Raw genomic sequence first — 144,179 nt, 5'->3', positions numbered from 1 at the left:
CTCTCTAGCTGCCAGGAGCACTTTTTACTATGCGCGCACAACCAGAGCGACGGGAGGAGCACATTTCAGAAAACGTGCTCAGCTCTACGAGAAAATGCGATTTAAGCAATAAAATTAAAAATGTACCTAAAACCTAAACCAAACGTTGCAGGTGCTTATTTCTTCATGCGCAGTGGTCAACGCGGCACTCTCTAGCTGCCAAGAGCACTTTTTACTGTGCGCACCCAACCAGAGTGACGTGAGGAGCACATTTCAGAAAACGTGCTCAGCTCGTCGAGAAAATGCGATTTAAGCAATAAGATAAAAAATGCACCTAAAACCTAAACCAAACGTTGCAGGTGCTTATTTCTTCATGCGCAGTGGTCAACGCGGCACTCTCTAGCTGCCAGGAGCACTTTTTACTACGCGCACCCAACCAGAGCGACGGGAGGAGCACATTTCAGAAAACGTGCTCAGCTCGTCGAGAGAATGCGATTTAAGCAATAAAATAAAAAATGCACCTAAAACCTAAACCAAACGTTGCAGGTGCTTATTTCTTCATCGCAGTGGTCAACGCGGCACTCCCTAGCTGCCAGGAGCACTTTTTACTGTGCGCACCCAACCAGAGTGACGGGAGGAGCACATTTCAGAAAACGTGCTCAGCTCGTCGAGAAAATGCGATTTAAGCAATAAAATTAAAAATGCACCTAAAACCTAAACCAAACGTTGCAGGTGCTTATTTCTTCATGCGCAGTGGTCAACGCGGCACTCTCTAGCTGCCAGGAGCACTTTTTACTATGCGCGCCCAACCAGAGCGACGGGAGGAGCACATTTCAGAAAACGTGCTCAGCTCGTCGAGAAAATGCGATTTAAGCAATAAAATTAAAAATGCACCTAAAACCTAAACCAAACGTTGCAGGTGCTTATTTCTTCATGCGCAGTGGTCAACGCGGCACTCCCGAGCTGCCAAGAGCACTTTTTACTGTGCGCACCCAACCAGAGCGACGGGAGGAGCACATTTCAGAAAACGTGCTCAGCTCGTCGAGAGAATGCGATTTAAGCAATAAAATTAAAAATGCACCTAAAACCTAAACCAAACGTTGCAGGTGCTTATTTCTTCGTGCGCAGTGGTCAACGCGGAACTCCCTAGCTGCCAGGAGCTCTTTTTACTGTGCGCACCCAACCAGAGCGACGGGAGGAGCACATTTCAGAAAACGTGCTCAGCTCGTCGAGAAAATGCGATTTAAGCAATAAAATTAAAAATGCAGCTAAAACCTAAACCAAACGTTGCAGGTGCTTATTTCTTCGTGCGTAGTGCTCAACGCGGCACTCCCTAGCTGCCAGGAGCACTTTTTACTGTGCGCACCCAACCAGAGCGACCGGAGGAGCACATTTCAGAAAACGTGCTCAGCTCGTCGAGAAAATGCGATTTAAGCAATAAAATTAAAAATGCACCTAAAACCTAAACCAAACGTTGCAGGTGCTTATTTCTCCATGTGCAGTGGTCAACGCGGCACTCTCTAGCTGCCAGGAGCACTTTTTACTATGCGCGCACAACCAGAGCGACGGGAGGAGCACATTCCAGAAAACGTGCTCAGCTCGTCGAGAAAATGCGATTTAAGCAATAAAATTAAAAATGCACCTAAAACCTAAACCAAACGTTGCAGGTGCTTATTTCTTCATGCGCAGTGGTCAACGCGGCACTCTCTAGCTGCCAGAAGCACTTTTTACTACGCGCACCCAACCAGAGCGACGGGAGGAGCACATTTCAGAAAACGTGCTCAGCTCGTCGAGAGAATGCGATTTAAGCAATAAAATAAAAAATGCACCTAAAACCTAAACCAAACGTTGCAGGTGCTTATTTCTTCGTGCGCAGTGGTCAACGCGGCACTCCCTAGCTGCCAGGAGCTCTTTTTACTGTGTGCACCCAACCAGAGCGACGGGAGGAGCACATTTCAGAAAACGTGCTCAGCTCGTCGAGAGAATGCGATTTAAGCAATAAAATAAAAAATGCACCTAAAACCTAAACCAAACGTTGCAGGTGCTTATTTCTTCGTGCGCAGTGGTCAACGCGGAACTCCCTAGCTGCCAGGAGCTCTTTTTACTGTGCGCACCATACCAGAGCGACGGGAGGAGCCCATTTCAGAAAACGTGCTCAGCTCGTCGAGAAAATGCGATTTAAGCAATAAAATTAAAAATGCACCTAAAACCTAAACCAAACGTTGCAGGTGCTTATTTCTTCATGCGCAGTGGTCAACGCGGCACTCCCTAGCTGCCAGGAGCACTTTTTACTGTGCGCACCCAACCAGAGCGACGGGAGGAGCACATTTCAGAAAACGTGCTCAGCTCGTCGAGAAAATGCGATTTAAGCAATAAAATTAAAAATGCACCTAAAACCTAAACCAAACGTTGCAGGTGCTTATTTCTTCATGTGCAGTGGTCAACGCGGCACTCTCTAGCTGCCAGGAGCACTTTTTACTATGCGCGCACAACCAGAGCGACGGGAGGAGCACATTTCAGAAAACGTGCTCAGCTCGTCGAGAAAATGCGATTTAAGCAATAAAATTAAAAATGCACCTAAAACCTAAACCAAACGTTGCAGGTGCTTATTTCTTCATGCGCAGTGGTCAACGCGGCACTCTCTAGCTGCCAGAAGCACTTTTTACTACGCGCACCCAACCAGAGCGACGGGAGGAGCACATTTCAGAAAACGTGCTCAGCTCGTCGAGAAAATGCGATTTAAGCAATAAAATTAAAAATGCACCTAAAACCTAAACCAAACGTTGCAGGTGCTTATTTCTTCATGCGCAGTGGTCAACGCGGCACTCTCTAGCTGCCAGAAGCACTTTTTACTACGCGCACCCAACCAGAGCGACGGGAGGAGCACATTTCAGAAAACGTGCTCAGCTCGTCGAGAGAAATCGATTTAAGCAATAAAATAAAAAATGCACCTAAAACCTAAACCGAACGTTGCAGGTGCTTATTTCTTCGTGCGCAGTGGTCAACGCGGCACTCCCTAGCTGCCAGGAGCTCTTTTTACTGTGCGCACCCAACCAGAGCGACGGGAGGAACACATTTCAGAAAACGTGCTCAGCTCGTCGAGAAAATGCGATTTAAGCAATAAAATTAAAAATGCACCTAAAACCTAAACCAAACCTTGCAGGTGCTTATTTCTTCATGCGCAGTTGTCAACGCGGCACTCTCTAGCTGCCAGGAACACTTTTTACTACGCGCACCATGGGAAGGGGGACCCACGTTTCCATTTCGGGCTATGCCCGGCCGGGCCCCATGGGCGAAGACCCGGCCACCAGACGCTCGCCTTCGAGCCCCGCCTCCAGGCCTGGCTCCAGAGGGGGGCCCCGGTGACCCGCGTCCGGGCGAGGGAAAACAAAGTCCATTTATGGTTTTCATCATAAGGGGCTTGGGTGAGCCGTGCTTTGTCTGACCCCTCACCTAGGACCCGTTTGCCATGGGTGACCCTACCAGGGGCATGAAGCCCCCGACAACATGGCTCCTAGGATCATAGGGGCACGCAAACCCCTCCACCACGATAAGGTGACGACTCGCGGAGGGGTACATTTCAGAAAACGTGCTCAGCTCGTCGAGAGAATGCGATTTAAGCAATAAAATAAAAAATGCACCTAAAACCTAAACCAAACGTTGCAGGTGCTTATTTCTTCCTGCGCAGTGGTCAACGCGTCACTCCCTAGCTGCCAGGAGCTCTTTTTACTGTGCGCACCCAACCAGAGCGACGGGAGGAGCACATTTCAGAAAACGTGCTCAGCTCGTCGAGAAAATGCGATTTAAGCAATAAAATTAAAAATGCACCTAAAACCTAAACCAAACGTTGCAGGTGCTTATTTCTTCATGCGCAGTGGTCAACGCGGCACTCTCTAGCTGCCAGGACCACTTTTTACTACACGCACCCAACCAGAGCGACGGGAGGAGCACATTTCAGAAAACGTGCTCAGCTCGTCGAGAGAATGCGATTTGAGCAATAAAATAAAAAATGCACCTAAAACCTAAACCAAACGTTGCAGGTGCTTATTTCTTCGTGCGCAGTGGTCAACGCGGCACTCCCTAGCTGCCAGGAGCTCTTTTTACTGTGTGCACCCAACCAGAGCGACGGGAGGAGCACATTTCAGAAAACGTGCTCAGCTCGTCGAGAGAATGCGATTTAAGCAATAAAATAAAAAATGCACCTAAAACCTAAACCAAACGTTGCAGGTGCTTATTTCTTCGTGCGCAGTGGTCAACGCGGAACTCCCTAGCTGCCAGGAGCTCTTTTTACTGTGCGCACCCAACCAGAGCGACGGGAGGAGCACATTTCAGCAAACGTGCTCAGCTCGTCGAGAAAATTCGATATAAGCAATAAAATTAAAAATGCACCTAAAACCTAAACCAAACGTTGCAGGTGCTTATTCCTTCGTGCGCAGTGCTCAACGCGGCACTCCCTAGCTGCCAGGAGCTCTTTTTATTACGCGCACCCAACCAGAGCGACGGGAGGAGCACATTTCAGAAAACGTGCTCAGCTCGTCGAGAGAATGCGATTTAAGCAATAAAATTAAAAATGCACCTAAAACCTAAACCAAACGTTGCAGGTGCTTATTTCTTCGTGCGCAGTGGTCAACGCGGCACTCCCTAGCTGCCAGGAGCTCTTTTTACTGTGCGCACCCAACCAGAGCGACGGGAGGAGCACATTTCAGAAAACGTGCTCAGCTTGTCGAGAAAATGCGATTTAAGCAATAAAATTAAAAATGCACCTAAAACCTAAAGCAAACGTTGCAGGTTCTTTATTCTTCTTGCGCAGTGGTCAACGCGGCACTCTCTAGCTGCCAGGAGCACTTTTTACTATGCGCGCCCAACCAGAGCGACGGGAGGAGCACATTTCAGAAAACGTGCTCAGCTCGTCGAGAAAATGCGATTTAAGCAATAAAATTAAAAATTCACCTAAAACCTAAACCAAACGTTGCAGGTGCTTATTTCTTCATGCGCGGTGGTCAACGCGGCACTCCCGAGCTGCCAAGAGCACTTTTTACTGTGCGCACCCAACCAGAGCGACGGGAGGAGCACATTTCAGAAAACGTGCTCAGCTCGTCGAGAGAATGCGATTTAAGCAATAAAATTAAAAATGCACCTAAAACCTAAGCCAAACGTTGCAGGTGCTTATTTCTTCGTGCGCAGTGGTCAACGCGGAACTCCCTAGCTGCCAGGAGCTCTTTTTACTGTGCGCACCCAACCAGAGCGACGGGAGGAGCACATTTCAGAAAACGTGCTCAGCTCGTCGAGAGAATGCAATTTAAGCAATAAAATAAAAAATGCACCTAAAACCTAAACCAAACGTTGCAGGTGCTTATTTCTTCGTGCGCAGTGGTCAACGCGGAACTCCCTAGCTGCCAGGAGCTCTTTTTACTGTGCGCACCCAACCAGAGCGACGGGAGGAGCACATTTCAGAAAACGTGCTCAGCTCGTCGAGAAAATTCGATTTAAGCAATAAAATTAAAAATGCACCTAAAACCTAAACCAAACGTTGCAGGTGCTTATTTCTTCGTGCGCAGTGCTCAACGCGGCACTCCCTAGCTGCCAGGAGCTCTTTTTACTGTGCGCACCCAACCAGAGCGACGGGAGGAGCACATTTCAGAAAACGTGCTCAGCTAGCTCGTCGAGAAAATGCGATTTAAACAAGAAAATTAAAAATGCACCTAAAACATAAACCAAACGTTGCAGGTGCTTATTTCTTCGTGCGCAGTGGTCAACGCGGCACTCTCTAGCTGCCAGGAGCACTTTTTACTACGCGCACCCAACCAGAGCGACGGGAGGAGCACATTTCAGAAAACGTGCTCAGCTCGTCGAGAGAATGCAATTTAAGCAATAATATAAAAAATGTACCTAAAACCTAAACAAAACGTTGCAGGTGCTTATTTCTTTGTGCGCAGTGGTCAACGCGGCACTCTCTAGCTGCCAAGAGCACTTTTTACTATGCGCACCCAACCAGAGTGACGGGATGAGCACATTTCAGAAAACGTGCTCAGCTCGTCGAGAAAATGCGATTTAAGCAATAAAATTAAAAATGCACCTAAAACCTAAACCAAACGTTGCAGGTGCTTATTTCTTCGTGCGCAGTGGTCAACGCGGCACTCCCTAGCTGCCAGGAGCACTTTTTACTGTGCGCACCCAACCAGAGTGACGGAAGGAGCACATTTCAGAAAACGTACTCAGCTCGTCGAGAAAATGCGATTAAAGCAATAAAATTAAAAATGCACCTAAAACCTAAACCAAACGTTGCAGGTGCTTATTTCTTCATGTGCAGTGGTCAACGCGGCACTCCCTAGCTGCCAGGAGCACTTTTTACTGTGCGCACCCAACCAGAGTGACGGGAGGAGCACATTTCAGAAAACGTGCTCAGCTCGTCGAGAGAATGCGATTTAAGCAATAAAATAAAAAATGCACCTAAAACCTAAACCAAACGTTGCAGGTGCTTATTTCTTCGTGCGCAGTGGTCAACGCGGCACTCCCTAGCTGCCAGGAGCTCTTTTCACTGTGCGCACCCAACCAGAGCGACGGGAGGAGCACATTTCAGAAAACGTGCTCAGCTCGTCGAGAAAATGCGATTTAAGCAATAAACTTAAAAATGCACCTAAAACCTAAACCAAACGTTGCAGGTGCTTATTTCTTCATGCGCAGTGGTCAACGCGGCACTCTCTAGCTGCCAGGAGCACTTTTTACTACGCGCACCCAACCAGAGCGACGGGAGGAGCACATTTCAGAAAACGTGCTCAGCTCGTCGAGAGAATGCGATTTAAGCAATAAAATAAAAAATGCACCTAAAACCTAAACCAAACGTTGCAGGTGCTTATTTCTTCGTGCGCAGTGGTCAACGCGGCACTCCCTAGCTGCCAGGAGCTTTTTTTACTGTGCGCACCCAACCAGAGCGACGGGAGGAGCACATTTCAGAAAACGTGCTCAGCTTGTCGAGAAAATGCGATTTAAGCAATAAAATTAAAAATGCACCTAAAACCTAAACCAAACGTTGCAGGTGCTTATTTCTTCGTGCGCAGTGCTCAACGCGGCACTCCCTAGCTGCCAGGAGCACTTTTTACTATGCGCGCCCAACCAGAGCGACGGGAGGAGCACATTTCAGAAAACAAGCTCAGCTCGTCGAGAAAATGCGATTTAAGCAATAAAATTAAAAATGCACCTAAAACCTAAACCAAACGTTGCAGGTGCTTATTTCTTCATGCGCAGTGGTCAACGCGGCACTCCCGAGCTGCCAAGAGCACTTTTTACTGTGCGCACCCAACCAGAGTGACGGGAGGAGCACATTTCAGAAAACGTGCTCAGCTCGTCGAGAAAATGCGATTTAAGCAATAAGATTAAAAATGCACCTAAAACCTAAACCAAATGTTGCAGGTGCTTATTTCTTCATGCGCAGTGGTCAACGCGGCACTCTCTAGCTGCCAGGAGCACTTTTTACTACGCGCACCCAACCAGAGCGACGGGAGGAGCACATTTCAGAAAACGTGCTCAGCTCGTCGAGAGAATGCGATTTAAGCAATAAAATAAAAAATGCACCTAAAACCTAAACCATGTAGGTGCTTATTTCTTCGTGCGCAGTGGTCAACGCGGCACTCCCTAGCTGCCAGGAGCTCTTTTTACTGTGCGCACCCAACCAGAGCGACGGGAGGAGCACATTTCAGAAAACGTGCTCAGCTCGTCGAGAAAATGCGATTTAAGCAATAAAATTAAAAATGCACCTAAAACCTAAACCAAACGTTGCAGGTGCTTATTTCTTCATGCGCAGTGGTCAACGCGGCACTCTCTAGCTGCCAAGAGCACTTTTTACTGTGCGCACCCAACCAGAGTGACGGGAGGAGCACATTTCAGAAAACGTGCTCAGCTCGTCGAGAAAATGCGATTTAAGCAATAAGATTAAAAATGCACCTACAACCTAAACCAAACGTTGCAGGTGCTTATTTCTTCATGCGCAGTGGTCAACGCGGCACTCTCTAGCTGCCAGGAGCACTTTTTACTATGTGCGCCCAACCAGAGCGACGGGAGGAGCACATTTCAGAAAACGTGCTCAGCTCGTCGAGAAAATGCGATTTAAGCAATAAAATTAAAAATGCACCTAAAACCTAAACCAAACGTTGCAGGTGCTTATTTCATCATGCGCAGTGGTCAACGCGGCACTCCCGAGCTGCCAAGAGCACTTTTTACTGTGCGCACCCAACCAGAGCGACGGGAGGAGCACATTTCAGAAAATGTGCTCAGCTCGTCGAGAAAATGCGATTTAAGCAATAAAATTAAAAATGCACCTAAAACCTAAACCAAACGTTGCAGGTGCTTATTTCTTCGTGCGCAGTGGTCAACGCGGAACTCCCTAGCTGCCAGGAGCTCTTTTTACTGTGCGCACCCAACCAGAGCGACGGGAGGAGCACATTTCAGAAAACGTGCTCAGCTCGTCGAGAAAATGCGATTTAAGCAATAAAATTAAAAATGCAGCTAAAACCTAAACAAAACGTTGCAGGTGCTTATTTGTTCGTGCGTAGTGCTCAACGCGGCACTCTCTAGCTGCCAAGAGCACTTTTTACTATCCGGACCCAACCAGAGTGACGGGATGAGCACATTTCAGAAAACACGCTCAGCTCGTCGAGAAAATGCGATTTAAGCAATAAAATCAAAAATGCACCTAAAACCTAAACCAAACGTTGCAGGTGCTTATTTCTTCGTGCGCAGTGGTCAACGCGGCACTCCCTAGCTGCCAGGAGCACTTTTTACTGTGCGCACCCAACCAGAGTGACGGAAGGAGCACATTTCAGAAAACGTACTCAGCTCGTCGAGAAAATGCGATTTAAGCAATAAAATTAAAAAATGCACCTAAAACCTAAACCAAACGTTGCAGGTGCCTATTTCTTCATGTGCAGTGGTCAACGTGGCACTCTCTAGCTGCCAGGAGCACTTTTTACTATGCGCGCACAACCAGAGCGACGGGAGGAGCACATTTCAGAAAACGTGCTCAGCTCGTCGAGAAAATGCGATTTAAGCAATAAAATTTAAAATGCACCTAAAACCTAAACCAAACGTTGCAGGTGCTTATTTCTTTGTGCGCAGTGGTCAACGCGGCACTCTTTAGCTGCCAAGAGCACTTTTTACTATGCGCACCCAACCAGAGTGACGGGAGGAGCACATTTCAGAAAACGTGCTCAGCTCGTCGAGAAAATGCGATTTAAGCAATAAAATTAAAAATGCACCTAAAACCTAAACCAAACGTTGCAGGTGGTTATTTCTTCATGCGCAGTGGTCAACGCGGCACTCTCTAGCTGCCAAGAGCACTTTTTACTGTGCGCACCCAACCAGAGTGACGGGAGGAGCACATTTCAGAAAACGTGCTCAGCTCGTCGAGAAAATGCGATTTAAGCAATAAAATTAAAAATGCACCTAAAACCTAAACCAAACGTTGCAGGTGCTTATTTCTTCGTGCGCAGTGGTCAACGCGGCACTCCCTAGCTGCCAGGAGCTCTTTTTACTGTGCGCACCCAACCAGAGCGACGGGAGGAGCACATTTCAGAAAACGTGCTCAGCTCGTCGAGAAAATGCGATTTAAACAATAAAATTAAAAATGCACCTAAAACCTAAACCAAACGTTGCAGGTGGTTATTTCTTCATGCGCAGTGGTCAACGCGGCACTCTCTAGCTGCCAAGAGCACTTTTTACTACGCGCACCCAACCAGAGCGACGGGAGGAGCATATTTCAGAAAACGTGCTCAGCTCGTCGAGAGGATGCGATTTAAGCAATAAAATAAAAAATGCACCTAAAACCTAAACCAAACGTTGCAGGTGCTTATTTCTTCGTGCGCAGTGGTCAACGCGGAACTCCCTAGCTGCCAGGAGCTCTTTTTACTGTGCGCACCCAACCAGAGCGACGGGAGGAGCCCATTTCAGAAAACGTGCTCAGCTCGTCGAGAAAATGCGATTTAAGCAATAAAATAAAAAATGCACCTAAAACCTAAACCAAACGTTGCAGGTGCTTATTTCTTCGTGCGCAGTGGTCAACGCGGCACTCCCTAGCTGCCAGGAGCTCTTTTTACTGTGTGCACCCAACCAGAGCGACGGGAGGAGCACATTTCAGAAAACGTGCTCAGCTCGTCGAGAGAATGCGATTTAAGCAATAAAATAAAAAATGCACCTAAAACCTAAACCAAACGTTGCAGGTGCTTATTTCTTCGTGCGCAGTGGTCAACGCGGCACTCCCTAGCTGCGAGGAGCTCTTTTTACTGTGCGCACCAAACCAGAGCGACGGGAGGAGCACATTTCAGAAAACGTGCTCAGCTCGTCGAGAGAATGCGATTTAAGCAATAAAATAAAAAATGCACCTAAAACCTAAACCAAACGTTGCAGGTGCTTATTTCTTCGTGCGCAGTGGTCAACGCGGCACTCCCTAGCTGCCAGGAGCTCTTTTTACTGTGTGCACCCAACCAGAGCGACGGGAGGACCACATTTCAGAAAACGTGCTCAGCTCGTCGAGAGAATGCGATTCAAGCAATAAAATAAAAAATGCACCTAAAACCTAAACCAAACGTTGCAGGTGCTTATTTCTTCGTGCGCAGTGGTCAACGCGGCACTCCCTAGCTGCCAGGAGCACTTTTTACTGTGCGCACCCAACCAGAGTTACGGAAGGAGCACATTTCAGAAAACGTACTCAGCTCGTCGAGAAAATGCGATTTAAGTAATAAAATTAAAAATGCACCTAAACCCTAAACCAAACGTTGCAGGTGGTTATTTCTTCATGCGCAGTGGTCAACGCGGCACTCTCTAGCTGCCAAGAGCACTTTTTACTGTGCGCACCCAACCAGAGTGACGGGAGGAGCACATTTCAGAAAACGTGCTCAGCTCGTCGAGAAAATGCGATTTAAGCAATAAAATTAAAAATGCACCTAAAACCTAAACCAAACGTTGCAGGTGCTTATTTCTTCATGCGCAGTGGTCAACGCGGCACTCTCTAGCTGCCAAGAGCACTTATTACTGTGCGCACCCAACCAGAGTGACGGGAGGAGCACATTTCAGAAAACGTGCTCAGCTCGTCGAGAAAATGCGATTTAAGCAATAAGATTAAAAATGCACCTAAAACCTAAATCAAACGTTGCAGGTGCTTATTTCTTCATGCGCAGTGGTCAACGCGGCACTCTCTAGCTGCCAGGAGCACTTTTTACTGTGCGCACCCAACCAGAGTGACGGGAGGAGCACATTTCAGAAAACGTGCTCAGCTCGTCGAGAAAATGCGATTTAAGCAATAAAATTAAAAATGCACCTAAAACCTAAACCAAACGTTGCAGGTGCTTATTTCTTCATGCGCAGTGGTCAACGCGGCACTCTCTAGCTGCCAAGAGCACTTTTTACTGTGCGCACCCAACCAGAGTGACGGGAGGAGCACATTTCAGAAAACGTGCTCAGCTCGTCGAGAAAATGCGATTTAAGCAATAAGATTAAAAATGCACCTAAAACCTAAACCAAACGTTGCAGGTGCTTATTTCTTCATGCGCAGTGGTCAACGCGGCACTCTCTAGCTGCCAGGAGCACTTTTTACTACGCACACCCAACCAGAGCGACGGGAGGAGCACATTTCAGAAAACGTGCTCAGCTCGTCGAGAAAATGCGATTTAAGCAATACAATTAAAAATGCACCTAAAACCTAAACCAAACGTTGCAGGTGCTTATTTCTTCGTGCGCAGTGCTCAACGCGGCATTCCCTAGCTGCCAGGAGCACTTTTTACTATGCGCGCACAACCAGAGCGACGGGAGGATCACATTTCAGAAAACGTGCTCAGCTCGTCGAGAAAATGCGATTAAAGCAATAAAATTAAAAATGCACCTAAAACCTAAACCAAACGTTGCAGGTGCTTATTTCTTTGTGCGCAGTGGTCAACGCCGCACTCTTCAGCTGCCAAGAGCACTTTTTACTAAGTGCACCCAACCAGAGTGACGGGAGGAGCACATTTCAGAAAACGTGCTCAGCTCGTCGAGAAAATGCGATTTAAGCAATAAAATTAAAAATGCACCTAAAACCTAAACCAAACGTTGCAGGTGGTTATTTCGTCATGGCAGTGGTCAACGCGGCACTCCCGAGCTGCCAAGAGCACTTTTTACTGTGCGCAACCAACCAGAGCGACGGGAGGAGCACATTTCAGAAAACGTGCTCAGCTCGTCGAGAGAATGCGATTTAAGCAATAAAATTAAAAATGCACCTAAAACCTAAACCAAACGTTGCAGGTGCTTATTTCTTCGTGCGCAGTGGTGAACGCGGAACTCCCTAGCTGCCAGGAGCTCTTTTGACTGTGCGCACCAAACCAGAGCGACGGGAGGAGCACATTTCAGAAAACGTGCTCAGCTCGTCGAGAAAATGCGATTTAAGCAATAAAATTAAAAAAGCACCTAAAACCTAAACCAAACGTTGCAGGTGCATATTTTTTCGTGCACAGTGCTCAACGCGGCACTCCCTAGCTGCCAGGAGCTCTTTTTACTGTGCGCACCCAACCAGAGCGACGGGAGGAGCACATTTCAGAAAACGTGCTCAGCTTGTCGAGAAAATGCGATTAAAGCAATAAAATTAAAAATGCACCTAAAACCTAAACCAAACGTTGCAGGTGCTTCTTTCTTCGTGCGCAGTGGTTAACGCGGCACTCTCTAGCTGCCAGGAGCACCTTTTACTATGCGCGCCCAACCAGAGCGACGGGAGGAGCACATTTCAGAAAACGTGCTCAGCTCGTCGAGAAAATGCGATTTAAGCAATAAAATTAAAAATGCAACTAAAACCTAAACCAAACGTTGCAGGTGCTTATTTCTTCATGCGCAGTGGTCAACGCGGCACTCCCGAGCTGCCAAGAGCACTTTTTACTGTGCGCACCCAACCAGAGCGACGGGAGGAGCACATTTCAGAAAACGTGCTCAGCTCTTCGAGAGAATGCGATTTAAGCAATAAAATTAAAAATGCACCTAAAACCTAAACCAAACGTTGCAGGTGCTTATTTCTTCATGCGCAGTGGTCAACGCGGCACTCTCTAGCTGCCAAGAGCACTTTTTACTGTGCGCACCCAACCAGAGTGACGGGAGGAGCACATTTCAGAAAACGTGCTCAGCTCGTCGAGAAAATGCGATTTAAGCAATAAAATTACAAATGCACCTAAAACCTAAACCAAACGTTGCAGGTGCTTATTTCTTCGTGCGCAGTACTCAACGCGGCACTCCCTAGCTGCCAGGAGCACTTTTTACTGTGCGCACCCAACCAGAGCGACGGGAGGAGCACATTTCAGAAAACGTGCTCAGCTCGTCGAGAAAATGCGATTTAAGCAATAAAATTAAAAATGCACCTAAAACCTAAACCAAACGTTGCAGGTGCTTATTTCTTCGTGCGCAGTGCTCAACGCGGCACTCCCTAGCTGCCAGGAGCACTTTTTACTATGCGCGCACAACCAGAGCGACGGGAGGAGCACATTTCAGAAAACGTGCTCAGCTCGTCGAGAAAATGCGATTTAAGCAATAAAACTTAAAATGCACCTAAAACCTAAACCAAACGTTGCAGGGGCTTATTTCTTTGTGCGCAGTGGTCAACGCGGCACTCTTTAGCTGCCAAGAGCACTTTTTTACTATGCGCACCCAACCAGAGTGACGGGAGGAGCACATTTCAGAAAACGTGCTCAGCTCGTCGAGAAAATGCGATTTAAGAAATAAAATTAAAAATGCACCTAAAACCTAAACCAAACGTTGCAGGTGGTTATTTCTTCATGCGCAGTGGTCAACGCGGCACTCCCGAGCTGCCAAGAGCACTTTTTACTGTGCGCAACCAACCAGAGCGACGGGAGGAGCACATTTCAGAAAACGTGCTCAGCTCGTCGAGAGAATGCGATTTAAGCAATAAAATTAAAAATGCACCTAAAACCTAAACCAAACGTTGCAGGTGCTTATTTCTTCGTGCGCAGTGGTCAACGCGGAACTCCCTAGCTGCCAGGAGCTCTTTTTACTGTGCGCACCCAACCAGAGCGACGGGAGGAGCACATTTCAGAAAACGTGCTCAGCTCGTCGAGAAAATGCGATTTAAGCAATAAAATAAAAAATGCAGCTAAAACCTAAACCAAACGTTGCAGGTGCTTATTTGTTCGTGCGTAGTGCTCAACGCGGCACTCCCTAGCTGCCAGGAGCACTTTTTACTGTGCACACCCAACCAGAGTGACGGGAGGAGCACATTTCAGAAAACGTGCTCAGCTCGTCGAGAAAATGCGATTTAAGCAATAAAATTAAAAATGCACCTAAAACCTAAACCAAACGTTGCAGGTGCTTATTTCTTCGTGCGCAGTGGTCATCGCGGAACTCCCTAGCTGCCAGGAGCTATTTTTACTGTGCGCACCCAACCAGAGCGACGGGAGGCGCACATTTCAGAAAACGTGCTCAGCTCGTCGAGAAAATGCGATTTAAGCAATAAAATTAAAAATGCACCTAAAACATAAACCAAACGTTGCAGGTGCTTATTTCTTCGTGCGCAGTGGTCAACGCGGCACTCCCTAGCTGCCAGGAGCTGTTTTTACTGTGTGCACCCAACAAGAGCGACGGGAGGAGCACATTTCAGAAAACGTGCTCAGCTCGTCGAGAGAATGCGATTTAAGCAATAAAATAAAAAATGCACCTAAAACCTAAACCAAACGTTGCAGGTGCTTATTTCTTCGTGCGCAGTGGTCAACGCGGCACTCCCTAGCTGCCAGGAGCTCTTTTTACTGTGCGCACCCAACCAGAGCGACGGGAGGAGCACATTTCAGAAAACGTGCTCAGCTCGTCGAGAAAATGCGATTTAAACAATAAAATCAAAAATGCACCTAAAACCTAAACCAAACGTTGCAGGTGCTTATTTCTTCGTGCGCAGTGGTCAACGCGGCACTCTCTAGCTGCCAGGAGCACTTTTTACTGTGCGCACCCAACCAGAGTGACGGGAGGAGCACATTTCAGAAAACGTGCTCAGCTCGTCGAGAAAATGCGATTTAAGCAATAAGATTAAAAATGCACCTAAAACCTAAACCAAACGTTGCAGGTGCTTATTTCTTCATGCGCAGTGGTCAACGCGGCACTCTCTAGCTGCCAGGAGCACTTTTTACTACGCACACCCAACCAGAGCGACGGGAGGAGCACATTTCAGAAAACGTGCTCAGCTCGTCGAGAAAATGCGATTTAAGCAATACAATTAAAAATGCACCTAAAACCTAAACCAAACGTTGCAGGTGCTTATTTCTTCGTGCGCAGTGCTCAACGCGGCATTCCCTAGCTGCCAGGAGCACTTTTTACTATGCGCGCACAACCAGAGCGACGGGAGGATCACATTTCAGAAAACGTGCTCAGCTCGTCGAGAAAATGCGATTAAAGCAATAAAATTAAAAATGCACCTAAAACCTAAACCAAACGTTGCAGGTGCTTATTTCTTTGTGCGCAGTGGTCAACTCCGCACTCTTCAGCTGCCAAGAGCACTTTTTACTAAGTGCACCCAACCAGAGTGACGGGAGGAGCACATTTCAGAAAACGTGCTCAGCTCGTCGAGAAAATGCGATTTAAGCAATAAAATTAAAAATGCACCTAAAACCTAAACCAAACGTTGCAGGTGGTTATTTCGTCATGGCAGTGGTCAACGCGGCACTCCCGAGCTGCCAAGAGCACTTTTTACTGTGCGCAACCAACCAGAGCGACGGGAGGAGCACATTTCAGAAAACGTGCTCAGCTCGTCGAGAGAATGCGATTTAAGCAATAAAATTAAAAATGCACCTAAAACCTAAACCAAACGTTGCAGGTGCTTATTTCTTCGTGCGCAGTGGTGAACGCGGAACTCCCTAGCTGCCAGGAGCTCTTTTTACTGTGCGCACCAAACCAGAGCGACGGGAGGAGCACATTTCAGAAAACGTGCTCAGCTCGTCGAGAAAATGCGATTTAAGCAATAAAATTAAAAAAGCACCTAAAACCTAAACCAAACGTTGCAGGTGCATATTTTTTCGTGCGCAGTGCTCAACGCGGCACTCCCTAGCTGCCAGGAGCTCTTTTTACTGTGCGCACCCAACCAGAGCGACGGGAGGAGCACATTTCAGAAAACGTGCTCAGCTTGTCGAGAAAATGCGATTAAAGCAATAAAATTAAAAATGCACCTAAAACCTAAACCAAACGTTGCAGGTGCTTCTTTCTTCGTGCGCAGTGGTTAACGCGGCACTCTCTAGCTGCCAGGAGCACCTTTTACTATGCGCGCCCAACCAGAGCGACGGGAGGAGCACATTTCAGAAAACGTGCTCAGCTCGTCGAGAAAATGCGATTTAAGCAATAAAATTATAAATGCAACTAAAACCTAAACCAAACGTTGCAGGTGCTTATTTCTTCATGCGCAGTGGTCAACGCGGCACTCCCGAGCTGCCAAGAGCACTTTTTACTGTGCGCACCCAACCAGAGCGACGGGAGGAGCACATTTCAGAAAACGTGCTCAGCTCTTCGAGAGAATGCGATTTAAGCAATAAAATTAAAAATGCACCTAAAACCTAAACCAAACGTTGCAGGTGCTTATTTCTTCATGCGCAGTGGTCAACGCGGCACTCTCTAGCTGCCAAGAGCACTTTTTACTGTGCGCACCCAACCAGAGTGACGGGAGGAGCACATTTCAGAAAACGTGCTCAGCTCGTCGAGAAAATGCGATTTAAGCAATAAAATTACAAATGCACCTAAAACCTAAACCAAACGTTGCAGGTGCTTATTTCTTCGTGCGCAGTACTCAACGCGGCACTCCCTAGCTGCCAGGAGCACTTTTTACTGTGCGCACCCAACCAGAGCGACGGGAGGAGCACATTTCAGAAAACGTGCTCAGCTCGTCGAGAAAATGCGATTTAAGCAATAAAATTAAAAATGCACCTAAAACCTAAACCAAACGTTGCAGGTGCTTATTTCTTCGTGCGCAGTGCTCAACGCGGCACTCCCTAGCTGCCAGGAGCACTTTTTACTATGCGCGCACAACCAGAGCGACGGGAGGAGCACATTTCAGAAAACGTGCTCAGCTCGTCGAGAAAATGCGATTTAAGCAATAAAACTTAAAATGCACCTAAAACCTAAACCAAACGTTGCAGGGGCTTATTTCTTTGTGCGCAGTGGTCAACGCGGCACTCTTTAGCTGCCAAGAGCACTTTTTTACTATGCGCACCCAACCAGAGTGACGGGAGGAGCACATTTCAGAAAACGTGCTCAGCTCGTCGAGAAAATGCGATTTAAGAAATAAAATTAAAAATGCACCTAAAACCTAAACCAAACGTTGCAGGTGGTTATTTCTTCATGCGCAGTGGTCAACGCGGCACTCCCGAGCTGCCAAGAGCACTTTTTACTGTGCGCAACCAACCAGAGCGACGGGAGGAGCACATTTCAGAAAACGTGCTCAGCTCGTCGAGAGAATGCGATTTAAGCAATAAAATTAAAAATGCACCTAAAACCTAAACCAAACGTTGCAGGTGCTTATTTCTTCGTGCGCAGTGGTCAACGCGGAACTCCCTAGCTGCCAGGAGCTCTTTTTACTGTGCGCACCCAACCAGAGCGACGGGAGGAGCACATTTCAGAAAACGTGCTCAGCTCGTCGAGAAAATGCGATTTAAGCAATAAAATAAAAAATGCAGCTAAAACCTAAACCAAACGTTGCAGGTGCTTATTTGTTCGTGCGTAGTGCTCAACGCGGCACTCCCTAGCTGCCAGGAGCACTTTTTACTGTGCACACCCAACCAGAGTGACGGGAGGAGCACATTTCAGAAAACGTGCTCAGCTCGTCGAGAAAATGCGATTTAAGCAATAAAATTAAAAATGCACCTAAAACCTAAACTAAACGTTGCAGGTGCTTATTTCTTCGTGCGCAGTGGTCATCGCGGAACTCCCTAGCTGCCAGGAGCTATTTTTACTGTGCGCACCCAACCAGAGCGACGGGAGGCGCACATTTCAGAAAACGTGCTCAGCTCGTCGAGAAAATGCGATTTAAGCAATAAAATTAAAAATGCACCTAAAACATAAACCAAACGTTGCAGGTGCTTATTTCTTCGTGCGCAGTGGTCAACGCGGCACTCCCTAGCTGCCAGGAGCTGTTTTTACTGTGTGCACCCAACAAGAGCGACGGGAGGAGCACATTTCAGAAAACGTGCTCAGCTCGTCGAGAGAATGCGATTTAAGCAATAAAATAAAAAATGCACCTAAAACCTAAACCAAACGTTGCAGGTGCTTATTTCTTCGTGCGCAGTGGTCAACGCGGCACTCCCTAGCTGCCAGGAACTCTTTTTACTGTGCGCACCCAACCAGAGCGACGGGAGGAGCACATTTCAGAAAACGTGCTCAGCTCGTCGAGAAAATGCGATTTAAACAATAAAATCAAAAATGCACCTAAAACCTAAACCAAACGTTGCAGGTGCTTATTTCTTCGTGCGCAGTGGTCAACGCGGCACTCTCTAGCTGCCAGGAGCACTTTTTACTACGCGCACCAAACCAGAGCGACGGGAGGAGCACATTTCAGAAAACGTGCTCAGCTCGTCGAGAAAATGCGATTTAAGCAATACAATTAAAAATGCACCTAAAACCTAAACCAAACGTTGCAGGTGCTTATTTCTTCGTGCGCAGTGCTCAACGCGGCATTCCCTAGCTGCCAGGAGCACTTTTTACTATGCGCGCACAACCAGAGCGACGGGAGGAGCACATTTCAGAAAACGTGCTCAGCTCGTCGAGAAAATGCGATTAAAGCAATAAAATTAAAAATGCACCTAAAACCTAAACCAAACGTTGCAGGTGCTTATTTCTTCATGCGCAGTGGTCAACGCGGCACTCTGTAGCTGCCAAGAGCACTTTTTACTATGTGCACCCAACCAGAGTGACGGGAGGAGCACATTTCAGAAAACGTGCTCAGCTCGTCGAGAAAATGCGATTTAAGCAATAAAATTAAAAATGCACCTAAAACCTAAACCAAACGTTGCAGGTGGTTATTTCGTCATGGTAGTGGTCAACGCGGCACTCTCTAGCTGCCAGGAGCACTTTTTACTGTGCGCAACCAACCAGAGTGACGGGAGGAGCACATTTCAGAAAACGTGCTCAGCTCGTCGAGAAAATGCGATTTAAGCAATAAAATTAAAAATGCACCTAAAACCTAAACCAAACGTTGCAGGTGCTTATTTCTTCATGCGCAGTGGTCAACGCGGCACTCTCTAGCTGCCAAGAGCTCTTTTTACTGTGCGCACCCAACCAGAGTGACGGGAGGAGCACATTTCAGAAAACGTGCTCAGCTCGTCGAGAAAATGCGATTTAAGCAATAAGATTAAAAATGCACCTAAAACCTAAACCAAACGTTGCAGGTGCTTATTTCTTCATGCGCAGTGGTCAACGCGGCACTCTCTAGCTGCCAGGAGCACTTTTTACTACGCGCACCCAACCAGAGCGACGGGAGGAGCACATTTCAGAAAACGTGCTCAGCTCGTCGAGAAAATGCGATTTAAGCAATACAATTAAAAATGCACCTAAAACCTAAACCAAACGTTGCAGGTGCTTATTTCTTCGTGCGCAGTGGTCAACGCGGCACTCCCTAGCTGCCAGGAGCTCTTTTTACTGTGCGCACCCAACCAGAGCGACGGGAGGAGCACATTTCAGAAAACGTGCTCAGCTCTTCGAGAGAATGCGATTTAAGCAATAAAATTAAAAATGCACCTAAAACCTAAACCAAACGTTGCAGGTGCTTATTTCTTCGTGCGCAGTGGTCAACGCGGAACTCCCTAGGTGCCAGGAGCTCTTTTTACTGTGCGCACCCAACCAGAGCGACGGGAGGAGCACATTTCAGAAAACGTGCTCAGCTCGTCGAGACAATGCGATTTAAGCAATAAAATTAAAAATGCACCTAAAATCTAAACCAAACGTTGCAGGTGCTTATTTCTTCGTGCGCAGTGCTCAACGCGGCACTCCTTAGCTGCCAGGAGCACTTTTTACTGTGCGCACCCAACCAGAGTGACGGGAGGAGCACATTTCAGAAAACGTGCTCAGCTCGTCGAGAAAATGCGATTTAAGCAATAAAATTAAAAATGCACCTAAAACCTAAACCAAACGTTGCAGGTGCTTATTTCTTCATGCGCAGTGGTCAACGCGGCACTCTCTAGCTGCCAAGAGCACTTTTTACTGTGCGCACCCAACCAGAGTGACGGGAGGAGCAAATTTCAGAAAACGTGCTCAGCTCGTCGAGAAAATGCGATTTAAGCAATAAGATTAAAAATGAACCTAAAACCTAAACCAAACGTTGCAGGTGCTTATTTCTTCATGCGCAGTGGTCAACGCGGCTATCTCTAGCTGCCAGGAGCACTTTTTACTACGCGCACCCAACCAGAGCGACGGGAGGAGCACATTTCAGAAAATGTGCTCAGCTCGTCGAGAGAATGCGATTTAAGCAATAAAATAAAAAATGCACCTAAAACCTAAACCAAACGTTGCAGGTGCTTATTTCTTCGTGCGCAGTGGTCAACGCGGCACTCCCTAGCTGCCAGGAGCTCTTTTTACTGTGCACACCCAACCAGAGCGACGGGAGGAGCACATTTAAGAAAACGTGCTCAGCTCGTCGAGAAAATGCGATTTAAGCAATAAAATTAAAAATGCACCTAAAACCTAAACCAAACGTTGCAGGGGCTTATTTCTTTGTGCGCAGTGGTCAACGCGGCACTCTTTAGCTGCCAAGAGCACTTTTTACTATGCGCACCCAACCAGAGTGACGGGAGGAGCACATTTCAGAAAACGTGCTCAGCTCGTCGAGAAAATGCGATTTAAGCAATAAAATTAAAAATGCACCTAACCCCTAAACCAAACGTTGCAGGTGGTTATTTCTTCATGCGCAGTGGTCAACGCGGCACTCTCTAGCTGCCAAGAGCACTTTTTACTGTGCGCACCCAACCAGAGTGACGGGAGGAGCACATTTCAGAAAACGTGCTCAGCTCGTCGAGAAAATGCGATTTAAGCAATAAAATTACAAATGCACCTAAAACCTAAACCAAACGTTGCAGGTGCTTATTTCTTCGTGCGCAGTACTCAACGCGGCACTCCCTAGCTGCCAGGAGCACTTTTTACTGTGCGCACCCAACCAGAGCGACGGGAGGAGCACATTTCAGAAAACGTGCTCAGCTCGTCGAGAAAATGCGATTTAAGCAATAAAATTAAAAATGCACCTAAAACCTAAACCAAACGTTGCAGGTGCTTATTTCTTCGTGCGCAGTGCTCAACGCGGCACTCCCTAGCTGCCAGGAGCACTTTTTACTATGCGCGCACAACCAGAGCGACGGGAGGAGCACATTTCAGAAAACGTGCTCAGCTCGTCGAGAAAATGCGATTTAAGCAATAAAATTTAAAATGCACCTAAAACCTAAACCAAACGTTGCAGGGGCTTATTTCTTTGTGCGCAGTGGTCAACGCGGCACTCTTTAGCTGCCAAGAGCACTTTTTACTATGCGCACCCAACCAGAGTGACGGGAGGAGCACATTTCAGAAAACGTGCTCAGCTCGTCGAGAAAATGCGATTTAAGAAATAAAATTAAAAATGCACCTAAAACCTAAACCAAACGTTGCAGGTGGTTATTTCTTCATGCGCAGTGGTCAACGCGGCACTCCCGAGCTGCCAAGAGCACTTTTTACTGTGCGCAACCAACCAGAGCGACGGGAGGAGCACATTTCAGAAAACGTGCTCAGCTCGTCGAGAGAATGCGATTTAAGCAATAAAATTAAAAATGCACCTAAAACCTAAACCAAACGTTGCAGGTGCTTATTTCTTCGTGCGCAGTGGTCAACGCGGAACTCCCTAGCTGCCAGGAGCTCTTTTTACTGTGCGCACCCAACCAGAGCGACGGGAGGAGCACATTTCAGAAAACGTGCTCAGCTCGTCGAGAAAATGCGATTTAAGCAATAAAATTAAAAATGCACCTAAAACCTAAACCAAACGTTGCAGGTGCTTATTTCTTCGTGCGCAGTGGTCAACGCGGCACTCTTTAGCTGCCAAGAGCACTTTTTACTATGCGCACCCAACCAGAGTGACGGGAGGAGCACATTTCAGAAAACGTGCTCAGCTCGTCGAGAAAATGCGATTTAAGCAATAAAATTAAAAATGCACCTAAAACCTAAACCAAACGTTGCAGGTGCTTATTTCTTTGTGCGCAGTGGTCAACGCGGCACTCTTTAGCTGCCAAGAGCACTTTTTACTATGCGCACCCAACCAGAGTGACGGGAGGAGCACATTTCAGAAAACGTGCTCAGCTCGTCGAGAAAATGCGACTTAACCAATAAAATTAAAAATGCACCTAAAACCTAAACCAAACGTTGCAGGTGGTTATTTCTTCATGCGCAGTGGTCAACGCGGCACTCCCGAGCTGCCAAGAGCACTTTTTACTGTGCGCAACCAACCAGAGCGACGGGAGGAGCACATTTCAGAAAACGTGCTCAGCTCGTCAAGAGAATGCGATTAAAGCAATAAAATTAAAAATGCACCTAAAACCTAAACCAAACGTTGCAGGTGCTTATTTCTTCGTGCGCAGTGGTCAACGCGGCGCTCTCTAGCTGCCAGGAGCACTTTTTACTACGCGCACCCAACCAGAGCGACGGGAGGAGCACATTTCAGAAAACGTGCTCAGCTCGTCGAGAAAATGCGATTTAAGCAATACAATTAAAAATGCACCTAAAACCTAAACCAAACGTTGCAGGTGCTTATTTCTTCGTGCGCAGTGCTCAACGCGGCATTCCCTAGCTGCCAGGAGCACTTTTTACTATGCGCGCACAACCAGAGCGACGGGAGGAGCACATTTCAGAAAACGTGCTCAGCTCGTCGAGAAAATGCGATTCAAGCAATAAAATTAAAAATGCACCTAAAACCTAAACCAAACGTTGCAGGTGCTTATTTCTTCATGCGCAGTGGTCAACGCGGCACTCTCTAGCTGCCCGGAGCACTTTTTACTACGCGCACCCAACCAGAACGACGGGAGGAGCACATTTCAGAAAACGTGCTCAGCTCGTCGAGAGAATGCGATTCAAGCAATAAAATAAAAAATGCACCTAAAACCTAAACCAAACGTTGCAGGTGCTTATTTCTTCTTGCGCAGTGGTCAACGCGGCACTCTCTAGCTGCCAGGAGCACTTTTTACTATGCGCGCCCAACCAGAGCGACGGGAGGAGCACATTTCAGAAAACGTGCTCAGCTCGTCGAGAGAATGCGATTTAAGCAATAAAATAAAAAATGCACCTAAAACCTAAACCAAACGTTGCAGGTGCTTATTTCTTCGTGCGCAGTGGTCGATGCGGAACTCCCTAGCTGCCAGGAGCTCTTTTTACTGTGCGCACCCAACCAGAGCGACGGGAGGAGCCCATTTCAGAAAACGTGCTCAGCTCGTCGAGAAAATGCGATTTAAGCAATAAAATTAAAAATGCACCTAAAACCTAAACCAAACGTTGCAGGTGCTTATTTCTTCGTGCGCAATGCTCAACGCGGCACTCCCTAGCTGCCAGGAGCACTTTTTACTGTGCGCACCCAACCAGAGTGACGGGAGGAGCACATTTCAGAAAACGTGCTCAGCTCGTCGAGAAAATGCGATTTAAGCAATAAAATTAAAAATGCACCTAAAACCTAAACCAAACGTTGCAGGTGCTTATTTCTTCATGCGCAGTGGTCAACGCGGCACTCTCTAGCTGCCAAGAGCAGTTTTTACTGTGCGCACCCAACCAGAGTGACGGGAGGAGCACATTTCAGAAAACGTGCTCAGCTCGTCGAGAAAATGCGATTTAAGCAATAAAATTAAAAATGCACCTAAAACCTAAACCAAACGTTGCAGGTGCTTATTTCTTCGTGCGCAGTGCTCAACGCGGCACTCCCTAGCTGCCAGGAGCACTTTTTACTGTGCGCACCCAACCAGAGTGACGGGAGGAGCACATTTCAGAAAACGTGCTCAGCTCGTCGAGAAAATGCGATTTAAGCAATAAAATTAAAAATGCACCTAAAACCTAAACCAAACGTTGCAGGTGCTTATTTCTTCATGTGCAGTGGTCAACGCGGCACTCCCTAGCTGCCAAGAGCACTTTTTACTATGCGCACCCAACCAGAGTGACGGGAGGAGCACATTTCAGAAAACGTGCTCAGCTCGTCGAGAAAATGCGATTTAAGCAATAAAATTAAAAATGCACCCAAAACCTAAACCAAACGTTGCAGGTGGTTATTTCTTCAAGCGCAGTGGTCAACGCGGCATTCTCTAGCTGCCAAGAGCACTTTTTCCTATGCGCACCCAACCAGAGCGACGGGAGGAGCACATTTCAGAAAACGTGCTCAGCTTGTCGAGAAAATGCGATTTAAGCAATAAAATTTAAAATGCACCTAAAACCTAAACCAAACGTTGCAGGTGCTTATTTCTTAATGCGCAGTGGTCAACGCGGCACTCTCTAGCTGCCAGGAGCACTTTTTACTATGCGCGCCCAACCAGAGCGACGGGAGGAGCACATTTCAGAAAACGTGCTCAGCTCGTCGAGAGAATGCGATTTAAGCAATAAAATTAAAAATGCACCTAAAACCTAAACCAAACGTTGAAGGTGCTTATTTCTTCGTGCGCAGTGGTCAACGCGGCACTCCCTAGCTGCCAGGAGCTCTTTTTACTGTGCGCACCCAACCAGAGCGACGGGAGGAGCACATTTCAGAAAACGTGCTCAGCTCGTCGAGAAAATGCGATTTAAGCAATAAAATTAAAAATGCACCTAAAACCTAAACCAAACGCTGCAGGTGCTTATTTCTTCATGTGCAGTGGTCAACGCGGCACTCCCGAGCTGCCAAGAGCACTTTTTACTGTGCGCACCCAAATAGAGCGACGGGAGGAGCACATTTCAGAAAACGTGCTCAGCTCGTCGAGAGAATGCGATTTAAGCAATAAAATTAAAAATGCACCTAAAACCTAAACCAAACGTTGCAGGTGCTTATTTCTTCGTGCGCAGTGGTCAACGCGGAACTCCCTAGCTGCCAGGAGCTCTTTTTACTGTGCGCACCCAACCAGAGCGACGGGAGGAGCACATAAATCGTGCTCAGCTCGTCGAGAAAATGCGATTTAAGCAATAAAATTAAAAATGCAGCTAAAACCTAAACCAAACGTTGCAGGTGCTTATTTCTTCGTGCGCAGTGCTCAACGCGGCACTCCCTAGCTGCCAGGAGCTCTTTTTACTGTGCGCACCCAACCAGAGCGACGGGAGGAGCACATTTCAGAAAACTTGCTCAGCTCGTCGAGAAAATGCGATTTAAGCAATAAAATTAAAAATGCAGCTAAAACCTAAACCAAACGTTGCAGGTGCTTATTTCTTCGTGCGTAGTGCTCAACGCGGCACTCCCTAGCTGCCAGGAGCACTTTTTACTGTGCGCACCCAACCAGAGTGACGGGAGGAGCACATTTCAGAAAACGTGCTCAGCTCGTCGAGAGAATGCGATTTAAGCAATAAAATTAAAAATGCACCTAAAACCTAAACCAAACGTTGCAGGTGCTTATTTCTCCATGTGCAGTGGTCAACGCGGCACTCTCTAGCTGCCAGGAGCACTTTTTACTATGCGCGCACAACCAGAGCGACGGGAGGAGCACATTTCAGAAAACGTGCTCAGCTCGTCGAGAAAATGCGATTTAAGCAATAAAATTAAAAATGCACCTAAAACCTAAACCAAACGTTGCAGGTGCTTATTTCTCCATGTGCAGTGGTCAACGCGGCACTCTCTAGCTGCCAGGAGCACTTTTTACTATGCGCGCACAACCAGAGCGACGGGAGGAGCACATTTCAGAAAACGTGCTCAGCTCGTCGAGAAAATGCGATTTAAGCAATAAAATTAAAAATGCACCTAAAACCTAAACCAAACGTTGCAGGTGCTTATTTCTTCATGCGCAGTGGTCAACGCGGCACTCTCTAGCTGCCAAGAGCACTTTTTACTGTGCGCACCCAACCAGAGTGACGGGAGGAGCACATTTCAGACAACGTGCTCAGCTCGTCGAGAAAATGCGATTTAAGCAATAAGATTAAAAATGCACCTAAAACCTAAACCAAACGTTGCAGGTGCTTATTTCTTCTTGCGCAGTGGTCAACGCGGCACTCTCTAGCTGCCAGGAGCACTTTTTACTGTGCGCACCCAACCAGAGCGACGGGAGGAGCACATTTCAGAAAACGTGCTCAGCTCGTCGAGAAAATGCGATTTAAGCAATAAAATTAAAAATGCACCTAAAACCAAAACCAAACGTTGCAGGTGCTTATTTCTTCATGCGCAGTGGTCAACGCGGCACTCCCGAGCTGCCAAGAGCACTTTTTACTGTGCGCACCCAACCAGAGCGACGGGAGGAGCACATTTCAGAAAACGTGCTCAGCTCGTCGAGAGAATGCGATTTAAGCAATAAAATTAAAAATGCACCTAAAACCTAAACCAAACGTTGCAGGTGCTTATTTCTTCGTGCGCAGTGGTCAACGCGGAACTCCCTAGCTGCCAGGAGCTCTTTTTACTGTGCGCACCCAACCAGAGCGACGGGAGGAGCACATTTCAGAAAACGTGCTCAGCTCGTCGAGAAAATGCGATTTAAGCAATAAAATTAAAAATGCAGCTAAAACCTAAACCAAACGTTGCAGGTGCTTATTTCTTCGTGCGTAGTGCTCAACGCGGCACTCCCTAGCTGCCAGGAGCACTTTTTACTACGCGCACCCAACCAGAGCGACGGGAGGAGCACATTTCAGAAAACGTGCTCAGCTCGTCGAGAGAATGCGATTTAAGCAATAAAATAAAAAATGCACCTAAAACCTAAACCAAACGTTGCAGGTGCTTATTTCTTCGTGCGCAGTGGTCAACGCGGCACTCCCTAGCTGCCAGGAGCTCTTTTTACTGTGTGCACCCAACCAGAGCGACGGGAGGAGCACATTTCAGAAAACGTGCTCAGCTCGTCGAGAAAATGCGATTTAAGCAATAAAATTAAAAATGCACCTAAAACCTAAACCAAACGTTGCAGGTGCGTATTTCTTCATGTGCAGTGGTCAACGCGGCACTCTCTAGCTGCCAAGAGCACTTTTTACTGTGCGCACCCAACCAGAGCGACGGGAGGAGCACATTTCAGAAAACGTGCTCAGCTCGTCGAGAAAATGCGATTTAAGCAATAAAATTAAAAATGCACCTAAAACCTAAACCAAACGTTGCAGGTGCTTATTTCTTCATGTTCAGTGGTCAACGCGGCACTCTCTAGCTGCCAGGAGCACTTTTTACTATGCGCGCACAACCAGAGCGACGGGAGGAGCACATTTCAGAAAACGTGCTCAGCTCGTCGAGGAAATGCGATTTAAGCAATAAAATTTAAAATGCACCTAAAACCTAAACCAAACGTTGCAGGTGCTTATTTCTTCGTGCGTAGTGCTCAACGCGGCACTCCCTAGCTGCCAGGAGCACTTTTTACTATGCGCGCACAACCAGAGCGACGGGAGGAGCACATTTCAGAAAACGTGCTCAGCTCGTCGAGAAAATGCGATTTAAGCAATAAAATTAAAAATGCACCTAAAACCTAAACCAAACGTTGCAGGTGCTTATTTCTTTGTGCGCAGTGGTCAACGCGGCACTCTTTAGCTGCCAAAAGCACATTTTACTATGCGCACCCAACCAGAGTGACGGGAGGAGCACATTTCAGAAAACGTGCTCAGCTCGTCGAGAAAATGCGATTTAAGCAATAAAATTAAAAATGCACCTAAAACCTAAACCAAACGTTGCAGGTGCTTATTTCTTCGTGCGCAGTGGTCAACGCGGAACTCCCTAGCTGCCAGAAGCTCTTTTTACTGTGCGCACCCAACCAGAGCGACGGGAGGAGCACATTTCAGAAAACGTGCTCAGCTCGTCGAGAAAATGCGATTTAAGCAATAAAATTAAAAATGCACCTAAAACCTAAACCAAACGTTGCAGGTGCTTATTTCTTCGTGCGCAGTGGTCAACGCGGCACTCTTTAGCTGCCAAGAGCACTTTTTACTATGCGCACCCAACCAGAGTGACGGGAGGAGCACATTTCAGAAAACGTGCTCAGCTCGTCGAGAAAATGCGATTTAAGCAATAAAATTAAAAATGCACCTAAAACCTAAACCAAACGTTGCAGGTGGTTATTTCTTCATGCGCAGTGGTCAACGCGGCACTCTCTAGCTGCCAAGAGCACTTTTTACTGTGCGCACCAAACCAGAGTGACGGGAGGAGCACATTTCAGAAAACGTGCTCAGCTCGTCGAGAAAATGCGATTTAAGCAATAAGATTAAAAATGCACCTAAAACCTAAACCAAACGTTGCAGGTGCTTATTTCTTCATGCGCAGTGGTCAACGCGGCATTCTCTAGCTGCCAGGAGCACTTTTTACTGTGTACACCCAACCAGAGTGACGGGAGGAGCACATTTCAGAAAACGTGCTCAGCTCGTCGAGAAAATGCGATTTAAGCAATAAAATTAAAAATGCACCTAAAACCTAAACCAAACGTTGCAGGTGCTTATTTCTTCATGCGCAGTGGTCAACGCGGCACTCTCTAGCTGCCAAGAGCACTTTTTACTGTGCGCACCCAACCAGAGTGACGGGAGGAGCACATTTCAGAAAACGTGCTCAGCTCGTCGAGAAAATGCGATTTAAGCAATAAGATTAAAAATGCACCTAAAACCTAAACCAAACGTTGCAGGTGCTTATTTCTTCATGCGCAGTGGTCAACGCGGCACTCTCTAGCTGCCAGGAGCACTTTTTACTACGCGCACCCAACCAGAGCGACGGGAGGAGCACATTTCAGAAAACGTGCTCAGCTCGTCGAGAGAATGCGATTTAAGCAATAAAATAAAAAATGCACCTAAAACCTAAACCAACCGTTGCAGGTGCTTATTTCTTCGTGCGCAGTGGTCAACGCGGCACTCCCTAGCTGCCAGGAGCTCTTTTTACTGTGCGCACCCAACCAGAGCGACGGGAGGGGCACATTTCAGAAAACGTGCTCAGCTCGTCGAGAAAATGCGATTTAAGCAATAAAATTAAAAATGCACCTAAAACCTAAACCAAACGTTGCAGGTGCTTATTTCTTTGTGCGCAGTGCTCAACGCGACACTCCCTAGCTGCCAGGAGCACTTTTTACTATGCGCGCATAACCAGAGCGACGGGAGGAGCACATTTCAGAAATCGTGCTCAGTTCGTCGAGAAAATGCGATTTAAGCAATAAAATTTAAAATGCACCTAAAACCTAAACCAAACGTTGCAGGTGCTTATTTCTTCGTGCGCAGTGGGCAACGCGGCACTCCCTAGCTGCCAGGAGCTCTTTTTACTGTGTGCACACAACCAGAGCGACGGGAGGAGCACATTTCAGAAAACGTGCTCAGCTCGTCGAGAGAATGCGATTTAAGCAATAAAATAAAAAATGCACCTAAAACCTAAACCAAACGTTGCAGGTGCTTATTTCTTCGTGCGCAGTGGTCGACGCGGAACTCCCTAGCTGCCAGGAGCTCTTTTTACTGCGCGCACCCAACCAGAGCGACGGGAGGAGCCCATTTCAGAAAACGTGCTCAGCTCGTCGAGAAAATGCGATTTAAGCAATAAAATTAAAAATGCACCTAAAACCTAAACCAAACGTTGCAGGTGCTTATTTCTTCGTGCGCAGTGCTCAACGCGGCACTCCCTAGCTGCCAGGAGTACTTTTTACTGTGCGCACCCAACCAGAGTGACGGGAGGAGCACATTTCAGAAAACGTGCTCAGCTCGTCGAGAAAATGCGATTTAAGCAATAAAATTAAAAATGCACCTAAAACCTAAACCAAACGTTGCAGGTGCTTATTTCTTCATGCGCAGTGGTCAACGCGGCACTCTCTAGCTGCCAAGAGCACTTTTTACTGTGCGCACCCAACCAGAGTGACGGGAGGAGCACATTTCAGAAAACGTGCTCAGCTCGTCGAGAAAATGCGATTTAAGCAATAAAATTAAAAATGCACCTAAAACCTAAACCAAACGTTGCAGGTGCTTATTTCTTCGTGCGCAGTACTCAACGCGGCACTCCCTAGCTGCCAGGAGCACTTTTTACTGTGCGCACCCAACCAGAGTGACGGGAGGAGCACATTTCAGAAAATGTGCTCAGCTCGTCGAGAAAATGCGATTTAAGCAATAAAATTAAAAATGCACCTAAAACCTAAACCAAACGTTGCAGGTGCTTATTTCTTCGTGCGCAGTGGTCAACGCGGCACTCTTTAGCTGCCAAGAGCACTTTGTACTATGCGCACCCAACCAGAATGACGGAAGGAGCACATTTCAGAAAACGTGCTCAGCTCGTCGAGAAAATGCGATATAAGCAATAAAATTAAAAATGCACCTAAAACCTAAACCAAACGTTGCAGGTGCTTATTTCTTCATGCGCAGTGGTCAACGCGGCACTCCCTAGCTGCCAGGAGCTCTTTTTACTGTGTGCACCCAACCAGAGCGACGGGAGGAGCACATTTCAGAAAACGTGCTCAGCTCGTCGAGAGAATGCGATTTAAGCAATAAAATAAAAAATGCACCTAAAACCTAAACCAAACGTTGCAGGTGCTTATTTCTTCGTGCGCAGTGGTCAACGCGGAACTCCCTAGCTGCCAGGAGCTCTTTTTACTGTGCGCACCCAACCAGAGCGACGGGAGGAGCCCATTTCAGAAAACGTGCTCAGCTCGTCGAGAAAATGCAATTTAAGCAATAAAATTAAAAATGCACCTAAAACCTAAACCAAACGTTGCAGGTGCTTATTTCTTCGTGCGCAGTGCTCAACGCGGCACTCCCTAGCTGCCAGGAGCACTTTTTACTGTGCGCACCCAACCAGAGTGACGGGAGGAGCACATTTCAGAAAACGTGCTCAGCTCGTCGACAAAATGCGATTTAAGCAATAAAATTAAAAATGCACCTAAAACCTAAACCAAACGTTGCAGGTGCTTATTTCTTCGTGCGCAGTGCTCAACGCGGCACTCCCTAGCTGCCAGGAGCACTTTTTACTGTGCGCACCCAACCAGAGTGACGGGAGGAGCACATTTCAGAAAACGTGCTCAGCTCGTCGAGAAAATGCGATTTAAGCAATAAAATTAAAAATGCACCTAAAACCTAAACCAAACGTTGCAGGTGCTTATTTCTTTGTGCGCAACACTCAACGCGGCACTCCCTAGCTGCCAGGAGCACTTTTTACTGTGCGCACCCAACCAGAGTGACGGGAGGAGCACATTTCAGAAAACGTGCTCAGCTCGTCGAGAAAATGCGATTTAAGCAGTAAAATTAAAAATGCACCTAAAACCTAAACCAAACGTTGCAGGTGCTTATTTCTTTGTGCGCAGTGCTCAACGCGACACTCCCTAGCTGCCAGGAGCACTTTTTACTATGCGCGCACAACCAGAGCGACGGGAGGAGCACATTTCAGAAAACGTGCTCAGCTCGTCGAGAAAATGCGATTTAAGCAATAAAATTTAAAATGCACCTAAAACCTAAACCAAACGTTGCAGGTGCTTATTTCTTTGTGCGCAGTGGTCAACGCGGCACTCTTTAGCTGCCAAGAGCACTTTTTACTATGCGCCCCCAACCAGAGTGACGGGAGGAGCACATTTCAGAAAACGTGCTCAGCTCGTCGAGAAAATGCGATTTAAGCAATAAAATTAAAAATGCACCTAAAACCTAAACCAAACGTTGCAGGTGGTTATTTCTTCATGCGCAGTGGTCAACGCGGCACTCCCGAGCTGCCAAGAGCACTTTTTACTGTGCGCAACCAACCAGAGCGACGGGAGGAGCAAATTTCAGAAAACGTGCTCAGCTCGTCGAGAGAATGCGATTTAAGCAATAAAATTAAAAATGCACCTAAAACCTAAACCAAACGTTGCAGGTGCTTATTTCTTCGTGCGCAGTGCTCAACGCGGCACTCCCTAGCTGCCAGGAGCACTTTTTACTGTGCGCACCCAACCAGAGTGACGGGAGGAGCACATTTCAGAAAACGTGCTCAGCTCGTCGAGAAAATGCGATTTAAGCAATAAAATTAAAAATGCACCTAAAACCTAAACCAAACGTTGCAGGTGCTTATTTCTTCATGCGCAGTGGTCAACGCGGCACTCTCTAGCTGCCAAGAGCACTTTTTACTGTGCGCACCCAACCAGAGTGACGGGAGGAGCACATTTCAGAAAACGTGCTCAGCTCGTCGAGAAAATGCGATTTAAGCAATAAAATTAAAAATGCACCTAAAACCTAAACCAAGCGTTGCAGGTGCTTATTTCTTCATGCGCAGTGGTCAACGCGGCACTCTCTAGCTGCCAAGAGCACTTTTTACTGTGCGCACCCAACCAGAGCGACGGGAGGAGCACATTTCAGAAAACGTGCTCAGCTCGTCGAGAAAATGCGATTTAAGCAATAAAATTAAAAATGCACCTAAAACCTAAACCAAACGTTGCAGGTGCGTATTTCTTCATGTGCAGTGGTCAACGCGGCACTCTCTAGCTGCCAAGAGCACTTTTTACTGTGCGCACCCAACCAGAGCGACGGGAGGAGCACATTTCAGAAAACGTGCTCAGCTCGTCGAGAAAATGCGATTTAAGCAATAAAATTAAAAATGCACCTAAAACCTAAACCAAACGTTGCAGGTGCTTATTTCTTCATGTGCAGTGGTCAACGCGGCACTCTCTAGCTGCCAGGAGCACTTTTTACTATGCGCGCACAACCAGAGCGACGGGAGGAGCACATTTCAGAAAACGTGCTCAGCTCGTCGAGGAAATGCGATTTAAGCAATAAAATTTAAAATGCACCTAAAACCTAAACCAAACGTTGCAGGTGCTTATTTCTTCGTGCGTAGTGCTCAACGCGGCACTCCCTAGCTGCCAGGAGCACTTTTTACTATGCGCGCACAACCAGAGCGACGGGAGGAGCACATTTCAGAAAACGTGCTCAGCTCGTCGAGAAAATGCGATTTAAGCAATAAAATTAAAAATGCACCTAAAACCTAAACCAAACGTTGCAGGTGCTTATTTCTTTGTGCGCAGTGGTCAACGCGGCACTCTTTAGCTGCCAAAAGCACATTTTACTATGCGCACCCAACCAGAGTGACGGGAGGAGCACATTTCAGAAAACGTGCTCAGCTCGTCGAGAAAATGCGATTTAAGCAATAAAATTAAAAATGCACCTAAAACCTAAACCAAACGTTGCAGGTGCTTATTTCTTCGTGCGCAGTGGTCAACGCGGAACTCCCTAGCTGCCAGAAGCTCTTTTTACTGTGCGCACCCAACCAGAGCGACGGGAGGAGCACATTTCAGAAAACGTGCTCAGCTCGTCGAGAAAATGCGATTTAAGCAATAAAATTAAAAATGCACCTAAAACCTAAACCAAACGTTGCAGGTGCTTATTTCTTCGTGCGCAGTGGTCAACGCGGCACTCTTTAGCTGCCAAGAGCACTTTTTACTATGCGCACCCAACCAGAGTGACGGGAGGAGCACATTTCAGAAAACGTGCTCAGCTCGTCGAGAAAATGCGATTTAAGCAATAAAATTAAAAATGCACCTAAAACCTAAACCAAACGTTGCAGGTGGTTATTTCTTCATGCGCAGTGGTCAACGCGGCACTCTCTAGCTGCCAAGAGCACTTTTTACTGTGCGCACCAAACCAGAGTGACGGGAGGAGCACATTTCAGAAAACGTGCTCAGCTCGTCGAGAAAATGCGATTTAAGCAATAAGATTAAAAATGCACCTAAAACCTAAACCAAACGTTGCAGGTGCTTATTTCTTCATGCGCAGTGGTCAACGCGGCATTCTCTAGCTGCCAGGAGCACTTTTTACTGTGTACACCCAACCAGAGTGACGGGAGGAGCACATTTCAGAAAACGTGCTCAGCTCGTCGAGAAAATGCGATTTAAGCAATAAAATTAAAAATGCACCTAAAACCTAAACCAAACGTTGCAGGTGCTTATTTCTTCATGCGCAGTGGTCAACGCGGCACTCTCTAGCTGCCAAGAGCACTTTTTACTGTGCGCACCCAACCAGAGTGACGGGAGGAGCACATTTCAGAAAACGTGCTCAGCTCGTCGAGAAAATGCGATTTAAGCAATAAGATTAAAAATGCACCTAAAACCTAAACCAAACGTTGCAGGTGCTTATTTCTTCATGCGCAGTGGTCAACGCGGCACTCTCTAGCTGCCAGGAGCACTTTTTACTACGCGCACCCAACCAGAGCGACGGGAGGAGCACATTTCAGAAAACGTGCTCAGCTCGTCGAGAGAATGCGATTTAAGCAATAAAATAAAAAATGCACCTAAAACCTAAACCAACCGTTGCAGGTGCTTATTTCTTCGTGCGCAGTGGTCAACGCGGCACTCCCTAGCTGCCAGGAGCTCTTTTTACTGTGCGCACCCAACCAGAGCGACGGGAGGGGCACATTTCAGAAAACGTGCTCAGCTCGTCGAGAAAATGCGATTTAAGCAATAAAATTAAAAATGCACCTAAAACCTAAACCAAACGTTGCAGGTGCTTATTTCTTTGTGCGCAGTGCTCAACGCGACACTCCCTAGCTGCCAGGAGCACTTTTTACTATGCGCGCATAACCAGAGCGACGGGAGGAGCACATTTCAGAAATCGTGCTCAGTTCGTCGAGAAAATGCGATTTAAGCAATAAAATTTAAAATGCACCTAAAACCTAAACCAAACGTTGCAGGTGCTTATTTCTTCGTGCGCAGTGGGCAACGCGGCACTCCCTAGCTGCCAGGAGCTCTTTTTACTGTGTGCACACAACCAGAGCGACGGGAGGAGCACATTTCAGAAAACGTGCTCAGCTCGTCGAGAGAATGCGATTTAAGCAATAAAATAAAAAATGCACCTAAAACCTAAACCAAACGTTGCAGGTGCTTATTTCTTCGTGCGCAGTGGTCGACGCGGAACTCCCTAGCTGCCAGGAGCTCTTTTTACTGCGCGCACCCAACCAGAGCGACGGGAGGAGCCCATTTCAGAAAACGTGCTCAGCTCGTCGAGAAAATGCGATTTAAGCAATAAAATTAAAAATGCACCTAAAACCTAAACCAAACGTTGCAGGTGCTTATTTCTTCGTGCGCAGTGCTCAACGCGGCACTCCCTAGCTGCCAGGAGTACTTTTTACTGTGCGCACCCAACCAGAGTGACGGGAGGAGCACATTTCAGAAAACGTGCTCAGCTCGTCGAGAAAATGCGATTTAAGCAATAAAATTAAAAATGCACCTAAAACCTAAACCAAACGTTGCAGGTGCTTATTTCTTCATGCGCAGTGGTCAACGCGGCACTCTCTAGCTGCCAAGAGCACTTTTTACTGTGCGCACCCAACCAGAGTGACGGGAGGAGCACATTTCAGAAAACGTGCTCAGCTCGTCGAGAAAATGCGATTTAAGCAATAAAATTAAAAATGCACCTAAAACCTAAACCAAACGTTGCAGGTGCTTATTTCTTCGTGCGCAGTACTCAACGCGGCACTCCCTAGCTGCCAGGAGCACTTTTTACTGTGCGCACCCAACCAGAGTGACGGGAGGAGCACATTTCAGAAAATGTGCTCAGCTCGTCGAGAAAATGCGATTTAAGCAATAAAATTAAAAATGCACCTAAAACCTAAACCAAACGTTGCAGGTGCTTATTTCTTCGTGCGCAGTGGTCAACGCGGCACTCTTTAGCTGCCAAGAGCACTTTGTACTATGCGCACCCAACCAGAATGACGGAAGGAGCACATTTCAGAAAACGTGCTCAGCTCGTCGAGAAAATGCGATATAAGCAATAAAATTAAAAATGCACCTAAAACCTAAACCAAACGTTGCAGGTGCTTATTTCTTCATGCGCAGTGGTCAACGCGGCACTCCCTAGCTGCCAGGAGCTCTTTTTACTGTGTGCACCCAACCAGAGCGACGGGAGGAGCACATTTCAGAAAACGTGCTCAGCTCGTCGAGAGAATGCGATTTAAGCAATAAAATAAAAAATGCACCTAAAACCTAAACCAAACGTTGCAGGTGCTTATTTCTTCGTGCGCAGTGGTCAACGCGGAACTCCCTAGCTGCCAGGAGCTCTTTTTACTGTGCGCACCCAACCAGAGCGACGGGAGGAGCCCATTTCAGAAAACGTGCTCAGCTCGTCGAGAAAATGCAATTTAAGCAATAAAATTAAAAATGCACCTAAAACCTAAACCAAACGTTGCAGGTGCTTATTTCTTCGTGCGCAGTGCTCAACGCGGCACTCCCTAGCTGCCAGGAGCACTTTTTACTGTGCGCACCCAACCAGAGTGACGGGAGGAGCACATTTCAGAAAACGTGCTCAGCTCGTCGACAAAATGCGATTTAAGCAATAAAATTAAAAATGCACCTAAAACCTAAACCAAACGTTGCAGGTGCTTATTTCTTCGTGCGCAGTGCTCAACGCGGCACTCCCTAGCTGCCAGGAGCACTTTTTACTGTGCGCACCCAACCAGAGTGACGGGAGGAGCACATTTCAGAAAACGTGCTCAGCTCGTCGAGAAAATGCGATTTAAGCAATAAAATTAAAAATGCACCTAAAACCTAAACCAAACGTTGCAGGTGCTTATTTCTTCGTGCGCAACACTCAACGCGGCACTCCCTAGCTGCCAGGAGCACTTTTTACTGTGCGCACCCAACCAGAGTGACGGGAGGAGCACATTTCAGAAAACGTGCTCAGCTCGTCGAGAAAATGCGATTTAAGCAGTAAAATTAAAAATGCACCTAAAACCTAAACCAAACGTTGCAGGTGCTTATTTCTTTGTGCGCAGTGCTCAACGCGACACTCCCTAGCTGCCAGGAGCACTTTTTACTATGCGCGCACAACCAGAGCGACGGGAGGAGCACATTTCAGAAAACGTGCTCAGCTCGTCGAGAAAATGCGATTTAAGCAATAAAATTTAAAATGCACCTAAAACCTAAACCAAACGTTGCAGGTGCTTATTTCTTTGTGCGCAGTGGTCAACGCGGCACTCTTTAGCTGCCAAGAGCACTTTTTACTATGCGCCCCCAACCAGAGTGACGGGAGGAGCACATTTCAGAAAACGTGCTCAGCTCGTCGAGAAAATGCGATTTAAGCAATAAAATTAAAAATGCACCTAAAACCTAAACCAAACGTTGCAGGTGGTTATTTCTTCATGCGCAGTGGTCAACGCGGCACTCCCGAGCTGCCAAGAGCACTTTTTACTGTGCGCAACCAACCAGAGCGACGGGAGGAGCAAATTTCAGAAAACGTGCTCAGCTCGTCGAGAGAATGCGATTTAAGCAATAAAATTAAAAATGCACCTAAAACCTAAACCAAACGTTGCAGGTGCTTATTTCTTCGTGCGCAGTGCTCAACGCGGCACTCCCTAGCTGCCAGGAGCACTTTTTACTGTGCGCACCCAACCAGAGTGACGGGAGGAGCACATTTCAGAAAACGTGCTCAGCTCGTCGAGAAAATGCGATTTAAGCAATAAAATTAAAAATGCACCTAAAACCTAAACCAAACGTTGCAGGTGCTTATTTCTTCATGCGCAGTGGTCAACGCGGCACTCTCTAGCTGCCAAGAGCACTTTTTACTGTGCGCACCCAACCAGAGTGACGGGAGGAGCACATTTCAGAAAACGTGCTCAGCTCGTCGAGAAAATGCGATTTAAGCAATAAAATTAAAAATGCACCTAAAACCTAAACCAAGCGTTGCAGGTGCTTATTTCTTCATGCGCAGTGGTCAACGCGGCACTCTCTAGCTGCCAAGAGCACTTTTTACTGTGCGCACCCAACCAGAGTGACGGGAGGAGCACATTTCAGAAAACGTGCTCAGCTCGTCGAGAAAATGCGATTTAAGCAATAAGATTAAAAATGCACCTAAAACCTAAACCAAACGTTGCAGGTGCTTATTTCTTCATGCGCAGTGGTCAACGCGGCACTCTCTAGCTGCCAAGAGCACTTTTTACTGTGCGCACCCAACCAGAGTGACGGGAGGAGCACATTTCAGAAAACGTGCTCAGCTCGTCGAGAAAATGCGATTTAAGCAATAAAATAAAAAATGCACCTCAAACCTAAACCAAACGTTGCAGGTGCTTATTTCTTCGTGCGCAGTGGTCAACGCGGCACTCTATAGCTGCCAGGAGCCTTTTTCACTACGCGCACCCAACCAGAGCGACGGGAGGAGCACATTTCAGAAAACGTGCTCAGCTCGTCGAGAGAATGCGATTTAAGCAATAAAATAAAAAATGCACCTAAAACCTAAACCAAACGTTGCAGGTGCTTATTTCTTCGTGCGCAGTGGTCAACGCGGCACTCCCTAGCTACCAGGAGCTCTTTTTACTGTGCGCACCCAACCAGAGCGACGGGAGGAGCACATTTCAGAAAACGTGCTCAGCTCGTCGAGAAAATGCGATTTAAGCAATAAAATTAAAAATGCACCTAAAACCTAAACCAAACGTTGCAGGTGGTTATTTCTTTGTGCGCAGTGGTCAACGCGGCACTCTTTAGCTGCCAAGAGCACTTTTTACTATGCGCACCCAACCAGAGTGACGGGAGGAGCACATTTCAGAAAACGTGCTCAGCTCGTCGAGAAAATGCGATTTAAGCAATAAAATTAAAAATGCACCTAAAACCTAAACCAAACGTTGCAGGTGGTTATTTCTTCATGCGCAGTGGTCAACGCGGCACTCCCGAGCTGCCAAGAGCACTTTTTACTGTGCGCAACCAACCAGAGCGACGGGAGGAGCACATTTCAGAAAACGTGCTCAGCTCGTCGAGAGAATGCGATTTAAGCAATAAAATTAAAAATGCACCTAAAACCTAAACCAAACGTTGCAGGTGCTTTTTTCTTCGTGCGCAGTGGTCAACGCGGAACTCCCTAGCTGCCAGGAGCTCTTTTTACTGTGCGCACCCAACCAGAGCGACGGGAGGAGCACATTTCAGAAAACGTGCTCAGCTCGTCGAGAAAATGCGATTTAAGCAATAAAATTAAAAATGCACCTAAAACCTAAACCAAACGTTGCAGGTGCTTATTTCTTCGTGCGCAGTGCTCAACGCGGCACTCCCTAGATGCCAGGAGCACTTTTTACTGTGCGCACCCAACCAGAGTGACGGGAGGAGCACATTTCAGAAAACGTGCTCAGCTCGTCGAGAAAATGCGATTTAAGCAATAAAATTAAAAATGCACCTAAAACCTAAACCAAACGTTGCAGGTGCTTATTTCTTCATGCGCAGTGGTCAACGCGGCACTCTCTAGCTGCCAAGAGCACTTTTTACTGTGCGCACCCAACCAGAGTGACGGGAGGAGCACATTTCAGAAAACGTGCTCAGCTCGTCGAGAAAATGCGATTTAAGCAATTAGTTTAAAAATGCACCTAAAACCTAAATCAAACGTTGCAGGTGCTTATTTCTTCATGCGCAGTGGTCAACACGGCACTCTCTAGCTGCCAAGAGCACTTTTTACTGTGCGCACCCAACCAGAGCGACGGGAGGAGCACATTTCAGAAAACGTGCTCAGCTCGTCGAGAGAATGCGATTTAAGCAATAAAATTAAAAATGCACCTAAAACCTAAACCAAATGTTGCAGGTGCTTATTTCTTCGTGCGCAGTGGTCAACGCGGCACTCCCTAGCTGCCAGTAGCTCTTTTTACTGTGTGCACCCAACCAGAGTGACGGGAGGAGCACATTTCAGAAAACGTGCTCAGCTCGTCGAGAAAATGCGATTTAAGCAATAAAATTAAAAATGCACCTAAAACCTAAACCAAACGTTGCAGGTGCTTATTTCTTCGTGCGCAGTGCTCAACGCGGCACTCCCTAGCTGCCAGGACCACTTTTTACTATGCGCGCACAACCAGAGCGACGGGAGGAGCACATTTCAGAAAACGTGCTCAGCTCGTCGAGAAAATGCGATTTAAGCAATAAAATTTAAAATGCACCTAAAACCTAAACCAAACGTTGCAGGTGCTTATTTCTTTGTGCGCAGTGGTCAACGCGGCACTCTTTAGCTGCCAAGAGCACTTTTTACTATGCGCACCCAACCAGAGTGACGGGAGGAGCACATTTCAGAAAACGTGCTCAGCTCGTCGAGAAAATGCGATTTAAGCAATAAAATTAAATATGCACCTAAAACCTAAACCAAACGTTGCAGGTGGTTATTTCTTCATGCGCAGTGGTCAACGCGGCACTCCCGAGCTGCCAAGAGCACTTTTTACTGTGCGCAACCAACCAGAGCGACGGGAGGAGCACATTTCAGAAAACGTGCTCAGCTCGTCGAGAGAATGCGATTTAAGCAATAAAATTAAAAATGCACCTAAAACCTAAACCAAACGTTGCAGGTGCTTTTTTCTTCGTGCGCAGTGGTCAACGCGGAACTCCCTAGCTGCCAGGAGCTCTTTTTACTGTGCGCACCCAACCAGAGCGACGGGAGGAGCACATTTCAGAAAACGTGCTCAGCTCGTCGAGAAAATGCGATTTAAGCAATAAAATTAAAAATGCACCTAAAACCTAAACCAAACGTTGCAGGTGCTTATTTCTTCGTGCGCAGTGCTCAACGCGGCACTCCCTAGCTGCCAAGAGCACTTTTTACTGTGCGCACCCAACCAGAGTGACGGGAGGAGCACATTTCAGGAAACGTGCTCAGCTCGTCGAGAAAATGCGATTTAAGCAATTAGTTTAAAAATGCACCTAAAACCTAAATCAAACGTTGCAGGTGCTTATTTCTTCATGCGCAGTGGTCAACACGGCACTCTCTAGCTGCCAAGAGCACTTTTTACTGTGCGCACCCAACCAGAGCGACGGGAGGAGCACATTTCAGAAAACGTGCTCAGCTCGTCGAGAGAATGCGATTTAAGCAATAAAATAAAAAATGCACCTAAAACCTAAACCAAACGTTGCAGGTGCTTATTTCTTCGTGCGCAGTGGTCAACGCGGCACTCCCTAGCTGCCAGTAGCTCTTTTTACTGTGCGCACCCAACCAGAGCGACGGGAGGAGCACATTTCAGAAAACGTGCTCAGCTCGTCGAGAAAATGCGATTTAAGCAATAAATTAAAAATGCAGCTAAAACCTAAACCAAACGTTGCAGGTGCTTATTTCTTCATGCGCAGTGGTCAACGCGGCACTCTCTAGCTGCCAGGAGCACTTTTTACTACGCGCACCAAACCAGAGCGACGGGAGGAGCACATTTCAGAAAACGTGCCCAGCTCGTCGAGAGAATGCGATTTAAGCAATAAAATAAAAAATGCACCTAAAACCTAAACCAAACGTTGCAGGTGCTTATTTCTTCGTGCGCAGTGGTCAACGCGGCACTCCCTAGCTGCCAGGAGCTCTTTTTACTGTGTGCACCCAACCAGAGCGACGGGAGGAGCACATTTCAGAAAACGTGCTCAGCTCGTCGAGAGAATGCGATTTAAGCAATAAAATAAAAAATGCACCTAAAACCTAAACCAAACGTTGCAGGTGCTTATTTCTTCGTGCGCAGTGGTCAACGCGGAACTCCCTAGCTGCCAGGAGCTCTTTTTACTGTGTGCACCCAACCAGAGCGACGGGAGGAGCCCATTTCAGAAAACGTGCTCAGCTCGTCGAGAAAATGCGATTTAAGCAATAAAATTAAAAATGCACCTAAAACCTAAACCAAACGTTGCAGGTGCTTATTTCTTCGTGCGCAGTGCTCAACGCGGCACTCCCTAGCTGCCAGGAGCACTTTTTACTGTGCGCACCCAACCAGAGTGACGGGAGGAGCACATTTCAGAAAACGTGCTCAGCTCGTCGAGAAAATGCGATTTAAGCAATAAAATTAAAAATGCACCTAAAACCTAAACCAAACGTTGCAGGTGCTTATTTCTTCGTGCGCAGTACTCAACGCGGCACTCCCTAGGTGCCAGGAGCACTTTTTACTGTGCGCACCCAACCAGAGTGACGGGAGGAGCACATTTCAGAAAACGTGCTCAGCTCGTCGAGAGAATGCGATTTAAGCAATAAAATTAAAAATGCACCTAAAACCTAAACCAAACGTTGCAGGTGCTTATTTCTTCGTGCGCAGTGGTCAGCGCGGCACTCCCTAGCTGCCAGGAGCTCTTTTTACTGTGCACACCCAACCAGAGCGACGGGAGGAGCACATTTCAGAAAACGTGCTCAGCTTGTCGAGAAAATGCGATTTAAGCAATAAAATTAAAAATGCACCTAAAACCTAAACCAAACGTTGCAGGTGCTTATTTCTTCTTGCGCAGTGGTCAACGCGGCACTCTCTAGCTGCCAGGAGCACTTTTTACTATGCGCGCCCAACCAGAGCGACGGGAGGAGCACATTTCAGAAAACGTGCTCAGCTCGTCGAGAAAATGCGATTTAAGCAATAAAATTAAAAATGCACCTAAAACCTAAACCAAACGTTGCAGGTGCTTATTTCTTCATGCGCAGTGGTCAACGCGGCACTCCCGAGCTGCCAAGAGCACTTTTTACTGTGCGCACCCAACCAGAGCGACGGGAGGAGCACATTTCAGAAAACGTGCTTAGCTCGTCGAGAGAATGCGATTTAAGCAATAAAATTAAAAATGCACCTAAAACCTAAACCAAACGTTGCAGGTGCTTATTTCTTCGTGCGCAGTGGTCAACGCGGAACTCCCTAGCTGCCAGGAGCTCTTTTTACTGTGCGCACCCAACCAGAGCGACGGGAGGAGCACATTTCAGAAAACGTGCTCAGCTCGTCGAGAAAATGCGATTTAAGCAATAAAATTAAAAATGCAGCTAAAACCTAAACCAAACGTTGCAGGTGCTTATTTCTTCGTGCGTAGTGCTCAACGCGGCACTCCCTAGCTGCCAGGAGCACTTTTTACTGTGCGCACCCAACCAGAGTGACGGGAGGAGCACATTTCAGAAAACGTGCTCAGCTCGTCGAGAAAATGCGATTTAAGCAATAAAATTACAAATGCACCTAAAACCTAAACCAAGCGTTGCAGGTGCTTATTTCTTCATGCGCAGTGGTCAACGCGGCACTCTCTAGCTGCCAAGAGCACTTTTTACTGTGCGCACCCAACCAGAGTGACGGGAGGAGCACATTTCAGAAAACGTGCTCAGCTCGTCGAGAAAATGCGATTTAAGCAATAAGATTAAAAATGCACCTAAAACCTAAACCAAACGTTGCAGGTGCTTATTTCTTCATGCGCAGTGGTCAACGCGGCACTCTCTAGCTGCCAAGAGCACTTTTTACTGTGCGCACCCAACCAGAGTGACGGGAGGAGCACATTTCAGAAAACGTGCTCAGCTCGTCGAGAAAATGCGATTTAAGCAATAAAATAAAAAATGCACCTCAAACCTAAACCAAACGTTGCAGGTGCTTATTTCTTCGTGCGCAGTGGTCAACGCGGCACTCCCTAGCTGCCAGGAGCACTTTTTACTATGCGCGCACAACCAGAGCGACGGGAGGAGCACATTTCAGAAAACGTGCTCAGCTCGTCGAGAGAATGCGATTTAAGCAATAAAATTAAAAATGCACCTAAAACCTAAACCAAACGTTGCAGGTGCTTATTTCTTCGTGCGCAGTGGTCAACGCGGAACTCCCTAGCTGCCAGGAGCTCTTTTTACTGTGCGCACCCAACCAGAGCGACGGGAGGAGCACATTTCAGAAAACGTGCTCAGCTCGTCGAGAGAATGCGATTTAAGCAATAAAATTAAAAATGCACCTAAAACCTAAACCAAACGTTGCAGGTGCTTATTTCTTCGTGCGCAGTGGTCAACGCGGAACTCCCTAGCTGCCAGGAGCTCTTTTTACTGTGCGCACCCAACCAGAGCGACGGGAGGAGCACATTTCAGAAAACGTGCTCAGCTCGTCGAGAAAATGCGATTTAAGCAATAAAATTAAAAATGCACCTAAAACCTAAACCAAACGTTGCAGGTGCTTATTTCTTCGTGCGCAGTGCTCAACGCGGCACTCCCTAGCTGCCAGGAGCATTTTTTACTGTGCGCACCCAACCAGAGTGACGGGAGGAGCACATTTCAGAAAACGTGCTCAGCTCGTCGAGAAAATGCGATTTAAGCAATAAAATTAAAAATGCACCTAAAACCTAAACCAAACGTTGCAGGTGCTTATTTCTTCATGCGCAGTGGTCAACGCGGCACTCTCTAGCTGCCAAGAGCACTTTTTACTGTGCGCACCCAACCAGAGTGACGGGAGGAGCACATTTCAGAAAACGTGCTCAGCTCGTCGAGAAAATGCGATTTAAGCAATAAAATTAAAAATGCACCTAAAACCTAAACCAAGCGTTGCAGGTGCTTATTTCTTCATGCGCAGTGGTCAACGCGGCACTCTCTAGCTGCCAAGACCACTTTTTACTGTGCGCACCCAACCAGAGTGACGGGAGGAGCACATTTCAGAAAACGTGCTCAGCTCGTCGAGAAAATGCGATTTAAGCAATAAGATTAAAAATGCACCTAAAACCTAAACCAAACGTTGCAGGTGCTTATTTCTTCATGCGCAGTGGTCAACGCGGCACTCTCTAGCTGCCAAGAGCACTTTTTACTGTGCGCACCCAACCAGAGTGACGGGAGGAGCACATTTCAGAAAACGTGCTCAGCTCGTCGAGAAAATGCGATTTAAGCAATAAAATAAAAAATGCACCTCAAACCTAAACCAAACGTTGCAGGTGCTTATTTCTTCGTGCGCAGTGGTCAACGCGGCACTCCCTAGCTGCCAGTAGCTCTTTTTACTGTGCGCACCCAACCAGAGTGACGGGAGGCGCACATTTCAGAAAACGTGCTCAGCTCGTCGAGAAAATGCGATTTAAGCAATAAGATTAAAAATCCACCTAAAACCTAAACCAAACGTTGCAGGTGCTTATTTCTTCATGCGCAGTGGTCAACGCGGCACTCTCTAGCTGCCAGGAGCCTTTTTTACTACGCGCACCCAACCAGAGCGACGGGAGGAGCACATTTCAGAAAACGTGCTCAGCTCGTCGAGAGAATGCGATTTAAGCAATAAAATAAAAAATGCACCTAAAACCTAAACCAAACGTTGCAGGTGCTTATTTCTTCGTGCGCAGTGGTCAACGCGGCACTCCCTAGCTACCAGTAGCTCTTTTTACTGTGCGCACCCAACCAGAGCGACGGGAGGAGCACATTTCAGAAAACGTGCTCAGCTCGTCGAGAAAATGCGATTTAAGCAATAAAATTAAAAATGCACCTAAAACCTAAACCAAACGTTGCAGGTGCTTATTTCTTCATGCGCAGTGGTCAACGCGGCACTCTCTAGCTGCCAGGACCACTTTTTACTACGCGCACCCAACCAGAGCGACGGGAGGAGCGCATTTCAGAAAACGTGCTCAGCTCGTCGAGGAAATGCGATTTAAGCAATAAAATTTAAAATGCACCTAAAACCTAAACCAAACGTTGCAGGTGCTTATTTCTTCGTGCGTAGTGCTCAACGCGGCACTCCCTAGCTGCCAGGAGCACTTTTTACTGTGCGCACCCAACCAGAGTGACGGGAGGAGCACATTTCAGAAAACGTGCTCAGCTCGTCGAGAGAATGCGATTTAAGCAATAAAATTAAAAATGCACCTAAAACCTAAACCAAACGTTGCAGGTGCTTATTTCTTCGTGCGCAGTGGTCAACGCGGCACTCCCTAGCTGCCAGGAGCTCTTTTTACTGTGCACACCCAACCAGAGCGACGGGAGGACCACATTTCAGAAAACGTGCTCAGCTTGTCGAGAAAATGCGATTTAAGCAATAAAATTAAAAATGCACCTAAAACCTAAACCAAACGTTGCAGGTGCTTATTTCTTCTTGCGCAGTGGTCAACGCGGCACTCTCTAGCTGCCAGGAGCACTTTTTACTACGCGCGCCCAACCAGAGCGACGGGAGGAGCACATTTCAGAAAACGTGCTCAGCTCGTCGAGAGAATGCGATTTAAGCAATAAAATAAAAAATGCACCTAAAACCTAAACCAAACGTTGCAGGTGCTTATTTCTTCGTGCGCAGTGGTCAACGCGGCACTCCCTAGCTGCCAGGAGCTCTTTTTACTGTGTGCACCCAACCAGAGCGACGGGAGGAGCACATTTCAGAAAACGTGCTCAGCTCGTCGAGAGAATGCGATTTAAGCAATAAAATGAAAAATGCACCTAAAACCTAAACCAAACGTTGCAGGTGCTTATTTCTTCGTGCGCAGTGCTCAACGCGGCACTCCCTAGCTGCCAGGAGCACTTTTTACTGTGCGCACCCAACCAGAGTGACGGGAGGAGCACATTTCAGAAAACGTGCTCAGCTCGTCGAGAGAATGCGATTTAAGCAATAAAATTAAAAATGCACCTAAAACCTAAACCAAACGTTGCAGGTGCTTATTTCTTCGTGCGCAACACTCAACGCGGCACTCCCTAGCTGCCAGGAGCACTTTTTACTGTGCGCACCCAACCAGAGTGACGGGAGGAGCACATTTCAGAAAACGTGCTCAGCTCGTCGAGAAAATGCGATTTAAGCAATAAAATTAGAAATGCACCTAAAACCTAAACCAAACGTTGCAGGTGCTTATTTCTTTGTGCGCAGTGCTCAACGCGACACTCCCAAGCTGCCAGGAGCACTTTTTACTATGCGCGCACAACCAGAGCGACGGGAGGAGCACATTTCAGAAAACGTGCTCAGCTCGTCAAGAAAATGCGATTTAAGCAATAAAATTTAAAATGCACCTAAAACCTAAACCAAACGTTGCAGGTGCTTATTTCTTTGTGCGCAGTGGTCAACGCGGCACTCTTTAGCTGCCAAGAGCACTTTTTACTATGCGCACCCAACCAGAGTGACGGGAGGAGCACATTTCAGAAAACGTGCTCAGCTCGTCGAGAAAATGCGATTTAAGCAATAAAATTAAAAATGCACCTAAAACCTAAACCAAACGTTGCAGGTGGTTATTTCTTCATGCGCAGTGGTCAACGCGGCACTCCCGAGCTGCCAAGAGCACTTTTTACTGTGCGCAACCAACCAGAGCGACGGGAGGAGCACATTTCAGAAAACGTGCTCAGCTCGTCGAGAGAATTCGATTTAAGCAATAAAATTAAAAATGCACCTAAAACCTAAACCAAACGTTGCAGGTGCTTATTTCTTCGTGCGCAGTGGTCAACGCGGAACTCCCTAGCTGCCAGGAGCTCTTTTTACTGTGCGCACCCAACCAGAGCGACGGGAGGAGCACATTTCAGAAAACGTGCTCAGCTCGTCGAGAGAATGCGATTTAAGCAATAAAATTAAAAATGCACCTAAAACCTAAACCAAACGTTGCAGGTGCTTATTTCTTCGTGCGCAGTGGTCAATGCGGAACTCCCTAGCTGCCAGGAGCTCTTTTTACTGTGTGCACCCAACCAGAGCGACGGGAGGAGCACATTTCAGAAAACGTGCTCAGCTCGTCGAGAGAATGCAATTTAAGCAATAAAATAAAAAATGCACCTAAAACCTAAACCAAACGTTGCAGGTGCTTATTTCTTCGTGCGCAGTGCTCAACGCGGCACTCCCTAGCTGCCAGGAGCACTTTTTACTGTGCGCACCCAACCAGAGTGACGGGAGGAGCACATTTCAGAAAACGTGCTCAGCTCGTCGAGAAAATGCGATTTAAGCAATAAAATTAAAAATGCACCTAAAACCTAAACCAAACGTTGCAGGTGCTTATTTCTTCGTGTGCAACACTCAACGCGGCACTCCCTAGCTGCCAGGAGCACTTTTTACTGTGCGCACCCAACCAGAGTGACGGGAGGAGCACATTTCAGAAAACGTGCTCAGCTCGTCGAGAAAATGCGATTTAAGCAGTAAAATTAAAAATGCACCTAAAACCTAAACCAAACGTTGCAGGTGCTTATTTCTTTGTGCGCAGTGCTCAACGCGACACTCCCTAGCTGCCAGGAGCACTTTTTACTATGCGCGCACAACCAGAGCGACGGGAGGAGCACATTTCAGAAAACGTGCTCAGCTCGTCAAGAAAATGCGATTTAAGCAATAAAATTTAAAATGCACCTAAAACCTAAACCAAACGTTGCAGGTGCTTATTTCTTTGTGCGCAGTGGTCAACACGGCACTCTTTAGCTGCCAAGAGCACTTTTTACTATGCGCACCCAACCAGAGTGACGGGAGGAGCACATTTCAGAAAACGTGCTCAGCTCGTCGAGAAAATGCGATTTAAGCAATAAAATTAAAAATGCACCTAAACCCTAAACCAAACGTTGCAGGTGGTTATTTCTTCATGCGCAGTGGTCAACGCGGCACTCCCGAGCTGCCAAGAGCACTTTTTACTGTGCGCAACCAACCAGACCGACGGGAGGAGCACATTTCAGAAAACGTGCTCAGCTCGTCGAGAGAATGCGATTTAAGCAATAAAATTAAAAATGCACCTAAAACCTAAACCAAACGTTGCAGGTGCTTATTTCTTCGTGCGCAGTGGTCAACGCGGAACTCCCTAGCTGCCAGGAACTCTTTTTACTGTGCGCACCCAACCAGAGCGACGGGAGGAGCACATTTCAGAAAACGTGCTCAGCTCGTCGAGAGAATGCGATTTAAGCAATAAAATTAAAAATGCACCTAAAACCTAAACCAAGCGTTGCAGGTGCTTATTTCTTCATGCGCAGTGGTCAACGCGGCACTCTCTAGCTGCCAAGAGCACTTTTTACTGTGCGCACCCAACCAGAGTGACGGGAGGAGCACATTTCAGAAAACGTGCTCAGCTCGTCGAGAAAATGCGATTTAAGCAATAAGATTAAAAATGCACCTAAAACCTAAACCAAACGTTGCAGGTGCTTATTTCTTCATGCGCAGTGGTCAACGCGGCACTCTCTAGCTGCCAAGAGCACTTTTTACTGTGTGCACCCAACCAGAGCGACGGGAGGAGCCCATTTCAGAAAACGTGCTCAGCTCGTCGAGAAAATGCGATTTAAGCAATAAAATTAAAAATGCACCTAAAACCTAAACCAAACGTTGCAGGTGCTTATTTCTTCGTGCGCAGTGCTCAACGCGGCACTCCCTAGCTGCCAGGAGCACTTTTTACTGTGCGCACCCAACCAGAGTGACGGGAGGAGCACATTTCAGAAAACGTGCTCAGCTCGTCGAGAAAATGCGATTTAAGCAATAAAATTAAAAATGCACCTAAAACCTAAACCAAACGTTGCAGGTGCTTATTTCTTCGTGCGCAGTACTCAACGCGGCACTCCCTAGGTGCCAGGAGCACTTTTTACTGTGCGCACCCAACCAGAGTGACGGGAGGAGCACATTTCAGAAAACGTGCTCAGCTCGTCGAGAGAATGCGATTTAAGCAATAAAATTAAAAATGCACCTAAAACCTAAACCAAACGTTGCAGGTGCTTATTTCTTCGTGCGCAGTGGTCAGCGCGGCACTCCCTAGCTGCCAGGAGCTCTTTTTACTGTGCACTCCCAACCAGAGCGACGGGAGGAGCACATTTCAGAAAACGTGCTCAGCTTGTCGAGAAAATGCGATTTAAGCAATAAAATTAAAAATGCACCTAAAACCTAAACCAAACGTTGCAGGTGCTTATTTCTTCTTGCGCAGTGGTCAACGCGGCACTCTCTAGCTGCCAGGAGCACTTTTTACTATGCGCGCCCAACCAGAGCGACGGGAGGAGCACATTTCAGAAAACGTGCTCAGCTCGTCGAGAAAATGCGATTTAAGCAATAAAATTAAAAATGCACCTAAAACCTAAACCAAACGTTGCAGGTGCTTATTTCTTCATGCGCAGTGGTCAACGCGGCACTCCCGAGCTGCCAAGAGCACTTTTTACTGTGCGCACCCAACCAGAGCGACGGGAGGAGCACATTTCAGAAAACGTGCTCAGCTCGTCGAGAGAATGCGATTTAAGCAATAAAATTAAAAATGCACCTAAAACCTAAACCAAACGTTGCAGGTGCTTATTTCTTCGTGCGCAGTGGTCAACGCGGAACTCCCTAGCTGCCAGGAGCTCTTTTTACTGTGCGCACCCAACCAGAGCGACGGGAGGAGCACATTTCAGAAAACGTGCTCAGCTCGTCGAGAAAATGCGATTTAAGCAATAAAATTAAAAATGCAGCTAAAACCTAAACCAAACGTTGCAGGTGCTTATTTCTTCGTGCGTAGTGCTCAACGCGGCACTCCCTAGCTGCCAGGAGCACTTTTTACTGTGCGCACCCAACCAGAGTGACGGGAGGAGCACATTTCAGAAAACGTGCTCAGCTCGTCGAGAAAATGCGATTTAAGCAATAAAATTAAAAATGCACCTAAAACCTAAACCAAGCGTTGCAGGTGCTTATTTCTTCATGCGCAGTGGTCAACGCGGCACTCTCTAGCTGCCAAGACCACTTTTTACTGTGCGCACCCAACCAGAGTGACGGGAGGAGCACATTTCAGAAAACGTGCTCAGCTCGTCGAGAAAATGCGATTTAAGCAATAAGATTAAAAATGCACCTAAAACCTAAACCAAACGTTGCAGGTGCTTATTTCTTCATGCGCAGTGGTCAACGCGGCACTCTCTAGCTGCCAAGAGCACTTTTTACTGTGCGCACCCAACCAGAGTGACGGGAGGAGCACATTTCAGAAAACGTGCTCAGCTCGTCGAGAAAATGCGATTTAAGCAATAAAATAAAAAATGCACCTCAAACCTAAACCAAACGTTGCAGGTGCTTATTTCTTCGTGCGCAGTGGTCAACGCGGCACTCCCTAGCTGCCAGTAGCTCTTTTTACTGTGCGCACCCAACCAGAGTGACGGGAGGCGCACATTTCAGAAAACGTGCTCAGCTCGTCGAGAAAATGCGATTTAAGCAATAAGATTAAAAATCCACCTAAAACCTAAACCAAACGTTGCAGGTGCTTATTTCTTCATGCGCAGTGGTCAACGCGGCACTCTCTAGCTGCCAGGAGCCTTTTTTACTACGCGCACCCAACCAGAGCGACGGGAGGAGCACATTTCAGAAAACGTGCTCAGCTCGTCGAGAGAATGCGATTTAAGCAATAAAATTAAAAATGCACCTAAAACCTAAACCAAATGTTGCAGGTGCTTATTTCTTCGTGCGCAGTGGTCAACGCGGCACTCCCTAGCTGCCAGTAGCTCTTTTTACTGTGTGCACCCAACCAGAGTGACGGGAGGAGCACATTTCAGAAAACGTGCTCAGCTCGTCGAGAAAATGCGATTTAAGCAATAAAATTAAAAATGCACCTAAAACCTAAACCAAACGTTGCAGGTGCTTATTTCTTCGTGCGCAGTGCTCAACGCGGCACTCCCTAGCTGCCAGGACCACTTTTTACTATGCGCGCACAACCAGAGCGACGGGAGGAGCACATTTCAGAAAACGTGCTCAGCTCGTCGAGAAAATGCGATTTAAGCAATAAAATTTAAAATGCACCTAAAACCTAAACCAAACGTTGCAGGTGCTTATTTCTTTGTGCGCAGTGGTCAACGCGGCACTCTTTAGCTGCCAAGAGCACTTTTTACTATGCGCACCCAACCAGAGTGACGGGAGGAGCACATTTCAGAAAACGTGCTCAGCTCGTCGAGAAAATGCGATTTAAGCAATAAAATTAAATATGCACCTAAAACCTAAACCAAACGTTGCAGGTGGTTATTTCTTCATGCGCAGTGGTCAACGCGGCACTCCCGAGCTGCCAAGAGCACTTTTTACTGTGCGCAACCAACCAGAGCGACGGGAGGAGCACATTTCAGAAAACGTGCTCAGCTCGTCGAGAGAATGCGATTTAAGCAATAAAATTAAAAATGCACCTAAAACCTAAACCAAACGTTGCAGGTGCTTTTTTCTTCGTGCGCAGTGGTCAACGCGGAACTCCCTAGCTGCCAGGAGCTCTTTTTACTGTGCGCACCCAACCAGAGCGACGGGAGGAGCACATTTCAGAAAACGTGCTCAGCTCGTCGAGAAAATGCGATTTAAGCAATAAAATTAAAAATGCACCTAAAACCTAAACCAAACGTTGCAGGTGCTTATTTCTTCGTGCGCAGTGCTCAACGCGGCACTCCCTAGCTGCCAAGAGCACTTTTTACTGTGCGCACCCAACCAGAGTGACGGGAGGAGCACATTTCAGGAAACGTGCTCAGCTCGTCGAGAAAATGCGATTTAAGCAATTAGTTTAAAAATGCACCTAAAACCTAAATCAAACGTTGCAGGTGCTTATTTCTTCATGCGCAGTGGTCAACACGGCACTCTCTAGCTGCCAAGAGCACTTTTTACTGTGCGCACCCAACCAGAGCGACGGGAGGAGCACATTTCAGAAAACGTGCTCAGCTCGTCGAGAGAATGCGATTTAAGCAATAAAATAAAAAATGCACCTAAAACCTAAACCAAACGTTGCAGGTGCTTATTTCTTCGTGCGCAGTGGTCAACGCGGCACTCCCTAGCTGCCAGTAGCTCTTTTTACTGTGCGCACCCAACCAGAGCGACGGGAGGAGCACATTTCAGAAAACGTGCTCAGCTCGTCGAGAAAATGCGATTTAAGCAATAAATTAAAAATGCAGCTAAAACCTAAACCAAACGTTGCAGGTGCTTATTTCTTCATGCGCAGTGGTCAACGCGGCACTCTCTAGCTGCCAGGAGCACTTTTTACTACGCGCACCAAACCAGAGCGACGGGAGGAGCACATTTCAGAAAACGTGCCCAGCTCGTCGAGAGAATGCGATTTAAGCAATAAAATAAAAAATGCACCTAAAACCTAAACCAAACGTTGCAGGTGCTTATTTCTTCGTGCGCAGTGGTCAACGCGGCACTCCCTAGCTGCCAGGAGCTCTTTTTACTGTGTGCACCCAACCAGAGCGACGGGAGGAGCACATTTCAGAAAACGTGCTCAGCTCGTCGAGAGAATGCGATTTAAGCAATAAAATAAAAAATGCACCTAAAACCTAAACCAAACGTTGCAGGTGCTTATTTCTTCGTGCGCAGTGGTCAACGCGGAACTCCCTAGCTGCCAGGAGCTCTTTTTACTGTGTGCACCCAACCAGAGCGACGGGAGGAGCCCATTTCAGAAAACGTGCTCAGCTCGTCGAGAAAATGCGATTTAAGCAATAAAATTAAAAATGCACCTAAAACCTAAACCAAACGTTGCAGGTGCTTATTTCTTCGTGCGCAGTGCTCAACGCGGCACTCCCTAGCTGCCAGGAGCACTTTTTACTGTGCGCACCCAACCAGAGTGACGGGAGGAGCACATTTCAGAAAACGTGCTCAGCTCGTCGAGAAAATGCGATTTAAGCAATAAAATTAAAAATGCACCTAAAACCTAAACCAAACGTTGCAGGTGCTTATTTCTTCGTGCGCAGTACTCAACGCGGCACTCCCTAGGTGCCAGGAGCACTTTTTACTGTGCGCACCCAACCAGAGTGACGGGAGGAGCACATTTCAGAAAACGTGCTCAGCTCGTCGAGAGAATGCGATTTAAGCAATAAAATTAAAAATGCACCTAAAACCTAAACCAAACGTTGCAGGTGCTTATTTCTTCGTGCGCAGTGGTCAGCGCGGCACTCCCTAGCTGCCAGGAGCTCTTTTTACTGTGCACACCCAACCAGAGCGACGGGAGGAGCACATTTCAGAAAACGTGCTCAGCTTGTCGAGAAAATGCGATTTAAGCAATAAAATTAAAAATGCACCTAAAACCTAAACCAAACGTTGCAGGTGCTTATTTCTTCTTGCGCAGTGGTCAACGCGGCACTCTCTAGCTGCCAGGAGCACTTTTTACTATGCGCGCCCAACCAGAGCGACGGGAGGAGCACATTTCAGAAAACGTGCTCAGCTCGTCGAGAAAATGCGATTTAAGCAATAAAATTAAAAATGCACCTAAAACCTAAACCAAACGTTGCAGGTGCTTATTTCTTCATGCGCAGTGGTCAACGCGGCACTCCCGAGCTGCCAAGAGCACTTTTTACTGTGCGCACCCAACCAGAGCGACGGGAGGAGCACATTTCAGAAAACGTGCTTAGCTCGTCGAGAGAATGCGATTTAAGCAATAAAATTAAAAATGCACCTAAAACCTAAACCAAACGTTGCAGGTGCTTATTTCTTCGTGCGCAGTGGTCAACGCGGAACTCCCTAGCTGCCAGGAGCTCTTTTTACTGTGCGCACCCAACCAGAGCGACGGGAGGAGCACATTTCAGAAAACGTGCTCAGCTCGTCGAGAAAATGCGATTTAAGCAATAAAATTAAAAATGCAGCTAAAACCTAAACCAAACGTTGCAGGTGCTTATTTCTTCGTGCGTAGTGCTCAACGCGGCACTCCCTAGCTGCCAGGAGCACTTTTTACTGTGCGCACCCAACCAGAGTGACGGGAGGAGCACATTTCAGAAAACGTGCTCAGCTCGTCGAGAAAATGCGATTTAAGCAATAAAATTACAAATGCACCTAAAACCTAAACCAAGCGTTGCAGGTGCTTATTTCTTCATGCGCAGTGGTCAACGCGGCACTCTCTAGCTGCCAAGAGCACTTTTTACTGTGCGCACCCAACCAGAGTGACGGGAGGAGCACATTTCAGAAAACGTGCTCAGCTCGTCGAGAAAATGCGATTTAAGCAATAAGATTAAAAATGCACCTAAAACCTAAACCAAACGTTGCAGGTGCTTATTTCTTCATGCGCAGTGGTCAACGCGGCACTCTCTAGCTGCCAAGAGCACTTTTTACTGTGCGCACCCAACCAGAGTGACGGGAGGAGCACATTTCAGAAAACGTGCTCAGCTCGTCGAGAAAATGCGATTTAAGCAATAAAATAAAAAATGCACCTCAAACCTAAACCAAACGTTGCAGGTGCTTATTTCTTCGTGCGCAGTGGTCAACGCGGCACTCCCTAGCTGCCAGGAGCACTTTTTACTATGCGCGCACAACCAGAGCGACGGGAGGAGCACATTTCAGAAAACGTGCTCAGCTCGTCGAGAAAATGCGATTTAAGCAATAAAATTTAAAATGCACCTAAAACCTAAACCAAACGTTGCAGGTGCTTATTTCTTTGTGCGCAGTGGTCAACGCGGCACTCTTTAGCTGCCAAGAGCACTTTTTACTATGCGCAACCAACCAGAGCGACGGGAGGAGCACATTTCAGAAAACGTGCTCAGCTCGTCGAGAGAATGCGATTTAAGCAATAAAATTAAAAATGCACCTAAAACCTAAACCAAACGTTGCAGGTGCTTATTTCTTCGTGCGCAGTGGTCAACGCGGAACTCCCTAGCTGCCAGGAGCTCTTTTTACTGTGCGCACCCAACCAGAGCGACGGGAGGAGCACATTTCAGAAAACGTGCTCAGCTCGTCGAGAGAATGCGATTTAAGCAATAAAATTAAAAATGCACCTAAAACCTAAACCAAACGTTGCAGGTGCTTATTTCTTCGTGCGCAGTGGTCAACGCGGAACTCCCTAGCTGCCAGGAGCTCTTTTTACTGTGCGCACCCAACCAGAGCGACGGGAGGAGCACATTTCAGAAAACGTGCTCAGCTCGTCGAGAAAATGCGATTTAAGCAATAAAATTAAAAATGCACCTAAAACCTAAACCAAACGTTGCAGGTGCTTATTTCTTCGTGCGCAGTGCTCAACGCGGCACTCCCTAGCTGCCAGGAGCATTTTTTACTGTGCGCACCCAACCAGAGTGACGGGAGGAGCACATTTCAGAAAACGTGCTCAGCTCGTCGAGAAAATGCGATTTAAGCAATAAAATTAAAAATGCACCTAAAACCTAAACCAAACGTTGCAGGTGCTTATTTCTTCATGCGCAGTGGTCAACGCGGCACTCTCTAGCTGCCAAGAGCACTTTTTACTGTGCGCACCCAACCAGAGTGACGGGAGGAGCACATTTCAGAAAACGTGCTCAGCTCGTCGAGAAAATGCGATTTAAGCAATAAGATTAAAAATGCACCTAAAACCTAAACCAAACGTTGCAGGTGCTTATTTCTTCATGCGCAGTGGTCAACGCGGCACTCTCTAGCTGCCAGGAGCACTTTTTACTATGCGCGCCCAACCAGAGCGACGGGAGGAGCACATTTCAGAAAACGTGCTCAGCTCGTCGAGAAAATGCGATTTAAGCAATAAAATTAAAAATGCACCTAAAACCTAAACCAAACGTTGCAGGTGCTTATTTCTTCATGCGCAGTGGTCAACGCGGCACTCCCGAGCTGCCAAGAGCACTTTTTACTGTGCGCACCCAACCAGAGCGACGGGAGGAGCACATTTCAGAAAACGTGCTCAGCTCGTCGAGAGAATGCGATTTAAGCAATAAAATTAAAAATGCACCTAAAACCTAAACCAAACGTTGCAGGTGCTTATTTCTTCGTGCGCAGTGGTCAACGCGGAACTCCCTAGCTGCCAGGAGCTCTTTTTACTGTGCGCACCCAACCAGAGCGACGGGAGGAGCACATTTCAGAAAACGTGCTCAGCTCGTCGAGAAAATGCGATTTAAGCAATAAAATTAAAAATGCAGCTAAAACCTAAACCAAACGTTGCAGGTGCTTATTTCTTCGTGCGTAGTGCTCAACGCGGCACTCCCTAGCTGCCAGGAGCACTTTTTACTGTGCGCACCCAACCAGAGTGACGGGAGGAGCACATTTCAGAAAACGTGCTCAGCTCGTCGAGAAAATGCGATTTAAGCAATAAAATTAAAAATGCACCTAAAACCTAAACCAAGCGTTGCAGGTGCTTATTTCTTCATGCGCAGTGGTCAACGCGGCACTCTCTAGCTGCCAAGACCACTTTTTACTGTGCGCACCCAACCAGAGTGACGGGAGGAGCACATTTCAGAAAACGTGCTCAGCTCGTCGAGAAAATGCGATTTAAGCAATAAGATTAAAAATGCACCTAAAACCTAAACCAAACGTTGCAGGTGCTTATTTCTTCATGCGCAGTGGTCAACGCGGCACTCTCTAGCTGCCAAGAGCACTTTTTACTGTGCGCACCCAACCAGAGTGACGGGAGGAGCACATTTCAGAAAACGTGCTCAGCTCGTCGAGAAAATGCGATTTAAGCAATAAAATAAAAAATGCACCTCAAACCTAAACCAAACGTTGCAGGTGCTTATTTCTTCGTGCGCAGTGGTCAACGCGGCACTCCCTAGCTGCCAGTAGCTCTTTTTACTGTGCGCACCCAACCAGAGTGACGGGAGGCGCACATTTCAGAAAACGTGCTCAGCTCGTCGAGAAAATGCGATTTAAGCAATAAGATTAAAAATCCACCTAAAACCTAAACCAAACGTTGCAGGTGCTTATTTCTTCATGCGCAGTGGTCAACGCGGCACTCTCTAGCTGCCAGGAGCCTTTTTTACTACGCGCACCCAACCAGAGCGACGGGAGGAGCACATTTCAGAAAACGTGCTCAGCTCGTCGAGAGAATGCGATTTAAGCAATAAAATAAAAAATGCACCTAAAACCTAAACCAAACGTTGCAGGTGCTTATTTCTTCGTGCGCAGTGGTCAACGCGGCACTCCCTAGCTACCAGTAGCTCTTTTTACTGTGCGCACCCAACCAGAGCGACGGGAGGAGCACATTTCAGAAAACGTGCTCAGCTCGTCGAGAAAATGCGATTTAAGCAATAAAATTAAAAATGCACCTAAAACCTAAACCAAACGTTGCAGGTGCTTATTTCTTCATGCGCAGTGGTCAACGCGGCACTCTCTAGCTGCCAGGACCACTTTTTACTACGCGCACCCAACCAGAGCGACGGGAGGAGCGCATTTCAGAAAACGTGCTCAGCTCGTCGAGGAAATGCGATTTAAGCAATAAAATTTAAAATGCACCTAAAACCTAAACCAAACGTTGCAGGTGCTTATTTCTTCGTGCGTAGTGCTCAACGCGGCACTCCCTAGCTGCCAGGAGCACTTTTTACTGTGCGCACCCAACCAGAGTGACGGGAGGAGCACATTTCAGAAAACGTGCTCAGCTCGTCGAGAGAATGCGATTTAAGCAATAAAATTAAAAATGCACCTAAAACCTAAACCAAACGTTGCAGGTGCTTATTTCTTCGTGCGCAGTGGTCAACGCGGCACTCCCTAGCTGCCAGGAGCTCTTTTTACTGTGCACACCCAACCAGAGCGACGGGAGGACCACATTTCAGAAAACGTGCTCAGCTTGTCGAGAAAATGCGATTTAAGCAATAAAATTAAAAATGCACCTAAAACCTAAACCAAACGTTGCAGGTGCTTATTTCTTCTTGCGCAGTGGTCAACGCGGCACTCTCTAGCTGCCAGGAGCACTTTTTACTACGCGCGCCCAACCAGAGCGACGGGAGGAGCACATTTCAGAAAACGTGCTCAGCTCGTCGAGAGAATGCGATTTAAGCAATAAAATAAAAAATGCACCTAAAACCTAAACCAAACGTTGCAGGTGCTTATTTCTTCGTGCGCAGTGGTCAACGCGGCACTCCCTAGCTGCCAGGAGCTCTTTTTACTGTGTGCACCCAACCAGAGCGACGGGAGGAGCACATTTCAGAAAACGTGCTCAGCTCGTCGAGAGAATGCGATTTAAGCAATAAAATGAAAAATGCACCTAAAACCTAAACCAAACGTTGCAGGTGCTTATTTCTTCGTGCGCAGTGCTCAACGCGGCACTCCCTAGCTGCCAGGAGCACTTTTTACTGTGCGCACCCAACCAGAGTGACGGGAGGAGCACATTTCAGAAAACGTGCTCAGCTCGTCGAGAGAATGCGATTTAAGCAATAAAATTAAAAATGCACCTAAAACCTAAACCAAACGTTGCAGGTGCTTATTTCTTCGTGCGCAACACTCAACGCGGCACTCCCTAGCTGCCAGGAGCACTTTTTACTGTGCGCACCCAACCAGAGTGACGGGAGGAGCACATTTCAGAAAACGTGCTCAGCTCGTCGAGAAAATGCGATTTAAGCAATAAAATTAGAAATGCACCTAAAACCTAAACCAAACGTTGCAGGTGCTTATTTCTTTGTGCGCAGTGCTCAACGCGACACTCCCAAGCTGCCAGGAGCACTTTTTACTATGCGCGCACAACCAGAGCGACGGGAGGAGCACATTTCAGAAAACGTGCTCAGCTCGTCAAGAAAATGCGATTTAAGCAATAAAATTTAAAATGCACCTAAAACCTAAACCAAACGTTGCAGGTGCTTATTTCTTTGTGCGCAGTGGTCAACGCGGCACTCTTTAGCTGCCAAGAGCACTTTTTACTATGCGCACCCAACCAGAGTGACGGGAGGAGCACATTTCAGAAAACGTGCTCAGCTCGTCGAGAAAATGCGATTTAAGCAATAAAATTAAAAATGCACCTAAAACCTAAACCAAACGTTGCAGGTGGTTATTTCTTCATGCGCAGTGGTCAACGCGGCACTCCCGAGCTGCCAAGAGCACTTTTTACTGTGCGCAACCAACCAGAGCGACGGGAGGAGCACATTTCAGAAAACGTGCTCAGCTCGTCGAGAGAATTCGATTTAAGCAATAAAATTAAAAATGCACCTAAAACCTAAACCAAACGTTGCAGGTGCTTATTTCTTCGTGCGCAGTGGTCAACGCGGAACTCCCTAGCTGCCAGGAGCTCTTTTTACTGTGCGCACCCAACCAGAGCGACGGGAGGAGCACATTTCAGAAAACGTGCTCAGCTCGTCGAGAGAATGCGATTTAAGCAATAAAATTAAAAATGCACCTAAAACCTAAACCAAACGTTGCAGGTGCTTATTTCTTCGTGCGCAGTGGTCAATGCGGAACTCCCTAGCTGCCAGGAGCTCTTTTTACTGTGTGCACCCAACCAGAGCGACGGGAGGAGCACATTTCAGAAAACGTGCTCAGCTCGTCGAGAGAATGCAATTTAAGCAATAAAATAAAAAATGCACCTAAAACCTAAACCAAACGTTGCAGGTGCTTATTTCTTCGTGCGCAGTGCTCAACGCGGCACTCCCTAGCTGCCAGGAGCACTTTTTACTGTGCGCACCCAACCAGAGTGACGGGAGGAGCACATTTCAGAAAACGTGCTCAGCTCGTCGAGAAAATGCGATTTAAGCAATAAAATTAAAAATGCACCTAAAACCTAAACCAAACGTTGCAGGTGCTTATTTCTTCGTGTGCAACACTCAACGCGGCACTCCCTAGCTGCCAGGAGCACTTTTTACTGTGCGCACCCAACCAGAGTGACGGGAGGAGCACATTTCAGAAAACGTGCTCAGCTCGTCGAGAAAATGCGATTTAAGCAGTAAAATTAAAAATGCACCTAAAACCTAAACCAAACGTTGCAGGTGCTTATTTCTTTGTGCGCAGTGCTCAACGCGACACTCCCTAGCTGCCAGGAGCACTTTTTACTATGCGCGCACAACCAGAGCGACGGGAGGAGCACATTTCAGAAAACGTGCTCAGCTCGTCAAGAAAATGCGATTTAAGCAATAAAATTTAAAATGCACCTAAAACCTAAACCAAACGTTGCAGGTGCTTATTTCTTTGTGCGCAGTGGTCAACACGGCACTCTTTAGCTGCCAAGAGCACTTTTTACTATGCGCACCCAACCAGAGTGACGGGAGGAGCACATTTCAGAAAACGTGCTCAGCTCGTCGAGAAAATGCGATTTAAGCAATAAAATTAAAAATGCACCTAAAACCTAAACCAAACGTTGCAGGTGGTTATTTCTTCATGCGCAGTGGTCAACGCGGCACTCCCGAGCTGCCAAGAGCACTTTTTACTGTGCGCAACCAACCAGACCGACGGGAGGAGCACATTTCAGAAAACGTGCTCAGCTCGTCGAGAGAATGCGATTTAAGCAATAAAATTAAAAATGCACCTAAAACCTAAACCAAACGTTGCAGGTGCTTATTTCTTCGTGCGCAGTGGTCAACGCGGAACTCCCTAGCTGCCAGGAACTCTTTTTACTGTGCGCACCCAACCAGAGCGACGGGAGGAGCACATTTCAGAAAACGTGCTCAGCTCGTCGAGAGAATGCGATTTAAGCAATAAAATTAAAAATGCACCTAAAACCTAAACCAAGCGTTGCAGGTGCTTATTTCTTCATGCGCAGTGGTCAACGCGGCACTCTCTAGCTGCCAAGAGCACTTTTTACTGTGCGCACCCAACCAGAGTGACGGGAGGAGCACATTTCAGAAAACGTGCTCAGCTCGTCGAGAAAATGCGATTTAAGCAATAAGATTAAAAATGCACCTAAAACCTAAACCAAACGTTGCAGGTGCTTATTTCTTCATGCGCAGTGGTCAACGCGGCACTCTCTAGCTGCCAAGAGCACTTTTTACTGTGTGCACCCAACCAGAGCGACGGGAGGAGCCCATTTCAGAAAACGTGCTCAGCTCGTCGAGAAAATGCGATTTAAGCAATAAAATTAAAAATGCACCTAAAACCTAAACCAAACGTTGCAGGTGCTTATTTCTTCGTGCGCAGTGCTCAACGCGGCACTCCCTAGCTGCCAGGAGCACTTTTTACTGTGCGCACCCAACCAGAGTGACGGGAGGAGCACATTTCAGAAAACGTGCTCAGCTCGTCGAGAAAATGCGATTTAAGCAATAAAATTAAAAATGCACCTAAAACCTAAACCAAACGTTGCAGGTGCTTATTTCTTCGTGCGCAGTACTCAACGCGGCACTCCCTAGGTGCCAGGAGCACTCTTTACTGTGCGCACCCAACCAGAGTGACGGGAGGAGCACATTTCAGAAAACGTGCTCAGCTCGTCGAGAGAATGCGATTTAAGCAATAAAATTAAAAATGCACCTAAAACCTAAACCAAACGTTGCAGGTGCTTATTTCTTCGTGCGCAGTGGTCAGCGCGGCACTCCCTAGCTGCCAGGAGCTCTTTTTACTGTGCACTCCCAACCAGAGCGACGGGAGGAGCACATTTCAGAAAACGTGCTCAGCTTGTCGAGAAAATGCGATTTAAGCAATAAAATTAAAAATGCACCTAAAACCTAAACCAAACGTTGCAGGTGCTTATTTCTTCTTGCGCAGTGGTCAACGCGGCACTCTCTAGCTGCCAGGAGCACTTTTTACTATGCGCGCCCAACCAGAGCGACGGGAGGAGCACATTTCAGAAAACGTGCTCAGCTCGTCGAGAAAATGCGATTTAAGCAATAAAATTAAAAATGCACCTAAAACCTAAACCAAACGTTGCAGGTGCTTATTTCTTCATGCGCAGTGGTCAACGCGGCACTCCCGAGCTGCCAAGAGCACTTTTTACTGTGCGCACCCAACCAGAGCGACGGGAGGAGCACATTTCAGAAAACGTGCTCAGCTCGTCGAGAGAATGCGATTTAAGCAATAAAATTAAAAATGCACCTAAAACCTAAACCAAACGTTGCAGGTGCTTATTTCTTCGTGCGCAGTGGTCAACGCGGAACTCCCTAGCTGCCAGGAGCTCTTTTTACTGTGCGCACCCAACCAGAGCGACGGGAGGAGCACATTTCAGAAAACGTGCTCAGCTCGTCGAGAAAATGCGATTTAAGCAATAAAATTAAAAATGCAGCTAAAACCTAAACCAAACGTTGCAGGTGCTTATTTCTTCGTGCGTAGTGCTCAACGCGGCACTCCCTAGCTGCCAGGAGCACTTTTTACTGTGCGCACCCAACCAGAGTGACGGGAGGAGCACATTTCAGAAAACGTGCTCAGCTCGTCGAGAAAATGCGATTTAAGCAATAAAATTAAAAATGCACCTAAAACCTAAACCAAGCGTTGCAGGTGCTTATTTCTTCATGCGCAGTGGTCAACGCGGCACTCTCTAGCTGCCAAGACCACTTTTTACTGTGCGCACCCAACCAGAGTGACGGGAGGAGCACATTTCAGAAAACGTGCTCAGCTCGTCGAGAAAATGCGATTTAAGCAATAAGATTAAAAATGCACCTAAAACCTAAACCAAACGTTGCAGGTGCTTATTTCTTCATGCGCAGTGGTCAACGCGGCACTCTCTAGCTGCCAAGAGCACTTTTTACTGTGCGCACCCAACCAGAGTGACGGGAGGAGCACATTTCAGAAAACGTGCTCAGCTCGTCGAGAAAATGCGATTTAAGCAATAAAATAAAAAATGCACCTCAAACCTAAACCAAACGTTGCAGGTGCTTATTTCTTCGTGCGCAGTGGTCAACGCGGCACTCCCTAGCTGCCAGTAGCTCTTTTTACTGTGCGCACCCAACCAGAGTGACGGGAGGCGCACATTTCAGAAAACGTGCTCAGCTCGTCGAGAAAATGCGATTTAAGCAATAAGATTAAAAATCCACCTAAAACCTAAACCAAACGTTGCAGGTGCTTATTTCTTCATGCGCAGTGGTCAACGCGGCACTCTCTAGCTGCCAGGAGCCTTTTTTACTACGCGCACCCAACCAGAGCGACGGGAGGAGCACATTTCAGAAAACGTGCTCAGCTCGTCGAGAGAATGCGATTTAAGCAATAAAATTAAAAATGCACCTAAAACCTAAACCAAATGTTGCAGGTGCTTATTTCTTCGTGCGCAGTGGTCAACGCGGCACTCCCTAGCTGCCAGTAGCTCTTTTTACTGTGTGCACCCAACCAGAGTGACGGGAGGAGCACATTTCAGAAAACGCGCTCAGCTCGTCGAGAAAATGCGATTTAAGCAATAAAATTAAAAATGCACCTAAAACCTAAACCAAACGTTGCAGGTGCTTATTTCTTCGTGCGCAGTGCTCAACGCGGCACTCCCTAGCTGCCAGGACCACTTTTTACTATGCGCGCACAACCAGAGCGACGGGAGGAGCACATTTCAGAAAACGTGCTCAGCTCGTCGAGAAAATGCGATTTAAGCAATAAAATTTAAAATGCACCTAAAACCTAAACCAAACGTTGCAGGTGCTTATTTCTTTGTGCGCAGTGGTCAACGCGGCACTCTTTAGCTGCCAAGAGCACTTTTTACTATGCGCACCCAACCAGAGTGACGGGAGGAGCACATTTCAGAAAACGTGCTCAGCTCGTCGAGAAAATGCGATTTAAGCAATAAAATTAAATATGCACCTAAAACCTAAACCAAACGTTGCAGGTGGTTATTTCTTCATGCGCAGTGGTCAACGCGGCACTCCCGAGCTGCCAAGAGCACTTTTTACTGTGCGCAACCAACCAGAGCGACGGGAGGAGCACATTTCAGAAAACGTGCTCAGCTCGTCGAGAGAATGCGATTTAAGCAATAAAATTAAAAATGCACCTAAAACCTAAACCAAACGTTGCAGGTGCTTTTTTCTTCGTGCGCAGTGGTCAACGCGGAACTCCCTAGCTGCCAGGAGCTCTTTTTACTGTGCGCACCCAACCAGAGCGACGGGAGGAGCACATTTCAGAAAACGTGCTCAGCTCGTCGAGAAAATGCGATTTAAGCAATAAAATTAAAAATGCACCTAAAACCTAAACCAAACGTTGCAGGTGCTTATTTCTTCGTGCGCAGTGCTCAACGCGGCACTCCCTAGCTGCCAAGAGCACTTTTTACTGTGCGCACCCAACCAGAGTGACGGGAGGAGCACATTTCAGGAAACGTGCTCAGCTCGTCGAGAAAATGCGATTTAAGCAATTAGTTTAAAAATGCACCTAAAACCTAAATCAAACGTTGCAGGTGCTTATTTCTTCATGCGCAGTGGTCAACACGGCACTCTCTAGCTGCCAAGAGCACTTTTTACTGTGCGCACCCAACCAGAGCGACGGGAGGAGCACATTTCAGAAAACGTGCTCAGCTCGTCGAGAGAATGCGATTTAAGCAATAAAATAAAAAATGCACCTAAAACCTAAACCAAACGTTGCAGGTGCTTATTTCTTCGTGCGCAGTGGTCAACGCGGCACTCCCTAGCTGCCAGTAGCTCTTTTTACTGTGCGCACCCAACCAGAGCGACGGGAGGAGCACATTTCAGAAAACGTGCTCAGCTCGTCGAGAAAATGCGATTTAAGCAATAAATTAAAAATGCAGCTAAAACCTAAACCAAACGTTGCAGGTGCTTATTTCTTCATGCGCAGTGGTCAACGCGGCACTCTCTAGCTGCCAGGAGCACTTTTTACTACGCGCACCAAACCAGAGCGACGGGAGGAGCACATTTCAGAAAACGTGCCCAGCTCGTCGAGAGAATGCGATTTAAGCAATAAAATAAAAAATGCACCTAAAACCTAAACCAAACGTTGCAGGTGCTTATTTCTTCGTGCGCAGTGGTCAACGCGGCACTCCCTAGCTGCCAGGAGCTCTTTTTACTGTGTGCACCCAACCAGAGCGACGGGAGGAGCACATTTCAGAAAACGTGCTCAGCTCGTCGAGAGAATGCGATTTAAGCAATAAAATAAAAAATGCACCTAAAACCTAAACCAAACGTTGCAGGTGCTTATTTCTTCGTGCGCAGTGGTCAACGCGGAACTCCCTAGCTGCCAGGAGCTCTTTTTACTGTGTGCACCCAACCAGAGCGACGGGAGGAGCCCATTTCAGAAAACGTGCTCAGCTCGTCGAGAAAATGCGATTTAAGCAATAAAATTAAAAATGCACCTAAAACCTAAACCAAACGTTGCAGGTGCTTATTTCTTCGTGCGCAGTGCTCAACGCGGCACTCCCTAGCTGCCAGGAGCACTTTTTACTGTGCGCACCCAACCAGAGTGACGGGAGGAGCACATTTCAGAAAACGTGCTCAGCTCGTCGAGAAAATGCGATTTAAGCAATAAAATTAAAAATGCACCTAAAACCTAAACCAAACGTTGCAGGTGCTTATTTCTTCGTGCGCAGTACTCAACGCGGCACTCCCTAGGTGCCAGGAGCACTTTTTACTGTGCGCACCCAACCAGAGTGACGGGAGGAGCACATTTCAGAAAACGTGCTCAGCTCGTCGAGAGAATGCGATTTAAGCAATAAAATTAAAAATGCACCTAAAACCTAAACCAAACGTTGCAGGTGCTTATTTCTTCGTGCGCAGTGGTCAGCGCGGCACTCCCTAGCTGCCAGGAGCTCTTTTTACTGTGCACACCCAACCAGAGCGACGGGAGGAGCACATTTCAGAAAACGTGCTCAGCTTGTCGAGAAAATGCGATTTAAGCAATAAAATTAAAAATGCACCTAAAACCTAAACCAAACGTTGCAGGTGCTTATTTCTTCTTGCGCAGTGGTCAACGCGGCACTCTCTAGCTGCCAGGAGCACTTTTTACTATGCGCGCCCAACCAGAGCGACGGGAGGAGCACATTTCAGAAAACGTGCTCAGCTCGTCGAGAAAATGCGATTTAAGCAATAAAATTAAAAATGCACCTAAAACCTAAACCAAACGTTGCAGGTGCTTATTTCTTCATGCGCAGTGGTCAACGCGGCACTCCCGAGCTGCCAAGAGCACTTTTTACTGTGCGCACCCAACCAGAGCGACGGGAGGAGCACATTTCAGAAAACGTGCTTAGCTCGTCGAGAGAATGCGATTTAAGCAATAAAATTAAAAATGCACCTAAAACCTAAACCAAACGTTGCAGGTGCTTATTTCTTCGTGCGCAGTGGTCAACGCGGAACTCCCTAGCTGCCAGGAGCTCTTTTTACTGTGCGCACCCAACCAGAGCGACGGGAGGAGCACATTTCAGAAAACGTGCTCAGCTCGTCGAGAAAATGCGATTTAAGCAATAAAATTAAAAATGCAGCTAAAACCTAAACCAAACGTTGCAGGTGCTTATTTCTTCGTGCGTAGTGCTCAACGCGGCACTCCCTAGCTGCCAGGAGCACTTTTTACTGTGCGCACCCAACCAGAGTGACGGGAGGAGCACATTTCAGAAAACGTGCTCAGCTCGTCGAGAAAATGCGATTTAAGCAATAAAATTACAAATGCACCTAAAACCTAAACCAAGCGTTGCAGGTGCTTATTTCTTCATGCGCAGTGGTCAACGCGGCACTCTCTAGCTGCCAAGAGCACTTTTTACTGTGCGCACCCAACCAGAGTGACGGGAGGAGCACATTTCAGAAAACGTGCTCAGCTCGTCGAGAAAATGCGATTTAAGCAATAAGATTAAAAATGCACCTAAAACCTAAACCAAACGTTGCAGGTGCTTATTTCTTCATGCGCAGTGGTCAACGCGGCACTCTCTAGCTGCCAAGAGCACTTTTTACTGTGCGCACCCAACCAGAGTGACGGGAGGAGCACATTTCAGAAAACGTGCTCAGCTCGTCGAGAAAATGCGATTTAAGCAATAAAATAAAAAATGCACCTCAAACCTAAACCAAACGTTGCAGGTGCTTATTTCTTCGTGCGCAGTGGTCAACGCGGCACTCCCTAGCTGCCAGGAGCACTTTTTACTATGCGCGCACAACCAGAGCGACGGGAGGAGCACATTTCAGAAAACGTGCTCAGCTCGTCGAGAAAATGCGATTTAAGCAATAAAATTTAAAATGCACCTAAAACCTAAACCAAACGTTGCAGGTGCTTATTTCTTTGTGCGCAGTGGTCAACGCGGCACTCTTTAGCTGCCAAGAGCACTTTTTACTATGCGCAACCAACCAGAGCGACGGGAGGAGCACATTTCAGAAAACGTGCTCAGCTCGTCGAGAGAATGCGATTTAAGCAATAAAATTAAAAATGCACCTAAAACCTAAACCAAACGTTGCAGGTGCTTATTTCTTCGTGCGCAGTGGTCAACGCGGAACTCCCTAGCTGCCAGGAGCTCTTTTTACTGTGCGCACCCAACCAGAGCGACGGGAGGAGCACATTTCAGAAAACGTGCTCAGCTCGTCGAGAGAATGCGATTTAAGCAATAAAATTAAAAATGCACCTAAAACCTAAACCAAACGTTGCAGGTGCTTATTTCTTCGTGCGCAGTGGTCAACGCGGAACTCCCTAGCTGCCAGGAGCTCTTTTTACTGTGCGCACCCAACCAGAGCGACGGGAGGAGCACATTTCAGAAAACGTGCTCAGCTCGTCGAGAAAATGCGATTTAAGCAATAAAATTAAAAATGCACCTAAAACCTAAACCAAACGTTGCAGGTGCTTATTTCTTCGTGCGCAGTGCTCAACGCGGCACTCCCTAGCTGCCAGGAGCATTTTTTACTGTGCGCACCCAACCAGAGTGACGGGAGGAGCACATTTCAGAAAACGTGCTCAGCTCGTCGAGAAAATGCGATTTAAGCAATAAAATTAAAAATGCACCTAAAACCTAAACCAAACGTTGCAGGTGCTTATTTCTTCATGCGCAGTGGTCAACGCGGCACTCTCTAGCTGCCAAGAGCACTTTTTACTGTGCGCACCCAACCAGAGTGACGGGAGGAGCACATTTCAGAAAACGTGCTCAGCTCGTCGAGAAAATGCGATTTAAGCAATAAGATTAAAAATGCACCTAAAACCTAAACCAAACGTTGCAGGTGCTTATTTCTTCATGCGCAGTGGTCAACGCGGCACTCTCTAGCTGCCAGGAGCACTTTTTACTATGCGCGCCCAACCAGAGCGACGGGAGGAGCACATTTCAGAAAACGTGCTCAGCTCGTCGAGAAAATGCGATTTAAGCAATAAAATTAAAAATGCACCTAAAACCTAAACCAAACGTTGCAGGTGCTTATTTCTTCATGCGCAGTGGTCAACGCGGCACTCCCGAGCTGCCAAGAGCACTTTTTACTGTGCGCACCCAACCAGAGCGACGGGAGGAGCACATTTCAGAAAACGTGCTCAGCTCGTCGAGAGAATGCGATTTAAGCAATAAAATTAAAAATGCACCTAAAACCTAAACCAAACGTTGCAGGTGCTTATTTCTTCGTGCGCAGTGGTCAACGCGGAACTCCCTAGCTGCCAGGAGCTCTTTTTACTGTGCGCACCCAACCAGAGCGACGGGAGGAGCACATTTCAGAAAACGTGCTCAGCTCGTCGAGAAAATGCGATTTAAGCAATAAAATTAAAAATGCAGCTAAAACCTAAACCAAACGTTGCAGGTGCTTATTTCTTCGTGCGTAGTGCTCAACGCGGCACTCCCTAGCTGCCAGGAGCACTTTTTACTGTGCGCACCCAACCAGAGTGACGGGAGGAGCACATTTCAGAAAACGTGCTCAGCTCGTCGAGAAAATGCGATTTAAGCAATAAAATTAAAAATGCACCTAAAACCTAAACCAAGCGTTGCAGGTGCTTATTTCTTCATGCGCAGTGGTCAACGCGGCACTCTCTAGCTGCCAAGACCACTTTTTACTGTGCGCACCCAACCAGAGTGACGGGAGGAGCACATTTCAGAAAACGTGCTCAGCTCGTCGAGAAAATGCGATTTAAGCAATAAGATTAAAAATGCACCTAAAACCTAAACCAAACGTTGCAGGTGCTTATTTCTTCATGCGCAGTGGTCAACGCGGCACTCTCTAGCTGCCAAGAGCACTTTTTACTGTGCGCACCCAACCAGAGTGACGGGAGGAGCACATTTCAGAAAACGTGCTCAGCTCGTCGAGAAAATGCGATTTAAGCAATAAAATAAAAAATGCACCTCAAACCTAAACCAAACGTTGCAGGTGCTTATTTCTTCGTGCGCAGTGGTCAACGCGGCACTCCCTAGCTGCCAGTAGCTCTTTTTACTGTGCGCACCCAACCAGAGTGACGGGAGGCGCACATTTCAGAAAACGTGCTCAGCTCGTCGAGAAAATGCGATTTAAGCAATAAGATTAAAAATCCACCTAAAACCTAAACCAAACGTTGCAGGTGCTTATTTCTTCATGCGCAGTGGTCAACGCGGCACTCTCTAGCTGCCAGGAGCCTTTTTTACTACGCGCACCCAACCAGAGCGACGGGAGGAGCACATTTCAGAAAACGTGCTCAGCTCGTCGAGAGAATGCGATTTAAGCAATAAAATAAAAAATGCACCTAAAACCTAAACCAAACGTTGCAGGTGCTTATTTCTTCGTGCGCAGTGGTCAACGCGGCACTCCCTAGCTGCCAGGAGCTCTTTTTACTGTGTGCACCCAACCAGAGCGACGGGAGGAGCACATTTCAGAAAACGTGCTCAGCTCGTCGAGAGAATGCGATTTAAGCAATAAAATGAAAAATGCACCTAAAACCTAAACCAAACGTTGCAGGTGCTTATTTCTTCGTGCGCAGTGCTCGACGCGGCACTCCCTAGCTGCCAGGAGCACTTTTTACTGTGCGCACCCAACCAGAGTGACGGGAGGAGCACATTTCAGAAAACGTGCTCAGCTCGTCGAGAGAATGCGATTTAAGCAATAAAATTAAAAATGCACCTAAAACCTAAACCAAACGTTGCAGGTGCTTATTTCTTCGTGCGCAACACTCAACGCGGCACTCCCTAGCTGCCAGGAGCACTTTTTACTGTGCGCACCCAACCAGAGTGACGGGAGGAGCACATTTCAGAAAACGTGCTCAGCTCGTCGAGAAAATGCGATTTAAGCAATAAAATTAGAAATGCACCTAAAACCTAAACCAAACGTTGCAGGTGCTTATTTCTTTGTGCGCAGTGCTCAACGCGACACTCCCTAGCTGCCAGGAGCACTTTTTACTATGCGCGCACAACCAGAGCGACGGGAGGAGCACATTTCAGAAAACGTGCTCAGCTCGTCAAGAAAATGCGATTTAAGCAATAAAATTTAAAATGCACCTAAAACCTAAACCAAACGTTGCAGGTGCTTATTTCTTTGTGCGCAGTGGTCAACGCGGCACTCTTTAGCTGCCAAGAGCACTTTTTACTATGCGCACCCAACCAGAGTGACGGGAGGAGCACATTTCAGAAAACGTGCTCAGCTCGTCGAGAAAATGCGATTTAAGCAATAAAATTAAAAATGCACCTAAAACCTAAACCAAACGTTGCAGGTGGTTATTTCTTCATGCGCAGTGGTCAACGCGGCACTCCCGAGCTGCCAAGAGCACTTTTTACTGTGCGCAACCAACCAGAGCGACGGGAGGAGCACATTTCAGAAAACGTGCTCAGCTCGTCGAGAGAATTCGATTTAAGCAATAAAATTAAAAATGCACCTAAAACCTAAACCAAACGTTGCAGGTGCTTATTTCTTCGTGCGCAGTGGTCAACGCGGAACTCCCTAGCTGCCAGGAGCTCTTTTTACTGTGCGCACCCAACCAGAGCGACGGGAGGAGCACATTTCAGAAAACGTGCTCAGCTCGTCGAGAGAATGCGATTTAAGCAATAAAATTAAAAATGCACCTAAAACCTAAACCAAACGTTGCAGGTGCTTATTTCTTCGTGCGCAGTGGTCAATGCGGAACTCCCTAGCTGCCAGGAGCTCTTTTTACTGTGTGCACCCAACCAGAGCGACGGGAGGAGCACATTTCAGAAAACGTGCTCAGCTCGTCGAGAGAATGCAATTTAAGCAATAAAATAAAAAATGCACCTAAAACCTAAACCAAACGTTGCAGGTGCTTATTTCTTCGTGCGCAGTGCTCAACGCGGCACTCCCTAGCTGCCAGGAGCACTTTTTACTGTGCGCACCCAACCAGAGTGACGGGAGGAGCACATTTCAGAAAACGTGCTCAGCTCGTCGAGAAAATGCGATTTAAGCAATAAAATTAAAAATGCACCTAAAACCTAAACCAAACGTTGCAGGTGCTTATTTCTTCGTGTGCAACACTCAACGCGGCACTCCCTAGCTGCCAGGAGCACTTTTTACTGTGCGCACCCAACCAGAGTGACGGGAGGAGCACATTTCAGAAAACGTGCTCAGCTCGTCGAGAAAATGCGATTTAAGCAGTAAAATTAAAAATGCACCTAAAACCTAAACCAAACGTTGCAGGTGCTTATTTCTTTGTGCGCAGTGCTCAACGCGACACTCCCTAGCTGCCAGGAGCACTTTTTACTATGCGCGCACAACCAGAGCGACGGGAGGAGCACATTTCAGAAAACGTGCTCAGCTCGTCAAGAAAATGCGATTTAAGCAATAAAATTTAAAATGCACCTAAAACCTAAACCAAACGTTGCAGGTGCTTATTTCTTTGTGCGCAGTGGTCAACACGGCACTCTTTAGCTGCCAAGAGCACTTTTTACTATGCGCACCCAACCAGAGTGACGGGAGGAGCACATTTCAGAAAACGTGCTCAGCTCGTCGAGAAAATGCGATTTAAGCAATAAAATTAAAAATGCACCTAAAACCTAAACCAAACGTTGCAGGTGGTTATTTCTTCATGCGCAGTGGTCAACGCGGCACTCCCGAGCTGCCAAGAGCACTTTTTACTGTGCGCAACCAACCAGACCGACGGGAGGAGCACATTTCAGAAAACGTGCTCAGCTCGTCGAGAGAATGCGATTTAAGCAATAAAATTAAAAATGCACCTAAAACCTAAACCAAACGTTGCAGGTGCTTATTTCTTCGTGCGCAGTGGTCAACGCGGAACTCCCTAGCTGCCAGGAACTCTTTTTACTGTGCGCACCCAACCAGAGCGACGGGAGGAGCACATTTCAGAAAACGTGCTCAGCTCGTCGAGAGAATGCGATTTAAGCAATAAAATTAAAAATGCACCTAAAACCTAAACCAAACGTTGCAGGTGCTTATTTCTTCGTGCGCAGTGGTCAACGCGGAACTCCCTAGCTGCCAGGAGCTCTTTTTACTGTGCGCACCCAACCAGAGCGACGGGAGGAGCACATTTCAGAAAACGTGCTCAGCTCGTCGAGAAAATGCGATTTAAGCAATAAAATTAAAAATGCACCTAAAACCTAAACCAAACGTTGCAGGTGCTTATTTCTTCGTGCGCAGTGCTCAACGCGGCACTCCCTAGCTGCCAGGAGCATTTTTTACTGTGCGCACCCAACCAGAGTGACGGGAGGAGCACATTTCAGAAAACGTGCTCAGCTCGTCGAGAAAATGCGATTTAAGCAATAAAATTAAAAATGCACCTAAAACCTAAACCAAGCGTTGCAGGTGCTTATTTCTTCATGCGCAGTGGTCAACGCGGCACTCTCTAGCTGCCAAGAGCACTTTTTACTGTGCGCACCCAACCAGAGTGACGGGAGGAGCACATTTCAGAAAACGTGCTCAGCTCGTCGAGAAAATGCGATTTAAGCAATAAGATTAAAAATGCACCTAAAACCTAAACCAAACGTTGCAGGTGCTTATTTCTTCATGCGCAGTGGTCAACGCGGCACTCTCTAGCTGCCAAGAGCACTTTTTACTGTGCGCACCCAACCAGAGTGACGGGAGGAGCACATTTCAGAAAACGTGCTCAGCTCGTCGAGAAAATGCGATTTAAGCAATAAAATTAAAAATGCACCTAAAACCTAAACCAAACGTTGCAGGTGCTTATTTCTTCGTGCGCAGTGCTCAACGCGGCACTCCCTAGCTGCCAGGAGCACTTTTTACTGTACGCACCCAACCAGAGTGACGGGAGGAGCACATTTCAGAAAACGTGCTCAGCTCGTCGAGAAAATGCGATTTAAGCAATAAAATTAAAAATGCACCTAAAACCTAAACCAAACGTTGCAGGTGCTTATTTCTTCATGTGCAGTGGTCAACGCGGCACTCTCTAGCTGCCAAGAGCACTTTTTACTGTGCGCACCCAACCAGAGCGACGGGAGGAGCACATTTCAGAAAACCTGCTCAGCTCGTCGAGAAAATGCGATTTAAGCAATAAAATTAAAAATGCACCTAAAACCTAAACCAAACGTTGCAGGTGCTTATTTCTTCATGTGCAGTGGTCAACGCGGCACTCTCTAGCTGCCAGGAGCACTTTTTACTATGCGCGCACAACCAGAGCGACGGGAGGAGCGCATTTCAGAAAACGTGCTCAGCTCGTCGAGGAAATGCGATTTAAGCAATAAAATTTAAAATGCACCTAAAACCTAAACCAAACGTTGCAGGTGCTTATTTCTTCGTGCGTAGTGCTCAACGCGGCACTCCCTAGCTGCCAGGAGCACTTTTTACTGTGCGCACCCAACTAGAGTGACGGGAGGAGCACATTTCAGAAAACGTGCTCAGCTCGTCGAGAGAATGCGATTTAAGGAATAAAATTAAAAATGCACCTAAAACCTAAACCAAACGTTGCAGGTGCTTATTTCTTCGTGCGCAGTGGTCAACGCGGCACTCCCTAGCTGCCAGGAGCTCTTTTTACTGTGCACACCCAACCAGAGCGACGGGAGGACCACATTTCAGAAAACGTGCTCAGCTTGTCGAGAAAATGCGATTTAAGCAATAAAATTAAAAATGCACCTAAAACCTAAACCAAACGTTGCAGGTGCTTATTTCTTCATGCGCAGTGGTCAACGCGGCACTCTCTAGCTGCCAAGAGCACTTTTTACTGTGCGCACCCAACCAGAGTGACGGGAGGAGCACATTTCAGAAAACGTGCTCAGCTCGTCGAGAAAATGCGATTTAAGCAATAAGATTAAAAATGCACCTAAAACCTAAACCAAACGTTGCAGGTGCTTATTTCTTCAAGCGCAGTGGTCAACGCGGCACTCTCTAGCTGCCAAGAGCACTTTTTACTGTGCGCACCCAACCAGAGTGACGGGAGGAGCACATTTCAGAAAACGTGCTCAGCTCGTCGAGAAAATGCGATTTAAGCAATAAGATTAAAAATGCACCTAAAACCTAAACCAAACGTTGCAGGTGCTTATTTCTTCATGCGCAGTTGTCAACGCGGCACTCTCTAGCTGTCAGGAGCCTTTTTTACTACGCGCACCCAACCAGAGCGACGGGAGGAGCACATTTCAGAAAACGTGCTCAGCTCGTCGAGAGAATGCGATTGAAGCAATAAAATAAAAAATGCACCTAAAACCTAAACCAAACGTTGCAGGTGCTTATTTCTTCTTGCGCAGTGGTCAACGCGGCACTCTCTAGCTGCCAGGAGCACTTTTTACTATGCGCGCCCAACCAGAGCGACGGGAGGAGCACATTTCAGAAAACGTGCTCAGCTCGTCGAGAAAATGCGATTTAAGCAATAAAATTAAAAATGCACCTAAAACCTAAACCAAATGTTGCAGGTGCTTATTTCTTCATGCGCAGTGGTCAACGCGGCACTCCCGAGCTGCCAAGAGCACTTTTTACCGTGCGCACCCAACCAGAGCGACGGGAGGAGCACATTTCAGAAAACGTGCTCAGCTCGTCGAGAGAATGCGATTTAAGCAATAAAATTAAAAATGCACCTAAAACCTAAACCAAACGTTGCAGGTGCTTATTTCTTCGTGCGCAGTGGTCAACGCGGAACTCCCTAGCTGCCAGGAGCTCTTTTTACTGTGCGCACCCAACCAGAGCGACGGGAGGAGCACATTTCAGAAAACGTGCTCAGCTCGTCGAGAAAATGCGATTTAAGCAATAAAATTAAAAATGCAGCTAAAACCTAAACCAAACGTTGCAGGTGCTTATTTCTTCGTGCGTAGTGCTCAACGCGGCACTCCCTAGCTGCCAGGAGCACTTTTTACTGTGCGCACCCAACCAGAGTGACGGGAGGAGCACATTTCAGAAAACGTGCTCAGCTCGTCGAGAAAATGCGATTTAAGCAATAAAATTAAAAATGCACCTAAAACCTAAACCAATCGTTGCAGGTGCTTATTTCTTCATGCGCAGTGGTCAACGCGGCACTCTCTAGCTGCCAAGACCACTTTTTACTGTGCGCACCCAACCAGAGTGACGGGAGGAGCACATTTCAGAAAACGTGCTCAGCTCGTCGAGAAAATGCGATTTAAGCAATAAAATTAAAAATGCACCTAAAACCTAAACCAAACGTTGCAGGTGCTTATTTCTTCATGCGCAGTGGTCAACGCGGCACTCTCTAGCTGCCAAGAGCACTTTTTACTGTGCGCACCCAACCAGAGTGACGGGAGGAGCACATTTCAGAAAACGTGCTCAGCTCGTCGAGAAAATGCGATTTAAGCAATAAGATTAAAAATGCACCTAAAACCTAAACCAAACGTTGCAGGTGCTTATTTCTTCAAGCGCAGTGGTCAACGCGGCACTCTCTAGCTGCCAAGAGCACTTTTTACTGTGCGCACCCAACCAGAGTGACGGGAGGAGCACATTTCAGAAAACGTGCTCAGCTCGTCGAGAAAATGCGATTTAAGCAATAAGATTAAAAATGCACCTAAAACCTAAACCAAACGTTGCAGGTGCTTATTTCTTCATGCGCAGTGGTCAACGCGGCACTCTCTAGCTGCCAGGAGCCTTTTTTACTACGCGCACCCAACCAGAGCGACGGGAGGAGCACATTTCAGAAAACGTGCTCAGCTCGTCGAGAGAATGCGATTGAAGCAATAAAATAAAAAATGCACCTAAAACCTAAACCAAACGTTGCAGGTGCTTATTTCTTCTTGCGCAGTGGTCAACGCGGCACTCTCTAGCTGCCAGGAGCACTTTTTACTATGCGCGCCCAACCAGAGCGACGGGAGGAGCACATTTCAGAAAACGTGCTCAGCTCGTCGAGAAAATGCGATTTAAGCAATAAAATTAAAAATGCACCTAAAACCTAAACCAAACGTTGCAGGTGCTTATTTCTTCATGCGCAGTGGTCAACGCGGCACTCCCGAGCTGCCAAGAGCACTTTTTACCGTGCGCACCCAACCAGAGCGACGGGAGGAGCACATTTCAGAAAACGTGCTCAGCTCGTCGAGAGAATGCGATTTAAGCAATAAAATTAAAAATGCACCTAAAACCTAAACCAAACGTTGCAGGTGCTTATTTCTTCGTGCGCAGTGGTCAACGCGGAACTCCCTAGCTGCCAGGAGCTCTTTTTACTGTGCGCACCCAACCAGAGCGACGGGAGGAGCACATTTCAGAAAACGTGCTCAGCTCGTCGAGAAAATGCGATTTAAGCAATAAAATTAAAAATGCAGCTAAAACCTAAACCAAACGTTGCAGGTGCTTATTTCTTCGTGCGTAGTGCTCAACGCGGCACTCCCTAGCTGCCAGGAGCACTTTTTACTGTGCGCACCCAACCAGAGTGACGGGAGGAGCACATTTCAGAAAACGTGCTCAGCTCGTCGAGAAAATGCGATTTAAGCAATAAAATTAAAAATGCACCTAAAACCTAAACCAATCGTTGCAGGTGCTTATTTCTTCATGCGCAGTGGTCAACGCGGCACTCTCTAGCTGCCAAGACCACTTTTTACTGTGCGCACCCAACCAGAGTGACGGGAGGAGCACATTTCAGAAAACGTGCTCAGCTCGTCGAGAAAATGCGATTTAAGCAATAAGATTAAAAATGCACCTAAAACCTAAACCAAACGTTGCAGGTGCTTATTTCTTCATGCGCAGTGGTCAACGCGGCACTCTCTAGCTGCCAAGAGCACTTTTTACTGTGCGCACCCAACCAGAGTGACGGGAGGAGCACATGTCAGAAAACGTGCTCAGCTCGTCGAGAAAATGCGATTTAAGCAATAAAATAAAAAATGCACCTCAAACCTAAACCAAACGTTGCAGGTGCTTATTTCTTCGTGCGCAGTGGTCAACGCGGCACTCCCTAGCTGCCAGTAGCTCTTTTTACTGTGCGCACCCAACCAGAGTGACGGGAGGCGCACATTTCAGAAAACGTGCTCAGCTCGTCGAGAAAATGCGATTTAAGCAATAAGATTAAAAATCCACCTAAAACCTAAACCAAACGTTGCAGGTGCTTATTTCTTCGTGCGCAGTGGTCAACGCGGCACTCCCTAGCTGCCAGGAGCTATTTTTACTGTGCACACCCAACCAGAGCGACGGGAGGACCACATTTCAGAAAACGTGCTCAGCTTGTCGAGAAAATGCGATTTAAGCAATAAAATTAAAAATGCACCTAAAACCTAAACCAAACGTTGCAGGTGCTTATTTCTTCTTGCGCAGTGGTCAACGCGGCACTCTCTAGCTGCCAGGAGCACTTTTTACTATGCGCGCCCAACCAGAGCGACGGGAGGAGCACATTTCAGAAAACGTGCTCAGCTCGTCGAGAAAATGCGATTTAAGCAATAAAATTAAAAATGCACCTAAAACCTAAACCAAACGTTGCAGGTGCTTATTTCTTCATGCGCAGTGGTCAACGCGGCACTCCCGAGCTGCCAAGAGCACTTTTTACTGTGCGCGCCCAACCAGAGCGACGGGAGGAGCACATTTCAGAAAACGTGCTCAGCTCGTCGAGAGAATGCGATTTAAGCAATAAAATTAAAAATGCACCTAAAACCTAAACCAAACGTCGCAGGTGCTTATTTCTTCGTGCGCAGTGGTCAACGCGGAACTCCCTAGCTGCCAGGAGCTCTTTTTACTGTGCGCACCCAACCAGAGCGACGGGAGGAGCACATTTCATAAAACGTGCTCAGCTCGTCGAGAGAATGCGATTTAAGCAATAAAATAAAAAATGCACCTAAAACCTAAACCAAACGTTGCAGGTGCTTATTTCTTCGTGCGCAGTGGTCAACGCGGCACTACCTAGCTGCCAGGAGCTCTTTTTACTGTGTGCACCCAACCAGAGCGACGGGAGGAGCACATTTCAGAAAACGTGCTCAGCTCGTCGAGAAAATGCGATTTAAGCAATAAAATTAAAAATGCACCTAAAACCTAAACCAAACGTTGCAGGTGCTTATTTCTTCATGTGCAGTGGTCAACGCGGCACTCTCTAGCTGCCAAGAGCACTTTTTACTGTGCGCACCCAACCAGAGCGACGGGAGGAGCACATTTCAGAAAACGTGCTCAGCTCGTCGAGAAAATGCGATTTAAGCAATAAAATTAAAAATGCACCTAAAACCTAAACCAAACGTTGCAGGTGCTTATTTCTTCATGTGCAGTGGTCAACGCGGCACTCTCTAGCTGCCAGGAGCACTTTTTACTATGCGCGCACAACCAGAGCGACGGGAGGAGCACATTTCAGAAAACGTGCTCAGCTCGTCGAGGAAATGCGATTTAAGCAATAAAATTTAAAATGCACCTAAAACCTAAACCAAACGTTGCAGGTGCTTATTTCTTCATGTGCAGTGGTCAACGCGGCACTCTCTAGCTGCCAAGAGCACTTTTTACTGTGCGCACCCAACCAGAGCGACGGGAGGAGCACATTTCAGAAAACCTGCTCAGCTCGTCGAGAAAATGCGATTTAAGCAATAAAATTAAAAATGCACCTAAAACCTAAACCAAACGTTGCAGGTGCTTATTTCTTCATGTGCAGTGGTCAACGCGGCACTCTCTAGCTGCCAGGAGCACTTTTTACTATGCGCGCACAACCAGAGCGACGGGAGGAGCGCATTTCAGAAAACGTGCTCAGCTCGTCGAGGAAATGCGATTTAAGCAATAAAATTTAAAATGCACCTAAAACCTAAACCAAACGTTGCAGGTGCTTATTTCTTCGTGCGTAGTGCTCAACGCGGCACTCCCTAGCTGCCAGGAGCACTTTTTACTGTGCGCACCCAACTAGAGTGACGGGAGGAGCACATTTCAGAAAACGTGCTCAGCTCGTCGAGAGAATGCGATTTAAGGAATAAAATTAAAAATGCACCTAAAACCTAAACCAAACGTTGCAGGTGCTTATTTCTTCGTGCGCAGTGGTCAACGCGGCACTCCCTAGCTGCCAGGAGCTCTTTTTACTGTGCACACCCAACCAGAGCGACGGGAGGACCACATTTCAGAAAACGTGCTCAGCTTGTCGAGAAAATGCGATTTAAGCAATAAAATTAAAAATGCACCTAAAACCTAAACCAAACGTTGCAGGTGCTTATTTCTTCATGCGCAGTGGTCAACGCGGCACTCTCTAGCTGCCAAGAGCACTTTTTACTGTGCGCACCCAACCAGAGTGACGGGAGGAGCACATTTCAGAAAACGTGCTCAGCTCGTCGAGAAAATGCGATTTAAGCAATAAGATTAAAAATGCACCTAAAACCTAAACCAAACGATGCAGGTGCTTATTTCTTCAAGCGCAGTGGTCAACGCGGCACTCTCTAGCTGCCAAGAGCACTTTTTACTGTGCGCACCCAACCAGAGTGACGGGAGGAGCACATTTCAGAAAACGTGCTCAGCTCGTCGAGAAAATGCGATTTAAGCAATAAGATTAAAAATGCACCTAAAACCTAAACCAAACGTTGCAGGTGCTTATTTCTTCATGCGCAGTTGTCAACGCGGCACTCTCTAGCTGTCAGGAGCCTTTTTTACTACGCGCACCCAACCAGAGCGACGGGAGGAGCACATTTCAGAAAACGTGCTCAGCTCGTCGAGAGAATGCGATTGAAGCAATAAAATAAAAAATGCACCTAAAACCTAAACCAAACGTTGCAGGTGCTTATTTCTTCTTGCGCAGTGGTCAACGCGGCACTCTCTAGCTGCCAGGAGCACTTTTTACTATGCGCGCCCAACCAGAGCGACGGGAGGAGCACATTTCAGAAAACGTGCTCAGCTCGTCGAGAAAATGCGATTTAAGCAATAAAATTAAAAATGCACCTAAAACCTAAACCAAACGTTGCAGGTGCTTATTTCTTCATGCGCAGTGGTCAACGCGGCACTCCCGAGCTGCCAAGAGCACTTTTTACCGTGCGCACCCAACCAGAGCGACGGGAGGAGCACATTTCAGAAAACGTGCTCAGCTCGTCGAGAGAATGCGATTTAAGCAATAAAATTAAAAATGCACCTAAAACCTAAACCAAACGTTGCAGGTGCTTATTTCTTCGTGCGCAGTGGTCAACGCGGAACTCCCTAGCTGCCAGGAGCTCTTTTTACTGTGCGCACCCAACCAGAGCGACGGGAGGAGCACATTTCAGAAAACGTGCTCAGCTCGTCGAGAAAATGCGATTTAAGCAATAAAATTAAAAATGCAGCTAAAACCTAAACCAAACGTTGCAGGTGCTTATTTCTTCGTGCGTAGTGCTCAACGCGGCACTCCCTAGCTGCCAGGAGCACTTTTTACTGTGCGCACCCAACCAGAGTGACGGGAGGAGCACATTTCAGAAAACGTGCTCAGCTCGTCGAGAAAATGCGATTTAAGCAATAAAATTAAAAATGCACCTAAAACCTAAACCAATCGTTGCAGGTGCTTATTTCTTCATGCGCAGTGGTCAACGCGGCACTCTCTAGCTGCCAAGACCACTTTTTACTGTGCGCACCCAACCAGAGTGACGGGAGGAGCACATTTCAGAAAACGTGCTCAGCTCGTCGAGAAAATGCGATTTAAGCAATAAAATTAAAAATGCACCTAAAACCTAAACCAAACGTTGCAGGTGCTTATTTCTTCATGCGCAGTGGTCAACGCGGCACTCTCTAGCTGCCAAGAGCACTTTTTACTGTGCGCACCCAACCAGAGTGACGGGAGGAGCACATTTCAGAAAACGTGCTCAGCTCGTCGAGAAAATGCGATTTAAGCAATAAGATTAAAAATGCACCTAAAACCTAAACCAAACGTTGCAGGTGCTTATTTCTTCAAGCGCAGTGGTCAACGCGGCACTCTCTAGCTGCCAAGAGCACTTTTTACTGTGCGCACCCAACCAGAGTGACGGGAGGAGCACATTTCAGAAAACGTGCTCAGCTCGTCGAGAAAATGCGATTTAAGCAATAAGATTAAAAATGCACCTAAAACCTAAACCAAACGTTGCAGGTGCTTATTTCTTCATGCGCAGTGGTCAACGCGGCACTCTCTAGCTGCCAGGAGCCTTTTTTACTACGCGCACCCAACCAGAGCGACGGGAGGAGCACATTTCAGAAAACGTGCTCAGCTCGTCGAGAGAATGCGATTGAAGCAATAAAATAAAAAATGCACCTAAAACCTAAACCAAACGTTGCAGGTGCTTATTTCTTCTTGCGCAGTGGTCAACGCGGCACTCTCTAGCTGCCAGGAGCACTTTTTACTATGCGCGCCCAACCAGAGCGACGGGAGGAGCACATTTCAGAAAACGTGCTCAGCTCGTCGAGAAAATGCGATTTAAGCAATAAAATTAAAAATGCACCTAAAACCTAAACCAAACGTTGCAGGTGCTTATTTCTTCATGCGCAGTGGTCAACGCGGCACTCCCGAGCTGCCAAGAGCACTTTTTACCGTGCGCACCCAACCAGAGCGACGGGAGGAGCACATTTCAGAAAACGTGCTCAGCTCGTCGAGAGAATGCGATTTAAGCAATAAAATTAAAAATGCACCTAAAACCTAAACCAAACGTTGCAGGTGCTTATTTCTTCGTGCGCAGTGGTCAACGCGGAACTCCCTAGCTGCCAGGAGCTCTTTTTACTGTGCGCACCCAACCAGAGCGACGGGAGGAGCACATTTCAGAAAACGTGCTCAGCTCGTCGAGAAAATGCGATTTAAGCAATAAAATTAAAAATGCAGCTAAAACCTAAACCAAACGTTGCAGGTGCTTATTTCTTCGTGCGTAGTGCTCAACGCGGCACTCCCTAGCTGCCAGGAGCACTTTTTACTGTGCGCACCCAACCAGAGTGACGGGAGGAGCACATTTCAGAAAACGTGCTCAGCTCGTCGAGAAAATGCGATTTAAGCAATAAAATTAAAAATGCACCTAAAACCTAAACCAATCGTTGCAGGTGCTTATTTCTTCATGCGCAGTGGTCAACGCGGCACTCTCTAGCTGCCAAGACCACTTTTTACTGTGCGCACCCAACCAGAGTGACGGGAGGAGCACATTTCAGAAAACGTGCTCAGCTCGTCGAGAAAATGCGATTTAAGCAATAAGATTAAAAATGCACCTAAAACCTAAACCAAACGTTGCAGGTGCTTATTTCTTCATGCGCAGTGGTCAACGCGGCACTCTCTAGCTGCCAAGAGCACTTTTTACTGTGCGCACCCAACCAGAGTGACGGGAGGAGCACATTTCAGAAAACGTGCTCAGCTCGTCGAGAAAATGCGATTTAAGCAATAAAATAAAAAATGCACCTCAAACCTAAACCAAACGTTGCAGGTGCTTATTTCTTCGTGCGCAGTGGTCAACGCGGCACTCCCTAGCTGCCAGTAGCTCTTTTTACTGTGCGCACCCAACCAGAGTGACGGGAGGCGCACATTTCAGAAAACGTGCTCAGCTCGTCGAGAAAATGCGATTTAAGCAATAAGATTAAAAATCCACCTAAAACCTAAACCAAACGTTGCAGGTGCTTATTTCTTCGTGCGCAGTGGTCAACGCGGCACTCCCTAGCTGCCAGGAGCTATTTTTACTGTGCACACCCAACCAGAGCGACGGGAGGACCACATTTCAGAAAACGTGCTCAGCTTGTCGAGAAAATGCGATTTAAGCAATAAAATTAAAAATGCACCTAAAACCTAAACCAAACGTTGCAGGTGCTTATTTCTTCTTGCGCAGTGGTCAACGCGGCACTCTCTAGCTGCCAGGAGCACTTTTTACTATGCGCGCCCAACCAGAGCGACGGGAGGAGCACATTTCAGAAAACGTGCTCAGCTCGTCGAGAAAATGCGATTTAAGCAATAAAATTAAAAATGCACCTAAAACCTAAACCAAACGTTGCAGGTGCTTATTTCTTCATGCGCAGTGGTCAACGCGGCACTCCCGAGCTGCCAAGAGCACTTTTTACTGTGCGCGCCCAACCAGAGCGACGGGAGGAGCACATTTCAGAAAACGTGCTCAGCTCGTCGAGAGAATGCGATTTAAGCAATAAAATTAAAAATGCACCTAAAACCTAAACCAAACGTCGCAGGTGCTTATTTCTTCGTGCGCAGTGGTCAACGCGGAACTCCCTAGCTGCCAGGAGCTCTTTTTACTGTGCGCACCCAACCAGAGCGACGGGAGGAGCACATTTCATAAAACGTGCTCAGCTCGTCGAGAGAATGCGATTTAAGCAATAAAATAAAAAATGCACCTAAAACCTAAACCAAACGTTGCAGGTGCTTATTTCTTCGTGCGCAGTGGTCAACGCGGCACTCCCTAGCTGCCAGGAGCTCTTTTTACTGTGTGCACCCAACCAGAGCGACGGGAGGAGCACATTTCAGAAAACGTGCTCAGCTCGTCGAGAAAATGCGATTTAAGCAATAAAATTAAAAATGCACCTAAAACCTAAACCAAACGTTGCAGGTGCTTATTTCTTCATGTGCAGTGGTCAACGCGGCACTCTCTAGCTGCCAAGAGCACTTTTTACTGTGCGCACCCAACCAGAGCGACGGGAGGAGCACATTTCAGAAAACGTGCTCAGCTCGTCGAGAAAATGCGATTTAAGCAATAAAATTAAAAATGCACCTAAAACCTAAACCAAACGTTGCAGGTGCTTATTTCTTCATGTGCAGTGGTCAACGCGGCACTCTCTAGCTGCCAGGAGCACTTTTTACTATGCGCGCACAACCAGAGCGACGGGAGGAGCACATTTCAGAAAACGTGCTCAGCTCGTCGAGGAAATGCGATTTAAGCAATAAAATTTAAAATGCACCTAAAACCTAAACCAAACGTTGCAGGTGCTTATTTCTTCGTGCGCAGTGCTCAACGCGGCACTCCCTAGCTGCCAGGAGTACTTTTTACTGTGCGCACCCAACCAGAGTGACGGGAGGAGCACATTTCAGAAAACGTGCTCAGCTCGTCGAGAAAATGCGATTTAAGCAATAAAATTAAAAATGCACCTAAAACCTAAACCAAACGTTGCAGGTGCTTATTTCTTCATGCGCAGTGGTCAACGCGGCACTCTCTAGCTGCCAAGAGCACTTTTTACTGTGCGCACCCAACCAGAGTGACGGGAGGAGCACATTTCAGAAAACGTGCTCAGCTCGTCGAGAAAATGCGATTTAAGCAATAAAATTAAAAATGCACCTAAAACCTAAACCAAACGTTGCAGGTGCTTATTTCTTCATGCGCAGTGGTCAACGCGGCACTCTCTAGCTGCCAAGAGCACTTTTTACTGTGCGCACCCAACCAGAGTGACGGGAGGAGCACATTTCAGAGAACGTGCTCAGCTCGTCGAGAAAATGCGATTTAAGCAATAAAATTAAAAATGCAGCTAAAACCTAAACCAAACGTTGCAGGTGCTTATTTCTTCATGCGCAGTGGTCAACGCGGCACTCTCTAGCTGCCAAGAGCACTTTTTACTGTGCGCACCCAACCAGAGCGACGGGAGGAGCACATTTCAGAAAACGTGCTCAGCTCGTCGAGAGAATGCGATTTAAGCAATAAAATTAAAAATGCACCTAAAACCTAAACCAAACGTCGCAGGTGCTTATTTCTTCGTGCGCAGTGGTCAACGCGGAACTCCCTAGCTGCCAGGAGCTCTTTTTACTGTGCGCACCCAACCAGAGCGACGGGAGGAGCACATTTCATAAAACGTGCTCAGCTCGTCGAGAGAATGCGATTTAAGCAATAAAATTAAAAATGCACCTAAAACCTAAACCAAACGTTGCAGGTGCTTATTTCTTCGTGCGCAGTACTCAACGCGGCACTCCCTAGCTGCCAGGAGCACTTGTTACTGTGCGCACCCAACCAGAGTGACGGGAGGAGCACATTTCAGAAAACGTGCTCAGCTCGTCGAGAAAATGCGATTTAAGCAGTAAAATTAAAAATGCACCTAAAACCTAAACCAAACGTTGCAGGTGCTTATTTCTTTGTGCGCAGTGCTCAACGCGACACTCCCTAGCTGCCAGGAGCACTTTTTACTATGCGCGCACAACCAGAGCGACGGGAGGAGCACATTTCAGAAAACGTGCTCAGCTCGTCGAGAAAATGCGATTTAAGCAATAAAATTTAAAATGCACCTAAAACCTAAACCAAACGTTGCAGGTGCTTATTTCTTTGTGCGCAGTGGTCAACGCGGCACTCTTTAGCTGCCAAGAGCACTTTTTACTATGCGCGCCCAACCAGAGTGACGGGACGAGCACATTTCAGAAAACGTGCTCAGCTCGTCGGGAAAATGCGATTTAAGCAATAAAATTAAAAATGCACCTAAAACCTAAACCAAACGTTGCAGGTGGTTATTTCTTCATGCGCAGTGGTCAACGCGGCACTCCCGAGCTGCCAAGAGCACTTTTTACTGTGCGCAACCAACCAAAGCGACGGGAGGAGCACATTTCAGAAAACGTTCTCAGCTCGTCGAGAGAATGCGATTTAAGCAATAAAATTAAAAATGCACCTAAAACCTAAACCAAACGTTGCAGGTGCTTATTTCTTCGTGCGCAGTGGTCAACGCGGAACTCCCTAGCTGCCAGGAGTTCTTTTTACTGTGCGCACCCAACCAGAGCGACGGGAGGAGCACATTTCAGAAAACGTGCTCAGCTCGTCGAGAAAATGCGATTTAAGCAATAAAATTAAAAATGCAGCTAAAACCTAAACCAAACGTTGCAGGTGCTTATTTCTTCGTGCGCAGTGGTCAACGCGGCACTCCCTAGCTGCCAGGAGCACTTTTTACTGTGCGCACCCAACCAGAGTGACGGGAGGAGCACATTTCAGAAAACGTGCTCAGCTCGTCGAGAAAATGCGATTTAAGCAATAAAATTACAAATGCACCTAAAACCTAAACCAAGCGTTGCAGGTGCTTATTTCTTCATGCGCAGTGGTCAACGCGGCACTCTCTAGCTGCCAAGAGCACTTTTTACTGTGCGCACCCAACCAGAGTGACGGGAGGAGCACATTTCAGAAAACGTGCTCAGCTCGTCGAGAAAATGCGATTTAAGCAATAAGATTAAAAATGCACCTAAAACCTAAACCAAACGTTGCAGGTGCTTATTTCTTCATGCGCAGTGGTCAACGCGGCACTCTCTAGCTGCCAAGAGCACTTTTTACTGTGCGCACCCAACCAGAGTGACGGGAGGAGCACATTTCAGAAAACGTGCTCAGCTCGTCGAGAAAATGCGATTTAAGCAATAAAATAAAAAATGCACCTCAAACCTAAACCAAACGTTGCAGGTGCTTATTTCTTCGTGCGCAGTGGTCAACGCGGCACTCCCTAGCTGCCAGGAGCACTTTTTACTATGCGCGCACAACCAGAGCGACGGGAGGAGCACATTTCAGAAAACGTGCTCAGCTCGTCGAGAAAATGCGATTTAAGCAATAAAATTAAAAATGCACCTAAAACCTAAACCAAACGTTGCAGGTGCTTATTTCTTCATGCGCAGTGGTCAACGCGGCACTCTCTAGCTGCCAAGAGCACTTTTTACTGTGCGCACCCAACCAGAGTGACGGGAGGAGCACATTTCAGAAAACGTGCTCAGCTCGTCGAGAAAATGCGATTTAAGCAATAAGATTAAAAATGCACCTAAAACCTAAACCAAACGTTGCAGGTGCTTATTTCTTCATGCGCAGTGGTCAACGCGGCACTCTCTAGCTGCCAAGAGCACTTTTTACTGTGCGCACCCAACCAGAGTGACGGGAGGAGCACATTTCAGAAAACGTGCTCAGCTCGTCGAGAAAATGCGATTTAAGCAATAAAATTAAAAATGCACCTAAAACCTAAACCAAACGTTGCAGGTGCTTATTTCTTCGTGCGCAGTGCTCAACGCGGCACTCCCTAGCTGCCAGGAGCACTTTTTACTGTGCGCACCCAACCAGAGTGACGGGAGGAGCACATTTCAGAAAACGTGCTCAGCTCGTCGAGAAAATGCGATTTAAGCAATAAAATTAAAAATGCACCTAAAACCTAAACCAAACGTTGCAGGTGCTTATTTCTTCATGTGCAGTGGTCAACGCGGCACTCTCTAGCTGCCAAGAGCACTTTTTACTGTGCGCACCCAACCAGAGCGACGGGAGGAGCACATTTCAGAAAACGTGCTCAGCTCGTCGAGAAAATGCGATTTAAGCAATAAAATTAAAAATGCACCTAAAACCTAAACCAAACGTTGCAGGTGCTTATTTCTTCATGTGCAGTGGTCAACGCGGCACTCTCTAGCTGCCAGGAGCACTTTTTACTATGCGCGCACAACCAGAGCGACGGGAGGAGCGCATTTCAGAAAACGTGCTCAGCTCGTCGAGGAAATGCGATTTAAGCAATAAAATTTAAAATGCACCTAAAACCTAAACCAAACGTTGCAGGTGCTTATTTCTTCGTGCGTAGTGCTCAACGCGGCACTCCCTAGCTGCCAGGAGCACTTTTTACTGTGCGCACCCAACCAGAGTGACGGGAGGAGCACATTTCAGAAAACGTGCTCAGCTCGTCGAGAGAATGCGATTTAAGCAATAAAATTAAAAATGCACCTAAAACCTAAACCAAACGTTGCAGGTGCTTATTTCTTCGTGCGCAGTGGTCAACGCGGCACTCCCTAGCTGCCAGGAGCTCTTTTTACTGTGCACACCCAACCAGAGCGACGGGAGGACCACATTTCAGAAAACGTGCTCAGCTTGTCGAGAAAATGCGATTTAAGCAATAAAATTAAAAATGCACCTAAAACCTAAACCAAACGTTGCAGGTGCTTATTTCTTCTTGCGCAGTGGTCAACGCGGCACTCTCTAGCTGCCAGGAGCACTTTTTACTATGCGCGCCCAACCAGAGCGACGGGAGGAGCACATTTCAGAAAACGTGCTCAGCTCGTCGAGAAAATGCGATTTAAGCAATAAAATTAAAAATGCACCTAAAACCTAAACCAAACGTTGCAGGTGCTTATTTCTTCATGCGCAGTGGTCAACGCGGCACTCCCGAGCTGCCAAGAGCACTTTTTACTCTGCGCACCCAACCAGAGCGACGGGAGGAGCACATTTCAGAAAACGTGCTCAGCTCGTCGAGAGAATGCGATTTAAGCAATAAAATTAAAAATGCACCTAAAACCTAAACCAAACGTTGCAGGTGCTTATTTCTTCGTGCGCAGTGGTCAACGCGGAACTCCCTAGCTGCCAGGAGCTCTTTTTACTGTGCGCACCCAACCAGAGCGACGGTAGGAGCACATTTCAGAAAACGTGCTCAGCTCGTCGAGAGAATGCGATTTAAGCAATAAAATAAAAAATGCACCTAAAACCTAAACCAAACGTTGCAGGTGCTTATTTCTTCGTGCGCAGTGGTCAACGCGGCACTCCCTAGCTGCCAGTAGCTCTTTTTACTGTGCGCACCCAACCAGAGCGACGGGAGGAGCACATTTCAGAAAACGTGCTCAGCTCGTCGAGAAAATGCGATTTAAGCAATAAGATTAAAAATGCACCTAAAACCTAAACCAAACGTTGCAGGTGCTTATTTCTTCATGCGCAGTGGTCAACGCGGCATTCTCTAGCTGCCAGGAGCACTTTTTACTGTGTGCACCCAACCAGAGTGACGGGAGGAGCACATTTCAGAAAACGTGCTCAGCTCGTCGAGAAAATGCGATTTAAGCAATAAAATTAAAAATGCACCTAAAACCTATACCAAACGTTGCAGGTGCTTATTTCTTCATGCGCAGTGGTCAACGCGGCACTCTCTAGCTGCCAAGAGCACTTTTTACTGTGCGCACCCAACCAGAGTGACGGGAGGAGCACATTTCAGAAAACGTGCTCAGCTCGTCGAGAAAATGCGATTTAAGCAATAAGATTAAAAATGCACCTAAAACCTAAACCAAACGTTGCAGGTGCTTATTTCTTCATGCGCAGTGGTCAACGCGGCACTCTCTAGCTGCCAGGAGCACTTTTTACTACGCGCACCCAACCAGAGCGACGGGAGGAGCACATTTCAGAAAACGTGCTCAGCTCGTTCAGAGAATGCGATTTAAGCAATAAAATAAAAAATGCACCTAAAACCTAAACCAACCGTTGCAGGTGCTTATTTCTTCGTGCGCAGTGGTCAACGCGGCACTCCCTAGCTGCCAGGAGCTCTTTTTACTGTGCGCACCCAACCAGAGCGACGGGAGGAGCACATTTCAGAAAACGTGCTCAGCTCGTCGAGAAAATGCGATTCAAGCAATAAAATTAAAAATGCACCTAAAACCTAAACCAAACGTTGCAGGTGCTTATTTCTTCATGCGCAGTGGTCAACGCGGCACTCTCTAGCTGCCAGGAGCACTTTTTACTACGCGCACCCAACCAGAGCGACGGGAGGAGCACATTTCAGAAAACGTGCTCAGCTCGTCGAGAGAATGCGATTCAAGCAATAAAATAAAAAATGCACCTAAAACCTAAACCAAACGTTGCAGGTGCTTATTTCTTCGTGCGCAGTGGGCAACGCGGCACTCCCTAGCTGCCAGGAGCTCTTTTTACTGTGTGCACACAACCAGAGCGACGGGAGGAGCACATTTCAGAAAACGTGCTCAGCTCGTCGAGAGAATGCGATTTAAGCAATAAAATAAAAAATGCACCTAAAACCTAAACCAAACGTTGCAGGTGCTTATTTCTTCGTGCGCAGTGGTCGACGCGGAACTCCCTAGCTGCCAGGAGCTCTTTTTACTGCGCGCACCCAACCAGAGCGACGGGAGGAGCCCATTTCAGAAAACGTGCTCAGCTCGTCGAGAAAATGCGATTTAAGCAATAAAATTAAAAATGCACCTAAAACCTAAACCAAACGTTGCAGGTGCTTATTTCTTCGTGCGCAGTGCTCAACGCGGCACTCCCTAGCTGCCAGGAGCACTTTTTACTGTGCGCACCCAACCAGAGTGACGGGAGGAGCACATTTCAGAAAACGTGCTCAGCTCGTCGAGAAAATGCGATTTAAGCAATAAAATTAAAAATGCACCTAAAACCTAAACCAAACGTTGCAGGTGCTTATTTCTTCGTGCGCAGTGCTCAACGCGGCACTCCCTAGCTGCCAGGAGCACTTTTTACTGTGCGCACCCAACCAGAGTGACGGGAGGAGCACATTTCAGAAAACGTGCTCAGCTCGTCGAGAAAATGCGATTTAAGCAATAAAATTAAAAATGCACCTAAAACCTAAACCAAACGTTGCAGGTGCTTATTTCTTCATGCGCAGTGGTCAACGCGGCACTCTCTAGCTGCCAGGAGCACTTTTTACTGTGCGCACCCAACCAGAGTGACGGGAGGAGCACATTTCAGAAAACGTGCTCAGCTCGTCGAGAAAATGCGATTTAAGCAATAAGATTAAAAATGCACCTAAAACCTAAACCAAGCGTTGCAGGTGCTTATTTCTTGATGCGCAGTGGTCAACGCGGCACTCTCTAGCAGCCAAGAGCACTTTTTACTGTGCGCACCCAACCAGAGTGACGGGAGGAGCACATTTCAGAAAACGTGCTCAGCTCGTCGAGAGAATGCGATTTAAGCAATAAAATTAAAAATGCACCTAAAACCTAAACCAAACGTTGCAGGTGCTTATTTCTTCGTGCGCAATGGTCAACGCGGCACTCCCTAGCTGCCAGGAGCTCTTTTTACTGTGCACACCCAACCAGAGCGACGGGAGGAGCACATTTCAGAAAACGTGCTCAGCTTGTCGAGAAAATGCGATTTAAGCAATAAAATTAGAAATGCACCTAAAACCTAAACCAAACGTTGCAGGTGCTTATTTCTTCTTGCGCAGTGGTCAACGCGGCACTCTCTAGCTGCCAGGAGCACTTTTTACTATGCGCGCCCAACCAGAGCGACGGGAGGAGCACATTTCAGAAAACGTGCTCAGCTCGTCGAGAAAATGCGATTTAAGCAATAAAATTAAAAATGCACCTAAAACCTAAACCAAACGTTGCAGGTGCTTATTTCTTCATGCGCAGTGGTCAACGCGGCACTCCCGAGCTGCCAAGAGCACTTTTTACTGTGCGCACCCAACCAGAGCGACGGGAGGAGCACATTTCAGAAAACGTGCTCAGCTCGTCGAGAGAATGCGATTTAAGCAATAAAATTAAAAATGCACCTAAAACCTAAACCAAACGTTGCAGGTGCTTATTTCTTCGTGCGCAGTGGTCAACGCGGAACTCCCTAGCTGCCAGGAGCTCTTTTTACTGTGCGCACCCAACCAGAGCGACGGGAGGAGCACATTTCAGAAAACGTGCTCAGCTCGTCTAGAAAATGCGATTTAAGCAATAAAATTAAAAATGCAGCTAAAACCTAAACCAAACGTTGCAGGTGCTTATTTCTTCGTGCGTAGTGCTCAACGCGGCACTCCCTAGCTGCCAGGAGCACTTTTTACTGTGCGCACCCAACCAGAGTGACGGGAGGAGCACATTTCAGAAAACGTGCTCAGCTCGTCGAGAAAATGCGATTTAAGCAATAAAATTAAAAATGCACCTAAAACCTAAACCAAGCGTTGCAGGTGCTTATTTCTTCATGCGCAGTGGTCAACGCGGCACTCTCTAGCTGCCAAGAGCACTTTTTACTGTGCGCACCCAACCAGAGTGACGGGAGGAGCACATTTCAGAAAACGTGCTCAGCTCGTCGAGAAAATGCGATTTAAGCAATAAGATTAAAAATGCACCTAAAACCTAAACCAAACGTTGCAGGTGCTTATTTCTTCATGCGCAGTGGTCAACGCGGCACTCTCTAGCTGCCAAGAGCACTTTTTACTGTGCGCACCCAACCAGAGTGACGGGAGGAGCACATTTCAGAAAACGTGCTCAGCTCGTCGAGAAAATGCGATTTAAGCAATAAAATAAAAAATGCACCTCAAACCTAAACCAAACGTTGCAGGTGCTTATTTCTTCGTGCGCAGTGGTCAACGCGGCACTCTATAGCTGCCAGGAGCCTTTTTCACTACGCGCACCCAACCAGAGCGACGGGAGGAGCACATTTCAGAAAACGTGCTCAGCTCGTCGAGAGAATGCGATTTAAGCAATAAAATAAAAAATGCACCTAAAACCTAAACCAAACGTTGCAGGTGCTTATTTCTTCGTGCGCAGTGGTCAACGCGGCACTCCCTAGCTACCAGGAGCTCTTTTTACTGTGCGCACCCAACCAGAGCGACGGGAGGAGCACATTTCAGAAAACGTGCTCAGCTCGTCGAGAAAATGCGATTTAAGCAATAAAATTAAAAATGCACCTAAAACCTAAACCAAACGTTGCAGGTGGTTATTTCTTTGTGCGCAGTGGTCAACGCGGCACTCTTTAGCTGCCAAGAGCACTTTTTACTATGCGCACCCAACCAGAGTGACGGGAGGAGCACATTTCAGAAAACGTGCTCAGCTCGTCGAGAAAATGCGATTTAAGCAATAAAATTAAAAATGCACCTAAAACCTAAACCAAACGTTGCAGGTGGTTATTTCTTCATGCGCAGTGGTCAACGCGGCACTCCCGAGCTGCCAAGAGCACTTTTTACTGTGCGCAACCAACCAGAGCGACGGGAGGAGCACATTTCAGAAAACGTGCTCAGCTCGTCGAGAGAATGCGATTTAAGCAATAAAATTAAAAATGCACCTAAAACCTAAACCAAACGTTGCAGGTGCTTTTTTCTTCGTGCGCAGTGGTCAACGCGGAACTCCCTAGCTGCCAGGAGCTCTTTTTACTGTGCGAACCCAACCAGAGCGACGGGAGGAGCACATTTCAGAAAACGTGCTCAGCTCGTCGAGAAAATGCGATTTAAGCAATAAAATTAAAAATGCACCTAAAACCTAAACCAAACGTTGCAGGTGCTTATTTCTTCGTGCGCAGTGCTCAACGCGGCACTCCCTAGATGCCAGGAGCACTTTTTACTGTGCGCACCCAACCAGAGTGACGGGAGGAGCACATTTCAGAAAACGTGCTCAGCTCGTCGAGAAAATGCGATTTAAGCAATTAGTTTAAAAATGCACCTAAAACCTAAATCAAACGTTGCAGGTGCTTATTTCTTCATGCGCAGTGGTCAACACGGCACTCTCTAGCTGCCAAGAGCACTTTTTACTGTGCGCACCCAACCAGAGCGACGGGAGGAGCACATTTCAGAAAACGTGCTCAGCTCGTCGAGAGAATGCGATTTAAGCAATAAAATTAAAAATGCACCTAAAACCTAAACCAAATGTTGCAGGTGCTTATTTCTTCGTGCGCAGTGGTCAACGCGGCACTCCCTAGCTGCCAGTAGCTCTTTTTACTGTGTGCACCCAACCAGAGTGACGGGAGGAGCACATTTCAGAAAACGTGCTCAGCTCGTCGAGAAAATGCGATTTAAGCAATAAAATTAAAAATGCACCTAAAACCTAAACCAAACGTTGCAGGTGCTTATTTCTTCGTGCGCAGTGCTCAACGCGGCACTCCCTAGCTGCCAGGACCACTTTTTACTATGCGCGCACAACCAGAGCGACGGGAGGAGCACATTTCAGAAAACGTGCTCAGCTCGTCGAGAAAATGCGATTTAAGCAATAAAATTTAAAATGCACCTAACCTAAACCAAACGTTGCAGGTGCTTATTTCTTTGTGCGCAGTGGTCAACGCGGCACTCTTTAGCTGCCAAGAGCACTTTTTACTATGCGCACCCAACCAGAGTGACGGGAGGAGCACATTTCAGAAAACGTGCTCAGCTCGTCGAGAAAATGCGATTTAAGCAATAAAATTAAAAATGCACCTAAAACCTAAACCAAACGTTGCAGGTGGTTATTTCTTCATGCGCAGTGGTCAACGCGGCACTCCCGAGCTGCCAAGAGCACTTTTTACTGTGCGCAACCAACCAGAGCGACGGGAGGAGCACATTTCAGAAAACGTGCTCAGCTCGTCGAGAGAATGCGATTTAAGCAATAAAATTAAAAATGCACCTAAAACCTAAACCAAACGTTGCAGTTGCTTTTTTCTTCGTGCGCAGTGGTCAACGCGGAACTCCCTAGCTGCCAGGAGCTCTTTTTACTGTGCGCACCCAACCAGAGCGACGGGAGGAGCACATTTCAGAAAACGTGCTCAGCTCGTCGAGAAAATGCGATTTAAGCAATAAAATTAAAAATGCACCTAAAACCTAAACCAAACGTTGCAGGTGCTTATTTCTTCGTGCGCAGTGCTCAACGCGGCACTCCCTAGATGCCAGGAGCACTTTTTACTGTGCGCACCCAACCAGAGTGACGGGAGGAGCACATTTCAGAAAACGTGCTCAGCTCGTCGAGAAAATGCGATTTAAGCAATAAAATTAAAAATGCACCTAAAACCTAAACCAAACGTTGCAGGTGCTTATTTCTTCATGCGCAGTGGTCAACGCGGCACTCTCTAGCTGCCAAGAGCACTTTTTACTGTGCGCACCCAACCAGAGTGACGGGAGGAGCACATTTCAGAAAACGTGCTCAGCTCGTCGAGAAAATGCGATTTAAGCAATTAGTTTAAAAATGCACCTAAAACCTAAATCAAACGTTGCAGGTGCTTATTTCTTCATGCGCAGTGGTCAACACGGCACTCTCTAGCTGCCAAGAGCACTTTTTACTGTGCGCACCCAACCAGAGCGACGGGAGGAGCACATTTCAGAAAACGTGCTCAGCTCGTCGAGAAAATGCGATTTAAGCAATAAAATTAAAAATGCACCTAAAACCTAAACCAAACGTTGCAGGTGCTTATTTCTCCATGTGCAGTGGTCAACGCGGCACTCTCTAGCTGCCAGGAGCACTTTTTACTATGCGCGCACAACCAGAGCGACGGGAGGAGCACATTTCAGAAAACGTGCTCAGCTCGTCGAGAAAATGCGATTTAAGCAATAAGATTAAAAATGCACCTAAAACCTAAACCAAACGTTGCAGGTGCTTATTTCTTCATGCGCAGTGGTCAACGCGGCACTCTCTAGCTGCCAGGAGCACTTTTTACTACGCGCACCCAACCAGAGCGACGGGAGGAGCACATTTCAGAAAACGTGCTCAGCTCGTCGAGAGAATGGGATTTAAGCAATAAAATAAAAAATGCACCTAAAACCTAAACCAAACGTTGCAGGTGCTTATTTCTTCGTGCGCAGTGGTCAACGCGGCACTCCCTAGCTGCCAGTAGCTCTTTTTACTGTGCGCACCCAACCAGAGCGACGGGAGGAGCACATTTCAGAAAACGTGCTCAGCTCGTCGAGAAAATGCGATTTAAGCAATAAATTAAAAATGCAGCTAAAACCTAAACCAAACGTTGCAGGTGCTTATTTCTTCATGCGCAGTGGTCAACGCGGCACTCTCTAGCTGCCAGGAGCACTTTTTACTACGCGCACCCAACCAGAGCGACGGGAGGAGCACATTTCAGAAAACGTGCCCAGCTCGTCGAGAGAATGCGATTTAAGCAATAAAATAAAAAATGCACCTAAAACCTAAACCAAACGTTGCAGGTGCTTATTTCTTCGTGCGCAGTGGTCAACGCGGCACTCCCTAGCTGCCAGGAGCTCTTTTTACTGTGTGCACCCAACCAGAGCGACGGGAGGAGCACATTTCAGAAAACGTGCTCAGCTCGTCGAGAGAATGCGATTTAAGCAATAAAATAAAAAATGCACCTAAAACCTAAACCAAACGTTGCAGGTGCTTATTTCTTCGTGCGCAGTGGTCAACGCGGAACTCCCTAGCTGCCAGGAGCTCTTTTTACTGTGTGCACCCAACCAGAGCGACGGGAGGAGCCCATTTCAGAAAACGTGCTCAGCTCGTCGAGAAAATGCGATTCAAGCAATAAAATTAAAAATGCACCTAAAACCTAAACCAAACGTTGCAGGTGCTTATTTCTTCGTGCGCAGTGCTCAACGCGGCACTCCCTAGCTGCCAGGAGCACTTTTTACTGTGCGCACCCAACCAGAGTGACGGGAGGAGCACATTTCAGAAAACGTGCTCAGCTCGTCGAGAAAATGCGATTTAAGCAATAAAATTAAAAATGCACCTAAAACCTAAACCAAACGTTGCAGGTGCTTATTTCTTCGTGCGCAGTACTCAACGCGGCACTCCCTAGGTGCCAGGAGCACTTTTTACTGTGCGCACCCAACCAGAGTGACGGGAGGAGCACATTTCAGAAAACGTGCTCAGCTCGTCGAGAGAATGCGATTTAAGCAATAAAATTAAAAATGCACCTAAAACCTAAACCAAACGTTGCAGGTGCTTATTTCTTCGTGCGCAGTGGTCAACGCGGCACTCCCTAGCTGCCAGGAGCTCTTTTTACTGTGCACACCCAACTAGAGCGACGGGAGGAGCACATTTCAGAAAACGTGCTCAGCTTGTCGAGAAAATGCGATTTAAGCAATAAAATTAAAAATGCACCTAAAACCTAAACCAAACGTTGCAGGTGCTTATTTCTTCATGCGCAGTGGTCAACGCGGCACTCCCGAGCTGCCAAGAGCACTTTTTACTGTGCGCACCCAACCAGAGCGACGGGAGGAGCACATTTCAGAAAACGTGCTTAGCTCGTCGAGAGAATGCGATTTAAGCAATAAAATTAAAAATGCACCTAAAACCTAAACCAAACGTTGCAGGTGCTTATTTCTTCGTGCGCAGTGGTCAACGCGGAACTCCCTAGCTGCCAGGAGCTCTTTTTACTGTGCGCACCCAACCAGAGCGACGGGAGGAGCACATTTCAGAAAACGTGCTCAGCTCATCGAGAAAATGCGATTTAAGCAATAAAATTAAAAATGCAGCTAAAACCTAAACCAAACGTTGCAGGTGCTTATTTCTTCGTGCGTAGTGCTCAACGCGGCACTCCCTAGCTGCCAGGAGCACTTTTTACTGTGCGCACCCAACCAGAGTGACGGGAGGAGCACATTTCAGAAAACGTGCTCAGCTCGTCGAGAGAATGCGATTTAAGCAATAAAATTAAAAATGCACCTAAAACCTAAACCAAACGTTGCAGGTGCTTATTTCTTCGTGCGCAGTGGTCAACGCGGCACTCCCTAGCTGCCAGGAGCTCTTTTTACTGTGCACACCCAACCAGAGCGACGGGAGGACCACATTTCAGAAAACGTGCTCAGCTTGTCGAGAAAATGCGATTTAAGCAATAAAATTAAAAATGCACCTAAAACCTAAACCAAACGTTGCAGGTGCTTATTTCTTCTTGCGCAGTGGTCAACGCGGCACTCTTTAGCTGCCAAGAGCACTTTTTACTATGCGCACCCAACCAGAGTGACGGGAGGAGCACATTTCAGAAAACGTGCTCAGCTCGTCGAGAAAATGCGATTTAAGCAATAAAATTAAAAATGCACCTAAAACCTAAACCAAACGTTGCAGGTGGTTATTTCTTCATGCGCAGTGGTCAACGCGGCACTCCCGAGCTGCCAAGAGCACTTTTTACTGTGCGCAACCAACCAGAGCGACGGGAGGAGCACATTTCAGAAAACGTGCTCAGCTCGTCGAGAGAATGCGATTTAAGCAAAAAAATTAAAAATGCACCTACAACCTAAACCAAACGTTGCAGGTGCTTATTTCTTCGTGCGCAGTGGTCAACGCGGAACTCCCTAGCTGCCAGGAGCTCTTTCTACTGTGCGCACCCAACCAGAGCGACTGGAGGAGCACATTTCAGAAAACGTGCTCAGCTCGTCGAGAGAATGCGATTTAAGCACTAAAATTAAAAATGCACCTAAAACCTAAACCAAACGTTGCAGGTGCTTATTTCTTCGTGCGCAGTGGTCAACGCGGAACTCCCTAGCTGCCAGGAGCTCTTTTTACTGTGTGCACCCAACCAGAGCGACGGGAGGAGCACATTTCAGAAAACGTGCTCAGCTCGTCGAGAGAATGCGATTTAAGCAATAAAATAAAAAATGCACCTAAAACCTAAACCAAACGTTGCAGGTGCTTATTTCTTCGTGCGCAGTGCTCAACGCGGCACTCCCTAGCTGCCAGGAGCACTTTTTACTGTGCGCACCCAACCAGAGTGACGGGAGGAGCACATTTCAGAAAACGTGCTCAGCTCGTCGAGAAAATGCGATTTAAGCAATATAATTAAAAATGCACCTAAAACCTAAACCAAACGTTGCAGGTGCTTATTTCTTCGTGCGCAGTGCTCAACGCGGCACTCCCTAGCTGCCAGGAGCATTTTTTACTGTGCGCACCCAACCAGAGTGACGGGAGGAGCACATTTCAGAAAACGTGCTCAGCTCGTCGAGAAAATGCGATTTAAGCAATAAAATTAAAAATGCACCTAAAACCTAAACCAAGCGTTGCAGGTGCTTATTTCTTCATGCGCAGTGGTCAACGCGGCACTCTCTAGCTGCCAAGAGCACTTTTTACTGTGCGCACCCAACCAGAGTGACGGGAGGAGCACATTTCAGAAAACGTGCTCAGCTCGTCGAGGAAATGCGATTTAAGCAATAAAATTTAAAATGCACCTAAAACCTAAACCAAACGTTGCAGGTGCTTATTTCTTCGTGCGTAGTGCTCAACGCGGCACTCCCTAGCTGCCAGGAGCACTTTTTACTGTGCGCACCCAACCAGAGTGACGGGAGGAGCACATTTCAGAAAACGTGCTCAGCTCGTCGAGAGAATGCGATTTAAGGAATAAAATTAAAAATGCACCTAAAACCTAAACCAAACGTTGCAGGTGCTTATTTCTTCGTGCGCAGTGGTCAACGCGGCACTCCCTAGCTGCCAGGAGCTCTTTTTACTGTGCACACCCAACCAGAGCGACGGGAGGACCACATTTCAGAAAACGTGCTCAGCTTGTCGAGAAAATGCGATTTAAGCAATAAAATTAAAAATGCACCTAAAACCTAAACCAAACGTTGCAGGTGCTTATTTCTTCATGCGCAGTGGTCAACGCGGCACTCTCTAGCTGCCAAGAGCACTTTTTACTGTGCGCACCCAACCAGAGTGACGGGAGGAGCACATTTCAGAAAACGTGCTCAGCTCGTCGAGAAAATGCGATTTAAGCAATAAGATTAAAAATGCACCTAAAACCTAAACCAAACGTTGCAGGTGCTTATTTCTTCAAGCGCAGTGGTCAACGCGGCACTCTCTAGCTGCCAAGAGCACTTTTTACTGTGCGCAACCAACCAGAGCGACGGGAGGAGCACATTTCAGAAAACGTGCTCAGCTCGTCGAGAGAATGCGATTTAAGCAATAAAATTAAAAATGCACCTAAAACCTAAACCAAACGTTGCAGGTGCTTTTTTCTTCGTGCGCAGTGGTCAACGCGGAACTCCCTAGCTGCCAGGAGCTCTTTTTACTGTGCGAACCCAACCAGAGCGACGGGAGGAGCACATTTCAGAAAACGTGCTCAGCTCGTCGAGAAAATGCGATTTAAGCAATAAAATTAAAAATGCACCTAAAACCTAAACCAAACGTTGCAGGTGCTTATTTCTTCGTGCGCAGTGCTCAACGCGGCACTCCCTAGATGCCAGGAGCACTTTTTACTGTGCGCACCCAACCAGAGTGACGGGAGGAGCACATTTCAGAAAACGTGCTCAGCTCGTCGAGAAAATGCGATTTAAGCAATAAAATTAAAAATGCACCTAAAACCTAAACCAAACGTTGCAGGTGCTTATTTCTTCATGCGCAGTGGTCAACGCGGCACTCTCTAGCTGCCAAGAGCACTTTTTACTGTGCGCACCCAACCAGAGTGACGGGAGGAGCACATTTCAGAAAACGTGCTCAGCTCGTCGAGAAAATGCGATTTAAGCAATTAGTTTAAAAATGCACCTAAAACCTAAATCAAACGATGCAGGTGCTTATTTCTTCATGCGCAGTGGTCAACACGGCACTCTCTAGCTGCCAAGAGCACTTTTTACTGTGCGCACCCAACCAGAGCGACGGGAGGAGCACATTTCAGAAAACGTGCTCAGCTCGTCGAGAGAATGCGATTTAAGCAATAAAATTAAAAATGCACCTAAAACCTAAACCAAATGTTGCAGGTGCTTATTTCTTCGTGCGCAGTGGTCAACGCGGCACTCCCTAGCTGCCAGTAGCTCTTTTTACTGTGTGCACCCAACCAGAGTGACGGGAGGAGCACATTTCAGAAAACGTGCTCAGCTCGTCGAGAAAATGCGATTTAAGCAATAAAATTAAAAATGCACCTAAAACCTAAACCAAACGTTGCAGGTGCTTATTTCTTCGTGCGCAGTGCTCAACGCGGCACTCCCTAGCTGCCAGGACCACTTTTTACTATGCGCGCACAACCAGAGCGACGGGAGGAGCACATTTCAGAAAACGTGCTCAGCTCGTCGAGAAAATGCGATTTAAGCAATAAAATTTAAAATGCACCTAACCTAAACCAAACGTTGCAGGTGCTTATTTCTTTGTGCGCAGTGGTCAACGCGGCACTCTTTAGCTGCCAAGAGCACTTTTTACTATGCGCACCCAACCAGAGTGACGGGAGGAGCACATTTCAGAAAACGTGCTCAGCTCGTCGAGAAAATGCGATTTAAGCAATAAAATTAAAAATGCACCTAAAACCTAAACCAAACGTTGCAGGTGGTTATTTCTTCATGCGCAGTGGTCAACGCGGCACTCCCGAGCTGCCAAGAGCACTTTTTACTGTGCGCAACCAACCAGAGCGACGGGAGGAGCACATTTCAGAAAACGTGCTCAGCTCGTCGAGAGAATGCGATTTAAGCAATAAAATTAAAAATGCACCTAAAACCTAAACCAAACGTTGCAGTTGCTTTTTTCTTCGTGCGCAGTGGTCAACGCGGAACTCCCTAGCTGCCAGGAGCTCTTTTTACTGTGCGCACCCAACCAGAGCGACGGGAGGAGCACATTTCAGAAAACGTGCTCAGCTCGTCGAGAAAATGCGATTTAAGCAATAAAATTAAAAATGCACCTAAAACCTAAACCAAACGTTGCAGGTGCTTATTTCTTCGTGCGCAGTGCTCAACGCGGCACTCCCTAGATGCCAGGAGCACTTTTTACTGTGCGCACCCAACCAGAGTGACGGGAGGAGCACATTTCAGAAAACGTGCTCAGCTCGTCGAGAAAATGCGATTTAAGCAATAAAATTAAAAATGCACCTAAAACCTAAACCAAACGTTGCAGGTGCTTATTTCTTCATGCGCAGTGGTCAACGCGGCACTCTCTAGCTGCCAAGAGCACTTTTTACTGTGCGCACCCAACCAGAGTGACGGGAGGAGCACATTTCAGAAAACGTGCTCAGCTCGTCGAGAAAATGCGATTTAAGCAATTAGTTTAAAAATGCACCTAAAACCTAAATCAAACGTTGCAGGTGCTTATTTCTTCATGCGCAGTGGTCAACACGGCACTCTCTAGCTGCCAAGAGCACTTTTTACTGTGCGCACCCAACCAGAGCGACGGGAGGAGCACATTTCAGAAAACGTGCTCAGCTCGTCGAGAAAATGCGATTTAAGCAATAAAATTAAAAATGCACCTAAAACCTAAACCAAACGTTGCAGGTGCTTATTTCTCCATGTGCAGTGGTCAACGCGGCACTCTCTAGCTGCCAGGAGCACTTTTTACTATGCGCGCACAACCAGAGCGACGGGAGGAGCACATTTCAGAAAACGTGCTCAGCTCGTCGAGAAAATGCGATTTAAGCAATAAGATTAAAAATGCACCTAAAACCTAAACCAAACGTTGCAGGTGCTTATTTCTTCATGCGCAGTGGTCAACGCGGCACTCTCTAGCTGCCAGGAGCACTTTTTACAACGCGCACCCAACCAGAGCGACGGGAGGAGCACATTTCAGAAAACGTGCTCAGCTCGTCGAGAGAATGCGATTTAAGCAATAAAATAAAAAATGCACCTAAAACCTAAACCAAACGTTGCAGGTGCTTATTTCTTCGTGCGCAGTGGTCAACGCGGCACTCCCTAGCTGCCAGTAGCTCTTTTTACTGTGCGCACCCAACCAGAGCGACGGGAGGAGCACATTTCAGAAAACGTGCTCAGCTCGTCGAGAAAATGCGATTTAAGCAATAAATTAAAAATGCAGCTAAAACCTAAACCAAACGTTGCAGGTGCTTATTTCTTCATGCGCAGTGGTCAACGCGGCACTCTCTAGCTGCCAGGAGCACTTTTTACTACGCGCACCCAACCAGAGCGACGGGAGGAGCACATTTCAGAAAACGTGCCCAGCTCGTCGAGAGAATGCGATTTAAGCAATAAAATAAAAAATGCACCTAAAACCTAAACCAAACGTTGCAGGTGCTTATTTCTTCGTGCGCAGTGGTCAACGCGGCACTCCCTAGCTGCCAGGAGCTCTTTTTACTGTGTGCACCCAACCAGAGCGACGGGAGGAGCACATTTCAGAAAACGTGCTCAGCTCGTCGAGAGAATGCGATTTAAGCAATAAAATAAAAAATGCACCTAAAACCTAAACCAAACGTTGCAGGTGCTTATTTCTTCGTGCGCAGTGGTCAACGCGGAACTCCCTAGCTGCCAGGAGCTCTTTTTACTGTGTGCACCCAACCAGAGCGACGGGAGGAGCCCATTTCAGAAAACGTGCTCAGCTCGTCGAGAAAATGCGATTCAAGCAATAAAATTAAAAATGCACCTAAAACCTAAACCAAACGTTGCAGGTGCTTATTTCTTCGTGCGCAGTGCTCAACGCGGCACTCCCTAGCTGCCAGGAGCACTTTTTACTGTGCGCACCCAACCAGAGTGACGGGAGGAGCACATTTCAGAAAACGTGCTCAGCTCGTCGAGAAAATGCGATTTAAGCAATAAAATTAAAAATGCACCTAAAACCTAAACCAAACGTTGCAGGTGCTTATTTCTTCGTGCGCAGTACTCAACGCGGCACTCCCTAGGTGCCAGGAGCACTTTTTACTGTGCGCACCCAACCAGAGTGACGGGAGGAGCACATTTCAGAAAACGTTCTCAGCTCGTCGAGAGAATGCGATTTAAGCAATAAAATTAAAAATGCACCTAAAACCTAAACCAAACGTTGCAGGTGCTTATTTCTTCGTGCGCAGTGGTCAACGCGGCACTCCCTAGCTGCCAGGAGCTCTTTTTACTGTGCACACCCAACCAGAGCGACGGGAGGAGCACATTTCAGAAAACGTGCTCAGCTTGTCGAGAAAATGCGATTTAAGCAATAAAATTAAAAATGCACCTAAAACCTAAACCAAACGTTGCAGGTGCTTATTTCTTCATGCGCAGTGGTCAACGCGGCACTCCCGAGCTGCCAAGAGCACTTTTTACTGTGCGCACCCAACCAGAGCGACGGGAGGAGCACATTTCAGAAAACGTGCTTAGCTCGTCGAGAGAATGCGATTTAAGCAATAAAATTAAAAATGCACCTAAAACCTAAACCAAACGTTGCAGGTGCTTATTTCTTCGTGCGCAGTGGTCAACGCGGAACTCCCTAGCTGCCAGGAGCTCTTTTTACTGTGCGCACCCAACCAGAGCGACGGGAGGAGCACATTTCAGAAAACGTGCTCAGCTCATCGAGAAAATGCGATTTAAGCAATAAAATTAAAAATGCAGCTAAAACCTAAACCAAACGTTGCAGGTGCTTATTTCTTCGTGCGTAGTGCTCAACGCGGCACTCCCTAGCTGCCAGGAGCACTTTTTACTGTGCGCACCCAACCAGAGTGACGGGAGGAGCACATTTCAGAAAACGTGCTCAGCTCGTCGAGAGAATGCGATTTAAGCAATAAAATTAAAAATGCACCTAAAACCTAAACCAAACGTTGCAGGTGCTTATTTCTTCGTGCGCAGTGGTCAACGCGGCACTCCCTAGCTGCCAGGAGCTCTTTTTACTGTGCACACCCAACCAGAGCGACGGGAGGACCACATTTCAGAAAACGTGCTCAGCTTGTCGAGAAAATGCGATTTAAGCAATAAAATTAAAAATGCACCTAAAACCTAAACCAAACGTTGCAGGTGCTTATTTCTTCTTGCGCAGTGGTCAACGCGGCACTCTTTAGCTGCCAAGAGCACTTTTTACTATGCGCACCCAACCAGAGTGACGGGAGGAGCACATTTCAGAAAACGTGCTCAGCTCGTCGAGAAAATGCGATTTAAGCAATAAAATTAAAAATGCACCTAAAACCTAAACCAAACGTTGCAGGTGGTTATTTCTTCATGCGCAGTGGTCAACGCGGCACTCCCGAGCTGCCAAGAGCACTTTTTACTGTGCGCAACCAACCAGAGCGACGGGAGGAGCACATTTCAGAAAACGTGCTCAGCTCGTCGAGAGAATGCGATTTAAGCAAAAAAATTAAAAATGCACCTAAAACCTAAACCAAACGTTGCAGGTGCTTATTTCTTCGTGCGCAGTGGTCAACGCGGAACTCCCTAGCTGCCAGGAGCTCTTTCTACTGTGCGCACCCAACCAGAGCGACTGGAGGAGCACATTTCAGAAAACGTGCTCAGCTCGTCGAGAGAATGCGATTTAAGCACTAAAATTAAAAATGCACCTAAAACCTAAACCAAACGTTGCAGGTGCTTATTTCTTCGTGCGCAGTGGTCAACGCGGAACTCCCTAGCTGCCAGGAGCTCTTTTTACTGTGTGCACCCAACCAGAGCGACGGGAGGAGCACATTTCAGAAAACGTGCTCAGCTCGTCGAGAGAATGCGATTTAAGCAATAAAATAAAAAATGCACCTAAAACCTAAACCAAACGTTGCAGGTGCTTATTTCTTCGTGCGCAGTGCTCAACGCGGCACTCCCTAGCTGCCAGGAGCACTTTTTACTGTGCGCACCCAACCAGAGTGACGGGAGGAGCACATTTCAGAAAACGTGCTCAGCTCGTCGAGAAAATGCGATTTAAGCAATATAATTAAAAATGCACCTAAAACCTAAACCAAACGTTGCAGGTGCTTATTTCTTCGTGCGCAGTGCTCAACGCGGCACTCCCTAGCTGCCAGGAGCATTTTTTACTGTGCGCACCCAACCAGAGTGACGGGAGGAGCACATTTCAGAAAACGTGCTCAGCTCGTCGAGAAAATGCGATTTAAGCAATAAAATTAAAAATGCACCTAAAACCTAAACCAAGCGTTGCAGGTGCTTATTTCTTCATGCGCAGTGGTCAACGCGGCACTCTCTAGCTGCCAAGAGCACTTTTTACTGTGCGCACCCAACCAGAGTGACGGGAGGAGCACATTTCAGAAAACGTGCTCAGCTCGTCGAGGAAATGCGATTTAAGCAATAAAATTTAAAATGCACCTAAAACCTAAACCAAACGTTGCAGGTGCTTATTTCTTCGTGCGTAGTGCTCAACGCGGCACTCCCTAGCTGCCAGGAGCACTTTTTACTGTGCGCACCCAACCAGAGTGACGGGAGGAGCACATTTCAGAAAACGTGCTCAGCTCGTCGAGAGAATGCGATTTAAGGAATAAAATTAAAAATGCACCTAAAACCTAAACCAAACGTTGCAGGTGCTTATTTCTTCGTGCGCAGTGGTCAACGCGGCACTCCCTAGCTGCCAGGAGCTCTTTTTACTGTGCACACCCAACCAGAGCGACGGGAGGACCACATTTCAGAAAACGTGCTCAGCTTGTCGAGAAAATGCGATTTAAGCAATAAAATTAAAAATGCACCTAAAACCTAAACCAAACGTTGCAGGTGCTTATTTCTTCATGCGCAGTGGTCAACGCGGCACTCTCTAGCTGCCAAGAGCACTTTTTACTGTGCGCACCCAACCAGAGTGACGGGAGGAGCACATTTCAGAAAACGTGCTCAGCTCGTCGAGAAAATGCGATTTAAGCAATAAGATTAAAAATGCACCTAAAACCTAAACCAAACGTTGCAGGTGCTTATTTCTTCAAGCGCAGTGGTCAACGCGGCACTCTCTAGCTGCCAAGAGCACTTTTTACTGTGCGCACCCAACCAGAGTGACGGGAGGAGCACATTTCAGAAAACGTGCTCAGCTCGTCGAGAAAATGCGATTTAAGCAATAAAATAAAAAATGCACCTCAAACCTAAACCAAACGTTGCAGGTGCTTATTTCTTCGTGCGCAGTGGTCAACGCGGCACTCCCTAGCTGCCAGTAGCTCTTATTACTGTGCGCACCCAACCAGAGTGACGGGAGGCGCACATTTCAGAAAACGTGCTCAGCTCGTCGAGAAAATGCGATTTAAGCAATAAGATTAAAAATCCACCTAAAACCTAAACCAAACGTTGCAGGTGCTTATTTCTTCGTGCGCAGTGGTCAACGCGGCACTCCCTAGCTGCCAGGAGCTATTTTTACTGTGCACACCCAACCAGAGCGACGGGAGGACCACATTTCAGAAAACGTGCTCAGCTTGTCGAGAAAATGCGATTTAAGCAATAAAATTAAAAATGCACCTAAAACCTAAACCAAACGTTGCAGGTGCTTATTTCTTCTTGCGCAGTGGTCAACGCGGCACTCTCTAGCTGCCAGGAGCACTTTTTACTATGCGCGCCCAACCAGAGCGACGGGAGGAGCACATTTCAGAAAACGTGCTCAGCTCGTCGAGAAAATGCGATTTAAGCAATAAAATTAAAAATGCACCTAAAACCTAAACCAAACGTTGCAGGTGCTTATTTCTTCATGCGCAGTGGTCAACGCGGCACTCCCGAGCTGCCAAGAGCACTTTTTACTGTGCGCACCCAACCAGAGCGACGGGAGGAGCACATTTCAGAAAACGTGCTCAGCTCGTCGAGAGAATGCGATTTAAGCAATAAAATTAAAAATGCACCTAAAACCTAAACCAAACGTCGCAGGTGCTTATTTCTTCGTGCGCAGTGGTCAACGCGGAACTCCCTAGCTGCCAGGAGCTCTTTTTACTGTGCGCACCCAACCAGAGCGACGGGAGGAGCACATTTCAGAAAACGTGCTCAGCTCGTCGAGAAAATGCGATTTAAGCAATAAAATTAAAAATGCACCTAAAACCTAAACCAAACGTTGCAGGTGCTTATTTCTTCATGCGCAGTGGTCAACGCGGCACTCCCGAGCTGCCAAGAGCACTTTTTACTGTGCGCACCCAACCAGAGCGACGGGAGGAGCACATTTCAGAAAACGTGCTCAGCTCGTCGAGAGAATGCGATTTAAGCAATAAAATTAAAAATGCACCTAAAACCTAAACCAAACGTTGCAGGTGCTTATTTCTTCGTGCGCAGTGGTCAACGCGGAACTCCCTAGCTGCCAGGAGCTCTTTTTACTGTGCGCACCCAACCAGAGTGACGGGAGGAGCACATTTCAGAAAACGTGCTCAGCTCGTCGAGAAAATGCGATTTAAGCAATAAAATAAAAAATGCACCTCAAACCTAAACCAAACGTTGCAGGTGCTTATTTCTTCGTGCGCAGTGGTCAACGCGGCACTACCTAGCTGCCAGTAGCTCTTTTTACTGTGCGCACCCAACCAGAGTGACGGGAGGCGCACATTTCAGAAAACGTGCTCAGCTCGTCGAGAGAATGCGATTTAAGGAATAAAATTAAAAATGCACCTAAAACCTAAACCAAACGTTGCAGGTGCTTATTTCTTCGTGCGCAGTGGTCAACGCGGCACTCCCTAGCTGCCAGGAGCTCTTTTTACTGTGCACACCCAACCAGAGCGACGGGAGGACCACATTTCAGAAAACGTGCTCAGCTTGTCGAGAAAATGCGATTTAAGCAATAAAATTAAAAATGCACCTAAAACCTAAACCAAACGTTGCAGGTGCTTATTTCTTCATGCGCAGTGGTCAACGCGGCACTCTCTAGCTGCCAAGAGCACTTTTTACTGTGCGCACCCAACCAGAGTGACGGGAGGAGCACATTTCAGAAAACGTGCTCAGCTCGTCGAGAAAATGCGATTTAAGCAATAAGATTAAAAATGCACCTAAAACCTAAACCAAACGTTGCAGGTGCTTATTTCTTCAAGCGCAGTGGTCAACGCGGCACTCTCTAGCTGCCAAGAGCACTTTTTACTGTGCGCAACCAACCAGAGCGACGGGAGGAGCACATTTCAGAAAACGTGCTCAGCTCGTCGAGAGAATGCGATTTAAGCAATAAAATTAAAAATGCACCTAAAACCTAAACCAAACGTTGCAGGTGCTTTTTTCTTCGTGCGCAGTGGTCAACGCGGAACTCCCTAGCTGCCAGGAGCTCTTTTTACTGTGCGAACCCAACCAGAGCGACGGGAGGAGCACATTTCAGAAAACGTGCTCAGCTCGTCGAGAAAATGCGATTTAAGCAATAAAATTAAAAATGCACCTAAAACCTAAACCAAACGTTGCAGGTGCTTATTTCTTCGTGCGCAGTGCTCACCGCGGCACTCCCTAGATGCCAGGAGCACTTTTTACTGTGCGCACCCAACCAGAGTGACGGGAGGAGCACATTTCAGAAAACGTGCTCAGCTCGTCGAGAAAATGCGATTTAAGCAATAAAATTAAAAATGCACCTAAAACCTAAACCAAACGTTGCAGGTGCTTATTTCTTCATGCGCAGTGGTCAACGCGGCACTCTCTAGCTGCCAAGAGCACTTTTTACTGTGCGCACCCAACCAGAGTGACGGGAGGAGCACATTTCAGAAAACGTGCTCAGCTCGTCGAGAAAATGCGATTTAAGCAATTAGTTTAAAAATGCACCTAAAACCTAAATCAAACGATGCAGGTGCTTATTTCTTCATGCGCAGTGGTCAACACGGCACTCTCTAGCTGCCAAGAGCACTTTTTACTGTGCGCACCCAACCAGAGCGACGGGAGGAGCACATTTCAGAAAACGTGCTCAGCTCGTCGAGAGAATGCGATTTAAGCAATAAAATTAAAAATGCACCTAAAACCTAAACCAAATGTTGCAGGTGCTTATTTCTTCGTGCGCAGTGGTCAACGCGGCACTCCCTAGCTGCCAGTAGCTCTTTTTACTGTGTGCACCCAACCAGAGTGACGGGAGGAGCACATTTCAGAAAACGTGCTCAGCTCGTCGAGAAAATGCGATTTAAGCAATAAAATTAAAAATGCACCTAAAACCTAAACCAAACGTTGCAGGTGCTTATTTCTTCGTGCGCAGTGCTCAACGCGGCACTCCCTAGCTGCCAGGACCACTTTTTACTATGCGCGCACAACCAGAGCGACGGGAGGAGCACATTTCAGAAAACGTGCTCAGCTCGTCGAGAAAATGCGATTTAAGCAATAAAATTTAAAATGCACCTAACCTAAACCAAACGTTGCAGGTGCTTATTTCTTTGTGCGCAGTGGTCAACGCGGCACTCTTTAGCTGCCAAGAGCACTTTTTACTATGCGCACCCAACCAGAGTGACGGGAGGAGCACATTTCAGAAAACGTGCTCAGCTCGTCGAGAAAATGCGATTTAAGCAATAAAATTAAAAATGCACCTAAAACCTAAACCAAACGTTGCAGGTGGTTATTTCTTCATGCGCAGTGGTCAACGCGGCACTCCCGAGCTGCCAAGAGCACTTTTTACTGTGCGCAACCAACCAGAGCGACGGGAGGAGCACATTTCAGAAAACGTGCTCAGCTCGTCGAGAGAATGCGATTTAAGCAATAAAATTAAAAATGCACCTAAAACCTAAACCAAACGTTGCAGTTGCTTTTTTCTTCGTGCGCAGTGGTCAACGCGGAACTCCCTAGCTGCCAGGAGCTCTTTTTACTGTGCGCACCCAACCAGAGCGACGGGAGGAGCACATTTCAGAAAACGTGCTCAGCTCGTCGAGAAAATGCGATTTAAGCAATAAAATTAAAAATGCACCTAAAACCTAAACCAAACGTTGCAGGTGCTTATTTCTTCGTGCGCAGTGCTCAACGCGGCACTCCCTAGATGCCAGGAGCACTTTTTACTGTGCGCACCCAACCAGAGTGACGGGAGGAGCACATTTCAGAAAACGTGCTCAGCTCGTCGAGAAAATGCGATTTAAGCAATAAAATTAAAAATGCACCTAAAACCTAAACCAAACGTTGCAGGTGCTTATTTCTTCATGCGCAGTGGTCAACGCGGCACTCTCTAGCTGCCAAGAGCACTTTTTACTGTGCGCACCCAACCAGAGTGACGGGAGGAGCACATTTCAGAAAACGTGCTCAGCTCGTCGAGAAAATGCGATTTAAGCAATTAGTTTAAAAATGCACCTAAAACCTAAATCAAACGTTGCAGGTGCTTATTTCTTCATGCGCAGTGGTCAACACGGCACTCTCTAGCTGCCAAGAGCACTTTTTACTGTGCGCACCCAACCAGAGCGACGGGAGGAGCACATTTCAGAAAACGTGCTCAGCTCGTCGAGAAAATGCGATTTAAGCAATAAAATTAAAAATGCACCTAAAACCTAAACCAAACGTTGCAGGTGCTTATTTCTCCATGTGCAGTGGTCAACGCGGCACTCTCTAGCTGCCAGGAGCACTTTTTACTATGCGCGCACAACCAGAGCGACGGGAGGAGCACATTTCAGAAAACGTGCTCAGCTCGTCGAGAAAATGCGATTTAAGCAATAAGATTAAAAATGCACCTAAAACCTAAACCAAACGTTGCAGGTGCTTATTTCTTCATGCGCAGTGGTCAACGCGGCACTCTCTAGCTGCCAGGAGCACTTTTTACAACGCGCACCCAACCAGAGCGACGGGAGGAGCACATTTCAGAAAACGTGCTCAGCTCGTCGAGAGAATGCGATTTAAGCAATAAAATAAAAAATGCACCTAAAACCTAAACCAAACGTTGCAGGTGCTTATTTCTTCGTGCGCAGTGGTCAACGCGGCACTCCCTAGCTGCCAGTAGCTCTTTTTACTGTGCGCACCCAACCAGAGCGACGGGAGGAGCACATTTCAGAAAACGTGCTCAGCTCGTCGAGAAAATGCGATTTAAGCAATAAATTAAAAATGCAGCTAAAACCTAAACCAAACGTTGCAGGTGCTTATTTCTTCATGCGCAGTGGTCAACGCGGCACTCTCTAGCTGCCAGGAGCACTTTTTACTACGCGCACCCAACCAGAGCGACGGGAGGAGCACATTTCAGAAAACGTGCCCAGCTCGTCGAGAGAATGCGATTTAAGCAATAAAATAAAAAATGCACCTAAAACCTAAACCAAACGTTGCAGGTGCTTATTTCTTCGTGCGCAGTGGTCAACGCGGCACTCCCTAGCTGCCAGGAGCTCTTTTTACTGTGTGCACCCAACCAGAGCGACGGGAGGAGCACATTTCAGAAAACGTGCTCAGCTCGTCGAGAGAATGCGATTTAAGCAATAAAATAAAAAATGCACCTAAAACCTAAACCAAACGTTGCAGGTGCTTATTTCTTCGTGCGCAGTGGTCAACGCGGAACTCCCTAGCTGCCAGGAGCTCTTTTTACTGTGTGCACCCAACCAGAGCGACGGGAGGAGCCCATTTCAGAAAACGTGCTCAGCTCGTCGAGAAAATGCGATTCAAGCAATAAAATTAAAAATGCACCTAAAACCTAAACCAAACGTTGCAGGTGCTTATTTCTTCGTGCGCAGTGCTCAACGCGGCACTCCCTAGCTGCCAGGAGCACTTTTTACTGTGCGCACCCAACCAGAGTGACGGGAGGAGCACATTTCAGAAAACGTGCTCAGCTCGTCGAGAAAATGCGATTTAAGCAATAAAATTAAAAATGCACCTAAAACCTAAACCAAACGTTGCAGGTGCTTATTTCTTCGTGCGCAGTACTCAACGCGGCACTCCCTAGGTGCCAGGAGCACTTTTTACTGTGCGCACCCAACCAGAGTGACGGGAGGAGCACATTTCAGAAAACGTTCTCAGCTCGTCGAGAGAATGCGATTTAAGCAATAAAATTAAAAATGCACCTAAAACCTAAACCAAACGTTGCAGGTGCTTATTTCTTCGTGCGCAGTGGTCAACGCGGCACTCCCTAGCTGCCAGGAGCTCTTTTTACTGTGCACACCCAACCAGAGCGACGGGAGGAGCACATTTCAGAAAACGTGCTCAGCTTGTCGAGAAAATGCGATTTAAGCAATAAAATTAAAAATGCACCTAAAACCTAAACCAAACGTTGCAGGTGCTTATTTCTTCATGCGCAGTGGTCAACGCGGCACTCCCGAGCTGCCAAGAGCACTTTTTACTGTGCGCACCCAACCAGAGCGACGGGAGGAGCACATTTCAGAAAACGTGCTTAGCTCGTCGAGAGAATGCGATTTAAGCAATAAAATTAAAAATGCACCTAAAACCTAAACCAAACGTTGCAGGTGCTTATTTCTTCGTGCGCAGTGGTCAACGCGGAACTCCCTAGCTGCCAGGAGCTCTTTTTACTGTGCGCACCCAACCAGAGCGACGGGAGGAGCACATTTCAGAAAACGTGCTCAGCTCATCGAGAAAATGCGATTTAAGCAATAAAATTAAAAATGCAGCTAAAACCTAAACCAAACGTTGCAGGTGCTTATTTCTTCGTGCGTAGTGCTCAACGCGGCACTCCCTAGCTGCCAGGAGCACTTTTTACTGTGCGCACCCAACCAGAGTGACGGGAGGAGCACATTTCAGAAAACGTGCTCAGCTCGTCGAGAGAATGCGATTTAAGCAATAAAATTAAAAATGCACCTAAAACCTAAACCAAACGTTGCAGGTGCTTATTTCTTCGTGCGCAGTGGTCAACGCGGCACTCCCTAGCTGCCAGGAGCTCTTTTTACTGTGCACACCCAACCAGAGCGACGGGAGGACCACATTTCAGAAAACGTGCTCAGCTTGTCGAGAAAATGCGATTTAAGCAATAAAATTAAAAATGCACCTAAAACCTAAACCAAACGTTGCAGGTGCTTATTTCTTCTTGCGCAGTGGTCAACGCGGCACTCTTTAGCTGCCAAGAGCACTTTTTACTATGCGCACCCAACCAGAGTGACGGGAGGAGCACATTTCAGAAAACGTGCTCAGCTCGTCGAGAAAATGCGATTTAAGCAATAAAATTAAAAATGCACCTAAAACCTAAACCAAACGTTGCAGGTGGTTATTTCTTCATGCGCAGTGGTCAACGCGGCACTCCCGAGCTGCCAAGAGCACTTTTTACTGTGCGCAACCAACCAGAGCGACGGGAGGAGCACATTTCAGAAAACGTGCTCAGCTCGTCGAGAGAATGCGATTTAAGCAAAAAAATTAAAAATGCACCTAAAACCTAAACCAAACGTTGCAGGTGCTTATTTCTTCGTGCGCAGTGGTCAACGCGGAACTCCCTAGCTGCCAGGAGCTCTTTCTACTGTGCGCACCCAACCAGAGCGACTGGAGGAGCACATTTCAGAAAACGTGCTCAGCTCGTCGAGAGAATGCGATTTAAGCACTAAAATTAAAAATGCACCTAAAACCTAAACCAAACGTTGCAGGTGCTTATTTCTTCGTGCGCAGTGGTCAACGCGGAACTCCCTAGCTGCCAGGAGCTCTTTTTACTGTGTGCACCCAACCAGAGCGACGGGAGGAGCACATTTCAGAAAACGTGCTCAGCTCGTCGAGAGAATGCGATTTAAGCAATAAAATAAAAAATGCACCTAAAACCTAAACCAAACGTTGCAGGTGCTTATTTCTTCGTGCGCAGTGCTCAACGCGGCACTCCCTAGCTGCCAGGAGCACTTTTTACTGTGCGCACCCAACCAGAGTGACGGGAGGAGCACATTTCAGAAAACGTGCTCAGCTCGTCGAGAAAATGCGATTTAAGCAATATAATTAAAAATGCACCTAAAACCTAAACCAAACGTTGCAGGTGCTTATTTCTTCGTGCGCAGTGCTCAACGCGGCACTCCCTAGCTGCCAGGAGCATTTTTTACTGTGCGCACCCAACCAGAGTGACGGGAGGAGCACATTTCAGAAAACGTGCTCAGCTCGTCGAGAAAATGCGATTTAAGCAATAAAATTAAAAATGCACCTAAAACCTAAACCAAGCGTTGCAGGTGCTTATTTCTTCATGCGCAGTGGTCAACGCGGCACTCTCTAGCTGCCAAGAGCACTTTTTACTGTGCGCACCCAACCAGAGTGACGGGAGGAGCACATTTCAGAAAACGTGCTCAGCTCGTCGAGGAAATGCGATTTAAGCAATAAAATTTAAAATGCACCTAAAACCTAAACCAAACGTTGCAGGTGCTTATTTCTTCGTGCGTAGTGCTCAACGCGGCACTCCCTAGCTGCCAGGAGCACTTTTTACTGTGCGCACCCAACCAGAGTGACGGGAGGAGCACATTTCAGAAAACGTGCTCAGCTCGTCGAGAGAATGCGATTTAAGGAATAAAATTAAAAATGCACCTAAAACCTAAACCAAACGTTGCAGGTGCTTATTTCTTCGTGCGCAGTGGTCAACGCGGCACTCCCTAGCTGCCAGGAGCTCTTTTTACTGTGCACACCCAACCAGAGCGACGGGAGGACCACATTTCAGAAAACGTGCTCAGCTTGTCGAGAAAATGCGATTTAAGCAATAAAATTAAAAATGCACCTAAAACCTAAACCAAACGTTGCAGGTGCTTATTTCTTCATGCGCAGTGGTCAACGCGGCACTCTCTAGCTGCCAAGAGCACTTTTTACTGTGCGCACCCAACCAGAGTGACGGGAGGAGCACATTTCAGAAAACGTGCTCAGCTCGTCGAGAAAATGCGATTTAAGCAATAAGATTAAAAATGCACCTAAAACCTAAACCAAACGTTGCAGGTGCTTATTTCTTCAAGCGCAGTGGTCAACGCGGCACTCTCTAGCTGCCAAGAGCACTTTTTACTGTGCGCACCCAACCAGAGTGACGGGAGGAGCACATTTCAGAAAACGTGCTCAGCTCGTCGAGAAAATGCGATTTAAGCAATAAAATAAAAAATGCACCTCAAACCTAAACCAAACGTTGCAGGTGCTTATTTCTTCGTGCGCAGTGGTCAACGCGGCACTCCCTAGCTGCCAGTAGCTCTTATTACTGTGCGCACCCAACCAGAGTGACGGGAGGCGCACATTTCAGAAAACGTGCTCAGCTCGTCGAGAAAATGCGATTTAAGCAATAAGATTAAAAATCCACCTAAAACCTAAACCAAACGTTGCAGGTGCTTATTTCTTCGTGCGCAGTGGTCAACGCGGCACTCCCTAGCTGCCAGGAGCTATTTTTACTGTGCACACCCAACCAGAGCGACGGGAGGACCACATTTCAGAAAACGTGCTCAGCTTGTCGAGAAAATGCGATTTAAGCAATAAAATTAAAAATGCACCTAAAACCTAAACCAAACGTTGCAGGTGCTTATTTCTTCTTGCGCAGTGGTCAACGCGGCACTCTCTAGCTGCCAGGAGCACTTTTTACTATGCGCGCCCAACCAGAGCGACGGGAGGAGCACATTTCAGAAAACGTGCTCAGCTCGTCGAGAAAATGCGATTTAAGCAATAAAATTAAAAATGCACCTAAAACCTAAACCAAACGTTGCAGGTGCTTATTTCTTCATGCGCAGTGGTCAACGCGGCACTCCCGAGCTGCCAAGAGCACTTTTTACTGTGCGCACCCAACCAGAGCGACGGGAGGAGCACATTTCAGAAAACGTGCTCAGCTCGTCGAGAGAATGCGATTTAAGCAATAAAATTAAAAATGCACCTAAAACCTAAACCAAACGTCGCAGGTGCTTATTTCTTCGTGCGCAGTGGTCAACGCGGAACTCCCTAGCTGCCAGGAGCTCTTTTTACTGTGCGCACCCAACCAGAGCGACGGGAGGAGCACATTTCAGAAAACGTGCTCAGCTCGTCGAGAAAATGCGATTTAAGCAATAAAATTAAAAATGCACCTAAAACCTAAACCAAACGTTGCAGGTGCTTATTTCTTCATGCGCAGTGGTCAACGCGGCACTCCCGAGCTGCCAAGAGCACTTTTTACTGTGCGCACCCAACCAGAGCGACGGGAGGAGCACATTTCAGAAAACGTGCTCAGCTCGTCGAGAGAATGCGATTTAAGCAATAAAATTAAAAATGCACCTAAAACCTAAACCAAACGTTGCAGGTGCTTATTTCTTCGTGCGCAGTGGTCAACGCGGAACTCCCTAGCTGCCAGGAGCTCTTTTTACTGTGCGCACCCAACCAGAGTGACGGGAGGAGCACATTTCAGAAAACGTGCTCAGCTCGTCGAGAAAATGCGATTTAAGCAATAAAATAAAAAATGCACCTCAAACCTAAACCAAACGTTGCAGGTGCTTATTTCTTCGTGCGCAGTGGTCAACGCGGCACTACCTAGCTGCCAGTAGCTCTTTTTACTGTGCGCACCCAACCAGAGTGACGGGAGGCGCACATTTCAGAAAACGTGCTCAGCTCGTCGAGAAAATGCGATTTAAGCAATAAGATTAAAAATCCACCTAAAACCTAAACCAAACGTTGCAGGTGCTTATTTCTTCATGCGCAGTGGTCAACGCGGCACTCTCTAGCTGCCAGGAGCCTTTTTTACTACGCGCACCCAACCAGAGCGACGGGAGGAGCACATTTCAGAAAACGTGCTCAGCTCGTCGAGAGAATGCGATTTAAGCAATAAAATAAAAAATGCACCTAAAACCTAAACCAAACGTTGCAGGTGCTTATTTCTTCGTGCGCAGTGGTCAACGCGGCACTCCCTAGCTACCAGGAGCTCTTTTTACTGTGCGCACCCAACCAGATTGACGGGAGGAGCACATTTCAGAAAACGTGCTCAGCTCGTCGAGAAAATGCGATTTAAGCAATAAAATTAAAAATGCACCTAAAACCTAAACCAAACGTTGCAGGTGCTTATTTCTTCATGCGCAGTGGTCAACGCGGCACTCTCTAGCTGCCAGGAGCACTTTTTACTACGCGCACCCAACCAGAGCGACGGGAGGAGCGCATTTCAGAAAACGTGCTCAGCTCGTCGAGGAAATGCGATTTAAGCAATAAAATTTAAAATGCACCTAAAACCTAAACCAAACGTTGCAGGTGCTTATTTCTTCGTGCGTAGTGCTCAACGCGGCACTCCCTAGCTGCCAGGAGCACTTTTTACTGTGCGCACCCAACCAGAGTGACGGGAGGAGCACATTTCAGAAAACGTGCTCAGCTCGTCGAGAGAATGTGATTTAAGCAATAAAATTAAAAATGCACCTAAAACCTAAACCAAACGTTGCAGGTGCTTATTTCTTCGTGCGCAGTGGTCAACGCGGCACTCCCTAGCTGCCAGGAGCTCTTTTTACTGTGCACACCAAACCAGAGCGACGGGAGGACCACATTTCAGAAAACGTGCTCAGCTTGTCGAGAAAATGCGATTTAAGCAATAAAATTAAAAATGCACCTAAAACCTAAACCAAACGTTGCAGGTGCTTATTTCTTCTTGCGCAGTGGTCAACGCGGCACTCTCTAGCTGCCAGGAGCACTTTTTACTACGCGCGCCCAACCAGAGCGACGGGAGGAGCACATTTCAGAAAACGTGCTCAGCTCGTCGAGAGAATGCGATTTAAGCAATAAAATAAAAAATGCACCTAAAACCTAAACCAAACGTTGCAGGTGCTTATTTCTTCGTGCGCAGTGGTCAACGCGGCACTCCCTAGCTGCCAGGAGCTCTTTTTACTGTGTGCACCCAACCAGAGCGACGGGAGGAGCACATTTCAGAAAACGTGCTCAGCTCGTCGAGAGAATGCGATTTAAGCAATAAAATAAAAAATGCACCTAAAACCTAAAACAAACGTTGCAGGTGCTTATTTCTTCGTGCGCAGTGCTCAACGCGGCACTCCCTAGCTGCCAGGAGCACTTTTTACTGTGCGCACCCAACCAGAGTGACGGGAGGAGCACATTTCAGAAAACGTGCTCAGCTCGTCGAGAAAATGCGATTTAAGCAATAAAATTAAAAATGCACCTAAAACCTAAACCAAACGTTGCAGGTGCTTATTTCTTCGTGCGCAACACTCAACGCGGCACTCCCTAGCTGCCAGGAGCACTTTTTACTGTGCGCACCCAACCAGAGTGACGGGAGGAGCACATTTCAGAAAACGTGCTCAGCTCGTCGAGAAAATGCGATTTAAGCAATAAAATTAAAAATGCACCTAAAACCTAAACCAAACGTTGCAGGTGCTTATTTCTTTGTGCGCAGTGCTCAACGCGACACTCCCTAGCTGCCAGGAGCACTTTTTACTATGCGCGCACAACCAGAGCGACGGGAGGAGCACATTTCAGAAAACGTGCTCAGCTCGTCAAGAAAATGCGATTTAAGCAATACAATTTAAAATGCACCTAAAACCTAAACCAAACGTTGCAGGTGCTTATTTCTTTGTGCGCAGTGGTCAACGCGGCACTCTTTAGCTGCCAAGAGCACTTTTTACTATGCGCACCCAACCAGAGTGACGGGAGGAGCACATTTCAGAAAACGTGCTCAGCTCGTCGAGAAAATGCGATTTAAGCAATAAAATTAAAAATGCACCTAAAACCTAAACCAAACGTTGCAGGTGCTTATTTCTTCATGTGCAGTGGTCAACGCGGCACTCTGTAGCTGCCAGGAGCACTTTTTACTATGCGCGCACAACCAGAGCGACGGGAGGAGCACAATTCAGAAAACGTGCTCAGCTCGTCGAGGAAATGCGATTTAGGCAATAAAATTTAAAATGCACCTAAAACCTAAACCAAACGTTGCAGGTGCTTATTTCTTCGTGCGTAGTGCTCAACGCGGCACTCCCTAGCTGCCAGGAGCACTTTTTACTGTGCGCACCCAACCAGAGTGACGGGAGGAGCACATTTCAGAAAACGTGCTCAGCTCGTCGAGAGAATGCGATTTAAGCAATAAAATTAAAAATGCACCTAAAACCTAAACCAAACGTTGCAGGTGCTTATTTCTTCGTGCGCAGTGGTCAACGCGGCACTCTCTAGCTGCCAGGAGCACTTTTTACTATGCGCGCACAACCAGAGCGACGGGAGGAGCACATTTCAGAAAACGTGCTCAGCTCGTCGAGGAAATGCGATTTAGGCAATAAAATTTAAAATGCACCTAAAACCTAAACCAAACGTTGCAGGTGCTTATTTCTTCATGTGCAGTGGTCAACGCGGCACTCTGTAGCTGCCAGGAGCACTTTTTACTATGCGCGCACAACCAGAGCGACGGGAGGAGCACAATTCAGAAAACGTGCTCAGCTCGTCGAGGAAATGCGATTTAGGCAATAAAATTTAAAATGCACCTAAAACCTAAACCAAATGTTGCAGGTGCTTATTTCTTCGTGCGTAGTGCTCAACGCGGCACTCCCTAGCTGCCAGGAGCACTTTTTACTGTGCGCACCCAACCAGAGTGACGGGAGGAGCACATTTCAGAAAACGTGCTCAGCTCGTCGAGAGAATGCGATTTAAGCAATAAAATTAAAAATGCACCTAAAACCTAAACCAAACGTTGCAGGTGCTTATTTCTTCGTGCGCAGTGGTCAACGCGGCACTCTCTAGCTGCCAGGAGCACTTTTTACTATGCGCGCACAACCAGAGCGACGGGAGGAGCACATTTCAGAAAACGTGCTCAGCTCGTCGAGGAAATGCGATTTAGGCAATAAAATTTAAAATGCACCTAAAACCTAAACCAAACGTTGCAGGTGCTTATTTCTTCGTGCGTAGTGCTCAACGCGGCACTCCCTAGCTGCCAGGAGCACTTTTTACTGTGCGCACCCAACCAGAGTGACGGGAGGAGCACATTTCAGAAAACGTGCTCAGCTCGTCGAGAGAATGCGATTTAAGCAATAAAATTAAAAATGCACCTAAAACCTAAACCAAACGTTGCAGGTGCTTATTTTTTCGTGCGCAGTGGTCAACGCGGCACTCCCTAGCTGCCAGGAGCTCTTTTTACTGTGCACACCCAACCAGAGCGACGGGAGGAGCACATTTCAGAAAACGTGCTCAGCTTGTCGAGAAAATGCGATTTAAGCAATAAAATTAAAAATGCACCTAAAACCTAAACCAAACGTTGCAGGTGCTTATTTCTTCTTGCGCAGTGGTCAACGCGGCACTCTCTAGCTGCCAGGAGCACTTTTTCTATGCGCGCCCAACCAGAGCGACGGGAGGAGCACATTTCAGAAAACGTGCTCAGCTCGTCGAGAAAATGCGATTTAAGCAATAAAATTAAAAATGCACCTAAAACCTAAACCAAACGTTGCAGGTGCTTATTTCTTCATGCGCAGTGGTCAACGCGGCACTCCCGAGCTGCCAAGAGCACTTTTTACCGTGCGCACCCAACCAGAGCGACGGGAGGAGCACATTTCAGAAAACGTGCTCAGCTCGTCGAGAGAATGCGATTTAAGCAATAAAATTAAAAATGCACCTAAAACCTAAACCAAACGTTGCAGGTGCTTATTTCTTCGTGCGCAGTGGTCAACGCGGAACTCCCTAGCTGCCAGGAGCTCTTTTTACTGTGCGCACCCAACCAGAGCGACGGGAGGAGCACATTTCAGAAAACGTGCTCAGCTCGTCGAGAAAATGCGATTTAAGCAATAAAATTAAAAATGCAGCTAAAACCTAAACCAAACGTTGCAGGTGCTTATTTCTTCGTGCGTAGTGCTCAACGCGGCACTCCCTAGCTGCCAGGAGCACTTTTTACTGTGCGCACCCAACCAGAGTGACGGGAGGAGCACATTTCAGAAAACGTGCTCAGCTCGTCGAGAAAATGCGATTTAAGCAATAAAATTAAAAATGCACCTAAAACCTAAACCAAGCGTTGCAGGTGCTTATTTCTTCATGCGCAGTGGTCAACGCGGCACTCTCTAGCTGCCAAGACCACTTTTTACTGTGCGCACCCAACCAGAGTGACGGGAGGAGCACATTTCAGAAAACGTGCTCAGCTCGTCGAGAAAATGCGATTTAAGCAATAAGATTAAAAATGCACCTAAAACCTAAACCAAACGTTGCAGGTGCTTATTTCTTCATGCGCAGTGGTCAACGCGGCACTCTCTAGCTGCCAAGAGCACTTTTTACTGTGCGCACCCAACCAGAGTGACGGGAGGAGCACATTTCAGAAAACGTGCTCAGCTCGTCGAGAAAATGCGATTTAAGCAATAAAATAAAAAATGCACCTCAAACCTAAACCAAACGTTGCAGGTGCTTATTTCTTCGTGCGCAGTGGTCAACGCGGCACTCCCTAGCTGCCAGTAGCTCTTTTTACTGTGCGCACCCAACCAGAGTGACGGGAGGCGCACATTTCAGAAAACGTGCTCAGCTCGTCGAGAAAATGCGATTTAAGCAATAAGATTAAAAATCCACCTAAAACCTAAACCAAACGTTGCAGGTGCTTATTTCTTCGTGCGCAGTGGTCAACGCGGAACTCCCTAGCTGCCAGGAGCTCTTTTTACTGTGCGCACCCAACCAGAGCGACGGGAGGAGCACATTTCAGAAAACGTGCTCAGCTCGTCGAGAGAATGCGATTTAAGCAATAAAATTAAAAATGCACCTAAAACCTAAACCAAACGTTGCAGGTGCTTATTTCTTCGTGCGCAGTGGTCAACGTGGAACTCCCTAGCTGCCAGGAGCTCTTTTTACTGTGTGCACCCAACCAGAGCGACGGGAGGAGCACATTTCAGAAAACGTGCTCAGCTCGTCGAGAGAATGCGATTTAAGCAATAAAATAAAAAATGCACCTAAAACCTAAACCAAACGTTGCAGGTGCTTATTTCTTCGTGCGCAGTGCTCAACGCGGCACTCCCTAGCTGCCAGGAGCACTTTTTACTGTGCGCACCCAACCAGAGTGACGGGAGGAGCACATTTCAGAAAACGTGCTCAGCTCGTCGAGAGAATGCAATTTAAGCAATAAAATTAAAAATGCACCTAAAACCTAAACCAAACGTTGCAGGTGCTTATTTCTTTGTGCGCAGTGCTCAACGCGACACTCCCTAGCTGCCAGGAGCACTTTTTACTATGCGCGCACAACCAGAGCGACGGGAGGAGCACATTTCAGAAAACGTGCTCAGCTCGTCAAGAAAATGCGATTTAAGCAATAAAATTTAAAATGCACCTAAAACCTAAACCAAACGTTGCAGGTGCTTATTTCTTTGTGCGCAGTGGTCAACGCGGCACTCTTTAGCTGCCAAGAGCACTTTTTACTATGCGCACCCAACCAGAGTGACGGGAGGAGCACATTTCAGAAAACGTGCTCAGCTCGTCGAGAAAATGCGATTTAAGCAATAAAATTAAAAATGCACCTAAAACCTAAACCAAACGTTGCAGGTGGTTATTTCTTCGTGCGTAGTGCTCAACGCGGCACTCCCTAGCTGCCAGGAGCACTTTTTACTGTACGCACCCAACCAGAGTGACGGGAGGAGCACATTTCAGAAAACGTGCTCAGCTCGTCGAGAAAATGCGATTTAAGCAATAAAATTAAAAATGCACCTAAAACCTAAACCAAACGTTGCAGGTGCTTATTTCTTCGTGCGCAGTGGTCAACGCGGAACTCCCTAGCTGCCAGGAGCTCTTTTTACTGTGCGCACCCAACCAGAGCGACGGGAGGAGCACATTTCAGAAAACGTGCTCAGCTCGTCGAGAGAATGCGATTTAAGCAATAAAATTAAAAATGCACCTAAAACCTAAACCAAACGTTGCAGGTGCTTATTTCTTCGTGCGCAGTGGTCAACGCGGAACTCCCTAGCTGCCAGGAGCTCTTTTTACTGTGCGCACCCAACCAGAGCGACGGGAGGAGCACATTTCAGAAAACGTGCTCAGCTCGTCGAGAAAATGCGATTTAAGCAATAAAATTAAAAATGCACCTAAAACCTAAACCAAACGTTGCAGGTGCTTATTTCTTCGTGCGTAGTGCTCAACGCGGCACTCCCTAGCTGCCAGGAGCACTTTTTACTGTGCGCACCCAACCAGAGTGACGGGAGGAGCACATTTCAGAAAACGTGCTCAGCTCGTCGAGAGAATGCGATTTAAGCAATAAAATTAAAAATGCACCTAAAACCTAAACCAAACGTTGCAGGTGCTTATTTCTTCGTGCGCAGTGGTCAACGCGGCACTCTCTAGCTGCCAGGAGCACTTTTTACTATGCGCGCACAACCAGAGCGACGGGAGGAGCACATTTCAGAAAACGTGCTCAGCTCGTCGAGGAAATGCGATTTAGGCAATAAAATTTAAAATGCACCTAAAACCTAAACCAAACGTTGCAGGTGCTTATTTCTTCGTGCGTAGTGCTCAACGCGGCACTCCCTAGCTGCCAGGAGCACTTTTTACTGTGCGCACCCAACCAGAGTGACGGGAGGAGCACATTTCAGAAAACGTGCTCAGCTCGTCGAGAAAATGCGATTTAAGCAATAAAATTAAAAATGCACCTAAAACCTAAACCAAACGTTGCAGGTGCTTATTTTTTCGTGCGCAGTGGTCAACGCGGCACTCCCTAGCTGCCAGGAGCTCTTTTTACTGTGCACACCCAACCAGAGCGACGGGAGGAGCACATTTCAGAAAACGTGCTCAGCTTGTCGAGAAAATGCGATTTAAGCAATAAAATTAAAAATGCACCTAAAACCTAAACCAAACGTTGCAGGTGCTTATTTCTTCTTGCGCAGTGGTCAACGCGGCACTCTCTAGCTGCCAGGAGCACTTTTTACTATGCGCGCCCAACCAGAGCGACGGGAGGAGCACATTTCAGAAAACGTGCTCAGCTCGTCGAGAAAATGCGATTTAAGCAATAAAATTAAAAATGCACCTAAAACCTAAACCAAACGTTGCAGGTGCTTATTTCTTCGTGCGTAGTGCTCAACGCGGCACTCCCTAGCTGCCAGGAGCACTTTTTACTGTGCGCACCCAACCAGAGCGACGGGAGGAGCACATTTCAGAAAACGTGCTCAGCTCGTCGAGAGAATGCGATTTAAGCAATAAAATTAAAAATGCACCTAAAACCTAAACCAAACGTTGCAGGTGCTTATTTCTTCGTGCGCAGTGGTCAACGCGGAACTCCCTAGCTGCCAGGAGCTCTTTTTACTGTGCTCACCCAACCAGAGCGACGGGAGGAGCACATTTCAGAAAACGTGCTCAGCTCGTCGAGAGAATGCGATTTAAGCAATAAAATTAAAAATGCACCTAAAACCTAAACCAAACGTTGCAGGTGCTTATTTCTTCGTGCGCAGTGGTCAACGCGGAACTCCCTAGCTGCCAGGAGCTCTTTTTACTGTGCGCACCCAACCAGAGCGACGGGAGGAGCACATTTCAGAAAACGTGCTCAGCTCGTCGAGAAAATGCGATTTAAGCAATAAAATTAAAAATGCACCTAAAACCTAAACCAAACGTTGCAGGTGCTTATTTCTTCGTGCGCAGTGCTCAACGCGGCACTCCCTAGCTGCCAGGAGCATTTTTTACTGTGCGCACCCAACCAGAGTGACGGGAGGAGCACATTTCAGAAAACGTGTTCAGCTCGTCGAGAAAATGCGATTTAAGCAATAAGATTAAAAATGCACCTAAAACCTAAACCAAACGTTGCAGGTGCTTATTTCTTCATGCGCAGTGGTCAACGTGGCACTCTCTAGCTGCCAGGAGCACTTTTTACTGTGCGCACCCAACCAGAGTGACGGGAGGAGCACATTTCAGAAAACGTGCTCAGCTCGTCGAGAAAATGCGATTTAAGCAATAAAATTAAAAATGCACCTAAAACCTAAACCAAACGTTGCAGGTGCTTATTTCTTCGTGCGCAGTGCTCAACGCGGCACTCCCTAGCTGCCAGGAGCACTTTTTACTGTGCGCACCCAACCAGAGTGACGGGAGGAGCACATTTCAGAAAACGTGCTCAGCTCGTCGAGAAAATGCGATTTAAGCAATAAAATTAAAAATGCACCTAAAACCTAAACCAAACGTTGCAGGTGCTTATTTCTTCATGTGCAGTGGTCAACGCGGCACTCTCTAGCTGCCAGGAGCACTTTTTACTATGCGCGCACAACCAGAGCGACGGGAGGAGCGCATTTCAGAAAACGTGCTCAGCTCGTCGAGGAAATGCGATTTAAGCAATAAAATTTAAAATGCACCTAAAACCTAAACCAAACGTTGCAGGTGCTTATTTCTTCGTGCGCAGTGCTCAACGCGGCACTCCCTAGCTGCCAGGAGCACTTTTTACTGTGCGCACCCAACCAGAGTGACGGGAGGAGCACATTTCAGAAAACGTGTTCAGCTCGTCGAGAAAATGCGATTTAAGCAATAAGATTAAAAATGCACCTAAAACCTAAACCAAACGTTGCAGGTGCTTATTTCTTCATGCGCAGTGGTCAACGCGGCACTCTCTAGCTGCCAAGAGCACTTTTTACTGTGCGCACCCAACCAGAGTGACGGGAGGAGCACATTTCAGAAAACGTGCTCAGCTCGTCGAGAAAATGCGATTTAAGCAATAAAATTAAAAATGCACCTAAAACCTAAACCAAACGTTGCAGGTGCTTATTTCTTCGTGCGCAGTGCTCAACGCGGCACTCCCTAGCTGCCAGGAGCACTTTTTACTGTGCGCACCCAACCAGAGTGACGGGAGGAGCACATTTCAGAAAACGTGCTCAGCTCGTCGAGAAAATGCGATTTAAGCAATAAAATTAAAAATGCACCTAAAACCTAAACCAAACGTTGCAGGTGCTTATTTCTTCATGTGCAGTGGTCAACGCGGCACTCTCTAGCTGCCAGGAGCACTTTTTACTATGCGCGCACAACCAGAGCGACGGGAGGAGCGCATTTCAGAAAACGTGCTCAGCTCGTCGAGGAAATGCGATTTAAGCAATAAAATTTAAAATGCACCTAAAACCTAAACCAAACGTTGCAGGTGCTTATTTCTTCGTGCGTAGTGCTCAACGCGGCACTCCCTAGCTGCCAGGAGCACTTTTTACTGTGCGCACCCAACCAGAGTGACGGGAGGAGCACATTTCAGAAAACGTGCTCAGCTCGTCGAGAGAATGCGATTTAAGCAATAAAATTAAAAATGCACCTAAAACCTAAACCAAACGTTGCAGGTGCTTATTTCTTCGTGCGCAGTTGTCAACGCGGCACTCCCTAGCTGCCAGGAGCTCTTTTTACTGTGCACACCCAACCAGAGCGACGGGAGGACCACATTTCAGAAAACGTGCTCAGCTTGTCGAGAAAATGCGATTTAAGCAATAAAATTAAAAATGCACCTAAAACCTAAACCAAACGTTGCAGGTGCTTATTTCTTCTTGCGCAGTGGTCAACGCGGCACTCTCTAGCTGCCAGGAGCACTTTTTACTATGCGCGCCCAACCAGAGCGACGGGAGGAGCACATTTCAGAAAACGTGCTCAGCTCGTCGAGAAAATGCGATTTAAGCAATAAAATTAAAAATGCACCTAAAACCTAAACCAAACGTTGCAGGTGCTTATTTCTTCATGCGCAGTGGTCAACGCGGCACTCCCGAGCTGCCAAGAGCACTTTTTACTGTGCGCACCCAACCAGAGCGACGGGAGGAGCACATTTCAGAAAACGTGCTCAGCTCGTCGAGAGAATGCGATTTAAGCAATAAAATTAAAAATGCACCTAAAACCTAAACCAAACGTTGCAGGTGCTTATTTCTTCGTGCGCAGTGGTCAACGCGGAACTCCCTAGCTGCCAGGAGCTCTTTTTACTGTGCGCACCCAACCAGAACGACGGGAGGAGCACATTTCAGAAAACGTGCTCAGCTCGTCGAGAAAATGCGATTTAAGCAATAAAATTAAAAATGCAGCTAAAACCTAAACCAAACGTTGCAGGTGCTTATTTCTTCGTGCGTAGTGCTCAACGCGGCACTCCCTAGCTGCCAGGAGCACTTTTTACTGTGCGCACCCAACCAGAGTGACGGGAGGAGCACATTTCAGAAAACGTGCTCAGCTCGTCGAGAAAATGCGATTAAAGCAATAAAATTAAAAATGCACCTAAAACCTAAACCAAGCGTTGCAGGTGCTTATTTCTTCATGCGCAGTGGTCAACGCGGCACTATCTAGCTGCCAAGAGCACTTTTTACTGTGCGCACCCAACCAGAGTGACGGGAGGAGCACATTTCAGAAAACTTGCTCAGCTCGTCGAGAAAATGCGATTTAAGCAATAAGATTAAAAATGCACCTAAAACCTAAACCAAACGTTGCAGGTGCTTATTTCTTCATGCGCAGTGGTCAACGCGGCACTCTCTAGCTGCCAGGAGCACTTTTTACTGTGTGCACCCAACCAGAGTGACGGGAGGAGCACATTTCAGAAAACGTGCTCAGCTCGTCGAGAAAATGCGATTTAAGCAATAAAATTAAAAATGCACCTAAAACCTAAACCAAACGTTGCAGGTGCTTATTTCTTCATGCGCAGTGGTCAACGCGGCACTCTCTAGCTGCCAAGAGCACTTTTTACTGTGCGCACCCAACCAGAGTGACGGGAGGAGCACATTTCAGAAAACGTGCTCAGCTCGTCGAGAAAATGCGATTTAAGCAATAAGATTAAAAATGCACCTAAAACCTAAACCAAACGTTGCAGGTGCTTATTTCTTCATGCGCAGTGGTCAACGCGGCACTCTCTAGCTGCCAGGAGCACTTTTTACTACGCGCACCCAACCAGAGCGACGGGAGGAGCACATTTCAGAAAACGTGCTCAGCTCGTCGAGAGAATGCGATTTAAGCAATAAAATAAAAAATGCACCTAAAACCTAAACCAAACGTTGCAGGTGCTTATTTCTTCGTGCGCAGTGGTCAACGCGGCACTCCCTAGCTGCCAGTAGCTCTTTTTACTGTGCGCACCCAACCAGAGCGACGGGAGGAGCACATTTCAGAAAACGTGCTCAGCTCGTCGAGAAAATGCGATTTAAGCAATAAGATTAAAAATGCACCTAAAACCTAAACCAAACGTTGCAGGTGCTTATTTCTTCATGCGCAGTGGTCAACGCGGCACTCTCTAGCTGCCAGGAGCACTTTTTACTGTGTGCACCCAACCAGAGTGACGGGAGGAGCACATTTCAGAAAACGTGCTCAGCTCGTCGAGAAAATGCGATTTAAGCAATAAAATTAAAAATGCACCTAAAACCTAAACCAAACGTTGCAGGTGCTTATTTCTTCATGCGCAGTGGTCAACGCGGCACTCTCTAGCTGCCAAGAGCACTTTTTACTGTGCGCACCCAACCAGAGTGACGGGAGGAGCACATTTCAGAAAACGTGCTCAGCTCGTCGAGAAAATGCGATTTAAGCAATAAGATTAAAAATGCACCTAAAACCTAAACCAAACGTTGCAGGTGCTTATTTCTTCATGCGCAGTGGTCAACGCGGCACTCCCGAGCTGCCAGGAGCACTTTTTACTACGCGCACCCAACCAGAGCGACGGGAGGAGCACATTTCAGAAAACGTGCTCAGCTCGTCGAGAGAATGCGATTTAAGCAATAAAATAAAAAATGCACCTAAAACCTAAACCAACCGTTGCAGGTGCTTATTTCTTCGTGCGCAGTGGTCAACGCGGCACTCCCTAGCTGCCAGGAGCTCCTTTTACTGTGCGCACCCAACCAGAGCGACGGGAGGAGCACATTTCAGAAAACGTGCTCAGCTCGTCGAGAAAATGCGATTCAAGCAATAAAATTAAAAATGCACCTAAAACCTAAACCAAACGTTGCAGGTGCTTATTTCTTCGTGCGCAGTGGTCAACGCGGCACTCCCTAGCTGCCAGGAGCTCTTTTTACTGTGTGCACCCAACCAGAGCGACGGGAGGAGCACATTTCAGAAAACGTGCTCAGCTCGTCGAGAGAATGCGATTTAAGCAATAAAATAAAAAATGCACCTAAAACCTAAACCAAACGTTGCAGGTGCTTATTTCTTCGTGCGCAGTGCTCAACGCGGCACTCCCTAGCTGCCAGGAGCACTTTTTACTGTGCGCACCCAACCAGAGTGACGGGAGGAGCACATTTCAGAAAACTTGCTCAGCTCGTCGAGAAAATGCGATTTAAGCAATAAAATTAAAAATGCACCTAAAACCTAAACCAAACGTTGCAGGTGCTTATTTCTTCGTGCGCAACACTCAACGCGGCACTCCCTAGCTGCCAGGAGCACTTTTTACTGTGCGCACCCAACCAGAGTGACGGGAGGAGCACATTTCAGAAAACGTGCTCAGCTCGTCGAGAAAATGCGATTTAAGCAGTAAAATTAAAAATGCACCTAAAACCTAAACCAAACGTTGCAGGTGCTTATTTCTTTGTGCGCAGTGCTCAACGCGACACTCCCTAGCTGCCAGGAGCACTTTTTACTATGCGCGCAACACCAGAGCGACGGGAGGAGCACATTTCAGAAAACGTGCTCAGCTCGTCGAGAAAATGCGATTTAAGCAATAAAATTTAAAATGCACCTAAAACCTAAACCAAACGTTGCAGGTGCTTATTTCTTTGTGCGCAGTGGTCAACGCGGCACTCTTTAGCTGCCAAGAGCACTTTTTACTATGCGCACCCAACCAGAGTGACGGGAGGAGCACATTTCAGAAAACGTGCTCAGCTCGTCGAGAAAATGCGATTTAAGCAATAAAATTAAAAATGCAACTAAAACCTAAACCAAACGTTGCAGGTGGTTATTTCTTCATGCGCAGTGGTCAACGCGGCACTCCCGAGCTGCCAAGAGCACTTTTTACTGTGCGCAACCAACCAGAGCGACGGGAGGAGCACATTTCAGAAAACGTGCTCAGCTCGTCGAGAGAATGCGATTTAAGCAATAAAATTAAAAATGCACCTAAAACCTAAACCAAACGTTGCAGGTGCTTATTTCTTCGTGCGCAGTGGTCAACGCGGAACTCCCTAGCTGCCAGGAGCTCTTTTTACTGTGCGCACCCAACCAGAGCGACGGGAGGAGCACATTTCAGAAAACGTGCTCAGCTCGTCGAGAGAATGCGATTCAAGCAATAAAATTAAAAATGCACCTAAAACCTAAACCAAACGTTGCAGGTGCTTATTTCTTCGTGCGCAGTGGTCAACGCGGAACTCCGTAGCTGCCAGGAGCTCTTTTTACTGTGCGCACCCAACCAGAGCGACGGGAGGAGCACATTTCAGAAAACGTGCTCAGCTCGTCGAGAAAATGCGATTTAAGCAATAAAATTAAAAATGCACCTAAAACCTAAACCAAACGTTGCAGGTGCTTATTTCTTCGTGCGCAGTGCTCAACGCGGCACTCCCTAGCTGCCAGGAGCATTTTTTGCTATGCGCGCCAAACCAGAGCGACGGGAGGAGCACATTTCAGAAAACGTGCTCAGCTCGTCGAGAAAATGCGATTTAAGCAATAAAATTAAAAATGCACCTAAAACCTAAACCAAACGTTGCAGGTGCTTATTTCTTCATGCGCAGTGGTCAACGCGGCACTCTCTAGCTGCCAGGAGCACTTTTTACTACGCGCACCCAACCAGAGCGACGGGAGGAGCACATTTCAGAAAACGTGCTCAGCTCGTCGAGAGAATGCGATTTAAGCAATAAAATTAAAAATGCACCTAAAACCTAAACCAAACGTTGCAGGTGCTTATTTCTTCGTGCGCAGTGCTCAACGCGGCACTCCCTAGCTGCCAGGAGCACTTTTTACTGTGCACACCCAACCAGAGTGACGGGAGGAGCACATTTCAGAAAACGTGCTCAGCTCGTCGAGAAAATGCGATTTAAGCAATAAAATTAAAAATGCACCTAAAACCTAAACCAAACGTTGCAGGTGTTTATTTCTTCATGCGCAGTGGTCAACGCGGCACTCTCTAGCTGCCAAGAGCACTTTTTACTGTGCGCACCCAACCAGAGTAACGGGAGGAGCACATTTCAGAAAACGTGCTCAGCTCGTCGAGAAAATGCGATTTAAGCAATAAAATTATAAATGCACCTAAAACCTAAACCAAACGTTGCAGGTGCTTATTTCTTCGTGCGCAGTACTCAACGCGGCACTCCCTAGCTGCCAGGAGCACTTTTTACTGTGCGCACCCAACCAGAGTGACGGGAGGAGCACATTTCAGAAAACGTGCTCAGCTCGTCGAGAAAATGCGATTTAAGCAGTAAAATTAAAAATGCACCTAAAACCTAAACCAAACGTTGCAGGTGCTTATTTCTTTGTGCGCAGTGCTCAACGCGACACTCCCTAGCTGCCAGGAGCACTTTTTACTATGCGCGCACAACCAGAGCGACGGGAGGAGCACATTTCAGAAAACGTGCTCAGCTCGTCGAGAAAATGCGATTTAAGCAATAAAATTTAAAATGCACCTAAAACCTAAACCAAACGTTGCAGGTGCTTATTTCTTTGTGCGCAGTGGTCAACGCGGCACTCTTTAGCTGCCAAGAGCACTTTTTACTATGCGCACCCAACCAGAGTGACGGTAGGAGCACATTTCAGAAAACGTGCTCAGCTCGTCGAGAAAATGCGATTTAAGCAATAAAATTAAAAATGCACCTAAAACCTAAACCAAACGTTGCAGGTGGTTATTTCTTCATGCGCAGTGGTCAATGCGGCACTCCCGAGCTGCCAAGAGCACTTTTTACTGTGCGCAACCAACCAAAGCGACGGGAGGAGCACATTTCAGAAAACATGCTCAGCTCGTCGAGAGAATGCGATTTAAGCAATAAAATTAAAAATGCACCTAAAACCTAAACCAAACGTTGCAGGTGCTTATTTCTTCGTGCGCAGTGGTCAACGCGGAACTCCCTAGCTGCCAGGAGCTCTTTTTACTGTGCGCACCCAACCAGAGCGACGGGAGGAGCACATTTCAGAAAACGTGCTCAGCTCGTCGAGAAAATGCGATTTAAGCAATAAAATTAAAAATGCACCTAAAACCTAAACCAAACGTTGCAGGTGCTTATTTCTTCGTGCGTAGTGCTCAACGCGGCACTCCCTAGCTGCCAGGAGCACTTTTTACTGTGCGCACCCAACCAGAGTGACGGGAGGAGCACATTTCAGAAAACGTGCTCAGCTCGTCGAGAAAATGCCATTTAAGCAATAAAATTAAAAATGCACCTAAAACCTAAACCAAGCGTTGCAGGTGCTTATTTCTTCATGCGCAGTGGTCAACGCGGCACTCTCTAGCTGCCAAGAGCACTTTTTACTGTGCGCAACCAACCAGAGTGACGGGAGGAGCACATTTCAGAAAACGTGCTCAGCTCGTCAAGAAAATGCGATTTAAGCAATCAGATTAAAAATGCACCTAAAACCTAAACCAAACGTTGCAGGTGCTTATTTCTTCATGCGCAGTGGTCAACGCGGCACTCTCTAGCTGCCAAGAGCACTTTTTACTGTGCGCACCCAACCAGAGTGACGGGAGGAGCACATTTCAGAAAACGTGCTCAGCTCGTCGAGAAAATGCGATTTAAGCAATAAAATTAAAAATGCACCTAAAACCTAAACCAAACGTTGCAGGTGCTTATTTCTTCGTGCGCAGTGGTCAACGCGGCACTCCCTAGCTGCCAGTAGCTCATTTTACTGTGCGCACCCAACCAGAGCGACGGGAGGAGCACATTTCAGAAAACGTGCTCAGCTCGTCGAGAAAATGCGATTTAAGCAATAAAATTAAAAATGCACCTAAAACCTAAACCAAACGTTGCAGGTGCTTATTTCTTCATGCGCAGTGGTCAACGCGGCACTCTCTAGCTGCCAGGAGCACTTTTTACTACGCGCACCCAACCAGAGCGACGGGAGGAGCACATTTCAGAAAACGTGCTCAGCTCGTCGAGAGAATGCGATTTAAGCAATAAAATAAAAAATGCACCTAAAACCTAAACCAATCGTTGCAGGTGCTTATTTCTTCGTGCGCAGTGGTCAACGCGGCACTCCCTAGCTGCCAGGAGCTCTTTTTACTGTGTGCACCCAACCAGAGCGACGGGAGGAGCACATTTCAGAAAACGTGCTCAGCTCGTCGAGAGAATGCAATTTAAGCAATAAAATTAAAAATGCACCTAAAACCTAAACCAAACGTTGCAGGTGGTTATTTCTTCATGCGCAGTGCTCAACGCGGCACTCCCTAGCTGCCAGGAGCACTTTTTACTGTGCGCACCCAACCAGAGTGACGGGAGGAGCACATTTCAGAAAACGTGCTCAGCTCGTCGAGAAAATGCGATTTAAGCAATAAAATTAAAAATGCACCTAAAACCTAAACCAAACGTTGCAGGTGCTTATTTCTTCGTGCGCAGTGCTCAACGCGGCACTCCCTAGCTGCCAGGAGCACTTTTTACTATGCGTGCACAACCAGAGCGACGGGAGGAGCACATTTCAGAAAACGTGCTCAGCTCGTCGAGAAAATGCGATTTAAGCAATAAAATTAAAAATGCACCTAAAACCTAAACCAAACGTTGCAGGTGCTTATTTCTTCATGCGCAGTGGTCAACGCGGCACTCTCTAGCTGCCAGGAGCACTTTTTACTACGCGCACCCAACCAGAGCGACGGGAGGAGCACATTTCAGAAAACGTGCTCAGCTCGTCGAGAGAATGCGATTTAAGCAATAAAATAAAAAATGCACCTAAAACCTAAACCAAACGTTGCAGGTGCTTATTTCTTCGTGCGCAGTGCTCAACGCGGCACTCCCTAGCTGCCAGGAGCACTTTTTACTGTGCGCACCCAACCAGAGTGACGGGAGGAGCACATTTCAGAAAACGTGCTCAGCTCGTCGAGAAAATGCGATTTAAGCAATAAAATTAAAAATGCACCTAAAACCTAAACCAAACGTTGCAGGTGCTTATTTCTGCGTGCGCAGTGGTCAACACGGCACTCTCTAGCTGCCAAGAGCACTTTTTACTGTGCGCACCCAACCAGAGTGACGGGAGGAGCACATTTCAGAAAACGTGCTCAGCTTGTCGAGAAAAGGCGATTTAAGCAATAAAATTAAAAATGCACCTAAAACCTAAACCAAACGTTGCAGGTGCTTATTTCTCCATGTGCAGTGGTCAACGTGGCACTCTCTAGCTGCCAAGAGCACTTTTTACTATGCGCGCACAACCAGAGCGACGGGAGGAGCACATATTAGAAAACGTGCTCAGCTCGTCGAGAAAATGCGATTTAAGCAATAAAATTAAAAATGCACCTAAAACCTAAACCAAACGTTGCAGGTGCTTATTTCTTCATGTGCAGTGGTCAACGCGGCACTCTCTAGCTGCCAGGAGCACTTTTTACTATGCGCGCACAACCAGAGCGACGGGAGGAGCACATTTCAGAAAACGTGCTCAGCTCGTCGAGGAAATGCGATTTAAGCATTAAAATTTAAAATGCACCTAAAACCTAAACCAAACGTTGCAGGTGCTTATTTCTTCGTGCGTAGTGCTCAACGCGGCACTCCCTAGCTGCCAGGAGCACTTTTTACTGTGCGCACCCAACCAGAGTGACGGGAGGAGCACATTTCAGAAAACGTGCTCAGCTCGTCGAGAGAATGCGACTTAAGCAATAAAATTAAAAATGCACCTAAAACCTAAACCAAACGTTGCAGGTGCTTATTTCTTCGTGCGCAGTGGTCAACGCGGCACTCCGTAGCTGCCAGGAGCTCTTTTTACTGTGCACACCCAACCAGAGCGACGGGAGGAGCACATTTCAGAAAACGTGCTCAGCTCGTCGAGAAAATGCGATTTAAGCAATAACATTAAAAATGCACCTAAAACCTAAACCAAACGTTGCAGGTGCTTATTTCTTCTTGCGCAGTGGTCAACGCGGCACTCTCTAGCTGCCAGGAGCACTTTTTACTACGCGCGCCCAACCAGAGCGACGGGAGGAGCACATTTCAGAAAACGTGCTCAGCTCGTCGAGAGAATGCAATTTAAGCAATAAAATAAAAAATGCACCTAAAACCTAAACCAAACGTTGCAGGTGCTTATTTCTTCGTGCGCAGTGGTCAACGCGGAATTCCCTAGCTGCCAGGAGCTCTTTTTACTGTGTGCACCCAACCAGAGCGACGGGAGGAGCCCATTTCAGAAAACGTGCTCAGCTCGTCGAGAAAATGCAATTTAAGCAATAAAATTAAAAATGCACCTAAAACCTAAACCAAACGTTGCGGGTGCTTATTTCTTCGTGCGCAGTGCTCAACGCGGCACTCCCTAGCTGCCAGGAGCACTTTTTACTGTGCGCACCCAACCAGAGTGACGGGAGGAGCACATTTCAGAAAACGTGCTCAGCTCGTCGAGAAAATGCGATTTAAGCAATAAAATTAAAAATGCACCTAAAACCTAAACCAAACGTTGCAGGTGCTTATTTCTTCATGCGCAGTGGTCAACGCGGCACTCTCTAGCTGCCAAGAGCACTTTTTACTGTGCGCACCCAACCAGAGTGACGGGAGGAGCATATTTCAGAAAACGTGCTCAGCACGTCGAGAAAATGCGATTTAAGCAATAAAATTAAAAATGCACCTAAAACCTAAACCAAACGTTGCAGGTGCTTATTTCTTCGTGCGCAGTGCTCAACGCGGCACTCCCTAGCTGCCAGGAGCACTTTTTACTACGCGCACCAAACCAGAGCGACGGGAGGAGCACATTTCAGAAAACGTGCTCAGCTCGTCGAGAGAATGCGATTTAAGCAATAAAATAAAAAATGCACCTAAAACCTAAACCAAACGTTGCAGGTGCTTATTTCTTCGTGCGCAGTGGTCAACGCGGCACTCCCTAGCTGCCAGGAGCTCTTTTTACTGTGTGCACCCAACCAGAGCGACGGGAGTAGCACATTTCAGAAAACGTGCTCAGCTCGTCGAGAGAATGCGATTTAAGCAATAAAATAAAAAATGCACCTAAAACCTAAACCAAACGTTGCAGGTGCTTATTTCTTCGTGCGCAGTGGTCAACGCGGAACTCCCTAGCTGCCAGGAGCTCTTTTTACTGTGTGCACCCAACCAGAGCGACGGAAGGAGCCCATTTCAGAAAACGTGCTCAGCTCGTCGAGAAAATGCGATTTAAGCAATAAAATTAAAAATGCACCTAAAACCTAAACCAAACGTTGCAGGTGCTTATTTCTTCGTGCGCAGTGCTCAACGCGGCACTCCCTAGCTGCCAGGAGCACTTTTTACTGTGCGCACCCAACCAGAGTGACGGGAGGAGCACATTTCAGAAAACGTGCTCAGCTCGTCGAGAAAATGCGATTTAAGCAATAAAATTAAAAATGCACCTAAAACCTAAACCAAACGTTGCAGGTGCTTATTTCTTCATGCGCAGTGGTCAACGCGGCACTCTCTAGCTGCCAAGAGCACTTTTTACTGTGCGCACCCAACCAGAGTGACGGGAGTAGCACATTTCAGAAAACGTGCTCAGCTCGTCGAGAAAATGCGATTTAAGCAATAAAATTAAAAATGCACCTAAAACCTAAACCAAACGTTGCAGGTGCTTATTTCTTTGTGCGCAGTGGTCAACGCGGCACTCTTTAGCTGCCAAAAGCACTTTTTACTATGCGCACCCAACCAGAGTGACGGGAGGAGCACATTTCAGAAAACGTGCTCAGCTCGTCGAGAAAATGCAATTTAAGCAATAAAATTAAAAATGCACCTAAAACCTAAACCAAACGTTGCAGGTGGTTATTTCTTCATGCGCAGTGGTCAACGCGGCACTCCCGAGCTGCCAAGAGCACTTTTTACTGTGCGCAACCAACCAGAGCGACGGGAGGAGCACATTTCAGAAAACGTGCTCAGCTCGTCGAGAGAATGCGATTTAAGCAATAAAATTAAAAATGCACCTAAAACCTAAACCAAACGTTGCAGGTGCTTATTTCTTCGTGCGCAGTGGTCAACGCGGAACTCCCTAGCTGCCAGGAGCTCTTTTTACTGTGCGCACCCAACCAGAGCGACGGGAGGAGCACATTTCAGAAAACGTACTCAGCTCGTCGAGAAAATGCGATTTAAGCAATAAAATTAAAAATGCACCTAAAACCTAAACCAAACGTTGCAGGTGCTTATTTCTTTGTGCGCAGTGGTCAACGCGGCACTCTCTAGCTGCCAAGAGCACTTTTCACTATGCGCACCCAACCAGAGTGACGGGATGAGCACATTTCAGAAAACGTGCTCAGCTCGTCGAGAAAATGCGATTTAAGCAATGAAATTAAAAATGCACCTAAAACCTAAACCAAACGTTGCAGGTGGTTATTTCTTCATGCGCAGTGGTCAACGCGGCACTCCCTAGCTGCCAAGAGCACTTTTTACTGTGCGCACCCAACCAGAGTGACGGGAGGAGCACATTTCAGAAAACGTGCTCAGCTCGTCGAGAAAATGCGAGTTAAGCAATACAATTAAAAATGCACCTAAAACCTAAACCAAGCGTTGCAGGTGCTTGTTTCTTCATGCGCAGTGGTCAACGCGGCACTCTCTAGCTGCCAAGAGCACTTTTTACTGTGCGCACCCAACCAGAGTGACGGGAGGAGCACATTTCAGAAAACGTGCTCAGCTCGTCGAGAAAATGCGATTTAAGCAATAAGATTAAAAATGCACCTAAAACCTAAACCAAACGTTGCAGGTGGTTATTTCTTCATGCGCAGTGGTCAACGCGGAACTCCCGAGCTGCCAAGAGCAATTTTTACTGTGCGCAACCAACCAGAGCGACGGGAGGAGCACATTTCAGAAAACGTGCTCAGCTCGTCGAGAGAATGCGATTTAAGCAATAAAATTAAAAATGCACCTAAAACCTAAACCAAACGTTGCAGGTGCTTATTTCTTCGTGCGCAGTGGTCAACGCGGAACTCCCTAGCTGCCAGGAGCTCTTTTTACTGTGCGCACCCAACCAGAGCGACGGGAGGAGCACATTTCAGAAAACGTGCTCAGCTCGTCGAGAAAAAGCGATTTAAGCAATAAAATTAAAAATGCACCTAAAACCTAAACCAAACGTTGCAGGTGCTTATTTCTTCGTGCGCAGTGCTCAACGCGGCACTCCCTAGCTGCCAGGAGCACTTTTTACTGTGCGCACCCAACCAGAGTGACGGGAGGAGCACATTTCAGAAAACGTGCTCAGCTCGTCGAGAAAATGCGATTTAAGCAATAAAATTAAAAATGCACCTAAAACCTAAACCAAACGTTGCAGGTGCTTATTTCTTCATGCGCAGTGGTCAACGCGGCACTCTCTAGCTGCCAACAGCACTTTTTACTGTGCGCACCCAACCAGAGTGACGGGAGCAGCACATTTCAGAAAACGTGCTCAGCTCGTCGAGAAAATGCGATTTAAGCAATAAGATTAAAAATGCACCTAAAACCTAAACCAAACGTTGCAGGTGCTTATTTCTTCATGCGCAGTGGTCAACGCGGCACTCTCTAGCTGCCAGGAGCACTTTTTACTACGCGCACCCAACCAGAGCGACGGAAGGAGCACATTTCAGAAAACGTGCTCAGCTCGTCGAGAAAATGCGATTTAAGCAATAAGATTAAAAATGCACCTAAAACCTAAACCAAACGTTGCAGGTGCGTATTTCTTCATGCGCAGTGGTCAACGCGGCACTCTCTAGCTGCCAGGAGCACTTTTTACTACGCGCACCCAACCAGAGCGACGGGAGGAGCACATTTCAGAAAACGTGCTCAGCTCGTCGAGAGAATGCGATTTAAGCAATAAAATAAAAAATGCACCTAAAACCTAAACCAAACGTTGCAGGTGCTTATTTCTTCGTGCGCAGTGGTCAACGCGGCACTCCCTAGCTGCCAGGAGCTCTTTTTACTGTGTGCCTCCAACCAGAGCGACGGGAGGAGCACATTTCAGAAAACGTGCTCAGCTCGTCGAGAGAATGCGATTTAAGCAATGAAATAAAAAATGCACCTAAAACCTAAACCAAACGTTGCAGGTGCTTATTTCTTCGTGCGCAGTGGTCAACGCAGAACTCCCTAGCTGCCAGGAGCTCTTTTTACTGTGCGCACCCAACCAGAGCGACGGGAGGAGCCCATTTCAGAAAACGTGCTCAGCTCGTCGAGAAAATGCGATTTAAGCAATAAAATTAAAAATGCACCTAAAACCTAAACCAAACGTTGCAGGTGCTTATTTCTTCGTGCGCAGTGCTTAACGCGGCACTCCCTAGCTGCCAGGAGTACTTTTTACTGTGCGCACCCAACCAGAGTGACGGGAGGAGCACATTTCAGAAAACGTGCTCAGCTCGTCGAGAAAATGCGATTTAAGCAATAAAATTAAAAATGCACCTAAAACCTAAACCAAACGTTGCAGGTGCTTATTTCTTCATGCGCAGTGGTCAACGCGGCACTCTCTAGCTGCCAAGAGCACTTTTTACTGTGCGCACCCAACCAGAGTGACGGGAGGAGCACATTTCAGAAAACGTGCTCAGCTCGTCGAGAAAATGCGATTTAAGCAATAAAATTAAAAATGCACCTAAAACCTAAACCAAACGTTGCAGGTGCTTATTTCTTCGTGCGCAGTACTCAACGCGGCACTCCCTAGCTGCCAGGAGCACTTTTTACTGTGCGCACCCAACCAGAGTGACGGGAGGAGCACATTTCAGAAAATGTGCTCAGCTCGTCGAGAAAATGCGATTTAAGCAATAAAATTAATAATGCACCTAAAACCTAAACCAAACGTTGCAGGTGCTTATTTCTTCGTGCGCAGTGCTTAACGCGGCACTCCCTAGCTGCCAGGAGTACTTTTTACTGTGCGCACCCAACCAGAGTGACGGGAGGAGCACATTTCAGAAAACGTGCTCAGCTCGTCGAGAAAATGCGATTTAAGCAATAAAATTAAAAATGCACCTAAAACCTAAACCAAACGTTGCAGGTGCTTATTTCTTCATGCGCAGTGGTCAACGCGGCACTCTCTAGCTGCCAAGAGCACTTTTTACTGTGCGCACCCAACCAGAGTGACGGGAGGAGCACATTTCAGAAAACGTGCTCAGCTCGTCGAGAAAATGCGATTTAAGCAATAAAATTAAAAATGCACCTAAAACCTAAACCAAACGTTGCAGGTGCTTATTTCTTCGTGCGCAGTACTCAACGCGGCACTCCCTAGCTGCCAGGAGCACTTTTTACTGTGCGCACCCAACCAGAGTGACGGGAGGAGCACATTTCAGAAAATGTGCTCAGCTCGTCGAGAAAATGCGATTTAAGCAATAAAATTAAAAATGCACCTAAAACCTAAACCAAACGTTGCAGGTGCTTATTTCTTCGTGCGCAGTGCTCAACGCGGCACTCCCTAGCTGCCAGGAGCACTTTTTACTATGCGCGCACAACCAGAGCGACGGGAGGAGCACATTTCAGAAAACGTGCTCAGCTCGTCGAGAAAATGCGATTTAAGCAATAAAATTTAAAATGCACCTAAAACCTAAACCAAACGTTGCAGGTGCTTATTTCTTTGTGCGCAGTGGTCAACGCGGCACTCTTTAGCTGCCAAGAGCACTTTTTACTATGCGCACCCAACCAGAGTGACGGGAGGAGCACATTTCAGAAAACGTGCTCAGCTCGTCGAGAAAATGCGATTTAAGCAATAAAATTAAAAATGCACCTAAAACCTAAAGCAAACGTTGCAGGTGGTTATTTCTTCATGCGCAGTGGTCAACGCGGCACTCCCGAGCTGCCAAGAGCACTTTTTACTGTGCGCAACCAACCAGAGCGACGGGAGGAGCACATTTCAGAAAACGTGCTCAGCTCGTCGAGAGAATGCGATTTAAGCAATAAAATTAAAAATGCACCTAAAACCTAAACCAAACGTTGCAGGTGCTTATTTCTTCGTGCGCAGTGGTCAACGCGGAACTCCCTAGCTGCCAGGAGCTCTTTTTACTGTGCGCACCCAACCAGAGCGACGGGAGGAGCACATTTCAGAAAACGTGCTCAGCTCGTCGAGAAAATGCGATTTAAGCAATAAAATTAAAAATGCACCGAAAACCTAAACCAAACGTTGCAGGTGCTTATTTCTTCGTGCGCAGTGCTCAACGCGGCACTCCCTAGCTGCCAGGAGCACTTTTTACTGTGCGCACCCAACCAGAGTGACGGGAGGAGCACATTTCAGAAAACGTGCTCAGCTCGTCGAGAAAACGCGATTTAAGCAATAAAATTAAAAATGCACCTAAAACCTAAACCAAACGTTGCAGGTGCTTATTTCTTCATGCGCAGTGGTCAACGCGGCACTCTCTAGCTGCCAAGAGCACTTTTTACTGTGCGCACCCAACCAGAGTGACGGGAGGAGCACATTTCAGAAAACGTGCTCAGCTCGTCGAGAAAATGCGATTTAAGCAATAAGATTAAAAATGCACCTAAAACCTAAACCAAACGTTGCAGGTGCTTATTTCTTCATGCGCAGTGGTCAACGCGGCACTCTCTAGCTGCCAGGAGCACTTTTTACTACGCGCACCCAACCAGAGCGACGGGAGGAGCACATTTCAGAAAACGTGCTCAGCTCGTCGAGAAAATGCGATTTAAGCAATAAAATTAAAATTGCACCTAAAACCTAAACCAAACGTTGCAGGTGCTTATTACTTGGTGCGCAGTGGTCAACGCGGCACTCTCTAGCTGCCAGGAGGAATTTTTACTACGCGCACCCAACCAGAGCGACAGGAGGAGCACATTTCAGAAAACGTGCTCAGCTCGTCGAGAGAATGCGATTTAAGCAATAAAATTAAAAATGCACCTAAAACCTCAACCAAACGTTGCAGGTGCTTATTTCTTCGTGCGCAGTGGTCAACGCGGAACTCCCTAGCTGCCAGGACCTCTTTTTACTGTGCGCACCCAACCAGAGTGACGGGAGGAGCACATTTCAGAAAACGTGCTCAGCTCGTCGAGTAAACGCGATTTAAGCAATAAAATTAAAAATGCACCTAAAACCTAAACCAAACGTTGCAGGTGCTTATTTCTTCGTGCGCAGTGGTCAACGCGGAACTCCCTAGCTGCCAGCAGCTCTTTTTACTGTGCGCACCCAACCAGAGCGACGGGAGGAGCACATTTCAGAAAAGGTGCTCAGCTCGTCGAGAAAATGGGATTCAAGCAATAAAATTAAAAATGCACCTAAAACCTGAACCAAACGTTGCAGCTGGTTATTTCTTTATGCGCAGTGGTCAACTCGGCACTCTCTAGCTGCCAAGAGCACTTTTTACTATGCGCACCCAACCAGAGTGACGGGAGGAGCACATTTCAGAAAACGTGCTCAGCTCGTCGAGAAAATGCGATTTAAGCAATTAAATTAAAAATGCACCTAAAACCTGAACCAAACGTTGCAGGTGCTTATTTCTTCATGCGCAGTGGTCAACGCGGCACTCCCTAGCTGCCAAGAGCACTTTTTACTATGCGCGCCCAACCAGAGCGACGGGAGGAGCACATTTCAGAAAACGTGCTCAGCTCGTCGAGAAAATGCGATTTAAGCAATAAAATTAAAAACGCACCTAAAACCTAAACCAAACGTTGCAGGTGCTTATTTCTTTGTGCGCAGTGGTCAACGCGGCACTCCCTAGCTGCCAAGAGCAGTTTTTACTATGCGCCTACAACGAGAGCGACGGGAGGAGCACATTTCAGAAAACGTGCTCAGCTCGTCGAGAAAATGCGATTTAAGCAATAAAATTTAAAATGCACCTAAAACCTAAACCAAACGTTGCAGGTGCTTATTTCTTCATGCGCAGTGGTCAACGCGGCACTCTCTAGCTGCCAGGAGCACTTTTTACTACGCGCACCCAACCAGAGTGACGGGAGGAGCACATTTCAGAAAACGTGGTCAGCTCGTCGAGAGAATGCGATCTAAGCAATAATATAAAAAATGCACCTAAAACCTAAACCAAACGTTGCAGGTGCTTATTTCTTCATGCGCAGTGGTCAACGCGGCACTCTCTAGCTGCCAAGAGCACTTTTTACTGTGCGCACCCAACCAGAGCGACGGGAGGAGCACATTTCAGAAAACGTGCTCAGCTCGTCGAGAAAATGCGATTTAAACAATAAAATTAAAAATGCACCTAAAACCTAAACCAAACGTTGCAGGTGCTTATTTCTTCGTGCGCAGTGGTCAACGCGGCACTCCCTAGCTGCCAGGAGCTCTTTTTACTGTGCGCACCTAACCAGAGCGACGGGAGGAGCACATTTCAGAAAACGTGCTCAGCTCGTCGAGAAAATGCGATTTAAGCAATAAAATTAAAAATGCACCTTAAACCTAAACCAAACGTTGCAGGTGCTTATTTCTTCATGCGCAGTGGTCAACGCGGCACTCTCTAGCTGCCAGGAGCACTTTTTACTACGCGCACCCAACCAGAGCGACGGGAGGAGCACATTTCAGAAAACGTGCTCAGCTCGTCGAGAGAATGCGATTTAAGCAATAATATAAAAAATGCACCTAAAACCTAAACCAAACGTTGCAGGTGCTTATTTCTTCATGCGCAGTGGTCAACGCGGCACTCTCTAGCTGCCAAGAGCACTTTTTACTGTGCGCACCCAACCAGAGCGATGGGAGGAGCACATTTCAGAAAACGTGCTCAGCTCGTCGAGAAAATGCGATTTAAGCAATAAAATTAAAAATGCACCTAAAACCTAAACCAAACGTTGCAGGTGCTTATTTCTTCATGCGCCGTGGTCAACGCGGCACTCTCTAGCTGCCAGGAGCACTTTTTACTATGCGCACCCAACCAGAGCGACGGGAGGAGCACATTTCAGAAAACGTGCTCAGCTCGTCGAGAGAATGCGATTTAAGCAATAATATAAAAAATGCACCTAAAACCTAAACCAAACGTTGCAGGTGCTTTTTTCTTCATGCGCAGTGGTCAACGCGGCACTCTCTAGCTGCCAAGAGCACTTTTTACTGTGCGCACCCAACCAGAGCGATGGGAGGAGCACATTTCAGAAAACGTGCTCAGCTCGTCGAGAAAATGCGATTTAAGCAATAAAATTAAAAATGCACCTAAAACCTAAACCAAACGTTGCAGGTGCTTATTACTTGGTGCGCAGTGGTCAACGCGGCACTCTCTAGCTGCCAGGAGGACTTTTTACTACGCGCACCCAACCGGAGCGACGGGAGGAGCACATTTCAGAAAACGTGCTCAGCTCGTCGAGAGAATGCGATTTAAGCAATAAAATTAAAAATGCACCTAAAACCTAAACCAAACGTTGCAGGTGCTTATTTCTTCGTGCGCAGTGGTCAACGCGGAACTCCCTAGCTGCCAGGAGCTCTTTTTACTGTGCGCACCCAACCAGAGCGACGGGAGGAGCACATTTCAGAAAACGTGCTCAGCTCGTCGAGAAAATGCGATCTAAGCAATAAAATTAAAAATGCACCTAAAACCTAAACCAAACGTTGCAGGTGCTTATTTCTTCGTGCGCAGTGGTCAACGCGGCACTCTCTAGCTGCCAAGAGCACTTTTTACTGTGCGCACCCAAACAGAGCGACGGGAGGAGCACATTTCAGAAAACGTGCTC

Source organism: Syngnathus floridae, chromosome 13, assembly GCF_059516105.1.
Source record: "Syngnathus floridae isolate MCC-2025c chromosome 13, RoL_Sflo_1.0, whole genome shotgun sequence".
Taxonomy (NCBI): Eukaryota; Metazoa; Chordata; class Actinopteri; order Syngnathiformes; family Syngnathidae; genus Syngnathus; species Syngnathus floridae.
Note: the sequence above shows the minus strand (reverse complement) of the source record.